This window comes from Mobula birostris, chromosome 29 (genome assembly GCF_030028105.1).
Source record: "Mobula birostris isolate sMobBir1 chromosome 29, sMobBir1.hap1, whole genome shotgun sequence".
Taxonomy (NCBI): Eukaryota; Metazoa; Chordata; class Chondrichthyes; order Myliobatiformes; family Myliobatidae; genus Mobula; species Mobula birostris.
The window spans coordinates 5,429,297-5,573,475 of record NC_092398.1 but is presented as its reverse complement, the minus strand read 5'-3'; positions in this window follow the sequence as shown (position 1 = coordinate 5,573,475).

Here is a 144,179-nt window from a genome sequence, read left to right as displayed (position 1 = left end):
ACCGTTCCTCGCAGATGCCCTGTGTACTTTGTAGGCTTGTACCCAAGATGGACCCGACTAAATTTACAACCCTCTGCAGCTTCTCTCAGTCCTGTGCAGTAGCCCACACACACCACCACCTCCCCACACCAGGCAGTGATGCAGCCTGTCAGAATGCTCTCCACAGCACATCTATAGAAGTTTTTGAGCTTATTTGTTGACATAATAAATCTCTTCAAACTGCTAATGAAGTATAGTCACTGTCTTGCCTTCTTTATAACTGCATCGATATGTTGGGACCAGGTTAGGTCCTCAGAGATCTTGACATCCAGGAACTTACCAGGTACCAGTGTTGAATTCAACAAAGGGTCCCAGTAGTTTTTTAAACCCAAGAGATTCTGCGGATACTGGAAATCCAAAGTGACACACCCATGCACACACACAAAGCTGGAGGAACTCAGTAATTCAGAGAGTGTCTCGGCCCGAAACAGTGGCTCTATTCCTCTCCATTGATGCTGCTTGACTGCGAGTTCCTTCAGCATTTTGTATGTCTTTCCCCCAATGTTTTATTTCAGATTTCCTGCATCTGCATTCTTTTCCATCAATTGAATGATGTGCAATAATGCAGAGCAAGGACGAGCATCCCATCCTGTTCACTCTGGTTAATTTGATTCCCCGTCATCTTACTTCCCTCCACTCACATGCTCACTAACACAAACATAAGAGATTCTGCAGAAGGTGGAACTACAGAGCAACACACACAAAATGCTGGGAGAACTCAGCAGGTCAGGCAGCATCTATGGACGATAACAAACAGTCGATGCTTTGGGTCGAAACCCTTCATCCTATCAGCAGGCTCATTTCGATTTGTTTGCCACTTAACCACCACATTAAGTGATACATTACGGTAGTTAATTAACTCACTAACTTAAAACCTTCTCTCCCTGGTCTCTACCCATGAAGATCGAGAGGGGCCCAAATTCATCTGGAATCATTGAAAGTCGTGGCGCAAGCAAACACGTGGCATGCAAGAGCGTCCCCAGAAGCGCCGATTTCCACGAACGATTCTGTAAGCAGACATGCAGACTTCAATGCTATTTATGAACCAACACAGGTTAAATTCCAGACTACAACACACAACGCTCGCCACACAACGCTCGCCACACAACCAATCATGAATGGGATTTCCTCCCCGCATCAAAAACGAGTTTCTGAAATGGTGACCGATCAGCTGATTGATAAGTATATAAAGGCCAGGCATTTGAAGGACTCACCACAACCAACAGCGCGCGGATAATGTCTCCTCGCATAGTGACAAAACATTTGTAAGAAATTGCCAAAATCAGAGGACAGCTCAACCCGACCACTTTCTCAGTACTTCTTCCTTATATTTATTTTATGATCTTTCCTTGGATTTGCCCTTGAACGGACTGGATATGGCTCAGTCCATCACAGGTAAAGCCTTCCCCAGCATTGAGCACACTTACATGAAGCGTTGTCGCGGGAAAGCAGCATCCATCGTCAGCAACCCCACCACCCAGGTCGTGCTCTCTTCTCGCTGCTGCCATCAAGAAGGCACAGGAGCCTCAGGACTCACACTACTAGGTTCAGGAACAGTTACTCCCCCTCAACCATCAGGCTCTTGAGCCAAAAGGGATAACTTCACTGATCTTCACTGAGAAAATCTGCAGATGCTGGACATCAAAATAATGCACACAAAAAGGTGGAGGAGCTGAGCAGGCCAGGCAACGTCTATGGAAAAGACTAAGCAGTCAATGTTTCGGGCTGAAACCCTTCATCTGGTCTGCATAAAGAGATGAGAAGGTGGGGGGGGGGGAAGAAGGGGTACAAACTGGTAGGTGACAGGTGAAACCGGGAGAGGGGGAGGGGGTGAAGTAAAGAGCTGGGAAGTAGACTGATGAAAGAGACAAAGGGCTGGAGAAGGGGGAATCTGATAGGAGAGGACACAATACTATGGAAGAAAGGGAAGGGCGGAGCACCAGAGAGAGGTGCACCATAGTGGGGGTTGATGGGCAGGTAAGAAGAGCAGGTGAGAGAGGTCTAGGAGGGAGGAGAAGATGGCGGCGCGACGCAGCGCACGTGGCCGTTCCGAATGAATATCGATATGTGTACCTAGGGGTGCCGTGCACAATCCTGATTTGATGGAGACAGCCGTGAGAAGCACGGCGGAACATCTGGAGAAACCTCTGAAATGCCCGCTTCGCTGCCGCTGCTACTGTGCGATTGAGGATCTCCGGAGACGAAGGCCCCATAGCCTCAGCTTTGTCTATTGCCTGTTGCCGGGGGGAGGGTCGAAACGTTCGGCAGAGATGGTGCTCGGTGCTCGGTGTCGAATAGGTGGTCGGAGGCTCAGAGTTCTTCGGATGGGCTAGGAGTCGGACTGTGGTCGGATGCTTCCAGGATGCTGCATCGGCAAGTTGGCGGCGCTGGAGGTTCACCGTCTGCGTAAGATGATGGGACTTCCGAGAGACTCTGAGACTTTTACTGTGCCATGGTCTGTTCTTATCAAATTACGGTATTGCTTTGCACTGTTGTAACTATATCTTATAATTATGTGATTTTTGTTAGTTTTTAAGTCAGTTTTTCACGTGTTTTCGTGATATCATTCTCGAAAAACATTTTTATCATTTAGTAGTGCACGCATTACTAAATGACAATAAAAGGGGACTGCGGGTCCTCATAATCATAAATGGGAATGGGGAATGGTGAAGGAGTGTGGGAACAATTACTGGAAGTTTGAGAAATCGATGTTCATGCTATCAGGTTGGAGGCTATCCAGACAGAATATAAGGTGCTGCTCCTCCAACCTGAGAGTGGCCACATCATGACAGTAGAGGGGCCCATCGACTGACATGTCGAAACGGGAATGGGTTCAGTCCACATCATTGAGCTGTTCCCACATCCTATGGATTAATTTTCAAGGACTCTTTATTTCATTTTGTTGATTTATTGCTTTTTACTATTGTTATTGTTATTGTTATTTTTTCTCAGCTCAAGTTGGTAAAAGCTGAGGTACGGGCATAGCAAGCACACTCATTTCTCAATTGCTGGGAACTTTTGGACTATTCTAGAGTGTTTAGTACTGTGGCTTTCTGGAGATCTACACAGATATTACTGTGTAGCCTTAATTGTTTAATGCTATTGTCTCGTGACTTTGGGATGATACCAGTTGTAGATATAATTATCTGGACAATGTATATCCTGTTCATGTTCCATAATCTTTCAATTTCCTCTTTTAATTCAGCACATTTCTGGTGTTTTTCACTTATTGATTTCTGTATTTAATGTATCTTTAGAATGGCTATATCTATTAAGAAAGCCGTTCTTGCTTGTTTATCTTGTATTATTATATTCGGACGGTTATTATGGATTATCTAATCTGTAATAATGGATCGATGTAATATAATTTGCAGGACTCTGATTCTAAAACTGGATGGTATCTTTTATGGTGTCTTTTTAAAGCAAGATTTTGGTGAATGATGTTTGCCGTTTGATTGTGCCTGTGCAAGTAATCAGATTGAGTTAAACTGCTGCAGGATCCTGTAAGGTGTTGGATTGTTTCTGTTTCCTTTTGGCAGTTTCTGCATTCATCATCTTGAATTTATTGGTCTTATATTATGTATTTTTTGATAATTCATTTTTTTTTCTCAGCTCAAACTGGTAAAACTGAGGTACGGACATAGGCAAGCACACTCATTTGTCAACTGTTAGGAACTTTCACACTATTCCAGTGAAGTTTAGTATTGTGCCTTTCTGAAGATTTACATAGATATTACTGTGTAGCCTTAATAGTTTAATGCTATTGTGTAGTGACTTTGGGATTATACCAGTAGATATTACTATTGGGACAATGTATATCCTGTTCATATTCCATAGTCTTTCAAATTCCTCTTTTAATTCAGCATATTTCTGGTGTTTTTCACTTATTGATTTCTGTAAGTTATGAGTGTTTGGAATGGCTAGATATATAAAGTAAGCTGTTCTTGCTTGTTTATCCTGTATTATTATATCCAGACAATCATTATGGATTGTCCTATCTGTAATAACTGATCGGTCATAATATAATTAGTGGTATTCTGACTTTAAAACCGGATCAGGATTGTATTTATTCTAAGGTATGATTTATTTTATGAGTTTGTATTTTAAAATAAGATTATTATTATTGTTTTTATTATTATTACTTCTTTTTATATTTGCACAGTTTGTTGATTTTTGCACACCGGTTGTCCACCCTGTTGCTGCAGTCTTTCATTGATTATTATTACGGTTATCAGGTTTATTGAGTACTGAGTGCCACAAAGAAAATAAATCTCAGAGCTGTATATAGTGACATGTACGTACTTTGATAATAAATTTACTTTGAAATTTGAAATTATGTTAAAGATTGCAAAACCTCCTGAAGGTATGTTCTACTATATGAACCTGGTGTTTACATATGCTGAAATTATTGAGTCTATAAAATACATTTTCATTAGAACTACTGGTATACGTTCAGGAGTGTTTTCTTGGGCTTGAAATATGGTGAGTTTTACAATAAGGTTCTGATATGGAAACATCAATGCCCAAGAACAGAAAAGCCTCCACACGGTAGCGTAGTGGTCAGCACAAAAGTTTACAGTATCAGCAACCCAGGTCCAATTCATATGTACCCCCCATGAATGGGTTTGTTCCCTCCCAGTGCCCTGCTTTCCTCCCACAGACAGTTGGTAGGTTAATAAACGAACAAGAGAAGATCTCCAGATACTGGAAACCAAAGCAATGCACACCAAGTGCTGGAGGAACTCAGCAGGCCAGGCAGCATCTATGGAGAAGAGTCAACGTTTCGGGCTGAGACCCTTCATCCAGACTGGTAGCTTAGTTTGCTTTTGTAAATTGTCCTATGATTAGGATAGGGTTAGATTTGGGGTTTGCTGGATGGCAGGACTATGAGTGTCAGAAGGGACTATTCTGTGCTGTATCTCAATAAATAAATAAAATCAGTACATTTACAAGGAGCGTTGCCACAAGAAAGCAGCATCCTTCATCAACGATCCCCGCCATCCAGTCCATGCTCTTGTATTACTCTGCGCAGGAGGTACAAGAGTCTTAGTGTCTCACACCACCAGATGCAGGAACAGTTATTACCCTTCAACCATCAGGCTCCTGAACTGGCGTGGATAACTTCACTCACCTCAGCTCTGAACTGATTCCACAACCTATGGACTCTCTTTCTCATGTTTCCGGCATTACTTATCTATTTGTTTACTTTATTTTTCAATCTTTCTATTTCCTGTATTTATTATTTTGTTTGTTTGTTTATTTACTTATTATTTATGTACAGTTTGTTTCTTTTACACATTGGTTTGTCAGTCCGTTTATATACATCTTTGCATTAATGCTACTGTATTTCTTTGTTCTACTGTGTATGCCTACAAGAAAATGAATCTCAGGGTTGTATGCGGTGACAAATACGCACTTTGATAATAAAATTACTTTGAACTTTGAATGATCCCATTTTAAGTTAGAGGATATGCAGATAAAATTGGGTGAAATTTTGCTTCAGGGAACAGTTGGTTATGGTTCCGGTTGGAATCCCTCCAGTATCTCCTAAAGAGTTTTACAACCAGTGTTTTTGCAATTAGAATCAGATTTATTAACACTGACATATACTCGGTGGCCACTTTTTTAGAGACGTCCGGTACCTAATAAAGTTGCCACTGAGTGATTGTTCATGGTCTTCTCCTGCTGAAGCCTATCCACTCCAAGGTTTGATGTGCTGTGTTCTCCTGCACACCACTGTTGTAACATGTGTTTATTTGAGTTACTGTCACCTTCCTGTCATCTTGAACAAGTCAGGCCATTCTTCTCTGACCTTGCTCATTAACAAGGCGTTTTCACCCACAGAACTGCAACTCCATAGAAAGCATAGAAACTACAGCACAGAAACAGGCCTTTTGGCCCTTCTTGGCTGTGCCGAACCATTTTCTGCCTAGTCCCACTGACCTGCACACGGACCATATCCCTCCATACACCTCCCATCCATGTATCTGTCCAATTTATTCTTAAATGTTACAAAAGAACCCGCACTTACCACTTCGTCTGGCAGCTCATTCCATACTCCCACCACTCTCTGTGTGAAGAAGCCCCCCCCTAATGTTCCCTTTAAACTTTTCCCCCCTCACCCTTAACCCATGTCCTCTGGTTTTTTCCTCCCCTTGCCTCAGTGGAAAAAGCCTGCTTGCATTCACTCTATCTATACCCATCATAATTTTATATACCTCTATCAAATCTCCCCTCATTCTTCTACGCTCCAGGGAATAAAGTCCTAACCTATTCAACCTTTCTCTGTAACTGAGTTTCTCAAGTCCCAGCAACATCCTTGTAAACCTTCTCTGCACTCTTTCAACCTTATTTATATCCTTCCTGTAATTTGGTGACCAAAACTGAACACAATACTCCAGATTCGGCCTCACCAATGCCTTATACAACCTCATGATAACATTCCAGCTCTTATACTCAATACTTCGATTAATAAAGGTCAATGTACCAAAAGCTCTCTTTACGACCCTATCTACCTGTGACGACACTTTTAGGGAATTTTGTATCTGTATTCCCAGATCCCTCTGTTCCACTGCACTCCTCAGTGCCTTACCATTAACCCTGTACGTTTTACGTTGGTTTGTCCTTCCAACGTGCAATACTTCACACTTGTCAGTATTAAACTCCATCTGCCATTTTTCAGCCCATTTTTCCAGCTGGTCCAAGTCCCTCTGCAGGCTCTGAAAACCTTCCTCATTGTCTACTACACCTCCAATCTTTGTATCATCAGCAAACTTGCTGATCCAATTTACCACATTATCATCCAGATCATTGATATAGATGACAAATAACAATGGACCCAGCACTGATCCCTGTGGCACACCACTAGTCACAGGCCTCCACTCAGAGAAGCAATTCTCTATCACCACTCTCTGGCTTCTTCCATCGAGCCAATGTCTAATCCAATTTACCACCTCTCCATGTATACCTAGCAACTGAATTTTCCTAACTAACCTCCCATGCGGGACCTTGTCAAAGGCCTTACTGAAGTCCATGTAGACAATATCCACTGCCTTCCCTTCATCCACTTTCCTGGTAACCTCCTCGAAAAACTCCAACAGATTGGTCAAACATGACCTACCACGCACAAAGCCATGTTGACTCTCCCTAATAAGCCCCTGTCTATCCAAATGCTTGTAGATTCTGTCTCTTAGTACTCCCTTCAATAACTTACCTACTACTGACGTTAAACTCACCGGCCTATAATTTCCCGGATTACTTTTCGATCCTTTTTTAAACAACGGAACAACATGAGCCACTCTCCAATCCTCCGGCACTTCACCCGTAGACAGCGACATTTTAAATATTTCTGCCAGGGCCCCCGCAATTTCAACACTAGTCTCCTTCAAGATCCGAGGGAACACTCTGTCAGGACCCGGGGATTTATCCACTTTAATTTTCCTCAAGACAGCAAGCACCTCCTCCTTTTCAATCTGTACAGTTTCCATGGTCTCACTACTTGATTCCCTCAATTCCATAGATTTCATGCCAGCTTCCTTAGTAAATACAGACGCAAAAAACCTATTTAAGATCTCCCCCATTTCCTTTGGTTCCGCACATAGCCGACCATTCTGATCTGCAAGAGGACCAATTTTATCCCTTACAATCCTTTTGCTCTTAATATACTTGTAAAAGCTCTTTGGATTATCCTTCACTTTGACTGCCAAGGCAACCTCATGTCTTCTTTTAGCCCTCCTGATTTCTTTCTTAAGTATTTTCTTGCACTTCTTATACTCCTCAAGCACCTGATTTACCCCCTGTTTCCTATACATTTCATACAACTCCCTCTTCTTCTTTATCAGAGTTGCAATATCTCACTGGATTTTTTTGGGGGGTTTTCTCACCATTCTCTACAAACATTGCAGACTGTTGTATATGAAAATCCCAGGAGATCAGCAGTTTCTGAGATACTCAAACTACCCCATCTGGCACCAGCAATCATTCTATGGCCAAAGTCACTCAGATCATACTTTTTCTCCATTCTGATACTTGGTCTGAACAACAACTGAACCTCTTGACCACAGTAACTCGCATAAAATGCTGGAGGAACTCAACACGTCAGGCAGCATCGATGGAAATGAATAAACAGTCGACCCTTCTTCAGGACCTCTTGACCACGTCTGCGTGCTTTTATGCATTGGGTTGCTGCCACATGATTGGCTGATTAGATATTTGCACTGGTGAGCAGGTGTACGGGTGTACCTAACAAAGTGACCACTGAGTGCATGCCGCAAAATTATTTTTTGTGGCAGCAGTACAGTGCAATACATAACAATTACAATACATTTTAATACAAAATATACAAAAGAAAGGATAATGGAGAGGAAAAAAAGAGGACACTGCCAAAATGCGAGAAACACGATAACAGATGCTCAGTAGTGTAGTGGTTAGCACAACACTTTATAGTGCAGACAACCCAGGTTCAATTCCTGCCACTGCCTGTCAGGATCTCCCTGTGACCATGCGGGTTTTCTCTGGGTACTCTGGTTTCCAAAGATGTACCAGTTGGTAGGTTAATTGCTTGTTGTAAATTGTCCTGTGATTAGGCTAGGATTAAATTCTAGGATTGCTGGCAGTGTGGCTAGAAGGGCCTAGTCCCCATTGTATGTCAATAAATAAATAAACTGCAAGATCCCACAAACAGAAATGTTAGTGACCAGATAATCTGCTTGAATGATGCTGAGCAAAAGATACTCTTTGGGGCACCAAGGTGTACACATCTATTCTTCTTCAAGGCAAACTTTTCACTTACCTGAGAGTGAGTAAACACACCCCACCTAGCAGATGGGCAATATAGTTTTCTGCCTATTTCTCACTGTTTTCTCTCTACCCTCGAAAGTGTGATTGAGTCTGATTAGAAGCCATTTTAATTTTCCATCTTCTGTATCCAACGGTGTCAAGTACCCCGTGACGGGTTAAAGAACCAGCAGAAATGGAAAACACTTTGGAGTCCAGTACTGTTATTAACTAATGGTATTTATTAGTAACTACACAAGACAGTAATATAAATGCAGATATATCAAACAGGTTAGCAATGATTATATATATAAGTAAGTGTGGAAATATATAAAAACTAAGCTTCTTCAAGTCTAGGGGTAAATGAATACAGTCTTACGATGATGAGTAAAGTTCAGTTCAGTCCATGATATTAAGTGAGTAATGACGGAGAGAGAGAGAGGGAGAGATTTGAGTCTTCAAGTGAGCTGACGCCATCAATCTTCCCGTTGTCCTCCGAATTCCTTTAGAAGTCACCGACTGTGACCACAACAAAGGGGACCATTCTTCTGTGGTGGAATTATCAACTCAGGCAAGGGTTGGACACACGAGCAACTCCCCACCGGTCACACCCTTTTCACACTGCAAGAGCCACTGATCGATCTGCCTGATCGGTCCTTCAAAACCCACCTTTTCTGTGGGAACAACAAAGCTCATTCAGTGTCCAAAACCATATGCCTGTAGGTCTATCATCTGACCTTCTATTTATCTCACCGTGCTGAATACTAAATGCCTCTCACACAGCTCCTCCCTTCTCTCTCTGTAAGAACTGGGAAACTGCTAGTGTCCTTGCAAAAGTGTAAACATGCTGCCAAAAAACCATAACACCATCTCAAAGCAATCTTCACTTCTCTCTCTCTCTTTCTTTCTCTCTCTTTTTAACGAGGTGTCTGTGTTCCACAACTCTTTCTCTCTCTTTTCAAAAGCACAGTCCATAGGGGTAATTCAGGACCCCGTTACAACGGTAGCCGGGTGGAGATACGTCTCCACCAAGAGAGGTGTTAGATGCTTCTTCCCGCTGCCAGCCTACAGGTCACCCTTGGACAAGGTGTAGCACCTGCTTAGCCCCCCGATCAGGGTCACGTGAAGCCATGGGAGCAGGTGGCGGATGGTCGTATGAGCAGCCGGTGCACATCACAAATCCTGGTTATGCGGTCAAGAACGCCAGGCAGACAATCTCTGAAGAGTATTGATAATGGCTGGGGTCACCCATCTTGTAAAGACACTGCCCAGAAGGTGGCAATGGCAAACCACTTCTGCAGAAAAATTTGCCAAGAACAATTATAGCCTTGGGTGACCATGGTCGCCCATGACATATAATGACGATGATGATGATGATGTATCCAAACCTGAATAGTATCTCAGTGAAATTTGGAGGTACAAGAGAATGCAGATGATTTGGGGTCAAACCCCTGCATCAGGACTGCAAGTGGAGAGAGTGGATGGTCAGAATAAAGAGGAGAGAAGGATAGAGTGAGACAGGAGTCTGAGATGATCAGTGGACTGAGGAGATGCGAAAGATGACAGGCAGGTTGCACCAGGGAGGGGAGATTTGAGAGACTGGAGAGAAGGAGCTCCCAAACTGGGGTCCATCAACGCCTTGCTTAATGATATTGGTCCGTGGCATAAGAAAGGTTGGGAACCCCTGCTCTAGAGTGATAGACGGAGGCAGAGAAAGAGGAACATAACGTAGAGCACCCAGAGGGTGAAGAACAGAGACAGCCGCAGGAGGGAGATACGCAGGAACTCAAGGCGCTCCCTGTGCTAGACTCTGATTAGTATGTGAGATTTGTCTCACTCCTCTCATTCTCCTGCGAGCGGCTCGGTGGCGTAGCAGTTAGCACAATACTTTGCAGCATCAGCATTTAGAATGCAACCCTTTCTGCTGTCAGTAAGGAGTTTGTACGGTCTTCCTGCGAGTACGCGGGTTTTGTCCGGATGCTCTGGTTTCCGCCCACATCCCAGGTGACACATGGGTCCGGGTTAGTAAGTTGTAGGCATCGTACGTAGGGGTGGAAGCGTGGCGACACATGCGGGATTCCCTCATCATATCCTTGGACTGTGTTGGTCGTCGATGCAAACGACCAATTTCACTGTCTGGTCTGACGTATGTGCAACAAGTAAAGATACTGTAATTTCTTCTTTACGCTGGCCATCTCACCTCTCAACATTGATGGTTCCTTTTCCACCACAGATACTGCTTGACCCACTGAGTTCCCTCAGCAGTTAGCTGGTAACTCATTGTCATCCATGGACACTTCGATTACAATGACACCAGTCGTCACTAACACAACTTGAGGGAACATTATATCTTTGGTTGCTCCTTATTCCTCCAGTTCAAGAGTTCCCAACCAGGGGTACACAGACCCCTTGGTTAATGATGGAGGTCCATGGCATAAAAAAGATTGGGAACCCCTGCTCCAGCTTGAAAGGACATGTAAATTCAACCAACAAGCACTTCAGAGAATCCTGAATTGACACTAAAAGGGTCATCTTCATAGATTTATAGTCAATGTTGAAAGCAGTGATTAAAGCAATAGGAAAGAGGTCAAACCTATGACAATTAACCTTATAAACACTCATGGGCACTATCGATTGGCAAATATTCATGTTTGAAGTAGACCAAGATTGTATAGATCTGTATAGATCTGGGAACATTTCAATGCCAATTTTGGATTCACACACAAAGGTTCTTTGAAGGATGCCAAAGAGAATGTTATCACTGGGGGTAAAGATTCATTAATATCTATCAATAAGGCTCAGAATATTTCTTTATCATATTAAGTAAGCCACATTAATCTTCCATATTCAGCTTCCGGCTCTTGCTTTGGTGGATTGAAATTTGCACATCAATCTGCCAGCTCCAACTGACTCCTCTTGATCCAGTGTACGGCATACTTTAGGTGCATGATTCAAACAATGTACCTTTCCCTGACCTTTTCTGTTGTTAACCAAGCCATGTTGGTCCCTAAACTGAAGGATGTATTGGAAATCTTTCTGTTCTTGCATGCTGTCATGTCGTTATGTGCTTCTGGAGCGTGAGAATCTAGATAGAGTCATGGAGTCATGGAACAGTATAGTACAGAAACAGGCCCTTCGGCCCATCTAGTCAATGCCAAAGCCATTTATACAGTTTACTCTCATCGACCCAGACAGGGAAAGTAGCCCACCACGCCCCTACAATCCATGTACCTATCCAAACTTCTCTTAAACGTTGAAATCAAGCTCGCATGCACCACATGAGCTGGCAGCTTGTTTCACACTTTCACCATCCTCTGAGTGAAAAAGTTTCTCCTCATGTTCCCTTAACTTTTACCCTTATCACCCTTAACCCATGACCTCTGGTTGTAGTCCCACCCAACCTCAGTGGAAAAAGCCTGCTTGCATTTACCATTTCTATACCCCTCATAATTTTGTATACCTCCATCAAATCTCCTCTCAGTCATCTATGTTTCAAGGAATAAAGTCCTAACTTATTCAATCTTTCCTTTTAATTCAAGTCCTCCAGACCTTGCAACGTCCTCATAAATTTTATCTGTATTTTTTCAACCTAATTGATACCTTTCCTGTAGGTAGGTGACCAAAACTGCACACAATACTCCAAGCTAGGCCTCAATACCCTGAATGCAATTGCCCCAGTTTGCAAATCACACAAAGCAAACAGAAATTCAACTTCCCTTTCAGCAGATATTAGACCTCTAACATAGAAACCTGATTCAAGAATGGAATCCTCCTGTTCTCGGTATCACAAAGAGGAAGTGTGATTTTTGAGCTTTCCTGATTTTACACAATCATGCAGCAGCTTTTAAATTCCTCCATGATGTCATTAATTTGCTAATAATGTGTTCCGGATATGGTTCTTGTTGACTTTCACAGTTAAATATTTAACTGCATCCATTTAGTTTGCATTTGTATTTGTTCTTCGATGGGCTGCAGCTCTGCTTTATAGAACATAGAACATAATAGCACAGAGTAGGTCATTCGGCCCACAATGTTGTGCTGACTCTTTGCACCTACTCCAAAATCAATCCATGTCTTCCCTCCCACATAGCCCTCCTTTTTTTTTTCATCCATCTCTCTATCTAAGAGTCTCTTAAATATCCCTCATCTTGATGCACCATCTTTTGAAGGTATCCTCGGTGGTGGGATTTCTGGATTTCCAGCATCCGCTGAACCTTTTGTGCTTTTCATAAATTTACTTATTCATTGACATACAGCATGGAATAGACCCTTCCACTCTTCGTGCCACACTACCCAACAACCCCACGTAGTCACAGGACAACTTACAATGACCAAATGACCTACCAACTGGAACATCTTTGGACTGTGGGAGGAAACCAGAGCACCCGGAGGGAACCCACATGGTCATAGGGAGAATGTACAAGTTCCTTACAGGCAGTGACGGGAATTGAACCCAGATTGCTTGTACTGTAAAGCATTGTGCTAACCACTATGCTACCGTGCCCCCCCCAATAAAATTCCATTGTGTTTCTTTATCATCCTGTAAATGCCTGCAAGAAAATGGTAACGTATGCGCACTATGATAATAAATTTACTTTGACTTTGACTTTGAAATCGGTAGCTGCTAAGATGCAGCAATTGCTAGGAGCTTGCTCAGGTAGTCCAAGGAGAGACAAGTAATTTGTACAGTAAGCATACCTTAAGTGGAAGTCGCATTTATGGACGTGCAGAGAGAAATTTCAGGATAAGGAGTGAAACAGCAGAGGTCACCTCCTTTAAAATCCTAGCTCTGCAAAAACTGCTCATGGCTGAAACTCAAAGTCAACGTGGTTTGAATTTTCAGCTTCCAACATAGAAATATGTTCTGTGAGATGTAATGAACACAGCAAAGAATCACATATCCTAATGACTCTAATACACAAATCAAGATGAAAGGTCAGATATGTCCACTTACAGACTCACACACAAATTGGCTGTCAGATTTCCTACATTATAATATGACTGCATTTCGAAAGTACTTAATTGGGTCTAAAGCCTTTGAGACTTTCCAAGGTCACGAAAGGTGGCGTATAATCCAGGTCTTTTTATGCACCATCTCCAATTTGAAAGGACATCAAAAAAAAAACAATTCAAGCTTACAATATGATACACTGCGACATCTGTTTGGGTGGATAATTGCTTCAGGCAGATACACATAGAGCAGGCGGGAAACATTTCTTCCATTCTCCTTTCTCTTGTAGCGTTTTGGTCAGTTTTAACGTGGGTCTCAGCCCTGAGCACACCAGCTCCGCCAACGGCGTGGGCCAGAATGAAGATAGAGCCTCTGTTCTTCCTTCTGCCCCAGTAAAGTGACTAAGCCCCTCACCACAGGAGATTTTTTGGACCTTGCGGTGTCTCTGGGTAAATCTGTCAGCTTCAGTGCCAATTGGAATTAGAATCAAAATCAGTCTTAATATCACCGGCGTACGTAGTGAAATTTGTTGTCTTTGCAGCAGCAGTACAATGCAGTACATAATAATAGAGAAAAATATGAATTACAGTAAGTATAAATAATTAAATTACTAAGTAGTGCAATAAATAATACAAATATTATTTGTAGGAGGAGGAGAAGATGGCGGCGTGACAGCAGCGCGCGCGGCCACTTTGGTGATAAATATCTGTTATCTGTCAAGTAGGGGACCGTGCACAATCCTGATTTGATGGAGATGGACGTGACAGTATGGAGGAACATCTGGAAAACTTCTGAAATGCCCACTTCGCTGCCGCTGCTACTGCGTGGTAACCGGAATCTCCGGAACAGAAGGCCCCGAAATCCTCGGCTTTGCGTGTTTCAGCGGCCAGGGCGAGGTCGAAGGCGCTCGGCAGAGGATGGCGCTCGGGAGGCTGTATCGGAGAGGCTGCTCGGAAGCTCGGAGTTTTCGGACGGATGGACTCAGTGTCGGCTGTGGTCAGCTGCTTCCAAGGCATCGGCAAGTTGTCGGTGCCTGGAGGTTTATGGCAGGGAGTTTCTCCCTTTTGCCGCTGCTATCGGGGACTCAGGAGTCGATCGACTCGGGGACTTTTGAGACTTTTTTTTACTGTGCCCATGGTTTGTTCTTCATCAAATTATGGTATTGCTTTGCACTGCTGTAACTATAGGTTATAATTATGTGGTTCTGTCAGTGCTAGTCCCTGGTTTGTCCTGTTTTCTGTGATATCACTCCAGAGAAACATTGTATCATTTCTTAATGCATGTATGCATTTCTAAATGACAATAAAAGAGGACTGAGTGTTCTCATGATCTAAAAAAAAACAAAAGTTATGGGATAGTGGTCTTGGGTTCAATATCCATCCAGAAATCAGATGGCAGAGGGGAAGAAACTGTTCCTGAATCATTGAGTGTGTGCCTTCAGGCTTCTGTATCTCCTCCCTGATGGTAGCAATGAGAAGAGAGCATGTCCTGGGTGATGAGGGTCCTTAATGATGGATGCCACCTTTTTGAGGCATCGCTCCTTGAAGGCATCCTGGTAACTATGGAGGCTGGTGCACATGATGGAGCTGATTAAGTTTACAACTCTCTGCAGCTGACTTCGATCCTCTGCAGTAGCGACCGCCCCACCCCCCATACCAGATGATGATGGAATGAAATGCAGAAAGTGGAACAGACAGAGTTTGCAAGCACACTTTACACGTAAAGTGTAAAACCAGCAATCATTCTGGATTGGACTCAAACTTCAGCTCAGCCTATCACATTTCATCTGAAGGTCTTTAGAAGATTAACTCGACGTGTCACATGTCCATCGAAACATCAAGACATACAGTGAGATGTGTCTTTTTCTGTCAATGACCAACACAGTTCAAGGATTGTGCTTAAGGCAGCCGTCAAGAGTCTCCAACGCCAACAGAGAAGGTCAGGGTGTCGGGGCCAGAGGAGATGGACGGGCTGATGCTCAACTTGCTACTACATGAGGTTTACTCGTCTCTGCGCTGAACTTAGGCTGTGGCCTGCCAAGAACGGGCTCCAGGACCAGCTCCAGTGTTGACTGGCCTCGTGGCTGTGAACTCCCTTTCGCAAACTTCAGTTCTGAATGTTATTTGCTGACTTCTATCGTTTGCACAATTTGTTCTTTTTCCTGCACATTTGGGTCATTCTTTAATGGCTTCTGTCAGGGCTCTTTGTGCTGTGGCTGTCTACAAGGAGACGAATCTCGAGGTTGTATATGGTATACATACTTCGGTACCATATGCACTTTGAACTTTGGTCAGTGATTGCCCATCCTGTAAAGCAATTGCTCTAACTGTTCTGTCACCGTGCTGCCTGACACTGCAATTGCGTTCATATAGGTATTAATATTGATTTTGGCATTGGATTAATATTTGTCACACGTACCAAGATAGAGTGAAAAGCTTGTGTTGTATGTTGTTCTTATAGATCAGATCATTACACAGAGTACAACAGGGTAAAACAATAGTAATGTAAGGCCATAAGACATGGGAGCAGAATTAGGCCATTCAGCCCTTCTAGTCTGCTCTGCCATTTCAACCTGACTGATTTATTATTAGATTAGATTAGATTCAACGTTATTGTCATTGTGCCGAGTGCAGATACAAAGCCAATGAAATGCATTTAGCATCTGACCAGAAATGCAAGGAAGAGAGTTATTTACAAAATAACTGCAAATAAAAAAAGTGCTACAGCACACAAATATAAAAGTACTGAGACAGTACAATATGGGTGCAATACTGCTTAGCGCTGTGATGAGAGGTTCAGCAGGGTCACAGCCTCAGGGAAGAAGCTCTTCCTGTGCCTGCTGGTGCGGGAGCGGAGGCTCCTGTAGCGCCTACCGGATGGGAGGAGAGTAAAAAGTCCATGGTTAGGGTGAGATGCATCCCTGATAATGCTTTTCGCCCTGCCCAGGCAGTGTTTATGGTAGATGTTCTCAATGGTGGGCAATTGAGTGCCGATAATCCGCTGGGCAGTTTTCACCACACGCTGGAGTGCTTTGCGGTGATTTATCACCCCTCTTAACCCCATTCTCCTGCTGTCGCTCCGCCCTTTCACACCCTGACTAATTAAGAACCTATCAACCTCTGCCTTAAATACACCCATGACCTGGCCTTCACAGCCACCTGCGGCAACAAATTCCAAAGATTCACCAGCTCCTGGCTAAAGAAATTCCTCGTCATCTCTGTTCTAAATGGAGGTCTCTCTAATTTGAGGCTGTGTCCTCTGGTCCTAGACTCGCCCCGCCATAGGAAATATCCTCTTCACATTCACTCTATATAGGCCTTCCAACATTTGATTGGCTTCAATGAGATCCCCCTCATTCTTTTGATTTCCAGTGAGTACGGGCCCAGAGCCTTGTTGCTACTCATATGATAACCCTTTCATTCCTGGAGTCATTTTTGTGAACCTCCTCTGAATCCTCTCCAATGCCAGCACATCTTAAATAAGTGGTACAGACTACTCATGATAATTCGAGTGAGGCTTCACCAGTGCCTTATACAGCTTCAGCACTACATCCTTGCCTTTATATTCTAGTCCTCTCGAAATGAATGCTAACATTGCATTTGCCTTCCTCACCACCCATTCAACCTGAAAATTAGCCTTTAGGAATCCTACAAGAAGACTCCCAAATTCCTTCACATCTCCAATTTTTGAATTTTCTCCCTGTTTAGAAAATAGTCCATGTTTTTATTCCTTCTACCAAACCGCATGACCGTACACTTCCCAACAATGTATTCCACCTACGCCCTCTCCAATTCCTCAACACTACCTGCCCCTCCATCTATCTTCATAGTGTTCTCAAACTTGGCAACGAAGCCATCAATTCCATCATTCAAATCGTTGACATATAATGTAAAAAGAAGCAGTCCCAACACAGACCCCTGTGGAACACTACTAGTCACCAGCAGCCAACCAGAAAAGGCTCCTTTTATTCCCCCTCTTTGCCTCCTGCCAATCAGCCAACGCTCCATCCATGCTGGTCTCTTTCCTGTAACACCATGGGCTCTTATCTTGTTTAGCAGCCTCATGTAGAATGGAAGTGCAGGTAAACAATAAGGTGCAAGATCATAATGAGATAGATTGCAAGGCCAAGAGTTCATCTTATCATTCAAGATATCCATTGAAGAGTTTATTAACAGTAGGATAGAAGATGTCTTTGAGCCAGTTGGTACTTGCTCTCAGGCACTTATATCTTCTGCCCGATGGGAGAGGGCGAGAAGAGAGATCTCTGGGGCGTGTGGTGCCTTTGACTATGCCGACTGCTTTACTGAGACATTGGGCAGTGTAGACAGAGTCCATGGAGGTGAGAACGCTTTCTGTGGTGTGCTGAGCAGCATCTGCATATCTCTGTAGATTCTAGTAGTTACAGCCTAGCAGTTGCCATCCCTTATGCATCCAAATGAAAATGTTTTCAATGTGTGCATCAATAAAAATTGTAATCGCCAATGGGAGCATGCCAAATTTCTTTAGCCACCTGAGGCGGTAGAAGTGTCGATGAACTTTCTTGGCCGTGACTGGAGCAGGCCAGGCTATTGGAGATGTTTACACCTGGGAACTCGAAGCTCTCAACCCTCTCGAACTCAACACAGTTGAGAGAGACATCTGGTTTTGATGGTGAACCCATAGGCGTTTGAAGTGACTTCAATGAAGTCAAAGTTCGGTTGATGATCAAAGTGTTATTACATCATTATATAGTTTAATCTTTGCTATTGCAGCCTTTAAATCCAGGGTTGGCATTACCCCATCCAAGACCACCACTACCATTGCCCTGTTGTGGTTTGGAGGCTCGCATACCTCAGTAACCTAGGGAGTTATGTTGGCTGGCGTCAGGCTTTTATGCTTTGGCTCTTGGTAGGGTGACCCATGCCAACCAGGTCAAAGGGGTAGCGGACAGACTAAGAGTGGTCCACTGGTCCTCCGGGTTTGGGGGTTCAGCTCAGGGTCAACAACCCTGAGTAAAGACTGGTAAAACAAAATTGTTACGGAAGCAGCAATGAAGAATCTTTCTGCATCTGAGTGTGACGGTATTCCTGAGTTTCCACCCGGGACTTGCGTGACTGACAGTAGTGAAAACTGAGAGGAAGCTACTGACATGATGAAGGAAGCCCTGAACACCACCAGAGATGGAGGACCTTCATTGCTGCCCTAAACACCAGTGACATAACACACACACACACACACACACACACACACACACACACACACACACACACACACACACACACACACACGCGCGCGCACACACATTACCTCATCACTTCATCTGCAGCACAGCTTTGATGGCAGAGGTCTCTTGAGTGGGATTTATTGCCATCAAAACATTACAGCCGGGATGGGTCTCTGAGCCACAGTTTATATTTGGTAAAGAATATGCTGGCCTTCCTCAGTCACAGCACTAAGTACAGAGGTTGGGATGTTATGTTCTGGATATCGGCAAGGCGGCACTTGGAATATTGTGCCAGTTTTGGTCACCCTGTCACAGAGGATCCTTAAGGTTGCTACAGCTGGAGATGGTAGCGGGGATAGGCTCCGTCTACCTATTAAACGCTCTCAATGGTATGCCCCTAAATTAGTCTCCTACAACCGAGTCCAGCTCCTGGCCTCCATCTGTGGCTCAGCTACTAAGCCAAGCAGGACCATTTCTACTGACAGGAGAAGGAGCAACGGCCGGTTACTGGCGCCTTAAAACCAGTCACTTCAGGCAGATAAGCTCCTCAGCTGTGGTTGACAGTTCATCTAGGAGAAGGAAACTCTGATCTCAAATCTCCACTGCCTCGCGGCTATACCCACTCATGGGGAGGGCTTCAGGAGTAAGCCCAAGGGAAAAATCTGGAGCTGGAGTCCCTGAGGCAGTCCTACATTGAGTTCAACGCTGACTGGCAACTGCTTGACGCTATTGGTTCCAAACTGTATCAGTCTCTGCCATTGCTTTGGGTTCATCAGACGCATGGTGTGGGGGAGCTTGCTACATGGGCAACAGCTTGCCCTCCATATTTTACTGCCCTGGCTTGCACGTTTAGACAGCTAGGACGCAGAATCCACGGTTGACCCTGACCAATGGAGGCCTAGGTTATAAACGATTAAAGATTGTCTTTATTTGTAAAAGTCAAATTAAATCAGTGAGGATTGTGCAAGGCAGCCTAAAAGTGCCACCAGGCTTTCAGTGCCAACATAGCCTGCCCACAACTCCTTAACCCTAACCCATTGGTTTTTGGAACGTCTGAGGAAACTGGGGGATACTGAGGACACCCACGCAGTCACGGGGAGAACATACAAACTCCTTATGGCAGGAATCGAACCCCAATCTGGTAGCTAGCACACTATAAACCATTGCACTGGCTGTTACGCTGCCGTACTACACTTACAGGAAAGGTGCCATTAAGCTGGAAGTAATGCAGATGAGATTTATGAGGATGCTGTCGAAACTTGGGGAACTGAATTATGTAGAGTATTGAGCAAGCTGGGACATAGACCCCCTTGGAGGCTGATGGGGTGTGTAGGGGCTGGCTGATCTAACAGAGGTGTATAAAAGCAAGAAGGGTCTCAGCCTGAAACGTCGACTGTACCTCTTCTTAGAGATGCTGCCTGGCCTGCTGCGTTCACCAGCAACTTTGATGTGTGTTGTATAAAAGCAAGGATGTAATGTAACACACATACAAAATACCGGGGGAACTCAGCAGGCCAGGCAACATCGATGGAAAAGAGTACAGCCGACGTTTCGGGCCTCAGCAGGACTGAGGAAGAAAAGGTGAGGAGTCAGAGTGAGAGGGTGGAGGGAGGGGAGAGAGAAACTGAAGGTGATAGGTGATTGTGGGAGGGGGAGGGGTGAAATAAAGAGTTGGGAAGTTGATTGGTGAAAGAGGTACAGGGCTGGAGATGGCAGAACCTAATAGGAAGGCCATGGAAGAAAGAGAAAGGGAGAGGAGCACCAGAGGGAGGCGATGGGCAGGAAAGGAGATAAGATGAGAGGGGGAGAAAAGGGGATGGGGAATAGGGGAGGGGGTACACTGGTAATGCTGAGGCGTTATAAGGTGCTGGTGAGGCCTCACTCAGCTTTGGACCTCTTATCTGGGAAAGAAAGTGCTGGCGTCGGAGAGGATTTGGGGGAGGTTCGTGACAATGATTCCAGAATTGGAAGGGTTATTTTATGAGGAACGTTTGATGGCTCTGGGCCTGTACTTCCAGGAATTCAGAAGAATGGGGGGGGGGGGGAATCTTATTGAAATCCATCGAATGATGCAAGGCCTCGACAGAGTGGATGTGGAGAGGAAGTTTCCTATGGTGAAGAAGTCTAAGATCAGAGGTCACAGCCTCAGAATAGAGGGGTGTCCATTTAGAACGGAGATAAAGAGGAACTTCTTTAGCTAGAGAGTGGTAAATCTGTGGAATTCATTGCCACAGGTGACTGTGGAGACCAAGTCATAGGGTATATTTAAGGCAGAGTTTGGTAGCTTCTTGATTAGTCAGGAAGTGAAGGGATACAGGGAAAAGGCAAGGGACTGGGGCTGAGAGCTTGTGTCCTCTGGTCTTGGACTCCCCCCACCATAGGAAACATCCTCTCCACATCCACTCTATCGATGGTTAAATCGGGCTTGCTGTGTAGTGTGGCTCGAACAGCAGGAAAGGCCTATTCTGCACAGTATCTCAATAATTAAATAAACAAACTCAGAAAAGAAAAAGATTTGCAAAATTCCAAGCATATATTTTGTACTATTTATACACAAGCATAATTTCTACAAAATAACTTCTCCTTATTAACTTTTATCAGATGTAAAAATAATTGGGTCTCAAACTGGAATTAATTTTGGTCTCATTTTCATATTTTCCACAGACTAACTATGTTTAGGTCTCCTTAAAAGGTCTCCACAGCTAAATAGTGCACTCCTATCCTGCCAAATCCTGCACAAATTCCATTGAACCCTGCCACACAAGTAGCAACTGATGCCCTGACATCTAGGCTGCCTCTAGGCTGCTGGCTTTATTGAATATCAATCCTTGCACAGCAGGAGGGGAATCAGCTGGGATTTATCTGCATCAGGTGTGCAAGATGTTGCTCTTACTCAATGGAGAAGTGATTAACCAAGACTCGTTAAGTTGACTTTGCAATGGCAAGCAGACAAGGAACTAAACTCCTATCTCAGATTTATATTGTAGAGGGAGACCCACAGTCAGTGTGCAGACCAGAAATAGCATCTCCGCCTCCATAGTTCAACCATATCCATTGAATATCACAGGCTGATACTGTATCACAGAATGTATACAGTATTATAGGCATCCGTTAGTCTCATGAGACCATGGATTTGCACCTTGGAAGGTTTCCAGGGCGCAGGCCTGGGCAAGGTTGTATGGAAGACCGGCAGTTGCTCATGCTGCAAGTCTCCCCTCTCCATGCCACCGATGTTGTCCAAGTGAAGGGCACTAGGACCCATACAGCTTGGCACCGGTGTCGTCGCAGAGCAATGTGTGGTTAAGTGCCTTGCTCAAGGACACAACACACTGCCTCAGCTGAGGCTCGAACTAGCGACCTTCAAATCACTAGACCGACGCCTTAACCACTTGGCCACGTGCCAACACAGGATGTATACAGTATACAACCTGAAATTCTTACTCTTCACAGACATCCACAAAACAGAAGAAACTCCCCCAAAGAATGATTGACTGAAGAAACATTAGAACCCCAAAGCTCCCCTTCCCACACACAAGCAGCAGCCAACCCTCCCCCCTCACCTTCCCATCACTTATTCCAACAGAAAGCACCAGAACTCACCACCCACAAAGACCCCAAAGAGACCATGATCCAAAGTCCATCAAAAACCATGGTTCACCCAGCACTTGGACGTGCCACAGTCTTTCTTCCTCTCACTAAGGAGGTAGAGAGAGGTATCGCTCCTGCCGTAGCGAGATGGGAGACCAACGGCTCGTTGTTTCAATCTTACAGTCTGCAGAGTTGCTTTATTTTGAGTTCCCCAGATTCAAGAATCGGCAGCAAACTCTCTCTCACCATTGAGAGGAAAAGCATGACCGATTCGACATCCACACCCGCTATTCTAATTTTCCAATCTCCCCATGACGCTTCGGCTGGCGGGTCCGGCGAGGAATCAAGTCGACCGTGGGACCGCGCAAGGCCGCACCCCAAAGGCGCACTTCCTCCCGGCCTCTCCTGGCGTTCGGCTGCCCGGCAAGCTCCGAGTGCGGGAACCCACTGCCGTGAAGAAGCACCATTTTTGAGTGCAGCTGTAGTTCATGGACTCTGACAGGACCCCACCTTGAAAAGGAAAGAAGAGGCATTCAACACAAGCACGTCTCAAGGCTGCGTGTGTAGCTGACAGCTCCACTGTGGCAAAATACAGTAAGGGCGATACAGTAACATAGCAGTTAGTAGAATACTTCACAGCACCAGCACTTGTAAGATCGGGCTTTGATCATTTTGTAGTGTTCTGTGTTAATCTGCTGAGCATGGCGGATGTGTTATTTCGAGGCGGAATGTGTGGTATTACTTGTGAGCTTCCCTTGGGTGCGCTGGTTGCTAACTCAAATGTCACATTTCACTGTATGTTTCGATGTACACGTGAAAGAGTCTGGGATCAGAGGACACAGCCTCAAAATAGAGGGACATCCCTTTAGAACAGAGATGAGGAGGAGCTTCTTTCGCCAGAGGATGGTGAATTTGTGGAATTCGTTGCCACAGGTGGCTGTGGGGAGGGCAAGACATTGGGTATATGTAAGGCAGAGGTTGATAGGTTCTTGATAGCAAGGGTATTAACTGTTACAGGGAGAAGGCAGGAGAATGGGGTTGAGAGGGATAATAAATCAGCCGTGATGGAAGTGGTGGAGCAGACTCGATGGGCTGAAAGGCCTAATTCTGCTCCTATGTCTTATGGTCTTATGGCGTTAGATGGTCACTGGACATCATTTTGGAAGAAGGAGGTGACTGAAATTGTTGCAGTGGGTTTTGCATTGCTAGGGGTATCAGTTCTCAGACAAAAATGTCGAACCAGCCTCCTGACTGCCCTCTCAGTGTTCCAGAACAGAGAACAGCACAGGCCCTTCCGTCCACGATGTGATGCTGTCCCTTTAACCTAAAACCTCTTTCAAGGACTCTACAGCCCACATTCTCAATATTTATTCTTTATTTATTATTATTATTTTGTTTTTTTTTCTCTTTATGGTCTTTTGCACATTGGTTGTTTGTTGGTCTTTGCTGTGTGTAGTTTTTCAATGATTACATTGCGTTTCTTTGTATTTACTGCGAGTGCCCTCAAAAACAATCTTTTTTTACTGTGAATGCCCACAAGAAAACATATTTGTACTTACTGTAAGTGCACGCAAGAAAATTAATTTTTATTTACTGCAAATGCCAGTAAGAAAACAAATTTGTGCTTACTGAGAACATGCTCAAGAAAATGAATCTCAGGGTAGTGTACAGTGATATAATTGTACTTTGATAGTAAATTTACCTTGAACTTTGAAATTTGAAGATCAGTCTAACCTTTCCTCCCAAATTGCTCTCCATTTTTCTTTCATCCATGTACCTAAGAACCTATCGAAGAAACTCTTGTTTATTTTTTATAAATTCTTCATTTTTATAGTTGTTGAATGTTGTTTTCTGCTGCATGTTACACCAACACACAAGAGCAAATTTCTAATATAAGTCAATGTGAATGGCAAATAAAATTGACCCTTATTCTTAAATGTCCCTAATAGACATATCTGCCTCTACCACCATTGCTGACAGTGCATACCACACACCCACAACTTTCTTTGTAAAATTCTTACCTCTGCAATCCCTCCTCTACTTTCCTCCAAAAGCCATGCCCTTTGTATCAGCCATTAATGCTCAAAGAAAAAGCTGTCCATTCACCTCTCATCCTCCTTCGCTCCAGAGAGATAAGCCTCAGCTCTCTCACCTGTCCTCAAGAGACATGCTCTCCAATCCAGGCAGCATCCTGGTAAATTTCCTCTGCTGACTTCCACATCCTTCCTATAGTGAGGCGACCAGAAATCGCACAATACTCCAAATTCAAAGTTCAAAAGTTAAAAGGACATTTGTTATCCAAGTATGTGTGCATCGTACAACCTTGAGATTTGTCTCCTTACAGGCAGCCACAAGACAAAGAAACCCAAAAGAAGCCATAAAAAAGAGACCAACGAACACCCAATACGCAGCGAGGAGAAAAATGAAACAAATTGTGCAAACAATAAAAGTAATCGAACAGCATCTGGTATGAAAGTGAGTTCTCAGACACGAAGACCGGAGCCACTGAAGCAGGCCACAGCCTCTGCCTCAGTTCGGCACGGAGCAGAGTAAACATTGTGGAGCAGCAAGCAGAACGAGCCCAAGCCTCACCTCTCATCAATCATCTGCCCCCGCGGTTTAATTGTCCAAGCATCGGGTCATTCCAAGTACGGACTAACCCGAATTTCATAGAGCTGCAACATTACCTCATGGCTCTTTATCTCAAAGTTCTGGCCAATATTTCTCCCTGAACCAGCGGATTTACTGTTTTGGGAGCTTGATATGAAGAAATTGGCTCCTCGCTTTCCCAATTTCCAACCATTACTATGCTCCAAAGTTATTTCATGAGCTGTTAAGTACTTTAAGGCATCCTGAGGTTATGAAAGGTGCTCTGTGAGGCGAGGGGCACTGAGATCATCCGGTGTTGACTCAGCTGAGATCAGTTGGAACAATGCTGGTCTGTGCAGTGAGCATCATTCATGGGGATGACCTTCAGCCAAAGAACCCACAAGGATCACTGGCTGTTCCTTCATGAGGAAACATCTCAGCGTAAATAACAAGAAAAAGTCTGCTGCTGTCTGTAGTGCCCTTGCAAGAAGGAAACCGACTCTGCTGTCACTTCTTGCTTTCCTGTTGTGGGCTGGTGCATATGAGGAGCATCTGAACTGGTTTGTGAGGTGGCCAAGCGTAGAGAAAGCATGCCATTGAAAAAGAAACCACGATTCAAAACTCATTTATTAATCCTGAGTGCATCAAGACGTGCCTCTCAAAGTCCCCTTGGTGAGGGTGAAAATGGGGAAGGCTGGTCAAGAGGGTCTCTGGTGAAGCTGCGTAACTTTCATCAGGACTGGAAAGGAAAGGGTGGGGTGGAAGGGAGAAGCCAGACAAGAAAGTGGATGGAAGGGGAAAGAATACAAGCAGGAAGGTGATAGGTAAGACCAGGTGAGGGGGAGGGGGTAAAGTAGAAGCTGGGAGGTGGTAGGTGGAAAAAGTTGCCTGGTCAGGAAAGGATTAAAACAAACAGGGGGCTCATATCCCAAGCCGAATGTATTAATCAATAGGACACAATTTTTTCCCTCTTGACTTTAGAGTCATAGAGTCCTAGAAAAGAACAGCGCCGAAACAGGCCCTTCAGCCCATCTAGTCCATGCTGAACCATATAACCTGCCTACTCCCATCAACCTGCACCAGGACCACAGCCGTCCATACTCCTCCCATCCATGTACCTAACCAAGCTTCTCTTAAACGTTGAAATGGAGCTCGCATGCACCACTTGTGCTGGCAGCTCATTCCACACTCTCACTACCCTCTGAGTGAAGAAGTTTCCCCTCGTGTTCCCCTTAAAATTCTCACCTTTGACCCTGAACCCATGACCTCTAGTTCCAGCCCCATCCCAGTTTCTCACTTCGTCGCCCCATCCAAAGTTCAAAGTACATTTATTAACAATGTATACATTGTACAACCTTGAGATTCGCCTCCTTACAGGCAGTCACAAAACAAAGAAACCCCCAAAAAAAAATTTGAGCAGCCAACAAATACCCAATGTGCAGGAAGAGAGAGAAAGCAAAAAAAAACAAATTGTGCAAACGATAAAATCAAGCAAATAACAATCGGAATGAAAGTCAGTCCATAGACACGCCTTCTTAAGCCACCTTAAACCCACCTGCCTTCCCCCTCACCTGCACAGCACCTTCTCTGTAACAGAAACACACAATTCAGCATTCTGCTTGTCCCTCAGTGTATAATCTCTGTGTACATTATGGTAGTGTAGCGGTTAGCGGAACACTATTACAGTACCAGGGACCCGGGTTTAATTCCTGCCCCTGTCTGTAAGGATTTGTATGTTCTCCCCTTGGCTGCGAGGGTTTCCTCTGGGTGCTCTGGTTTCCTCCCACAGTCCAAAGATGTACCAGTTGGTAGATCAATTGGTATCACTGTGTGATGTGGGCTCACTGGGCTGGAAGGGGTTGATACTGGGCTCTTTTTCTAAATGAAATCAATTTATATATTTCAATAGGCCTTAAATGTTACTGAAGGGAGTGTTCACAGACATGCAATGGCCCGATCATACAGTCAGCCTGCGTCTCTGGGGGTGAGGTATTACTGGCCGTCAGAGACGTCATGTGGCTACAGCCAAATGCCTATATTAAAGATCAGCTTTATTCAACACACGTACATGGAAACATACGGTGAAATGCGTCAGACACGAGGAAATCTGCAGATGCTGGAAATTCAAGGAACACATACAAAAAGTGCTGGTGGAACGCAGCAGCATCTATAGGAAGAGGTACAGTCGACCTTTCAGGCCGAGACCCTTCGTCAGGACTAGGGGGTCCTGGCCCGAAATGTCGCCTGCACCTCTTCCTATAGATGCTGCCTGGCCTGCTGCGTTCTACCAGCATTTCTTGTGTATGTTGTTTGGTGAAATGCGTCATTTGCATCGACCAACACAGTCCGAGGATGTGCTGGGGGCAGCCCGCAAGTGCCGCCAACATAGCTTGCCCACAACCCACTAACCCTAAACCGTACGTCTTTGGAGAGTGGGAGGAGACCGCAGCACCTGGAGGAAACACGCGCAGCCACAGGAAGAACGTGCAAACTCCTTACAGGCAGTGGCGGGAATGTTGAGGCAGGCCTGCCCGGCACTGGGTCACACTGAAGTACCAAGTTCTGGGCTCCCTGTGGGAGTCTGTTCCCAGGGTGTCTCAGTAGTTCACACAGGCAACAGGAGTTCCACCCTCTAATGCATCTGGGCCAGGAATACCTGGAAGTATGTCGCAAACATTTCATCACAAACCACCAATAACCAGCGATACAGGCCAGCGGAGATCACTCAGTTATGCGGTTTGGCCCAGACCTGGCGGAGACTAGCGGCAAGCACAACAGCCAAACAATCAGAACAATGAATCGGACCGAGATAAACACGAGCACTCGGCAGAAGCAACACAATTGCACGCTGATGATGTCACCTCGACTCGTGACAAAACGTCAGCGGCCTAATTGCTAGGCTCAGCGAACAACCCTACAAACGAGCAGCCAACCCCAGCTACCAATCTTCTCTTTCCTTTCAAACCTAGAGGTATCTTTTCACGGTGGCAATGAAAGATCATCAACCTGAAAGATGGGTGTTGTTTCTCTCCCCACGGATGCTGTTTGGCAGGCTGTGTTTTTGGGAATAGTTTCTCGTTTTATTTCAGCATTTTTCCTTTTTGCCTCTCTAATAAACATCTGGACTGGTCTGCTTTGGAATAAAGACAAGTTTAGAATAAATTTAGTGCTAAATCTCTTCAACATAGGAAATTCTTAGACAAATATGCAATCACTCCCAGACGTCCTAATCATAGATTGTTGCTCCTCGGGCGAACGGCTTCAGGCATTTTCCATCTGCTGGGGTGGTGGGGGAAGCAGAGAGGCTTTGGCACGATTGGAACTGACAAACTTTACCATAACTTATCTGGAGGAAACACTGTCTAAAGCAGCTGCATTCAGCCTGTTTAGTAGTGGTACAGATTTTCTGACCTCTGGAGTTATTATGAGACAGAAAGAAAAAGAAATCTTGTGGAATTTAAAATACTGTTAAAAAAATCCAGGGATTGTTGGTAGCACTCACTAAAGCTTGCTTCCCTGTTGTGGGAATGGATGAGGGGTTTCCTCTGAAATATGTCCTCTCTCACACACACTCACACGCGCGCGCGCACACACACACACGCACATGCACACGCACACGCACATACACACACACACACACTCACACTCACACACACACATGCGTGCACACACACACACACACATACTCAGAGACACTCATACATATACAGACACATACATTCAAACACTCACGCACACACACACACGCACACACATACACGCACGCACATACTCACAGACACACTCATAGACACTCATACATATACAGACACATACACACACTCACTCACACACAGACACACACACACACTCACACGCACACACACACACACACACACACACACACACACACACATACACTCACACGCACACACACACAGACACTCATACACATACACACACATTCACACACTCACTCACGCACACGCATGCATACACATGCGCACACACACATACAGACACACTCATAGACACTCATACATATACAGACACATACACACATTCACACTCTCACTCACACACAGGAACACACACACTCACACACACGCACACACACACACACACACACACGCACACACACACTCACATGCACACACGCACACAGACACTCATACACAGTCACACACTCACTCACTCACGCACACACAGTCACACTGATACACACATATACACACACACTGTTTGTCGACTATCTGCTTCCATACGCTTCCAGGCTCTCAGTGCTGCTCAGAAGAGACTAGTTCACTTGACTCCTTATCAGATAACGTGGATAGACTTGGAACTGGTTTTTCTTTGTCAAATTCCCTTCTGTGGATTTTCATAAGGTTCTATAGCATGGAAATAAGTAATCTGACCACCTTGTCCTTGATGACCACGGTATCCATCCAAACCAGTCCCATTCTTCTGCATTTGACCCAGATCCCTCTAAATCTTTCCAGTCCAAATGTCCAATATCCTAACTGTGCCTGACTCCTCTGGCAGCTCGTTCTACACACCCACCATCTGCTGTGTGAAAAACCTGCCTCTCAGCTACCCGTCAATCTTTCCATTCTCACATAAACTTCTGCCCTCTAAGTTTTAGACTCCCCTACCTTGGGGAAAGACTGTCTGCTCTACCTACGCCTCATAATTTAACAAATCTCCACCAGGCCATCCCTCAGACTCCAGCACTCCAGAGAAAACAGCCCCAGCCTGCCCAGCATCTCCTTGTAACTCAAACCTTCCAGGCCAAGAAACATTGCTAGGAATCTACTGTCTATAACAAATTGATTTTACAAACTGTGAATTCAGGAGCAAGTAACTCAAAGTCCACCACCAGTCAGTAAATCATAGACATGAGAAAGTCTACAGATGCTGGAAATCCAGAGAAATGCATGCCTGTGACTGTGAAATCATGTTTGCAATACCTTTTCTTTTATTTCATTTTACTAGACTATAGAAAAAGGAATCTGGCTATACCTGTTGTGGTTTGTAGCTTCAAAACGTAGAACTAATTTAAAGCAACATACGGGAGTCTGAAATGCGAGTCTAACTTTGTGTTTACTTTAAGCGAGGTGCGCACGGGTCGTGTGGTAGTCTGATGATATATGTAATTCACGCATCTTTACATATAACCTGCAATGAATTATATAAGCAACAAAGAATGCTTAATTGAACAGTAGGTTACTGAAATATTAAATACACAGCAATATTGACCACATCGAAATGCCTTGTAAAGTGTTGGTGACACTAGTGGATAATTCAAGACTGACCAACCCTTTACTAGCACATATTCATTGTCAACACACACAAAATGCTGGAGGAGCTCAGCAGGTCAGGCAGCATCTATGGAAATGAACAAACAGTTGACATTTCGGGCCAAGACCCATAAGGCCATAAGACATATGGAGCAGAATTAAGCCATTCAGCCCATCGAGTTATTCCATCATGGCTGATCCCAGATCCCACTCAACCCCATACACCTGCCCTCTCACTGTACCCTTTGATGCCCTGACCAATCAGGAAACAATCAACTTCCACCTTAAATATACCCACGGACTTGGCATCCATCGCAGTCTGTGGCAGACCATTCCACAGATTCACTAATCTCTGGCTAAAAAAAAAAATTCTCCTTACCCCTGTTTGAAAGGGTCGTCCCTCAATTTTGAGGCTGTGCCCTCTAGTTAAGGATACCCCCACCACAGGAAACCTCCTCTCCACATCAACCCTATCTAGTCCTTTCAATGAAATTCCCTCGCTTTCTTCTAAATTCCAGTGAGTACAGGCCCAAAGCTGCCAAACGTTCCTCATATGTTAACCCCTTAATTCCCGGAATCATCCTCATGAACCTCCTCTGGACTCTCTCCAATGACAACACATCCTTTCTGAGATATGGTGCCCAAAACTGTTAATAATGCTTTAAGTGCGGTCTGACCAGTGTCTTATAAAATCTCAGCATTATCTCCTTGCTTTTATATTCTATTCCCCTTGAAATAAATGGCAACATTGCACTTGCCTTCTTTACCACAGACTCAACCTGTAAATTAACCTTCTGGGAGTCTTGCACGAGGAGTCCTAAGTCCCTCTGCACCTCTGATGCTTGAACCTTCTCCTCATTTAGTTAATAGTCCACACTATTGTTCCTTTTACCAAATTGCATTATCATGCATTTCCTAACACTGTATTCTATCTGCCACTTTTTTGCCCATTCTTCCAATTTGTCTAAGTCCTTCTGCAATCACATTGCTTCCTCAGCACTACCTACCCCTCCACCTAACTTTGTTTTATCAGCAAACTTTGCCACAAAGCCATCAATTCCACTCTCTAAATCATTGACAAACAATGTGAAAAGTAGTGGTCCCAATACTGACCGCTGAGAAACACCACTAGTCGCCAGCAGCCAACCAGAAAAGGTCCCCTTTATTCCCACTCACTGCCTGCTGCCTGTCAGCATTACGCTCTCCATGCCAGTATCTTTCCTGTAACACCACAGGATTTTATCTTGTTAAGCATCCTTATGTGTGGCACTTTATCAAATGCTTTCTGAAAATCGAAGTAAATGACATCCACTGCCTCTCCTTTGTCCACCCTGCTTGTTACTTCCTCGAAGAACTCTAACAGATTTGTCAGGCAAGATTACCCTTTACAGAAACCATGCTGACTTTGGCAAATTTTATCATTTGTCTCCAAGTCCCTCGAAATCTCATACTTAATAATAGACTTTGACACTTTCCCAGTCACTAAGGTTAGGCTAACCAGCCTATAATTTCCTTTCTTTTACCTTCCTCCCTTCTTAAGGAGTAGAGTGAGATTTGAAATCTTCCAGTTCTTCGCTTCCATGTCAGAATCAAGTGATTCTTGAAAGATCACAACCAATGCATCTGTTTTCTCTTCAGCATCCTCTCTCAGGACTGGGAAGGAAGAGGGAAGACACCAGAATAAAAAGAGGGAGGGGAAGGAGGATAGCTGGAAAGTGAGAGAAAACTTAATCTTTTTCAGTAATGTCACCACGCAGTGCATGTTCCATTCTGCCTCTGAAGTGCGTTTCACTGACTACAGTGGAATGGATTACGGATGTGAACTACGATGCTTTGGAGTGAATTTATGTCTGGTGTTGCTGACAATGGACTGATCTCTAAGCAATGGGCTCCTGTTGGGAGTGTTCAGGAGCATCTGAATGCAGGTGTTGCTCCACGTCAAGGTGAGAGAACCAGAGTGGAGGGTCAGGCCAGTTCTGCCCACTGCTCTGCAATACTTACTCTGCTCTGCACTGAACTGAGGCCCAGGCTGTGGCCTGCTTCGACTGCTCCAGGCTTCATGCCTGAATGCTACTTGCTTACTTTTATTGTTTGTAAGATTAGTTTTTTTTTTTCTGTTTCTGCACATTTGGTGTTTGATTGTCTTCTTCTTTTTCATGGGTTCGTTAGGTTTCTTGTTTTGTGGCTGCCTGTAAGGAGATGAATCTCAAGGCTGTGTAATGTATACATCATCATGGCTTGGCTTCGTGAATGAAGATTTAGGAAGGGGGCTGCCCACATCTGCTGCAAGCTTGCTGGTGGCTGATGAGGCCAACATGGGACAGGCAGGTCCGACCAGGATTCTTCCTCCTTCTCCTTTTGTCCTCAATGCCAGCTCTGCGTGCGTTCTCAAAGGAGGAGACAGTCTGGTGAATGGTGTGTCGCCAGGCCTCGCGATCGAGGCTAGATTAGACCACTGACGATGGTCAATGTGACAAGCACCAAGGAATTTCTTCAGATAGTACTTGTACCTCTTCTTCAGTGCCGCCCGTCACGGTGGCCAGTGGAGAGTTTGCCATACAGCACAATCTTGGGCATACATACTTTGTTAATAAATGTACTTTGAACTTTGAACTTTGACTTTTGAACATCTATGAATGAACCAGACGGCTCTATGACTCCACAGAGGAATCAGAATCAGAATCAGGTGTAATATCATCAACATTTGTCATGAAATTTGTTGTAATGTGGCAACAGTACATTGCAATACATAATCATAACAACTATACATTACAGTAAGTACATATATGTACTTTTTATATAGTTAAATTACTTAAGTAGTGCAAAAATAGAAATTAAAAAGCAGTGAGGTAGTGTTCATGGGTTCAATGTCCATTCAGAAATTGGATGGCAGAGGGGAAGAAGCTGTTCCTGAATCATTGAGTGTGTCTCTTCAGGCTCCTGTACCTCCTCCCTGATGGTAGTAATAAGATAAGGGCATCTCCTGGGTGATGGGGGTCCTTAATAACAGATGCTGCCTTTTTAAAGCACTGCTCCTTGCAGATGTTTTGGATGCTGGGAGAGGCAACTGCCCATGATGAAGCTGACTAAGTTTAAAACTCTCTGCAGATTACTTTGATCCCTCATCGCTGTTGTGCCTTATTGGTAACAGCATCAATAAATTGGGCTTAGAGTATTTCCTCAGAGACGTTGACAGCCAGGAACTTGAAATTGTTCACTCTCTTCAATTCTGATCCCTCCATGAGGACTGGTATGTGTTAAGACCATAAGACCATATGACATAGGAGCAGAATGAGGCCATTCAGTCTATCGAGTCTGTCTGCCATTCCATCGTGGCTGACCCAGTATCCCACTCAACCCCATTCACCTGCCTTCTTACCATAACCTTTGATGCCCTGACCAATCAGGAAACAATCAACTTCTGCCTTAAGAATACCCATGAACTTGACCTCCACCACAGCCTGTAAAGCATTGCACTAACCACTTACAATACCACGCACCCCCTCCACTTTTAAGGCAGCATCTCCCATAGATAATGTCAATGATGGGGAAGTATGTGCCCATGATGGACAGCATGGCCTGCTTTAAAACCTGAAATATTCTTTGATATGGGGGAGGATCAGCACTGTTACAGTGATTCACCTGTTACTAAGAACGATCAGAGAGGCACAGAGAGAATCTGTATTTACCGACAAGTACTTTTATTGGCTCAGTTCACAAGCATGTGAATTTATTCAACTGTGTGCCTGTGTGCACACTTACTAAGTTTCGTTGATCATCCACGTTCGGTCAATGAAGAGAAAAGGCATTACCCAGGAAAGGAGTCTGCGCTGGCTAAGTGTTCCTCTTGCTCCTGATCTATAATCTCCACGTGTCCGATGTGAAGGTCCTCCACATCCACAATAGTTGGACTCTGGAGAGTTGTTGCTCCTTTGCATTTGAAGCCTCTCATTTTTATACTCTTTCCTCACCAGTTCATGTGTTGCATTTTAATCTCGCTGGCTGAAGGTCACCTTCTTATTGGCTCTGGTCCAGGGCTACAACCAGCATTGTTCTATGGCTTTTTCCATCAGCCTCGTGCCTTTTGTTCTTTTTGATTCTGATTGGTTCTAACCAGTCAAATCAGTTGACCCAGACACTGAGCCTAATAAGATTACAGATTGCTCCACTTGCAAGCCTGCCACTTTACATAATCATTAGCTACTTGTCTGAGAATAGCCTCAGCTTTAACAGGAAGCTCCTTTCATCCATATTCCAATACTCCGATTAAATTATCCCAGAGATCAGTTCAAACAGTTCACCGAATGGAGGCTGCAAGGACAGCCTCACAAAATGGCTACCTCCGTTCCTGTTCACTGATTGTCGTTCTTTCTTGCCGACAGTGCGGGTTTCTTGTCAACCCAAAATTCCTGGTACAATAGTGATGTTGAACATCTAGTCCTGGTCCTTGCACACACTTGGCTCCAGTGGCACAATTGGTTACTGTATGGTACTTATACGGCAGTGCAGGCAGAGAGTGATGCTGAGGTTGAGAGGTCAAGCCTCACCTGGAATACAGATTTTGGTGTTGATATAGTAGCAATTCCCGCCGCTGTCTGTACGTCCTCACCGTGACCATGTGGGTTCCAGTTTCCATGTGGGTTCCAGCTCATAGACGTATGGGTTAGTGTTAGTAAGTTGCGGGTATGCTATGTTAGCACCAGAAGCATGGCGACACTTGCAGACTGCCCAGCACAATCGTTGCTGATTTGGTTGGACAGAGAGGATATGTTTCGATGCACGCGTGACAAATAAAGCTATTTTAATCTAGATCTTTCTCTGTTTCCTGGTATAATTGTGTTCACATTATATGGCACACTGAGTATCATTAGTTATTACCAAGCCTCCTTTGCATCGATTTTGAAAAATAAATATTATATTCACATAGCTTATTTTGATAAACTGTGCTGAACAAATGAAATAAAATTAATAAATATATTATAGGTAATCTGTACAATCCTTGTTCCAAATGGTAAATGATCTACACATAACTGACATATCTTGGCAAGGGTTTAATGTGTTTATAAGGAAATGAGTTTCAGATACATAATAACCTATTTCTACAGCGATCATCTTGACTAGCTGAGAATATGATATTTCAGAAACTAGGGTGTCACAGTGACTGAGAAAATCACAGAGTCACGTTTTCCGAGTATTGAGAGGTGATAAAATGCATTTTAGTGCAGTCGCTCAACATTTTGAGTAAGTTCCTTCAAATCTGAAAGCTTTTCAGGTTGGTAGCTCTCTAAGTAGTGAATAAAAATCAATTTCATTTGTAATAGAGAAGTTCTCAAAACCACTGGGGAAATATATTAAAGAAATCAAATCTGCTAGCCGATCTTCACAGCAAAAAGACCACGCATACATTTCAGTCAGAGAACTATGATAATTGGATGTGGGTGCTTAATATAAATGTCAAATTTTAACACACGGCATCTTAGCAGTTAGCATAATGTTATTATGATGTCAACGATCAGAGTTCAATTCCCGCCACGCTCTGTAAGCCGATTCTTCATTCTCCCTGTGACCATGTGGGTTTCCTCTGGGTTCTCTGGTTTCCTCCTACATTCAAAGATATATGAGTTAGGGTTAGTAAGTTGAAGGGTCTCCTGACGAAGGGTCTCGGCCCGAAACGTCGACTGTACCTCTTCCTAGAGATGCTGCCTGGCCTGCTGCGTTCACCAGCAACTTTGATGTGTGTTGCTTGAATTTCCAGCATCTGCAGAATTCCTCATGTTGAGTTAGGGTTAGTAAGTTGTAGGCATGCTATATTGGTGCCTGAAGCTTGGCCACACTTGCACAACCCTTGCTGGTTTAATTTGACACAAACGGAGCATTTCGTTGTTTAGTATGTTTCGACGTATATGAAAGAAATAAAGATCAAAGTTCAAAGTAAATTTTATTTTCAGAGTACATATATGTCACCATATATATCCCTCAGGTTAATTTTCCTGTGGGCGTACTCAGCAAATCTATAGAATAGTAACTATAACAGGATCAATGAAAGATCAACCAGTGTGCAGAAGACAACATGCTGTGAATCAGAATCAGGTTTATAATCAACAGCATGTGATGTGGAATTTGTTAACTCAGCAGCAGCAGTTCAATGCAATACATAATAGAGAAGAGAAAAACATAATAATAAATTACAGTATATTGTGACGAGAATACACATAAATTAAGATGTTTGCTGGCCTGGGCTAGCACCAGTGGCATCAGCAGTTGGTCTGCCACCTGTCCTCAGGGGAGGGAGAGATAAGGAACACAATGAAGCAGCATTTGGAGATGTTAATGAAGGAGCCATCAGTCTGGGTATTGTCAAGATCGGCTCCCCCTTTGAACCCTGAACTGTTTGAAGTGATGGACAGGCGATTTGGAGATGTGTAATGAAGGGACGGGAGAGAGCTGTCTAGAGTGGCTCCCCCTTTGAACCCTGAACTATCTGAAGTGATGGACAGACGATACCCCAGCAGGGGGATGAAAAGGGACAGGTTCGCTAAGGCAGGACACACACGACACCACGAGGTAACGAGACCCTGGAAGCGGTGCCCCCCTGCAAGTCGGCGGGAGTCGTTTTGGAAGGTTGGTGGCGGAACCGAGCTTTAAACGCACAGGGTGGAAAGGTACGATCAGCGGGAACCCGGTGTGTGTCCGCCCTTGCTTGGGTGCCGGGTTCACTGCAGAGCATCGACCGCATCTGGAGGAGGGGTCACAGTCGGTGACCCCAGGTGACATCACAAAGGACTCACCCGAAAGCTGCTTGTGAGCAATATCACCGGTCTGTGAGTGGAAGCCGTTTTGAATGATCATTCGTTCTCGTTCTCTCTCTCCTTCCCCCCACATTGTCCATCGCCATGGCAACGATTACTGCGAACGGAATTAAATTGAACTGGATTTTGTGTCACTTTGAAATTGGTCATTTACCCCTAGACAACGATAGAGCTTGATTGATCCTGTTATCTTAATTCTTTGCACATGAGTGTTTATCATTGCTGAACTGTTGCATTTATTATCCTTTCGATTACTGTGTTGCTTGTTTCTTTAATAAAACTTTCTTAGATCTAGTAATCCAGACTCCAACTGAGTGATCCATTTCTGCTGGTTTGGCAACCTAGTTACAGGCTACGTAACAATATGTATATTGAATAGATTAAAAATAGTGCCAAGAACAGAAATAATATATATTAAAGTGAGGTGGTGTACACAGGTTCAATGTCCATTTAGGAATCAGATGGCAGAGGGGAAGAAGCTGTTCCTGAATCGCTGAGTGTGTGCCTTCGGGCTCCTGTACCTCCTACCTGATGGTAACAGTGAGAAAAGGGCATGCCCTGAGTGCTGGAGGTCCATGATAATGGACGCTGCCTTTCTGAGACACTGCTCCTTGAAGATGTCCTGGGTACTTTGTAGGCAAGTACTCAAGATGTAGCCGACTAAATGCAAATATAAATAAATAACGAGAACGTGAGAAAAAGAGTCCTTAAAGTGAGATTGTTGGTTGGGGGATCATCTCAATGATGGGGCAAGTGAGTGTAGTTATCCCCTTTAATTCAAGAGCCTGATAATTGAGGGGTACTAACTGTTCTTGAACTTGTTGGTGTGAGTCCTGAGGCTCTTGCACCTTTTTTCTGATGGCAATAGCAAGAAGAGGGCATGATCTTTGTGGTGGGGATCTCTGATGATGGATGCTGCTTCCCTACAACAGCTTTTCATGTAGATGTACTCACTTGTGGGGAACGCTTCACCCATGATGGACTGGGTTGCATCCACTACCTTTTGTGAGATGTTCCGTTCAAGGGCATTGGTGTTTCTATACCAGACACTCCTAACTTGACAATGCACAATTCTCAACAAAAGTCACTTGATGGAGATCAGTTGCAGGAACTCTGGAAGATCTGAGGCCTTTACTATCTTCATTCAAGGCAAGTTCAGAAGTATGCGAATTGAACTTAGACCTGAAGACCACAAGACACAGGAGCAGAATTAGGCCATTGAGTCCATCCAGTCTTTTCCAGCATTCAACTATGTCTGATTTATTATCCTTCACAATCTTATTCACCTGACTTCTCTCCATAACCTTTGACGCCCTTGCTAATTAAGAACCTATCAACCCCCGGGCGGGTGGGGTGGAGATACATGTCTACCAAGAGTATAAGACACTCCTTCCCTCTGCTTGCCAGAAGGTCACCCTTGGACAAGGTGTATCTCTTAATTAGCCCCCCTCCCACCCCAATCAGGGTCTTGTGAAGCCATGGGAGCAGGTGGTGGATGGTCGTATGAGGAGCTGGTGTTATGCGACCACTGACGCCAGGCAGACGATCTCTGAAGATTATCGATAATGGCTGGGGTTACCCACCCTGTGAAAACGCTGCCCAGAAGAAGACCACTTCTGTAGAAAAATTGCCAAGAGCAATATGGTCATGGAAAGACCACGATTGCCTACGTCATATGACACAGCACGTAACGAACGAGAAAATCATCCTCCACTTTAAATATACACAATAACTTGGCCTGCACAGCCATCTGATTCAAAGATTCAAAGTACATTTATTATCAAAATATGTATGCAGTATACAACCTGAAGTTTGTCTTGCTCGCAGACAGCCACGAAACAAAGAACCATGCAACCAACCTGTTCAAAGAAAAACATCAAACTTCAAACCCACAGATTCACAAGTTATTGATTTCTCAGTCAATTGCCACTCCAGATACTCAGTAGATCTTCTGGGGGGAACATTCAAGGTGCAATATTTTGCAAACAGCTAAAATCGGAAGCCCAAAGGCACACACTCAGTGATTCAGGAACAGCTTCTTCCCCTCTGCCATCCGATTTCTGGAAGGACGTTGAACCCATGAACACTACCTCACTACTTTTCTTATTTATTTCTGTTTTTGCGCTGCTTGTTTTAACTTAACTATTTAATATACTTACTGTAATTCACAGTTTTTTCCTATATTATCATGTATTACATTGTACTGCTGCTGCAAAGTTAACAAATTTCATGATATTAAACCTGATTCCGATATTAGTCTGGACTTGAGTGCGTTTTTAACTTAGATCTCTACTATCACAGATAGGGATGCCAGACTGTTGCCTGTGTGACATCTGCGCGTTGACTCTCTCCAGTTTTCACTGCAACCACACTTTGGATCTTAATGAATATTAATAAAACAATTATGAGGTGTCTGTACCAAAATGCACGAAGAAACTGCTGATGTGAGGTAGGTAGGCAGGAATTTATCAACCATGGATTCACAATTGATTGATTAAAATTTCATAACGATTTGTAATTAAGTTTGCTATCCATAATCATTACCCTTTAACCACTCCATTTGTCTCTATAACCGCAAGATTACTATCCCCCCTTTATTCATTTTTATTGCGGAATCTTGGTTTCATGTGACGCTAATGTTAATTAGTCTGAAAGCCTCTTGTACAATGAAATATGCATGCGCCAATGTTGTTCTAAAGCAATTTCTTAAAACACCATAAGGTGTTAAGGAATGGTAGAATAACTTCATCAGCACAATGTTTTAACACAGGGATAAACCAGATGGTGTATTTACACTTTCAGTCAGCCTTGGACGCAAATAAAATCATACAATTAATCAGCTTTAAAATCTGCTGTTTATCCCTCAAGAGTGCAAATGCAGAAACTGGGTGTTAATTAAGCACTTTCAAATAAAGTTGACAGTAATTAGGGAAGGCGTTCGTTTCAGGAAGCGCAAGACTAGAGTTGCACAAAGGTTAAAAAAATATAATTTAATCTTTGTGAGTAAACATGTGCGCTATCCTTCAAACACCGAGCAAAGCTGGAAGTGTTAGTTTTAAGAACTTTGGAGGCAATGTCATTTGTTCTGACTAATCGGAGAGAGGCGGAATTAAACAGCAATTCCTGGGGATAGAGGCCCGAAACATCGACTGTTTATACCTCTCCGTAGATGCTGCCTGGGCTGCTGAGTTCCTCCAGCATTTTGCGTGTGTTGTCCTAGAGGTCAAAGTTCAACCTATGTTCATTATCAAAGTATGTATACATTAGGTAACCTTGAGATTTGACTCCTTACAGGCAGCCACAAAACAAAGAAACCCAAAATAATCCATAAATAAAAAGAAGACAGGCAAACACCCAATGTGCAGAGAGAGGAAACAAAATGAATCGTGCAGACAATAAAAGTAAGTAGATAGCTTTAGAACTGAAGGGTTATGAAAGACACGAAGGTAGGGATCACTTCAGCTGAAGCAGGCCGCAGCCTCAGTTCAGCACGGAGCTGAGTAAAGGTCATGGCAGAGGGAGCAGAACCAGCCGTCACCTCAGCTCTGGTCCCAACACCCTGACCGTTTCAATCTGGCCCGGTGCTTAAATCATCCAAACATCAGGTCATTCCTCACTCTCGGACCGCTCTGGGACTTGAATGCCACCACTGCGTCTCGGCCTGCACCCGGCCTTACCAGTTCGGCCAGCGCTAACACCGATCAGATACCAAAACTCTCCTGGCTCTCGGGGTCCCCACGAGTCTGTTTCGACCTCGTTCCTGCCTCGTTCGCCTCGGCCAGGCCTTCCCTGCACCTTCGCCTCCACCTCTGCTTTCCTCGACCATTTCTCACTTTATGCCTCCACCTCCACCGCTCGTCTCTCCATTGTTAGCGTTGATCATTTGAGAAGGTGTTCGGTAGTTTTATTTTTTGCTGCCTTTAAGCAGTCGTTGGCAATCACCAGCGCCATCTTAAACCGGTTAGTATTTGAGTCAGCGGGTGGTGCGAGTGTAGAATAAGCTGCTGGAAGAAGTTGTGGATGCAGGTTTGATTTCAGCGTTCAAGAGAAGATTGGATAAGTGCGTGCATATCGATGGGACTAGGAGGAATAGTAGTTGGGCATAGACTAGATGGGCCAAATGGCCTATTTCTGTGCAGTACAGTTCAATGAATCTATGACTCTAATAGCTATGGGCAATAGCCTGATGCTGGGCATAGACTGGATGGGCAGAATGGCCTATTTTTGTGCTGTAGAGTTCTATGAATCTAAGAGCTACTGGTAGCAGCCTGATGCTGCGATATTATCACATTGCTGTCAACTCCTGTGTGCTTCTTCCACGAATTTCCGAAGCTACGACTGCCAGACGTTACGAATTTTCTTGGAACTTATCACAAGAACATTCGAAGCCTGCTGTCTCTCGTATTTCTTCTCACTTGGCATACTGATCTGCAGACCGTGCCACCAGTAACAGCACATTAATGGTTCAACTTCTCAACCCTCTGAATGTTTCTTCATTAAATATTAAGTTGAAAGGCTTAAAATTGTATCATTAGCTGATGAACTCCAGGCCGATCTTTCACAACTAACTGAACCTCAAATTCCAGGTTGCAGTGAATTTCACACAGGATGTGCAGATCGCCGAAAGCTTATGCAAACAGTGAACGCGTCCAGCCCTTAAGCTGAAACATCACACACAGCGCAGTAGCGCCAGGTTTAGCACAATGCTTTACAGTACCAGTGACCCAGGTTCAATTCCCGGGGCTGTCTGTAAGGAATTTGTACTTCCTCCCCATGACCACGTGGAGTCCTCCCACAACCCAAACACTAGTAGGTTACTTGGTCACTGTAAGCTGTCCCGTGATTTGACTAGGGTAAATCAGGCACCCCGTTGTGCCTATTCCGTGCGGTATCTCAATAAATAAATAAATAAAGAGAATGCCGGAGGAACTCAACAGCCAAGGCAGCGTCTGTGTGGAGGTGCTCGGGCTGAGACCCTTCGTCAGGACTGGAAAGGAAGGGGAAGGAAACCAGAAAGGGAGATGGGGGTAGGGAAGGAGAACAAGCTAGATGGTAATGGGTGAAGTCAGGTAAGGAGCAAGGACTACATCCCCAACACCCTACAAGGATTTCACCTACCACCCCGCCAGCCTCCTCGTCCAGCGCATAATTCTCCATAACCTCCGCCACCTCCAACAGGATCCCACCATCAAGCACAGCTTTCCCTCCACCCCCCCACTTCTGCTTTCCAAAGGGATTGCTCCCTACATGACTCCCTTGTCCTTTCGTCCCTCCCCACTGATCTCCCTCCTGGCCCTTATCTCTGCAACAGAACAAGTGCTACACCTGCACCTCCTCCCTCACTGCCATTCAGGACCCCAAACAGTTCTTCAACAATGACACTTCACCTGTGAGTCTGTTGGGTCATCCACTGTGGCTTCCTGTATATCGGTGAGACCTGACGTAAATTGGGGGACCACTCTGCTGAGCACTCAGACTCCATCCGCCAGTAAAAGCAGGATCTCCCAGTGGCCACTCATTATAATTCTACTTCCCATTCCCATTCCAACATGTCAGTCCATGTCCTCCTCTACTGTCGCAAGAAGGCCACATTCAGGTTGGAGGAGCAACACCCTATATTCTGTCTGGGTAGCCTCTAACATGATGGAATGAACATCGATTTCTCGAGCTTTCTGTAATGTCCTCCTCCTCCTTCACTCCTTCACCATTTTCCATTCCCATTTCCCTCTCTCACCTTATCTCCTTACCTGCCCATCACTTCCCTCCGGTGCTCCTCCCCCTTCCCTGTCTTCCATGGTCTTCTGTCCTCTCCTATCAGATTCCCCCTTCTCCAGCCTTGATCTACTTCACCAATCGCCTTCCCAGCTCTTTACTTCACCCCTCCCTCTCTCCGGGTCTCACCTATCATCTACTACCTTGCATTTCTTCCTCCTCTCCCCCCACCTTCTTACTCTGACTTCTCGTCTTTTTTCCAGTCCTGGTGAAGGGTCTCAGCCCGAAACGTCGACGGCTTACCTCTTTTCCATAGATGCTGTCTGGCCTGCTGAGTTCCTCCAGCATTTTGTGTGTGTTGCTTTGGATTTCCAGCATTCTCTTGTTTGTGATTGGACTACATCCCAAATGCAGTTTTCTGGTGGAGGATGGGGATTATGCCCCCACCTATTTATCACCTTTCCTTCCTCGTCCTGAGGAAGACAATCTTGCACACTGTTTCTCACAAGGCTGAGGGCCTCCCCTGACACATCTCTTTCCTGCTCCCTTCCCCCTTGGCAACGTAGCCAAAGATCCATACCCTGAAGGATACACCCTGGATCTATTATGTTTCGCCACTAGCTTCTACCTGCTACCAACATCATGCAGATTTTTTCTGTGCATTTAAATATGGACACTGGCAACACACCATGGTTCCTTAAGTTTGTTATAGCTGGGAATGGTAATGGGATAAGCTCCCACTACCTATTAAATGCTCCCAATGGTGTACACGTCAAATAGCCTCTGACAACCAAGTCCATTTCCTGGCCTTCATGTGTAGCTTAGCTACTAAGCCCGGCAGAACCTTTTCTACCGACAGAGGAAGAGGCAAAGGTGGGCTACTGGTGCCTGAAAGTCAGTCACTTGGGCAGATGGGGCTTGTCAGATGTGGTTGGCAGCTCCTCTAGGAGAAGGAAAACTCTGATCTCAAACCTCAGTCACCCTACAGCTATACCCACTCATGGAGAAGCTGCGGGAGTAAACCCCAAGGTGAAAATCTAGAGCTGGAGTCCCTAAGACAGTCTTACGTTGCCCTGAGACAGTCTTATGTTAAGTTCAGTGCTGACTGGTAACTCCTGCGATGTTGCTGGTACCAAACTGTACTGGTCCCTGCTGTTCCTTTGGCTTCATCAGATGTGGGAAGACGGGGAGCTTGCTACATGGGCAACAGCTTGCTCTCCATATTGTCTGCCTTGATTTGCATATCTAGTCAGCTAGGTTAAAATCCTATGACATTACAGGAAAGATAGAGGCATGGTTGAGAGAAGGCAGCAAGTGGGAATGAAGTGGGGGCTTTTCTGGTTGGCTGCCGGTGACTAGTGGTGTTCCTCAGGAGTCAGTATTGGGACCACTACTTCCCACATCGTTTGTCAGTGATTTAGATAATGGAATTGATGGCTTTGTGTCAAAGTTTGCAGATGGTACAAAGGTAGGTGGAGAGGTTGGTAGTGCTGAGGAAGCAATGCAATTGCAGAAGGACTTAGACAAATTGGTAGAATGGGCAAAAAAGTGGCAGATGGAATACAGTGCTGGGAGATGTATGATAATGCATTTTGCTAAAAGGAACAACAGTGCGAACTGTTGTCTAAATGGGGAGAAGGTTCAAGCATCAGAGGGGTAGAGGAACCTAGGACTCCTCGTGCAAGACTCCCAGAAAGTTAATTTACAGGTTGAGTCTGTGGTAAAGAAAGCAAATGCAATGTTGGCATTTATTTCAAGGGGAATAGAATATAAAAGCAAGGAGATAATGCTGAGCCTTTATAGAACACCAGTCAGGCTGCACTTGGAGTATTGTCAACAGTTTTGGGCCCCATATCTAGAAAGGATCGGTTGTCATTGGAGAGAGTCCAGAGGAGGTTCACGGGGATGATTTTGCAAATGAAGGGGTTAACATATGAGGAGCATTAGACAGCTTTGGGCCTGTACTCACTGGAATTTAGATGAATGCGGGGGGATCTCATTGAAACCTATCAAGTATTGAAAAGCTTGCGTAGAGTGGATGTGGAGAGGATGTTTCCAATAGTGCAAGAATCTAGGACCAGAGAGCACAGCCTCAGAATAGAAGGACTTCTCTTTGGAACAGAGATGAGGAGGAACTTCTTCAGCTAGAGCACTGTGAATCTGTGGCCACAGATGGTCATTGGGTATATTAAAGCAGAGGTTGGTAGGTTCTTGATAAGTCAGGGCATCAAAAAGTTATGGGGAGAAGGCAGGAGAATGGGATTGAGGGAGAGAATATAAATGAGCTATGATCAAATCGTAGAGCATATTCGATGGACTGACTGGCACAATTCTACTCCTAAGGCAAAGACTCATAGAGACATAGAAAATGGTGCTGGTCAATGGGAGCAAGCAGTTTAGATGGCTCAGCATGGATTAGATGGGTCAAATGGCCTGTTTCTGTGCTGTACTTTTCTAAGACTCCATGACTCCAAATACAGCACATCTCACACCATATAAGTCGATGATAATAAATCAGATTCCGTTTCTGATTTAGCACACTGAAGGTGCTATATAAAGGTAGGTCATTGTCAGTACGCCTGTGTGCTCCCGTCAAAAATCTCAACACACGGTGCTATTTTTGGAATGCAGTATTTGCTCTTACCTGTACTACTCCACACCTGGAATTCCAGATCGACAGGCGAGATGATAATGAATTAATGGAACATTAGGCGCTATTTATTGCTGGTCAGGATGTGCAAGAGCCTCGTGCACACCCTCACAGTTTGCCTTGGGATATTCAACATCCAGCCAAACTGTGCAACGCGCGGGTAGGGTCAGAGTGGAACATCTGATCCAGCAACTCACACAACGAGTGACTTGTTCAGCGCCGCCTTGCTTTGTTGGGCAAGATTAATTGCGCAGTCCCTTGCATGGAGGCCGGGCTAATGAATGTCTGACCCAAAATCAAAAATGCTGCAACCCAGAGCAACCCTGGTTCACACTGCTCTGTGTGGTCTGGACCCTCCGCTGAACTTTACTTCCTGTAAAGTACTGACTGCAGGGTCTCGAGTTGCCACTCGCACTGTAGTGGAGCTTAACACTTTGCAGAACCAGTGATTGCATCCAAGGTTCCATTCCCGTCGCTGTCTGTACGCTGTACGAAGTTTGTGCGTTCTCCTCATGACCGCGTGAGATTCCTCCAGGCACTCCGGTTTCCTCCCACATTCGTGCTAGGGTTGGTAAGTTGTCGGTACGCTACGTTGGCGCCCGAAGCGCGGCAACATCTGTGGGCTGCCCCCTAGCGCATCTTTGGACTGTGTTGGACATCGACGCAAACAACGCATTTCACTGCTTCACGCACAAAGTACAGGAGGAAGGCAGCATCTGCGGAAATGAACAGACAGTCAATGTTTCGGGCCTTCTCCAGGACTGGAAAGGGAGGGCGGAGATGCCAGAGTTAAAAGGTGGCGGTGGGAGGAGAAGGAGGAAGAGCCAGAAGGTGATCGTTGAGGCCAGGTGGGCATTGGAGTAGACCAGAGTGACGACTAACTAGGGGATCCACAGAGAAAGGTGAGCTAGCTGCAGTGATGCTTTGTTCCTGCCTAGCTTGGGTGGTGGGCTGGAGATACGTCTTTACCAAAGGAGGTGCAAGTCGCTCCTTCCCTCTGCTAGCTTGCAGGTCACCCTTGGGCGAGGAATAGCACCCCCCCCACCCGCCGATCAGAGTCACGCGAAGCCACGGGAGCAGGTGGTGGATGGTCGTACGAGCAGCTGGTGCATATCACAAGTCCTGGTTATGTGACCACTGACGCCAGGCAGACAATCTCTGAAGAGTATTGATAATGGCTGGGGTTACCTGTCTTGTAAAGACACTACCCATAAGGGGGCAATGGCAAACCACTTCTGCAGAAAAGTTACCAAGAATAATCATGGTCATTGAAAGACAATTACCGCCCACACATACGACACGGCACATAAAGACAATGGAGATGTGGAAACGTCCCACTTAAGTGCGTGGGTGTGACTGTCAACAACCAAAGGTGTCCAAAAATAACATCTCATATCATTACATTAATATTAACTCATTCAGCTCCCCAAGATTTTAGATACATGCTACGGAGCAACAATAGACCCTGAACCGAGGATGACCCCTCAGTGCTGGAGATGAGGCCCGAGAACAAATCAGGTCCGGACGTCGAGGCATGTTAGCTTGCCCAGTAGTGCAGGGACACCCCAGACTTCACAGCAGGGCTTATCTACTCTGCTACACTTTTGGTCCAAGTACAGAATTCGAACTCACAACTTTCAGTTCTGAAGCAAGATTACATCTGACTGAAGCATGGCTTCCACCTATACCCAGCCAATGTCTCGAAAGGTTCAGGTGAGTTGACCCAGCCTTTATACCCACTAAAGTCAAAGTGTATCCACAAACACGAGAAAGTCTGAGGAAGTTGGAAGTCCAAAGCAACGCACAAAATGCTGGAGGAGGTCAGCAGGCCAGGCAGCATCAAAGGAAATGAATAAACCCTTCTTCAGGGAAGGAAGGGGGAAGATGTCAGAATAAAAAGGTGGGAGGAGGGGAAAGAGGCCAGCTGGAAGGTGATAGGTGAAGACGGGTGGTTAGGAAAGGTCAATGGCTGGAGAAGAAAGAACCTGGTAGGAGTGGAGAGTGGACTATAGCAGAGAGGGGGGATTCAGGTGGAGGTAACAGTCAAAGTCTGTCCTGAACCTTTGCGGCCCATCAGGCTGGTGCTTATGCCAGTTTCTGTGGCGTGAAGCAACTGAGAGTACGAGACTCCCTCCGTATAGGACGCCAGTCTATCGCAAGGTTAACCCCCAGCATTTGCCGGAACCCATTTTCGGCTGGGTGGACTGGAGCAGTATGCGGTTAAGTGCCTTGCTCAAAGACACAACACGTTGCCTTGATGAAGGTCAGAGTGGGGAATGGGGTGGAGGAAATTGGCTCACCAGAAGGAGAAATCGATATTCAAGCCATCAGGTTGGAGGCTACCCCAACAGAATATAATCTGTAGCTCCTTCACCCTGAGGGTAGCCTCATCTTGGCACAAGAGGAGGCCGTGGATCGACATGTTGGAATGGGAATGGGGATTAAAATGATTGGCCACCAGAAAGTCCCGTTTGTGGTGTATGGTCCAGAGGTGCTTGACGAAGCAGTCCCCCAATTTACGACGGGACTCACCATTGACGAGGATGCCACATTGGAAGCACAGGACACAATAGATGACCCCAGCAGATTTGCAGGTGAAGTATTGCCTCACCCAGGACGGTTTGGGATCCCTGAACGAAGGTGAGGGAGGAGGTATCTGGGCAGGTGTAGCAGTTAGGTCACTTGCAGGAACCAGAATGACTGAAGCCGCAGAGAACCTTAGACTGTCAAAGGGATTCAAAGATTCAAAGTACATTTATTATCAAAGTATGTATGCAGTATACGACCCTGAGTTTCGTCTTCCCCACAGACAGCCACGAAACAAAGAAGAACTACGTTCAAAACACATCAAAGATCACTTCTCTACAGGCGCAAAGAATGTGAACACTTTAACAAAAAAATGAGCGAAATCACAGAATATATAACACAAAATCAATAGGAATTAGACCATAAGACCATAAGATATAGGAGGCCAAGCCTTTAGATGTATTTAATGCAGAGGTTGATAGATTCTTGATTAGCCAGGGCTTGAAGAGTTACAGGGAGAAGGCAGGAGTTTGGGGCTGAGAGGGAAAACGGATCAGCCATGATGAAATGGTGGAACAGACTCAATGGGCCAAATGGCCTAATTCTGCTCCTGTATCTTATGCTCTTATTGTCTTAAAGGAATGGCACTTCTTATAGTGTTGGACGCCCTCAGACGTGAAATCAGCAGACCAGTACAACCACCTCAGCTTGGTTCAACCAATGGCAAACATTTTGGAGTGGGTAGAGGCCACAATTAACATTCCGCAGAAAATGTTATCAGCCAAAAGCAAATGTTTTACATGAGATTTGGAACATGGTATGAATGCTGAAATCTTCACACTTCATTAATTGAAAACGCTGAGATAGACGAACCTACAAAGATTGTAAATGAAAGCGAATATTATCTCCTCCAAATTAAACTCACATCCCAAGGAAATTTCTTTCCCGGGGCTGTATTTATCAACGGTATTTTATTCTTGGTTAACAGCAGAGTGGTTTTGGAAAATGCATTATATAAGAAATTATTCAGTTGGTATAACATTGGATATTTTTGAACTAGATAATGCAATGATTTTATTTCTAATAAGACCATAATGAATGATTTGACATCCAGGAATGGAATAGGGAAACAGAGAGCTGATTAAAGAGCAGTGAGACAGATGAATGAATACTTTAATTAGCTCAGGGGCTCACAGTTCTCCTTCAGTGAAGGTTACTGGAAACATCAAGGAATTAGCAGAAAAAGAATGTGACTCGAAAATTTCTACAGATGTACCATGGAGACCATTCTAACTGGCTGCATCACCGTCTGGTCTGGAGTGGGGCGGGGTCTACTGCACAGGATGGAAGGAAGCTGCAGAGAGTTGTAAACTCAGTGTGCTCCATCATGGGTATCAGCCTCCATAGTATCCAGGACATCTTCAAGGAGCGATGCCTCAAAAAGGTGGCATCCAGCCTTATTCTCATTGCTAACATCAGGAAGGAGATACAGAAGCCTGAAGGCACATATTCAATGATTCAGGAACAGCTTCTTCCCCTCTGCCATCTGATTTCTGAATGGACATTGAATCCATGAACACTACCTCACTTTTTTAATACATATTATTTCTGCTTTTGCATGATTTTTAATCTATTCAATACACATACACTGTAATTGATTTACTTATTTATTTATTTTTACCTTTTTTTTCTTCTGTATTATGTATTGCATTGAACTGCTGCTGCCAAGTTAACAAATTTCACAACATATGCCAATGATATTAAACTTGATTCTGATTCTAATATTGGGACAACTGTTACCGAGTGTTTTCACAGGGGATTTATTGTACAAAATGGATATCCAGTGGTAAGTTTTATCTTTAAAATCATGAAAGATCTTGCCAGCAGGAATATGGCGATCATGTAATAGGAATTCAACGCTTGAGATAACATTCCATCTTAGGACAATAACCGATTGTATTTATACTGTGTGTATCTTTCCTAAGGTGGTTTATTGGAGTGTCATGAAACAAGAAGTTTAGCATGTAGTTATCCATAAATATTTTGTACATTTGTTTTACGAAATTGCTTCCATCATCTGCTATGACACTTGATACATTATTACACCCACACAGTGCCACATACACTCAGTGGCCACTTAATTAGGTACACCTGTTCGTTAATGAAAATATCTAAACAGCCAATCACGTGGCAGCAGCTCGATGCATAAAAGCATGCAGACATGGTCAAGAGGTTCAGTTGTTCAGACCAAACATCTGAATGGGGAAGAAATGTGATCTAGGTGACTTTGACCATGAAATGATTGCTGGTGCCAGATGGGGTGGTCTGAGTATTACACAAACTGCTGACCTCCTAGGATTTTCACACACAACAGTCTCTACAGAGAATGACTCCCACTATCCAGGCCATGCCATCTTCTCACAGCTACCATCAGGCGGGAGATACAGAAAACTGAAGTTCCACACCACCAGATCCAGGGACTGCTACTGCCCTTCAAGCATTTTGTTCTTAAACCAGCCAGCTAAACCCCTATCACCAGACATGAGCAACACTATGATTACTTCAATCACTTTACACTAAAATGAAGTTTGCTGTTTTTTGTTTGAATTATGTTCTTTCTTTTGAAAAAGTGCTTCATTTATGTATTTCTTCTGAATGTTGTATGCCTGTGATGCTTTCTATTGTTACTGAACATCCATGTACTTGTGCAAATGGTAACAAGCTCGACTTTAACTTTTGACTTAGGTAAAGGCAATACTGTTACTCATGGTAGGAAGAGAGTTATCTGAGATAATAATCAGTCTACCACAACCAGGAAGTACAAATGAGCTCTGATGTGAGAAATTTGAAAGAGCATTTTAATCTGATACCATCATGAGATGCAAAAGTTTTGCATACACGGCCAGAAGTGGAAAGAAATTGTTTAATGAGCAGAAAGACAACTGAGAGAATTCGAGTTGCAAAGGAATTGACAAGGAAATGGCATTTAAACCTGCCACATTGTTTTGCTTAGGGCTCCCAAGGTGCAGGGAAGGGGCCAATCCCATAGGATAGACGGTGGAGAAATGGTTTTAGAACACAGAATAGTACTGGTCTTTGTGCCAAACTTTTAACGTACTCTAAGATCAATCTAACCCTTACCTTCTACATAGTCCTCCATTTTTCTGCTATCCCTGTGCCTATCTAAGAACCTCTTAAAGTCCTTGATGTGTCCACCTCTACCACCAATTTGGCAGGACTTTCCATGTACCAAACATTCTCCGTGTTTAATAAAAAAAAACTTACCTCTGACATCCCCCCCTATACTTTCCTCCAGTCACCTTAAAATTGTGCCCTATCGTATTATTTATTTCCACCCTGGGAAAAAGTCTCTGGCTGTTCACCTCTCATCCTCCTTCGCTCCAAAGAGAAAAGCCCGAGCTCACTCAACCTGCCCTCATGAGACGTGCGTTATTTTGCAAAGCCAAGCTGCATTTGGTTACGAGTGAGCTCGACAGGAAAAAGATAGGTCAGTGCGTACAAAAGCTGTGAAGACGGGAGGACATGCAGGTGCAGTGGCAGGAGTTTGCATTTTCTCTCACAATCCTGAATTTATTTTACAGCAGATGAAGAAAAATATCCTATGTGTTTTTCCAGCCACAGCAACACAAGAGGTGCTGGAGGAACTCAGTGGGTCAGGCAGCACTTTGATATTTTGGATACAAAGTTCAAAGTACATTTATTATCAAAGTATATACGTAGTAAACAGCCCAGAGAATTGTTCTTCCCCGCAGACAGCCTCGAAACAAAAAAAACCTTGGAACCTGTTCAAAGAAAGACATCAAACCACCCTCCCACACGCACAAAAAAATCATGCAAACAGCAAAAAAAAAGTGAAAATGCAGAATATAAAGCACCGACACACAAAAAAAATCAAGAAGTTTGCGCATACTCAGTTTAGCTCAGTTCAGCTCGATCTAGCGCTGTGTCGTTCGTTATCTGTGGCCGCTCCGATGAAAATGCGCAGAATAGCAACAAAAAAAGGAGTTTGGTGGCGTGGCAGATGGTGTGGCCATTTGAGGACTAGACCTTAAGCTGGGAGCTTGCCTGCTGCTGCAGTCCAGGAGGGGAGACACCAGAGGCGGTGCAGCGTGGCATCTGTGCTCAGTTGGGGGCTGACCTCCCCTGTCATTGCTGCCCTCCAATGTCCCATTGGTGGAACGACAGGCTGGATTGCTTGCATCTGTGCACTGCTGGAAACTGTACCATCAATTTGCAGGACATACCACTCAGGAACTTGGGCCATATATATTTTTTAACTCACTATATTGAATGTGCTGTATATGTTTTGCACCTTGGCCCTAGGGGAACACTGTTTCATTTGACTGCGTTCATGTATGGTTGAATGATAAGTAAACTTGTATTTGATTTGAACTTGTACAGCTGTCCCACTAACTTCAAGGGTTTATTGATGTCAAAGATGCAAAGTACATTTACTATCAAGTTAGTATTCAGTATACAACCCTGGGATTTGTCTTCCCCACAGACCACCAGCAAACAAAGCAGAATTATGGAACCAACACATCCAAAGAAAAACATCACCTATCAGACCCCTCTCTCCCCCTGCACACCCCGTCTCCTGGCTTCCCAGGCTCCATGGTCACATTCTCATGGAACAAACATCAACCAGCTTTTTCAAATTACCTGAGTGATAGGATTAGGATTATGAAGACACCTAGTCCTCTTTTATTGTCATTTAGTAATGCATGCATTAAGAAATGATACATTATTTCCTCCGGTGTGATATCACAAAACACAGGTCAGACCAAGACTGAAAAAACTGACAAAACCACATAATTATAACATATAGTTACAACAGTGCAACAATACCATAACTTGACGAAGAAGTCCATGAGCACAGTAAAGTCCGAAGTTTCACAAATGTCCCACATCTCACACAGATGGGAGAAGGAAGAAAATCTCTCCCTGCCATGCCGACCACAATCCGACTCTGAGTCATCCGAAAACTTCGAGCTCTGATCAGCTCTCCAACAACCGAGTACTGAGTGCCATCTCTGTCCGAACAATTCGACCTCCTTCTCGGTCGCCAAAAACAGGCAAGGCCGGGGATTTTGAGGCCTACCCTCCGAAAGATTCCCGACCACACAGTATCAACAGCAGCGAACGGGCGTTTCAGAAATTTCTCCAGATGTTCCTCTGTGCTTTCACGTCCATTCTCCATCAAATCAGAATTATCCATGGCCCCTATTTAACAGATACGATATCATTTTTCATCGGAGGGCTGCGCACATGTAGGCGCGTCGCCATCTTCTCCTCCCGCCTTATAGGAACATTCCAAAAATAAGCAATACATTTCTGCAATTTTATGGACCTTCTGCATGATTCATCCATAATCCATGGAAGTTAATGCCTCGATTTACATGTAAGTCACCATAATTAGCAGTGAAGGATTTGATCACTTTTATTCCAATGAACTCTACGAATTCTAATGGAGCAAATTTTAGAAATGGATGTGGGATTTGAATATTGAATTTGATCGGTTGATGGTCCCCACCTGAGTCTTGGCAACTGAAGACAGAGAATCAGAATCAGGTTTATTATCATGGACTCAAATGACGTGTAATAAGTTGTTTTGCAGCAACATTACAGGACAAAGACATAAATTTAATATAAATTCCAACATACATAAATAGTGCAAAAAAAGGGTGGTGTTCATGGCTTCATGGACCATTCAGAAATCTGATGGCAGAGGGGAAGAATCTGTTCCTGAATCACTGAGTGAGAGTCTTCAGGCTCCTGTATCCCCTGTACTGACAAGAAAATGCCATGGTCTGAATGGTTAGTGTCCTATGTGATGGATGGTGTTACAGAGGGTTGTTACAGATGGGGCTGGCTGCATCTACAGCTCGCCACAGCCTTTTTGTATTCCTGTACATTGGAGCCTCCACACCAGGCAATGATGCAGTTAGTCAGAATGCTCTCCACTGTACATCTGTAGAGATTTGAAAGAGCTGCCAGTATCTACGTGCCTGTGAAATTGGCGCAAGTAAGTTGTTCATTGAACTTCACCTTACGTGTACCCATGCCAAAAAACTCCACTTGACTGAAAGGATTGCCTAAAAAGGAAAGTGTTTACACTGAACTAAATCCCTTGTTCCCCCTCCCTTCCAAATTCGAGCTGTGACCTACCATTGGATGGCTAGAGAGGTGATGTGAAAATGGAGCAGTTTGGGGTGAAATGTTAGCTATTTATCAAAGGCACGCTAAAGACTTTTATTTTTATATGGGTGTTATATCCCCCCTGATTTGAGTTGTTCCTTATTTCTAGCTACTAGATCCCACTGCTTCAAATCAAAATCAAATCAAATTCAAGTTTAGTTATCATTCAACCATATTTGAATACAACCAAATGAAACAGCGTTCCTTTGGGCCAAGGTGCAAAACATACACAGCACATTCAAAATTGTGGGCAAAAGAACATGGTCATGCAAAAAAAAATCACATATATAGTCCAAGTCCCTGAGCAACATGTCCCAAAACTTAACTGTACAGATTCCCAGCAATGCATACTCACTACAATCCAGCCTGTTATTCCATTGAGTAAACACTGGAGGGCAGCATCAATGGCAAAGGCTAGTCCGCCCCTCCCCCCGACCCCACAACTGAGCATGGATGCCACGCTACATCGCCTCCGGCATATCTCTCCTGGACTGCAGCAGCAGGCAAGCCCACGGCATGAGGCCTAGTCCTTGCTACAGCCAAAGCTACGCAGCTCCCACAACACCTGTCATGTCACCAATCAAGGGAAACAGGCCTGCGGCATTTTATTAACGTTCGACAGGGTCTTGCATGAGAAACATTCGAAACAATCACCCATGATTACACTACATGCCATCTTCAGGCATCAACTCCGAAGCCTTCGAGCAGTAGTTAGGAACTTGGTATGCTCCCAGGCCCGTTCCTCTGAACCCAGTCCAGCTCCTCCACCACTCAGGACACCCCAGCTGGCTCCTCTGATCAATGAGCAGCTCACTGATGGGGTAGATCCACTGCACCCGAAGTTCTTAGAGCACAGCACCTTCTTAGCAAAGAGAAAAACACCTTTGCTTGGCCCCTGAGAGGCCTCTACATCCAGATGCATTGCCATCTTTCCAAATCATGGAACATAGAACACAGAACATAGAAATCTACAGCACATTACAGGCTCTTCGGCCCACAGTGTTGTGCCAATCGTGTAACCTACTCTAGAAACAGCCAAGAATTTCCCTATTGCATAGCCCTCTATTTTTCAAAGCTCCATATACCTATCTAAGAGTCTCTTAAAAGACCCTATCGTATTCATCCCTACCACCATCGTCAGCAGTGCATTCCACACACCCACCACTCTCTGTGTGAAAAACTTACCACTGATATCCCCTTGTACCTCCTTCCAAGCACCTTAAAACTATGCCCGCTTATGTTAGCCATTTCAGCCCTGGGGAAAAGCCTCTAGCCATCCACACGATCAATGTCACTCATCATCTTATACACCTCTATCAGGTTACCTCTCATCCCCTGTCGCTCCAAGGAAAAAAGGCCAAGTGCACTCAACCTATTCTCATAAGGTACGCTCTCCAATCCAGGCAAAACTCACCCCAGGAAAATTACCAAAAAAGATGGGAAAGATGCAATGGAAGATCACGAGCACCTTTCAGAATGTGGACATTCAGGGTCACTATGAAGATCCATTAATCCATATAAATCTAGAAGCAGTTGTTATAGAGAGGGTCATGGTTCTGTTGGCTTTGACAAGGATCATATCACTTACCTGTAAGTTTACGGCTCTTGTTCATTACTTATTACTGTGTTGCTAAGCAATTGACCTTTGACATCAGGTCAGCCATTTTTTATATTGCTTGTACATTTCATTTAGTCGCTATTCATCAGAAGTAAATTGTTAAGAGTGGAAGGAATTTTAATCAATATTTGAATCCATCTCTCGTGAGAACGCTGGGCAGTACCATATTTTTTTCCTCAGCTCCTTGCATACTGTAACACTTTGGTGAACAGTAAAACAATCTTCAAACTACTATTACACGGGGACTGGAGTTTACCTTTATGTCTCTCTTAAGAAAACAGGGAAAACCCTTGAGCAAGGGCAGAATAGCAAGCTTCCACTGTTTTCATTTTGATACGTTGGCTGGAAATTTGAAAGCCAATTAGTCTCATCTAGCACGAGCAAAATGGAAGGGGAAGGAATGTATCAGCTTTTGGTTAAGCCAGTCAAAGGGAGTGGAGGCTGGGAGGAAGAGACAGTAAGGATTCTGCCAAGCATGTATTAACATAAAATCAACTAACCATAATAAGGATGAATTTTCTTTGAAAAAGATCTTAAAGAACAAATTGTCATATTTCCATGGAAAACATCACAGATAGGATCTTGGTTACATTCAGATAAGATACTATGATTTACGTAACTGAACCATCTGTGTTAAATCTCCTGAATTATTCGTAATATCCTGTCTAATGGAGATATTGCAATTTTTGCAACAGTAACTCAATAGCAACAAAGCCTCTACTGCAGTGAGTCTAGTTGCCTGACCAACTCCACTGTGGGCTCCGTGCCAAGAGTTCATTCATTACGTGTCATGTCATATGACGTGGGGGATTATGGCCTTTTCATACGATGATTGTTCTTGGCAATTCTTTCTACAGAAGTGGTTTGCCATTGCCTTCTTCTGAGCAGCGTCTTTACAAGATGGGTGACCTCCAGCCATTCTCAATACTCTTCAGAGATTGTCTGCCTGGCGTCAATGGTTGCATAACCAGGACTTGTGATCTGCACCAACTACTCATATGACCATCCACCACCTGCTCCCATGGCTTCATGTGACCCTGATCAGGGGGGCTAAGCAGGTGCTACACCTTGCCCAAGGGTGACCTGCAGGCTTAGCAGAGGGAAGGAGCGCCTCACCCCTCCTTTGGTAGAGACATATCTCCACCCCACCACCGTAGAACAAACAACACACACAAAATGCTGGAGGAACTCAGCAGGCCAGGCAGCACCTATAGAAAAGAATACAGTTGACTTTTCGGGTCGAGATCCTTCAGCTGGGCTGAAGGTTCTTGGGCCAAAATGTCGAAGGTACTCTTACCCACGCTGGATGAGAATGTGTGGTTCCTGAATCTCAGATGGTGACGAGAGGGCGTACAGGAGTGAGATATACCGGCTAGCTGAGCGGTGCCACAGCAACAACCTTGCACTCAACGTCCATATGACCAAAGAACTGATTGTGGACTCCTGAAAGGGTAAGATGAGGGGACACACAGTAGCCCTCATTGATGGGTCAGAGGCGGAAAGAGTGAGCAATTTCAAATTCCTGGGTGTCAATATCACTGGGAATCTAATTGGAACCTAACATATCGATGCAGCTACAAAGAAGGCATGACAGTGGCTACATTTGCATACTGATTGTGGATGATCAGTCATGATCACAGTGAACGGCGGTGCTGGCTTGAAGGGCCGAATGGCTTACTCCTGCACCTATTGTCTATTGTCTATTGTCTATTTCATTAGGAGTTTGAGGAGATTTGGTTTGTCACCAAAACACTCACCAATTTCTACAGATGTACCATGGAGAGCATGCTAACTGGCCGCATCACTGTCTGGTATGGGCGGGGGGGGGGGGTGGGGGACGGGGTTACTGCACAGGATTGAAATAAGCTGCAGAGAGTTGTAAACTTAGTCATTTCCACTACGGGCACCAGTTTCCATAGTGTCCTGGACATCCTCTAGAGGCGACACCTCAGAAAAGGCGGTGTCCATCATTAAGGACCCTCGTCACCCAGGACACGCCTTGCTCTCATTGCTACCATCAGGGAGGAGGTACAGGAGCCTGAAGACACACACTCAATGATTCAGGAACAGCTTCTTCCCCTCTGCCGTCCGATTTCTGAATGGACATTGAACCCATGAACACTACCTCATTACTTCTTTATTTCTATCTTTGCATTGCTCATTTAATGTAACTGTTTAATATATATGTACACTTACTGTGATTCTCAGGTTTTCTCTCTGTTATTATGTATTGCATTCTACCTCTGCTGCAAAGACAACAGATTTCTTGACATATGCCAGCAATATTAAACCTGATACTGATTCTGATTAGTTTTCTGCAGCCACCTGAGGGCCCATCAATAGACAACCCCTAAGGAGAACATCGCACTCAACTCGAATGATCGAACTAGCACTACCACTGTTAGAAAAGGATGTGAGTATTTGAGGCAAACATTCCACAGAAATGAGTCAATGCCAATGATTTAATGTTTTTTTAAACCATATGTTTGTTCTGCACAACTGCAGGAAGTAGTTCAAATGAACTCATCGATGTCACAGAAAAAGAGTTGGGGGTGGTACTGGAGAAGGCTTGGAGACAGATTGTTCCACTTAGCCAACGAAAAGGCAAGCTTGGGTGAGACCCATGGCTACACCTTTGATTCCTAGAAGGTGAAAGGAGTCAAAAGAGTAGTTGGCTAAGGTAAGAACTTCACCATCTTGTGCCAGAATGAGGTCACCCTCAGGATGGAGGAGCAACACCTTACATTCCGTCTGGGTAGCCTCCAGCTTGATGGCATGAATATCGATTTCTCCTTTGGGCAAAAAAAAAAGTTTCCCTCCCCCTCCCCTCTTCTTCTATTCCCCACTCTGGTCTCTCATTTCTTCTCACCTCCATAGCACCTCCCCTTGGATTACCTCCTTCTTTCCTTTCTGCGATAGTCTACTCTCCTCTCCTATCAGATTGCTTCCTCTCCAGCCCTTGACCTTTCCCACCCACCTGGCTTCACCTATCACCTTCCAGCTACCCTCCTTCCCCTCCACCCCACCTTTTAATTCTGGCGTCTTTCATCTTCCCTTCCAGTCCTAAAGAAGGGTCTCAGCCCAAAACGTCAACTATTCATTTCCATAGATGCTGTCTGACCTGCTGAGTTCCACCAACATTTTGTGTGTGTGTGGCTTTTTTATAAGGCTGTTGTAAATACATGTTGTATTAATGTATTTATGCATATTTATTCCATATCGGTACTTTAACCTCCAACTTTATCGTTGATATCTCAGTCTGAAAAGTCAACTATTTATTCAGCTCCGTAGATGCTGCCTGACCTGTTGAGTTACCCCAGTTTTTTTTTGCGTGTTGCTAAGCTAAGAACGGGTTCAGCCAGGCGAAGGAGAGTGTTGGAGGGGGGAGAGGTTGGATCGTTGCCACAGAAGGAAGTGGAGGGCTTTTCCAAACCTGCCACGTTCAGACATGCTAACACTAATGTTTGTTCTTTCAGCTGCTTCAGTGGTACCGTGCATCTACAGTGCATAGCAACCTGAAATATTATACAACCTACACAGATACCTCAGTGGAATGATCAGATAACATATTTTCTGTGGTAAACTATCACCGCAAACAATGAAGAGGGTTAAGGCGTGCGGGTCCAATGCAAAGTCAGAGCGCGGCATATTCCAGAAGCAATCGGAGCGAGGTCGAGGTACGTTCGAGACAGCGTCAGAGTTGGAGTGAGCGAATCGGAGAGGAGTTTCGGCACCCATCCACCTAAGCCACTGTGTGATGAATTGAGGCTGAGGCCTTGGGCCTACATCAGCTGCTGCGGGCTTCAGGTCTATGGGCTCAAGTTCATTCTGAATGCTTCTCCTTGCTTTTATTACTTGCATGGTTAGTGTTTTTTTTTCCTCTTTCTCTGCGCTTTGGGTGTTGATCTTTTTAAATTAGTTTCTTTCGGGTTTCTTGCTTTGTGGCTGCCTATGGGCGGACGGACCTCAAGGTTGTATAACTTACACATTCTTTGATAATAAATGTACTTTGAACTTTGAAATACCGCAATGGGACAGCAAGTAGTGTTGCAATCACAGCGCCAGTGACCCGGGTTCAACCCCATTGCTGTCTGTAAGGAGTCTGTATGTTCTCCCTGTGACCGCATGGATTTTCTCCAGGTATTCCGGTTTCCTCCAACATCCAAGGATGTACAGGACAGTAGGCTAATTAGTCTCATGGGTGTCATTGGGTGGCTTGGGTGGTGTAACTCTAAATTATTTGTTTTAAACTCTGAGCTGCGACTGCTGGTGACCACAAATATTGTCAAAAAGACTGGTTTTAGGAGTGTCTTGAAAGACACAAGAGAGTCGAATAGATTTAGTGCAGGGTTTCCCAATTTTTTTTTATGCCATGGACCAATACCATTAAGCAAGAAGTCGGTGAACCCCAGGTTGGGAACCCCTGCTTTAGAGGGAATGTATAAAATTGGCCCATCGATGAATTCCTTACCCAGCCTGGTCTCTCTGGAATTTCAGACTTGCCTCATGTACTTGGCTCTTTAATGGCCAGTCAAACAACACAATTGAAGATGCTTTGTTGAGCACCTCCGCACCATCCGCCACAAGCGGGAATTCCCAGTGGCCAAACATTTTAATCCCATCTTATTCCCATTTCAATGTTCCGCTCCATGGCCTCCTCTTGTGCCAAGATGAGGCCACCCTCAGGGTGGAGGAGCAACACCTTATATTCCGTCTGGGTAGCCTCCAACCCGATGGTATGAGTATCTCCTTCTGGTAACACTTAACACCCGCCTCCCTCCTCTATTCCTCACCCTGACCTTTTACTTCTTCTCATCTGCCTATCACTTCCCCCTTGGGCCCCGTCCTCCTTTCCTTTCTCCTATGGTTCACTACCTTCCCCTATCAGATTCCTTCTTCTCCAGCCCTTTACCTTTCCCACCCACCCGGCTTCACCTATCACCTACTAGCTAGCCTTCTTCCCCTCCCCCTACCTTTTTATCCTAGCATCTTCGCCCTGCCTTCCCAGTCCTGAAGAAGGGTCTCAGCCCGAAACGTCGGCTGTTTATTCATTTCCACGGATGCTGCCTGACCTGCTGAGTTTCTCCAGCGTTTTGTGTGTGTTGAAATTGAAAATAGCTCACTGTCACTTTTCAAGGACAGTTCATTAAGGATGATAAATACTAGCCTTGTCAGTGATACTCATATCTTGAAAAATAAATAAGTAAATTTACTTATTGATTTACTTAGAGATACAGCACAGTAACAGCCTACGAGCCTGTGCCACCCAATTACACCCATGTGACCAATTAACCTGTGAACCCGTATATCTTTGACCCTTTCCAGCTCAACGACCCAGTTCCACCCAATTACACCCTTGTGACCAATTAACCTATGAACCCATACATCTTTGACCCTTTCCAGCCCAATGACCCAGTGCCACCCAATTACACCCTTGTGACCAATTAACCAACTAACCGGTATGTCATTGGAACGTGGCAGGAAACGGCAGTAACAGAACGAAGCGCACGTGATCACGGGGAGAACAGGCAGCGGCGGGAATTGAACCCTGGCCCCTGGTGCTGTAAGGGCGTTTCACTGACTGTGCCACCCTTTTCTCTGTGCCTTATAATGTGGCAGCAGTTGTCCCGATTTCATTAGGAGTCAGGAGAGCTCTAATGTCACCAAAATCTCTAGCAATTCCTACAGATGCACGGTGGAGAGCATATTGACTGGAGGTATCTCTATCTGGGATGGAGGGGCCTCCGCACAGGACTGGGGAAAAGCAGCAGAAAGCTGTAAACTCAGTCAGCTCCATGACGGGCACCAGCCTCTCTCACATCCAAGCCATTTCCAAAAGTCAATGCCTTAAAAAGGTGGCATCCATCATTATGGACCCTCAGCACACAGGACATGCCCTCTTCTCATTACTACCATCAGGGAGGAGGTACAGGAGCCTGAAGACATTTCCTTAACAATTTAGAAGTTGTTTCTTACCCTCTACCATTGGATTTCTGAACGAGCAAAAAACACTATTTCACTATATTTGCCCTATTTTGTATACTTATTTAATTTTATATATTTTATAACTGAGAATTAACAGCATATTTTATGTATTGCAATGTATTACTGCCACAAATAATAAATTTCACAACATATGTCAGTGATAATAAACCTGATTCCGATTTATTTATTTATTGAGATTCAGTGTGGAATAATCCCTTCCAGCCCTTTGAGGTACGCTGCCCAGCAACCCCTGACTTAACCCAAGCCTAATCATGGGACAATTTACAGTGACCAATTAACCTACCAACCGGTATGTCTTTGGAGTGTGGGAGGACACCAAAGCACCTGGAGGAAACCCAGACAGTCGCACGGGGAGAACGTACAAACACCTTACAACCAAGAGCCTGTCTGGGATATCGAAGTGTTGGGTTATGGACTGTAGTTTTTGATGGTCTCTAGATCAAGGTCTCTTTGGGGGCTTTGTTGTTGTTTGCATGGTGGAGGGGGGGTGTCAGTGATTTTTTTTTTGGAGCAAGTGAGGGGGAGGAGGAGGGGAGGATTCATGCCTTTTCTGCTGCTCGTGTATGGGAGGTGGGAGGAGGTCTTTGGGGGTTCTGATGTTTCTGTCATTCATTCTTCAGGTTTTTATTCTGGATGTGTGTGAAGAGTAAGATTTTCAGGTTGTATACTGTAAACATTCTCTGATATTAAATTGATCCATTGAGCCATTGAAGAATGCCAAGTTCCTTTGGAAAATGCAGAACAAACAAAGTCTGCTACACAGACCACTGAAAAGAAATTAGACAGTAAGCTTGTTTCAAAATAAGCTTCTGGTAAATGACGTTCTTCAAGAAAATCCCCAGACATAAAGCTTTGCAGAGCAAATATAAGCTGCGGTGTTTAAACAAATTTTTTCTTTACTTCGGTGGGAAGTACTATAAGCAAAAGAACCAGAACTATCAACCCTCGTAAGCTCCAGTTTGTAAAGCTCAGTGGTGTAGCTAACAGATCTGCTGCCCCATAGCTCCACTGACCTACGTTCAGTCTTGGCTTCCATTGTGTATGGTTTGCATGTTCTCCCCGTCACTTCATCAGTTTCAGAATCAGGTTTAATTTCACTGGCATACATCATGAAGAGGTAAATATAAGCACAATTCCATAAGACCAGAAGGCCGTAAGATATAGGAGCAGAATTAAGCCATTTGGCCCATCGGGTCTGCTCTGACATGTCATCATGGCTGATTCATTTTCCCTCTCAGCCCCAATCTTCTGCCTTCTCCCCGTATCCCTTCGTGCCCTGGCTAATCAAGAACCTGTCAACCTCTGCCTTAGCTCGAGGAATTCTGCAGATGCTGGAAATTCAGGCAACACACATCAAAGTTGCTGGTGAACGCAGCAGGCCAGGCAGCATCTCTAGGAAGAGGTACAGTCGACGTTTCGGGCCGAGACCCTTCGTCAGGACTAACTGAAGGAAGAGTTAGTAAGAGATTTGAAAGTGGGAGGGGGAGGGGGAGATCCGAAATGATAGGAGAAGACAGGAGGGGAGGGATGGAGCCAAGAGCTGGACAGTTGATTGGCAAAAGAGATATGAGAGGATCATGGGACAGGAGGCCCAGGGAGAAGGAAAGGGGGAGGGGGAGGAAAGCCCAGAGAATGGGCAAGGGGTATAGTGAGAGGGACAGAGGGAGAAAAAGGAGAGAGAGAGCAAGAATGTGTGTATATAAATAAATAATGGATGGGATACGAGGGGGAGGTGGGGCATTAGCGTAAGTTTGAGAAGTCAATGTTCATGCCATCAGGTTGGAGGCTACCCAGATGGAATATAAGGTGTTGTTCCTCCAACCTGAGTGTGGCTTCATCTTGACAGTAGAGGAGGCCGTGGATAGACATATCAGAATGGGAATGGGATGTGGAATTAAAATGTGTGGCCACTGGGAGATCCTGCCTTCTCTGGCGGACAGAGCGTAGGTGTTCAGCAAAACAATCTCCCAGTCTGCATCAGGTCTCGCCAATATATAGAAGGCCACATCGGGAGCACCGGATGCAGTATATCACCCCAGCCGACTCACAGGTGAAGTGTCGCCCCACCTCAACCTCTGCCTTAAATATATGTGCAGACTTGACCTCGACAACTGCCTGTGGCAACAAATTCCACAGATTCACCACTCTCTGGCTCAAGAAATTCCTCCTCATCTCTGTTCTAAAAGGACTCCTCTCTATTCTGAGGCTGTGTCTCCTTGCCTTAGACTCCCCCACCATAGGGAACATCCTCTCCACATCCACTCTATCAAAGCCTTTCCACATTCGATAGGTTTCAACAAGGTCCCCCCTCATTCTTCTGAATTCCAGTGGGTAGAGCCCCAGAGCCATCAAACGCTCCTCATATGACAAACCTGTTCCGGACAAGCCTACTCCCATAAATAAATAAAAACATCATAAAAAAATAACGCAGGATTCTTGCTCAGCACTGTGAAATAATGCACCAAGTACATAAGATCTTCTGGGAAGAGGAACTGATAGATCTACGAGTAATTGATTCTTCGTGTTTCACAGTAAGGGATAAAGCAGTGTTAGTACTGTGTATCACACATCGAAGTGTTAGCTTCAAAGTGCCATCATTTGTAATTGTTCTGGAGGATCAGCGAGAACCAGAGGGATTAGACTCGACAATCCATTGTTTCCTTTCGTTTCCTTCCGTGAGACTCTCTCACTGTCGACCGCGTAAGGTGCAGTGATCGGTAGCAGGCAAAGTTCCCAAGCATTGTTGCCTCCTCCCTGACGTTAAGCTTCCAGATGGATGGTCTTGTTGTAAAATATTCTTTGGTACGCATCAATCACACTGGAAACAAACTTTCTCCGCCTCCACTTTGTGCACCGGGATAACCACTCTCCATGAACTTGACATTGTTCACATTGTTCAAATGTTTTAGCTAAAAGAAGGATCGATTTTATGACAGGTAGCAGCAGTAAGGCAGAATCAAAAGCAAATCGCTGAGCATAGCCTGGAGTCATGGAAAACTGCAGCACAGAAACAGGCCCTTCAGTCCATCCAGTCTGTGCCAGACCATTTAAACTGCCTAGTGCCATTGGGTGGCAGGGAGGAGATACGACCCTACCAAAGGAGGTGTAAGGCGCTCCTTCCCTCCGCTAGCCTGCAGGTCACCCTCGGGCAAAGTGTAGCACCTGCTTAGCCCCCGGATCAGGGTCATGTGAAGCCATAGGAGTGGATGGTGGATGGTTGTACGAGCAGCTGGTGCACATCACAAGTCCTGGTTATGTGACCACTGCCGCCAGGCAGACAATCTCTGAAGATTATTGATAATGGCTGGGGTCACCCATCTTGTAAAGACACTGCCCAGAAGAAGGCAATGGCAGACCACTTCTGTAGAAAAATTTGCCAAGGACAGTCATGGTCAACACCATGATCGCCCATGTCATATGACATGGCACATAATGATGACATCATACTACACGGCACATAATGATGATCTCATACAACATGGAATATAATGAATGACTGAATGAGTATATTTTAAAAAGTAAATTAAATAAGAAGAGGAAAAAGAAATGAAAAATGTATTGAGGTAGTGTTCATTGGTTCAGTGTCCATTCAGAAATCTGATACCAAAAGGGACGATAAAATTCTACAGACCCAGTCTTGTAAACATACAACAGTCTACGTATTAGGAAAGTACACCTTCTCTATGCCAATGCAGCTCTGTGGGGACAAAGGTTCTGTTTAACCCTTTTTGCTAATGCAATGATGGCTGTGGGATGGGGATTGGGAGGGGTGGGTAAAAAAGAAAAATAAAGTAAATTAAATAAGAAGAGCGAGAAAGAATGAAAAATGTATAGAGGTAGTGTTCATGGGTTCAATGTCCATTCAGAACTCTGATGCCAGAGGGGACGAAGCTGTTCCTGAATAACTGAGTGTGTGTCTTCAGACTTCTGTACCTCCTCCCTGATGGTAGCAATAAGAAGAGGGCATGTCCTGAGTGATGGGGGTCCTTAATGATGGATGCAGCATTTTTGAGACATCACCTTTCAAAGATGTCCTAGTAGTCCATAATGTCCTGACGAAGGGTCTCGGCCTGAAACGTCGACTGTACCTCTTCCTAGAGATGCTGCCTGGCCTGCTGCGTTCACCAGCAACTTTTATGTGTGTTGCTTGAATTTCCAGCATCTGCAGAATTCCTGTTGTTTCCATAATGGACCTAGCTAACTTTACAATGCTCAACAGCTTACTTTGATCCTGTACAGTAGCATTAGCCCCCCACCACCCACCAGACAGTGATGCTGCATTGGTACATCTGTACCAACATCTGAGTGTTTTAGGTGACGTACCAATTTTCTTCAAATTCATAATGAAGTATCATTGCTTTCATGCCTTCTTTGTAATTGCATCAATATGTTGGACTTATGATAGATCTTCAGAAAATAGAACACAGAATAGTACAGCACAGTACAGGCCCTTCAGCCTACATTGTTGTGCCAACCCTCAAACCCTGTCTCCCATATAACCCCCCACCTTAAATTCCTCCATATACCTGTCTAGTAGTCTCTTAAACTTCACTAGTGTATCTGCCTCCACCACTGACTCAGGCAGGGTATTCCACGCTCCAACCACTCTCTGAGCAAAAAACCTTCCTCTAATATCCCCCTTGGACTTCCCACCCCTTACCTTAAAGCTATGTCCCCTTATATTGTGCCCTGGGGAAGAGGCGCTGGCTATCCACTCCATCTATTCCTCTTAATATCTTGTATACCTCTATCATGTCTCCTCTCATCCTCCTTCTCTCCAAAGAGTAAAGCCCTAGCTCCCTTAATCTCTGATCATAATCCATACTCTCTAAACCAGGCAGCATCCTGGTAAATCTTCCCTGTACCCTTTCCAATGCTTCCACATCCTTCCTATAGTGAGGCGACCAGAACCGGACACAATACTCCAAGTGTGACCTAACCAGGGTTTTACTGAGCCGCATCATTACCTCGCGACTCTTAAACTCTATCCCTCAACTTATGAAAGCTAACACCCCATAAGCTTTCTTAACTACCCCATCCACCTGTGAGGCAACATTCAGGGATCTGTGGACATGTACCCCCAGATCCCTCTGCTCCTCCACACTACCAAGTATCCTGCCAGAGATGTTGGCACCTTGCAACTTGCAACTGCTCACCCTTTCCACTGCTGATCCCTCAGTGAGGGCTGACGTGTTTCCCCTCGACTTTCCCTTCCTGGTCCACAATCCATCCCTTGGTCCTATTGACACTGAGTGCAAGGTGTTATTGCAACACCACTCAACCAGCTGATCTACCTCGCTCCTGTACGCCACCGCGTCACCGTTTGATATCCTGCCAACAATAGTGGTGGTGTTGGCAAATTTGTCAGTGGTGTTTGAGCTGCATCTAACCACAGATTTGTGGCTGTAGAGAGAGTAAGGCAGTGGGCTAAGCACACATCCTTGAGGTGTGCCAGTGCTGATTGTCGGCGAGGAGGAGGTGTTGTCTCCGATCTGAATAGACTGTGGTCTCCCAACGAGGAAGCCAAGGATCCAGTTGCAGAGAAAGGTACAGAGGCCCAGGTTTTGGAACTTAGTGATGATAGGTTAGATGTTGGAGGGAGGAGAAGATGGCGGCGCAACACAGCGCGCGGCCACTTCGGTGGCGATGTCTGTTATTTGTCAAGTAGGGGACCGTGCACAATTCTGATTTGATGGAGACAGACGTGAGAGTACGGAGGAACATCTGGAGAAACTTCTGAGATGCCTGCTTCGCTGCCACTGTTACTGAGTGGCCCGGAATCTCCGGAAGAGAAGGCCCCGAATCCTCGGCTTTGCTTGTTTCGGCGGCCGGGGAGAGGTCAAAGGCACTCAGCAAAGGATGGCGCTTGGGAGGCTGTATCGGAGAGGCTGGTCGGAGGCTCGAAGTTTTCGGACGGACGGACTCAGTGTCAGCTGTGGTCGGCTGCTTCCAAGGCATCGGCAAGTTGACAGTGCCTGGAGGTTTATGGCAGGGAGTTTCTCCCTTTGCCGCTGCTATCAGGGACTCGGGAGTCAATCGACTCGGGACTTTGAGACTTTTTTTTTACCGTGCCCATGGTCTGTTCTTTATCAAATTATGGTATTGCTTTGCACTGCTGTAACTATATATTATAATTATGTGGTTCTGTCAGTGTTAGTCTTTGGTTTGTCCTGTTTTTCTGTGATATCACTCTAGAGGAACATTGTATCATTTCTTAATGCATGCATGCATTTCTAAATGACAATAAATGAGGACTGAGTGTCCTCATAATCTAAAAAAAAACAGCAGTCTTATACAGGTACTGCTATTGTCCGGGTGATCCAAGGCTGTGTTTGCATCCACTGCAGACCTATTGTGGTAGGTCTTGTTCCTTGCTTAGACAGGAGTTGGTTCTAACTTGACCAGCCTCTCAAAGCACTTTATCACAGCAGATGTGAGGGCCACTGAACGACAGTCATTGAGGCAGCTCGCCCTGCAACCTTACAGGGTTCTAGCGAGGCCACACCTGGAGTACTGCGTACAGTTCTGGTCTCCTTACTTGAGGAAGGATATACTGGTTTTGGAGGCAGTGCAGAGGAGGTTCACCAGGTTGATTCCAGAGATGAGGGGTTAGACTATGAGGAGAGATTGAGTCGCCTGGGACTGTACTCTCTGGAATTCAGAAGAATGAGAGGAGACCTTATAGAAACATATAAAATTATGATAGGGATAGAGGCAGGAAAGTTGTTTCCACTGGTAGGTGAGACTAGAACCAGGGGACAAAACCTCAAGGTTTGGGGCATTAGATTTAGGATGGAGATGAGGAGGAACTGCTTTTCCCAGAGAGTGGAGAATCTGGGAATTCTCTGCCCAATGAAGCATTGGAGGCTACCTCAGTAAATATATTTAAGACAAGGTTGGATAGATTTTTGCACAGTAGGGGAATGAAGGGTTATGAGGAAAATGCAGGTAGGTGGAGATGAGACCATGGCCAGATCAACCATGATCGTATTGAATGGCAGAGCAGGCTCGATGGGCCAGATGGCCAACTCCTGCTCCTATTTCTTATGTTCTCATGCTCTTCTTGGGCTCTGGTACAGCTGGTGCTCTTTTGAAGCAGGTCGGAGCCTTTGACAGCAGGAATGAGGGACTGAAGATGTCCAGACGTTTGGTACAGATTTTCAGAGCCCTTTCAGGTACATTATTAGGGCCCCTTACCTTGTGAGCGTTCACCCTCTGGAAAGATGTTCTGATGTCACCTTCCAGTGCAGAGATCACAGGGTCACCAGATGGCTCAGAGAGTCGCACAAGTGTAGTTTTATTCTCCCTTTCCAAATGTGTATAAAAGGCGTTGATCTCATTTGGGGGTGAAGCATTACAGCCATTCATGACACACACATAAAATTTGCTGGTGAACACAGCAGGCCAGGCAGCATCTCTAGGAAGAGGTACAGTCGATGTTTCGGGCCGAGACCCTTCGTCAGGATTAACTGAAGGAAGAGCTAGTAAGAGATTTGGAAGTGGGAGGGGGAGGGAGAGATCTGAAATGATAGGAGAAGACAGGAGGGGGAGGGATGGAGCCAAGAGCTGGACAGTTGATTAGCAAAGGGGATATGAGAGGATCATGGGACAGGAGGCCCAGGGAGAAGGAAAAGGGGGGGGGGAACCCAGAGGATGGGCAAGGGGTATAGTGAGAGGGACAGAAGGAGAAAAAGGAGAGAGAGAAAAAGAATGTGTGTATATAAATAAATAACGGATGGGGTACGAGGGAGAGGTGGGGCATTAGCAGAAGTTGGAGAAGTCAATGTTCATGCCATCAGGTTGAAGGCTACCCAGGCATCTGCAGATTTCCTCGTGCAGCCATTCATGGTGATAGGTTTCACGTTGTAGGAACGGCCTGCAAACCCTGCAGGAGCTGATGTGCATCCAATTCCATCTCTAACCTCAACTGGAATTGCATTGGTGCAGTTAAGTAGTCTTTTATAGGTCGTAGGATGAACTCAGCAGGTCGGGCAGCATCAGTGAGAAGCGATGAGTCGACGTTTCAAGCCGGAACCCTTCGTCAGGACTGAAGAATGAAAGATGGGGAAGGATTTGAAGAATGCTTGTAGCGTCAGTTGAAAGACCAGTAATTTGAAAGACAAGGGGGTGGGGGAGGGGAAGCATTGACGTCATAGCCCTGTAAGCAATGGGTGGTAGACGAAGGAGGCGGAACCATGAGGGAGCTGGTAGAGTGAATTAGGGATAGAGGAAGGGAGGGGGAGGGAATTACCGGAAGTTGGAGAATTCTATGTTCATACCAAGGGGCTGGAGACTACCTAGACGGTATATGAGGTGTTGCTCCTCCAACCTGAGTTTAGCCTCATCATGGCAGTAGAGGAGGCCATGTATGGACATTTCTGAATAGGAATGGGAAGCAGAGTTGAAGTGGGTGGCTACCGGGAGATCCTGCCTGTTGTGGCAGACAGAGTGGAGGTGCTCGACGAAGCAGTCCCCCAATCTGCGTCGGGTTTCACTGATGTAGAGGAGGCCGCACCAGGAGCACTGGAAGCAATAGATGACCCCAACAGACTCACAAGTGAAGTGTTGTTTTCAGAGCTATGACGTCAATGCTTCCCCTCCCCCACCCCCTTGTCTTTCAAATTACTGGTCTATCAACTGACACTACAAGCATTCTTCAAATCCTTCCCCATCTTTCATTCTTCAGTCCTGATGAAGGGTTCCGGCCCGAAACGTCGACTCATCATTTCTGACTGATGCTGCCCGACCTGCTGAGTTCATCCAGCGTACTGAAAGTGTTGCTTTGATCTTTTACAGCATCTGCAGATTATTCTGTGTTTACTTTTATAGGTCGTACCTGGATTTCTTGTATAGCGCATTCCAAACACCCACCATTCTCTGTGTAAAAAAACTGACCGCTAACGAGTTCCTGTATGTTCTTCCAAACACCTTAAAACAGGGGTTCCCAACCTGGGGTCCACAGCCATCGACGTGGTACGAAGGGATGAGTGAAAAGAGTATACAGAATAAAGTGTTACGATTAACAGGTAAGGTTCAAAGTTCCAAGTTCATTTATCATCAAAATACGTATGCATTATACAACCTTGAGATTCGTCTCCTTACAGACAGACATGAATCGAAGAAACCCCAAAGAACCTATTTAAAAAAAAAGACTGTCAAACACCCAATGCACAGAGAGAAAAACAAATCATGCAAACAACAAAAGTAACAAATAGCACTTAGGACGAAAGTGAATCCATAGACACGAACACCGGAGCAGGCCGCAGCCTCAGCCTCAGGTCAGCGCAGAGCTGAGTAAACATAGCGGAGAATCGAGCAGGATTGGCCTGACCCTTGTCTCTGGTCCCGACACTCTGCCTTTTCAAACCATCTGGCCTAGTGTTTAATCGCCCAATGATCGGGTCGTTCTTTGTACTAGGACCCGGGCCCCGTCACATCAGTATGCTCTAGGCCTGGACGCCGCCACCGCGTTTCAGCGCGTACCCGACCTTTCCAAATCGGCCCAGATCATAGATTGATTAAACCTTGCTATCAGTTTAGGCGGACGGGCCTCGAATGCGCTTCACCTCTGCTCCAACTTTGCTCTGCTCGCCCCGACTTTGCCTCGAATATGCATAGATCGTGCCTCATACTCACACGCTTAGACCCTTGACTCAGCCTCGACCTCACTTGCTCATCCCTTGTTTGCGGTGATTGCTTACCATAAATCTTTTACAGAAAAATTATTAATAATAAAGTATTTAATTATATTATCCACTTGAAATGTAGAAAAGCAGCATTCACCATCAAAGACCCTCACCACCCAGGCCATGCTCTTTTCTCGCTGCTGCCATCAGGTAGAAGGCACGAGAGCCTCAGGGCTCACACCACCTGATTCAAGAACAGTTACTACCCCTCAACTACCAGGCTTTTGACGCACGAGATGCTTTAACAGATTAGTCAAGTTGTTAAAATAGGAGCTGCTGAAGAAGAACTCCAGAACGAGGGGTCACAGTTTGAGGATATCCAGAACGAGGGGTCACAGTTTGAGGATAGAGGGGAAGCCTTTTAGGACTGAGATTAGGAAAAACTTCTTCACACAAAGAGTGGTGAATCTGTGGAATTCTCTGCCACAGGAAACAGTTGAGGCCAGTTCATTGGCTATATTTAAGAGGGAGTTAGATACGGCCCTTGTGGCTACGGGGATCAGGGGGTATGGAGGGAAGGCTGGGGCGGGGTTCTGAGTTGGATGATCAGCCATGATCATAATAAATGGCGGTGCAGACTCGAAGGGCCGAATGGCCTACTCCTGCACCCATTTTCTATGTTTCTATGTTTCTATGTTTCTATGTTTCTATGTTAAGACAATTTCTTTTAATTTAGAGGTAGAGCTCGGTAACAGGCCCTTCCGGCCCAATGAGCCCCTGCGCTGAATTACACCCACGTGACGAATTGACTCACGTGATATTGTTACTTTGTGCTCGTTATTTATTGCTATTTATTTACAGTTCCTGATGTTTACAGTCACTGTTTTACAGATTTGCTAATTATGCCCACAGAAAATGAATCTCAGGGTTGTACGTGGTGACATCTACATACTCCGATAAAAAAAATTAACTTTGAACTTTGAACTTTGTTTTGTGCTGTGCAGGGAGACAGTCAGGTGTAGGCCCATGATGAGATAACTGATTAGTGCCTGTCGCCTCTTCTGTCTTTGCTCCAATTTCTTTCCTCTTTGCATCTTTACCCAGCGTCCTTTGGGAAATCATTCCTAAACCGATTCCTCAGACCTTTCCAACAGCAGAGACCAGAATGTTGAAAGGTAAATCTCTCATCAGCTAACTGCTTTGCCAATTAATTTAAATTAGCCATAACCAAACAAAGCATTGCAATATAATCTGCTGGCATGTATGTGAAACCTTTGCAAATAAGACAGGAGTTTTCACCCAAAGCTGCTCCCTTTTGACACAAGAGGTGCTGTAACAGATTAGTCTAGTTGTTGAAATGGGAACTGCTGAAGAAGACAATTTCTTTTAATTTAGAGATACAGCTCGGTAACAGGCCCTTCTGGCTCAATGAGCCTCTGCTGCTGAATTACACCCACGTGACGAATTGACCCATGCAGTACTGTGCAAAAGTCCTAGACACTATACACTGCTCGGGTGCCTGGGACTCTTGCACAGTACTGTGTTTGTCAACATGGAGCGGACAGCGAGTTTATAAGTCTGGTGGGAGCAAAGGATGTTGGGAATGGTGAGGGTGGAGCGCCATGGGAGGGGTGTGGGACAGGTGACAGAGAAGGAGTGCCAGGGGCAGAGGGTGACACTAGGGCGCTTCAGACTTTTGCACAGTACTGTAATGATTGTATGTATTGCACTGTACTGCTGTCACCCTAGTCAGAGAGGGCCGATAGAAGTTTATTAAATTATGAGAGGCAGAGATAGTGTTGATAGTGAGTCTTTGTCCTTAGAGTGAAAACATTGAATATAAGAGGGCATAGCCTTAAAGTGAGAGAGGTTAAGTTTAAAAATCACTTGGGTTTCCTCCATTTTCCCTGGTTTCGTCCACATTCCAAAGACCGATGGTTTAATTGGTCTTACTTACTTACCACCCATTACGCCGCTGGCATTTGGGGCAGCAATGAAGGTTCTCCATCTCTGTCTGTCCACTGTACCTCTTTGGAATGTGGGAAGAAACTGGAGCACCCGGAGGAAACAGGAAAAGCTCAACATTTCATGACAGCCAGCCTCCCCTCCACGGACTCTGTCTACAGTATTCTTCTTGCTGGCTCAGTAAAGCAGCTGGCATAATCAAAGACCCCACCCACCCCAGTCATTCTCTCTTCTCCCCTCTCTCATTGGGAAGAAGGTATAAATGTCCAAGAACATGTCCACCAGTCTCAAGAACAGATCCTATCCTGCCACTCTGAGACCTTGTACAATAAGATAGTTCCTTAAGGTTGTTATAGCCAGGAGTGGTAATGGGGACAAGCTCCCACTGCCTATTAAATGCTCCCAATGGTGTGTGTCTCAAGTAGCCTCTGATAACCAAGTCCAGTTCCTGTCCTTCACTGTGGCTTAGCTACTAGGCATGGCAGAACCATTTCTACTGACAGGAGAAAGGGAAAAGTTGGGTTACCGGTCCCTTAAAACCAGTCGCTTTGGGCAAATTGGGCTCGTCGGCCCTGGTTGGCAGCTCATCTAGGAGAAGGAAAACTGACCTCAAACATCTACTGCCTTGTGGCCATACCCATTCACGGGGAAGGCTTCAGGAGTAAAGTCTGAGAAGAAATCCAAAGCTGGAGCCCCTAAGGCAGTCCTACGTTGAGTTCAACACTGACTGACAATGCCTGAGATGCTTCTGGTAGCAAAACGTATCAGTTTCTGCCGTTCCTTTGGATTCATTGGCTGCGTGGAGAGGCGGAGCTTGCTACATGGGCAACAGCTTGCTCTCCATGTCCTCCTATTCTGGCTTGTTTGCCTACTGACAGCTGGCGTGCAACTTCCAAGATCAGTTACCCAACTCAGAGAGAGAGAGAGAGAGAGAGAAGTTGAACTCTTGACCTCAATATGGCCTTGTACCTTATTGTCTCCCTGCACTGCACTTTCTCTGTAGGTATAATACGTAATCCTGTACACACCTTTCTCAGAGATACAGTATGTTAACAGGTCCTTCTGGCCCACGACCCCACGCCACCCAATTACACCCATGTGAACAATTAAGCTCCTCCAAGAGGACCACAGCCTTGCCATAGGGTTTGGAGGCTTGTGTGCCTCAATGACCCAGAGAGTTATGCTGGCTGGAGTCAGAGTTTTATGCTTTGACTCTTGGTAGGGTCACCCATGCCAACCAGGTCAAAGGGCAGAGGCCAAACTAAGAGTGGTCCACCGGTCCTCCGGGTTCGGGGGTTCAGCTCAGGGCTAACAACCCTGACTGGTCAAACAAAATTGCTACAAAAATAGCAATGAAGAATCCTTCTACATCTGTGTGCCACTATATGGACAGACAGAGATGGAGGACCTTCATTGCTACCCCAAATGCCAGCGGCGTAATGGGTGGTAAGTAAGTAAGTCCAATTAAACCATCGGTCTTTGGGATGTGGACAAAACCAGGGAAAATGGAGGAAACCCAAGTGATCTTTTCTCACTTTAAGGCTATGCCCTCTAATATTCGATGTTTCCACTCTAAGGACAAAGACTCACTATCAACACTATTTCTGCCTCTCATAATTTAATAGACTTCTATCAGCTTGCCCCCTCTGACTCCAACGCTGCAGGGAAAACATCCTAACCTTTCCTCATACTTCACAGCACTTGCTCCCTAATCCAGGCAGCATCCTCGTAAACCAAGGGTTCCCACCCTGGCGTCCACAGACCCCTTGATTAATGGTAAGGCTCCACTGCATTAAATAAAGGTTAGGAACCACTGTTGTAAAACCTCGCCAAAGTCTCCTCCACATCTCTCATGCAACGCAGTGACCAGAACTTATCTACTTCATTTGTTCATTCAGAACTTTATTTGCCATATACATTTATATGTCCAAAGACCAACGTAAATTTTATTATCAAACTACATACATATCACGATATACAACCCTGAGATTCATTTTCCTGTGGGCATACTCAGCAAATCTATAGAATAGTAACCATAACAAAATCAATGAAAGACTGCCCAGCTGGCCCAACCAGAGTGCAGAAGACAGCAAAGTGTGCAAAGGTAAAAGGAAAATGTTTCCTAGAAGGCAATGGCAATCGGAGGGGGAGGAGAAGATGTCGGCGTGACGCAGCCCGCGCGGCCACTCTGAAATGATATCGTATTTGTGAAGTAGGTACCGTGCACAATCCTGATTTGATGGAGACAGACGTGAGAAGCACGGAGGAACATCTAGAGAAACTTCTGAAATGCCTGCTTCGCTGCTGCTGCTACTGTGCGATCCAGAATCTCCGGAGGGCAAGGCCCCAAATCCTCGGCTTTGCCTGCTGCCTGTTGCCGGGGCTGGGGTCGAAGCGCTCGGCAGAGATGGTGCTCGGTGCTCGGTGTCGGAGAGCTGGTCAGAGGCTCAAAGTTTTCTGACGGACTCGGAGTCGGACTGTGGTCGGGTGCTTCCAGGATGATGCATCGGCAAGTTTGCGGCGCTGGAGGTTCATGGCAGGGAGAGAGTTTCTCTTCCTTCTACCATCTGCATGAGATGATGGGACTTTCGAGAGACTTTGAGACTTTTTTTTACATGCCCATGGTCTGTTCTCTATCAAATTACGGTATTGCTTTGCACTGTTGTAACTATATGTTATAATTATGTGTTTTTTGTCAGTTTTTCAGTCTTGGTTTGTCTTGTATTTCTGTGATATCATTCTGGAGGAACATTGTATCATTTCTTAATGCATGCATTACTAAATGACAATAAAAGAGGACTGTGTGTCCTCATAATCTAAATCTAAACCACTTCTGCAGAAAAGATTGTCAAGAACAGTTATGGTCATGGGAAGACCATGATTGTCTACGTCATACAACATGGCACATAATGAACAAACTAACATATATGTCACCACATTCAACGCTGAGATTAATTTTCTTGTCAGCATACCCAATAAATCCATAATAGAATAATAACTGTAAAAGCAATCAAGAAAAAACCTGCAGATGCTGGAAATCTGAGCAACACACCCAAAATGCTGGAGGAACTCAGTAGGCCAGGCAGCATCTATGGAAGAAACTAAGTACAGTCGACGTTTCAGGCCGAGACCCTTCGGCAGGACTGGAGAGAAAAAGCTGAAGAGTAGATTTAAAAGGTGAGGGCAGGGGAGAGAGAAACACCAGGTGGTAGGTGAAATCTGGAAGGGGATGGATAAAGTAAAGAGCTGGAAAGTTGATTGCTGAAAGAGACAGCAGCACATGGAAGAAAGAAAAGGACGGGGTGATGGGCGGGCAAGGAGATCAGGTGAGAACGGAAAAAGGGGATAGGAAATGGTGAAGGGAGGGTTGGGGGGGGGGGGCATTACTGGAAGTTTGAGAAATTGATGTTCATGCCATCAGGTTGGAGGCTACCAAAACGGAATATAAGGTGTTGTTCCTCCAACCTAAGTGTGGCCTCACCATGACAGTGGAGGAGGCCATGGATGGACATATTGGAATGGGAATGGGAAGTGGAATTAAAATGGGTGGCCACTGGGAGATCCTGCTTGTTCCGGCAAACTGAGTGTAGATGCTCGATGAAGCAGTCTCCTCATCTACATTGGGTCTCACAACGTACAGGAGGCCAGACCAGGAGCATGGGACACAGTAGGTGACCCCAACAGACTCACAGGTGAAGTGTTGCCTCACCTGGAAGGGCTGTTTGGGGCCCTGAATGGTAGTGAGGGAGGAGGTGCAGGGCAGGTTGCAAAAATAAGTGCCAGGAGGGAGATCAGTGGGGAGGGACGAATGCGCAAGGGAAGCCGCGTAGGGAGCGATCCCTGTGGAAAGCAGAAAGTCGGGGGGAGGAAAAGATGTGCTTGTCAGTGGGATCCCTTTGGAGGTGGCGGAAGTTGCGGGGAATTATGTGCTGGACGCAGAAGCTGGTGGGGTGGTAGGTGAGGGCAAGAGGAACCCTATCCCTGGTAGGGTGGTGGGAGTATGGGGTAAGAGCAGGCGTGCGTGAAATGGAAGAGTGTGTGAAATAACCATAATAGAATCAGTAAAAGACCACGCCAAGCTGGGCATTCAACAGAGTGCAAAAGACAACAAGTTCTGAAAATACAAAAAGAAGACATATATAAATAAGCAATAACTGTCAAGAACATGAGATGAAAAGTGCCAGAAAGTGAGTCCATAGGTTGTAGGAACGTTTCTATGATGGGGCAGGTGAAGTTGAGTGAAGTTATCCCCTCTGGTTCAAGAGCCTGGTGGTTGAGGGGTAATAATTGTTCCTGAAGCATGTTTCAGGGATTTGCTGTTGTTGTTTGGTAAAGACTCGACACATAACAAAAGAGAACACCAATCAACAATGGCAAAGAATTAGGAATTCTGTAAAATATTAAGTTAGAGGTTAAAGTGTGGACATGGAATAAAATGCATATGAATGCATAAAAGCAACATGTAAACAACATTATAAAAAGTGGTTTAAAGCATCTACAGTGCAGTGACTGGGGTACAAATAAAGGGGGTGGGGGAGGTGTAACTAGAATGTTTAGTCAGATTAACTGCCTCGGGGAAGAAACTTTCATGAGGGCATGAACATTTACTGCCCGCAGTGTTGCTGGTGCTTAGAGCAACAACGAAGGTGCTGCATCTCTGGCTGTGTTCAGGGCTTCCTTCATCGTGTCGCTAGCTTCCTCTCAGTTTTCACTACTGTCAGTCATGCAAGTCCCGGGTGGAGACTCAGGAATACCGTCACACTCAGATGTAGAAGGATTCTTCATTGCTGTTTCCGTAACAATTTTGTTTTACCAGTCAGGGTTGTTATCCCTGAGGTGAAATCCCAAATCTGGAGGACAGGTAGTCCACTCTTAGTCTGGCCTCTACCCTTTGACCTGTTTGCATGGGTGACCCTACCAAGAGGCAAAGCATAAAGCCCTGACTCCAGCCAACACAGCTCTCCGAGTCTTTGAGGCACGCAAGCCTCCAAACTATGACAATTTTCTGGTCCTCTTGGTGGAAGAAAGTGTGAAATTTTTTGTTTTAATCATCCCAGAGCACATTCCAGGGGAGATTTTGGAAAAGGCAGCTTGCTTCCTAAATTTCATACAGCTACAACATGACTTGACAATGTTGATACATAAACCCTCTTCAGATACGATTGCTAGTTAATTAGAGCTCAAACTGATAGTTACTGTCAGCTCTGCCAAAGGAAACGGAGTTGTTTATTCAGTCCAGATCTGATAAGTTTGTACACCATAATGTTGTACACCACAGTTCAACCTCAACTGCATCGCACTCAAATTAAATCTCTCTCCTCATCACAGACGATTCTGCAGATGCTGGAGAACTTGAGCCACACACACACAATACTGGAGGAACTCAGTGGGTCAGGCAATGTGGTGTTTACGAATCTATTGAGATACAGCACAGAATAGGCTCTTCGAGCCCTTTGAGACAATCCTCATAGCAACCTCTGAATTAACCCTAGCCGAATCATGGGACAACTTACAATGACCAGCTAACCTACAAACTGGTACGTCTTTGGACTGTGGGAGGAAACCGGAGCACCCGGAGGAAACCCATGCAGTCACAGGGTGAACGTACAAACTCCTCAATGGCAGCAGCGGGACTTGAACCCGGGTCGCTGGTACTGTAAAGCGTTGTGCTAACCACTACGCTACTGTGCCGCACATACCGAGGAGACTAAGCAATCAACGTTTTGGGCCGAGACTCTTCATCAGGACTGGAAAGGAAGGGGGAAGAAGCCAGAATAGGAAGATGAGGGAGGGGAATGGGGATAAGCTGCAAGGTGATAGGTGAGACTAGGTGAGGGGAATTGTGGGTGTGAAGGGTGGGAGGATGAAATGAGACACTGGGAGGTGATAGGTGAGACTAGGAAGAGTGGGAAGTTGGGTGGGTGGGGGAGGGGGTGATGAAGGAGGCACTGAGAGGTGATAGGTAAGACCAGGTGAGGGATGGAAGTTGGGTGGGTGGGGGAGGGGGTGATGAAGTGAGGCACTGGGAGGTGATAGGTAAGACCAGGTGAGGGATGGAAGGAGGGGGTGGGGGAGGCAGAATTAATGAGAAACAGGGAGATGATAGGTGAGACCAGGTGAGGGGAAAGGTGGGTGGGGGGGTAGAGGGGAAGAAGCTGGAAAGTGATTGGTGGAAGAGGTGAAGGGCTGAAGAAGAAGGAATCTGATTGGAGAGGGCAGAGAACTCTGGCTGCTTCCTTATCAGCTGCACACACAAAATGCTGGAGGAACTCTGCAGGTCAGGCAGTGTCTGTGGAGATGGATAAACGGTCAACACTTTGGCTGAGACTCTTCAGGACAGAAAGAAGGGGGAAGGTGCCAGAATAGAAGGGTGGGTGGGGGAGGGGAAGGAGGATAGCTAGAAGATAGCTAAAACACAACACACACAAAATGCTGGAGGAACTCAGCAGTTCAGGCAGCATCTATGGAAATGAATAGATAGTCGATGGTTCAGGGAAGACCCTTCTTCAGGACTGAAAAGGAAGGGGAAAGATGCCAGAGTAAAATAGATGGGGGAAGGGGAAGGAGGATAGCTAGAAGATGATAGCTGAAGCCAGGTGGGTGGGAAAGGTCAAGGACTGAAGTGGAAGGAATCTGATAGGAGAGGAGAGTGGACCATAGGAGAAAGGGAAGGGGGACAGGAGCCAGGGGGAGGTGATAGGCAGGTGAGGAGATGAGGTAAGAGGTCAAAGTGGGGAATAGAAGATGAGGGGAAGGGAGGGAATTTTTTTTACCGGAAGGAGAAAGCAATATTCATGCCATCAGATTGGAGTCTACCCAGATGGAATATAAGGTATTGCTCCTCCACCCTGAGGGTGGCTTCGTCTTGGACAAGTGGAGTCCATGGGCCAGAACAGGAATGGGAGTCGGAATTAAAATGCTTGGCCACCGGGGAGTTCCGCTTTCGGCGGATGGAGATAAAAAGTGTTTTAAAGTGTTTACGGTGCAGTGACAGGGTGTAATAGATAGAGGGAGTTGGGGGGGTGCTAACAAGAATGGTTGATCAGATGAACTGCCTGAGGGAAGTGACCTTGAAGGTGGCATGAATCAATCTTGATGGCACATTGCTGAAAAGATACTTCCAGTATGTGGGATGTGAGAAGCAGGGATACATCCCACAGTCTGACAGACAACCAGAAATAATGGAAACATCATTCTTGTTTCAGCAGCTTATTAAGGGTGGTTGTTTAAAACCTTCAAATAAACTAACACCCTTCACAATCAATTACAGCTCCACATAAAGGATGGTTCTATTATTTCTGCAATATTGTTAGCAGCTCCATGTGTCTCTTTTTCTTTTTGGCACGATATATAACAGCAAACAAAAAGCTTCTGATGCCAGTTATTTACTAAATGATAATAGCTCGTTGTTCTTTGAGATGCTGCTCCACTGAAAGAGAAATGAGATGGGAATTAATTCTTCTCATTGATCTGTATAATGCTTAGTTTATGATTTCTGAAAGTGCTTCCAGAAGAATAATCCTCACAGTCAAATATTCCTTGTTAGAAATGATTGGGTAAATTAGGGAAATGTCATTTCAGATGTCAGAGAAGTTTATGGGCCAATTTAGCCCGAAAGGATTGAAATATTCTTTAGGCATTGTTGCTTTATGTGTGCAGAACAGATGTATTGAGAAATGAAACATGACAGCACTTAACGACATTTAAAGTGCACTGGCTCATCAATTGGGTAACCTTACATCTAATGAATCTCCAGCTATTGTGTTTGGATTTTGCAATGACAGATACTTAACCCGCAGTCATAGAGTTCTGCTTTATTCCTTGACCACAGAATGTGATTTGCAGCCTTTTATTGAGCTGCTGTTTTGATAATCGCACAGTAATGACGACATTTGAGATTTTTTTTTTCAGATTTCCAAAGTCAGTGGCCTGTGATGTTTAGTCTTCTGATTTTCGGTTATATCTTTAATATCTCTGCTTTTCCCTTTCAGGGTTCTTTTGAAGACCCTGGCCTGGAGTTACACGCTGACTTCGGTCCTTTGCGGGGATGGCACCCGCTCGCGGGGTGTCACGACTGGCCCTTATCCGACGTGCCAAGAGTTCAGCTTGCTTTTGTAGGGCTAGGATCTTAGGGTGCTGGAGACGGGCAGATCGAAGGTCAGTGACCCTGGCCGGTATGTCGTGGGAGATGGAAGATCTCTGGCTGTGTGCCCAGAGACCTGAGATCTTTGGGTACAGAGCTTGGAAAAAGCGATGCAAAGGACTTTTAACATCATAAGCCAGTGAGTTGCTTGTTATGTCTCCCCTCTCGCTGAGAAACGAAGACATCTCTTTTTCCCTTATTAGGGAGAGAGAGAGAGAGCCTGTGGTATGTCGAATACCGGGTGATAGTCTTTGGAGTACTGCAAGTCTATGTCTTTGCTGTTGCTTTTGCTGCACGCTTGAGTGCTCAGAGGAGGGTGCTGATGCTTTTCTCGCCGGTGGGATGAGCGGGGATCGTTGTTCGCTGCCGCTTGTGTGTGGGGGGGGAGCTGGGGGGGGGGACTTTGAGGTTCTAACATTTAACTGTCATTCATTCTTTGGGGCACTCCTCTGTTTTCATGGATGGTTGTGAAGAAAAAGAATTTCAGGATTAATATTGTATAAATTTCTCTGACCTTAAATGTACCTTAGAAACCTTTGAAACCTTTAATATCGCCTCCGTTGTTCCACAGGTGGCTGTGGAGGCCAAGTCAGTGGGTATATTTAAGGCAGAGGCTGATAGATTCCTGATTATTCAGGGCATGAAGGGATATGGGGAGAAAGTAGGAGACTGAGGCAGACAGGGAACATAGATCAGGCATGATGAAATGGCGGAGCAGACCCAATGGGCCAAGTGGCCTAATTCTGCTCCTATATCTTATGGTTTTATGGTCTTCTCCAAGGCACCAAGACACATGTGAATTGCCTAAAGGACCTGTAACAGCCATAAGGTACAGAGCTGGGCAAGATGGCTAGCTGTTCAAATGGCTAGCTTCCCGGTAGCCAAACATTTTAATTCTGATTCCCATTCCTGTTCTGATATGTTGGTCCATGGCTTCCTCTTATGCCAAGATGAGGCCACCCTCAGGGTGGAGGAACAACACCTTATATTCCATCCGGGTATCCTCCAACCTGATGGCATGGATATTGATTTCTCCTTCTGGTAAAAAAATTCCCTCCCCTTCCCTCTTCTTCTATTCCCCAGTCTTGTCCTCTTATTTCTTCTCAACTGCCTTTCACCTCCCATCTGGTTCGGGTCCTCCTTCCCTTTCTCCTATGGTCCACTCTCCTCTCCTATCAGATTCCTTCCTCTCCAGTCCTTGACCTTTCCCACCCACCTGGCTTCACCTATCACCTTCTAGCTATCCTCCCACCTTTTTATTCTGGCATCTTCCCCCTTCCTTTCCAGTCCTGAAGAAGGGTCTCAGCCCAAAATGTCAACTGTTTACTCATTTCCAAAGATGCTGCCTTTCCTGCTGAGTTCCTCCAGCATTTTGTGTGTGTTGCTCTGGATTTCCAGAATCAGCAGACTCTTTCATGTTTATGCATTAACTAGCTATCAGGTGCAGAACTAACTCTGCGATATTTGTGTTTTGTAAGTTCCCTCCTGTCTTTCGCCTGCTTCTGATCTCTGATCCATAAACTGTCAGAACATTCAGATATGGCCCAAGCCATAAAGTGTTTACGGCGCAGTGACAGGGTGTAATAGATAGAGGGAGTTGGGGGGGGGGGGGTGTAACAAGAATGGTTGATCAGATGAACTGCCTGAGGGAAGTGACCTTGAAGGTGGCGTGAATCAATCTTGATGGCACATTGCTGAAAAGATACTTCCAGTATGTGGGATGTGAGAAGTAGGGATACATCCCACAGTCTGACAGACAACCAGAAATAATGGAAACATCATTCTTGTTTCAGCAGCTTATTAAGGGTGGTTGTTTAAAACCTTCAAATAAGAGTCATAGAAAAGTACAGTACGTCCAGTCCTTGTGGAACCATTTAAGCTGCCTATTCCCATCAACTTGCACTGGGACCATAGCCCTCCATATCCCTCCCATCCATGTAGCTATCCAAACTTCTCTTAAATGTTGAAATCGAGCTCGCATGCACCATTTGTTCTGGCAGCCCGTTCCACACTCTCACCATCTTTTGACTGAAGAAGTTCCCCCTCAAGTTCCCCTTAACCCATGACCTCTGATTATAGTCCCACTCAACCTCAGTGGAAAAAGCCTGCTTGCGTTTACCCCACCCCTCATAATTTTGTATACCGCTATCAAGTCCCCTCTCAACCTTCTATGTTCCAAGGAGTAAAGTCCTAACCTATTCAAAATGTCCGTATGACTCAGATCTCCCAGACCTGGAAACATCCTTGTAAATTTTCTCTGAACTCTTTCAATCTTATGTACATATTTCGTGTAGGTAGATGACCAAAAGTACACACAATACTCCAAATTTGACCTCATGAATGTCTTATACAACTTCAACATAACATCCCATCTCCTGTACTCAATACTTTGACTTATAAAGGCCAACATGCCAAAAGCTTCCTTCACAAGGTGCAGAGAGAATCACCGACACTGGTGGACAGTTCACTGACTTCAATGAGAACTGTTGCAGAATTTAAGGGAAAAGAGAAACCGTGAGCACTTGGTCAACAGGGTAGTTAACTAAAACTCTCAAACTGAAAGTTAACGTGGTTGGAAGAAATAACTAAATACTGAATGAATTTTGCTCTTTTCCAGTGGCAGTTGAAACCAATGTTCCCTTCAAGGCGTGCGCAAATGCATGTGCACACATCTTTACCTACTGGCGCACAAAGGAATTTAAACTGTGCACAGAAGGTTGTCACCCTCTATCTCGTTGGCATGCTAAGAAAATTTGCATAATCACATTTCTTTTTCTGGTCTCTGACGAGGACGGTGTTGACAACATGGAGTTTCTGATGACTTGTCTACAGATTTTAGAACTAGCTTATTTATACTGTTTTTATAGAAGAAATTATTGATTCACTCTGTCGAATTCCAAAGAAGCAAAGGGTGTGAAGCACAAAAGAACTGCTCGTTCGTTTAAAGCAGAATGGCTTCATGAAACAGTAGAAACTGCTACACCAAAAGCTCATGAGATCAGGAATATGCAGCCTCGAGAAATATTTATGTACCATACAGAAACCGGTGTTACCTACATGTATTGTCATGATGCAAAATTTCCTGGAAACTTTGCAAGTGGGAAGAAGTGGAGTGATATTTGGAAACTTGACTTTTTAAAGCTTTAGTTAGCAAGCAAATCACGTATTTTTTTGTATTTTAAGTTCTTCCTAGCTGTTAAAATGAATACCTCTCTATATAAAATTCAGTGCGCACATGCTGTTGTCACTGGGCGAAAAAATTGCAGAGCACAAGATTTTTGTTGACACTGGTCATTACAAATTAGAGGAAACATTGTTCGAAATGGTAGTCCCCTTTCTCAGACAAGGACGAACAGGGACTGAATATGTTGCTGTTCTTTTGGTCAAGTCTCACAAGTCTACACGGAAAAGAAGGGAGTTAAATACTGCCGTAATGAAGCAGTAATTAGCTGGAACGTGCATACTCAAAAGCACAATTGCTGAACCTGATGAGCATCTCACAGCAGAGTCCGTGATCGTGACATTAACCTCCTTAACATCTCCGTCAGTCTCCCTCTTCTTACTGCCCAACTTCTCTGTCTATCCCATTCCTCCTCCCCATTATCCTCCTAGCCACACTTTCTTATCGTCCCCAGCTTAGTGCATCCTCTACTAAACACAAGAGATTCTACCCTCTCACTCCTATCCTCCACCATCACCTTCCCCCCACCTCAGCAACAAAGCAAAGTGAAAAAGCCGGCTCTCGCCCTGCCTCAGTCCACCGAAAGCAGGAGCCCTCGTCCCTGCCTCGAGTCTTGATTTTTCCGAGGATCCTCAAACCAGCCGTCCAGCTTCATCCAAGGCACCACAAGCAGCAGCCCCTTTCCAGTGACACAGGAGATTCCGTAGACTCTGGAAATCGTAGGCCACACACACACACACAAAATGTTGGAGGCACTCAGCAGGTCAGACAGCATTTATGGAGAGGAAGCAAGCAGTCGATGTTTCATTTCTAGTCATTTTCCTCTATAGGTGCTGCCTAATGAGCTGGTTTCCTCCTGCATGCTCCTCTTGCAGCCTCTAGTGGCTACTTGTCCAATACGCCAAATCCTTGCTTTCAGGTGACTCCAGGATTTCAGCACTGGTTTCCTCTGCCAGACCTTCCAGCACAAAAGTCCTTCGAGATCTCTCGATGCCTTCTTGTTCCTCCAATGCCTCATCAACTTCCTAGACTCTATAATTTCCTCCCCTCACCTTCTATCATCATCATTATGTGCTATGTTTTATGATGTAGGCAATCATGGTCTGTGACCGTGATTGCTCTTGGCAAATTTTTCTACAGAAGTGGTTTGCTATTCCTTCTTCTGGGCAGTGTCTTTACAAGATGGGTGACCCCGGCCATTATCAATACTCTTTGGAGATTGCCTGCCTGTCGTCAGTGATCACATAACCAGCATTTGTGATATGGACCAGCTGCTCATATGACCATCCACCACCTGCTCCCATGGCTCCACATGATCCTGATCAGAGGGTTAAGCAGGTGCTACACCTTACCCAAGGGTGACCTGCAGTCTAAGGAGTGCCTTACACCTCCTTAGGTAGAGATGTATCTCCACCCTGCCACCCAATTACCCTCCAGGATGCCTTTATGACCCAGTTGTGTGAACAGTGACCTCAACTGTCTAAGGGGGATCAATCAGCAAATCCTGGGGTTAATTTCTAAAGGTCAAACCCACGAATGGTAAGTTCTGGGGTTGATAACTAGAGTTGATGAAGTTCAAAGGGAAAAGCAGAAGGTCAAAGTGCAGAGGCTGGTGAGTCCGGAGGTAGAAGCCTGTATTCTCCTATTGGTATGTACTGTATTTGGGAGGTTTTAGCCAAATATAACAGCCAACCTGCTTTTCCAGTTTAGGACAGTGCTGGTGAATCTCAGCGGCTTCTCTCCGGAGGCTAACAAAACAAGGAAAGAAACAAGTTACTTTGTTAATCATAATTTTTCAGGCAAACGATCATCGCAAAGAATAGTCTGTAACTTACCTTTGGACTTGGAGGCGGTTTAATATGGCGAAACTGAGGTGAGGTGAGGTCGTGGGCCCATCGCAAGAGTGAGGAAGACCCGATGATCAGACAGCGATTTAAGCACCTGGACGATTTGGTAAAGTCGGGCACAGGCGGAATCGAGGCGGCAGGGTCTAGGCACTAGAGCGTATCAAGATGACTGAACTCGATGTTTGGATGCCGACTTAGGCACCGGGCCAGATTGAAAAGGTCAGGGTGTCGGGGCCCGAGGAGAGGGACAGGCCAAGTCAGCTCACTGCTCTGCAACGTTTTCTTGGCTCTGTGCTGAACTATGGGTCTTGGACTCTCTTTGTGGACTTCAGTTCAGAACGCTGTTTGCTTGCGGTTATTGTTTGCGAGATTTGTTGTTTTTTTCCTCTCTGCACATTGGGTGTTCGATGGTCTTTTTAAAATATGGGTTCTTTTGGGTTCTTTTGTTTTGTGGCTGCCTGTTGGGAGATGAATCTCAGGTTGTATAATGTAGACATACTTTGATTATAAGTGTATATTGAACTTTGAACACAGAAAAAAATAATTCTCCTGTCTCACCTTCCCATCAGCCATCTGTTCATGATGATCATTCTTGAGGTGTACACTCACTATTCATTTGTAGTTTAATCTGTGGAATTCTCTACCCAATGAAGCAGTGGAGGCTTCAGTAAATATATTTAAGGCAAGGTTGGATAGATTTTTGCACAGTAGGGGAATGAAGGGTTATGGGGAAAAGGCAGGTAGGTGGAGATGAGTCCATGGCCACTTATTGAATGGTGGAGAAGGCTCGACGGGCCAGATGGCCGACTCCTGCTCCTATTTCTCATGTTCTAATGTTTATCGCTATTTTAAGTCAGATTTTTTTGTTAATCAGGTGTAAGAAGTTTGCACATCCAAAGGTGTGATCTGCGAAGTGTAAATATCAAATGTGTGATAGATCCGGCACCAAATACTCAAAATCAGAATTCGGATCAGGGTTTATTTATTTCTATCGTGGGATAGTGGTACTCAATTTGTTTAATTGTCATTCAACCACATATGAATGCAACCAAACAAGACAACGTTACTCTGTGGCCAAACAGAGTACCAACAGTGAGTGGTATACCAACCAGGAATGAACTCAATGGTTCAATTTAATATCAGAGAATGTATACAGAGCGCAACCTGAAATTCTTACTCTTCACAGACATCCACGAAACAGAGAAAAAAAAATACCCCCAAAGAATGAATGACAGAATAACATTACAACCCCATAGCCCCTCTCCCCACTCCCACACACAAGCAGCAGCAAAAACGTCAACCCTCCTCCCCTCCCCACCCCCACTTACTTCGGCAAAAGCATCAGCATCCTTACCTGTGTCATACCACACAGTACATAATGAATGAGTGGATATTTCCTTGCTTGTTGTCGTAACTACTTTGCCAATGACTGCAAGAAACTGCAGGGGGTTGTGGACACAGCTCAGCACATCTTGGAAACCTGTCTCCCCTATATGGACTCTGTCTCTACTTCCCACTGCCTCGGTAAAGCAGCCAACACAATCAAAATCCCTACCCACCCCGAGCATTCTCTTATTAGATGATGAGGACACACAGTCCTCTTTTATTGTCATTGAGTAATGCATGCATTAAGAAATGTTACAATATTCCTCTGGTGTGATATCACAGAAACACAGGACAGACCAAGACTAAAAAACTAACAAAAACCACATAATTATAACATATAGTTACAACAGTGCAACAATACCATAACTTGATGAAGAACAGGCCATGGCACAGTAAAAAAGTTCAAAGTCTCTTGAATGTCCCACATCTCATGCAGACAGGAGAAGGAAGAAAACTCTCCCTGCCATGCCCGACCACAGTCCGACTCTGAGTCGTCTGAAAACTTCGAGCTCCGATCAGCCCTTCGACACTGAGTACCGAGCACCATTTCTGCCGAATGCTTCGACCTCAGCCTTGGTCATCAGCAGCAGGCAAAGCCGGGGAGTTTGGGGCCTTCCCTTCGGAGATTCTAGATCGCATAGTAGCAGCGGCAGCGAACCGGGCATTTCAGAAATTTCTCCAGGTGTTCCTCTGCTTCTCACGTCTGTCTCCATCAAATCAGAATTGTGCACGGCATCCTACTTACAAATACGATATTATTTCACCAGAGAGCTGCGTGCGCTGCGTCGCGCCGCCACCTTCTCCTCCTGCCCAACCCCTCCTATCAAGCAGAAGATGCAAAAGCCAGAAAGCACGTACCATCAGGCAGATTCCGTCCTGCTTTTACAAGACAAGAGAATGGACCTTTTGTTTCAGATTTATTGATCACATGCACTGGACATCAAAAGTTCAGTGAAGTGTGTCATTTGTGTTTACACCCTATGACATGCTGTGAGGCAGACCTGTGAGTGTCACCCACATTTCAACGCCGACATAGCAACCCTCTAAGAGAATCACAACCTTGTTGTAGGGTTTGGAGGCTTGCCTGCCTCAGTGACCTGGAGAGCTGTGTTGGCTGGAGTCAAGACTTTAGGCTTTGGCTCTTGGTAGGGTCACCCATGTCAAACAGGTCAAAGGGTGAAGGCCGGACTAAGAGTTGTCCACCAGCCCTCCGGATTCAGGGATTCAGAACAGGGCCAACAAATCTGGCTAGTAAAAGAAATTTGTTATGGAAAAGCAATTAAGAATTCTTCTGCATCTGAGTACAACTGTACCAAGACCAGACAGAGTTGGAGGACCTTCGTTCCTGTCCTAAGCACCAGCGGTGTAACAGGCAGTAAGTATTGCATACCCACAATGCTCCGATTGACTCTCGACCTCACAATCTACCTCGTTGTGACCTTTGCACTTTATGTGTCTGCCTGCACTGCTCTTTCTCTGTAACTGTAACAATTTACACTGCGTCCTGTTATAGATTTTCCCTTGTACGACCTCAATGTCTTGATGTCCTGAAATGATATTTATTTATTTATTGTTTGTTTGTTTGTTTATTTATTGAGATAAAGCGCGCCTTCCGGCACTTTGAGCCGTGCTGCCCAGCAATCCTGATTTAACCCTGGCCTAATCACAGGACCAACTTACAACAAACAATCAACCTCCCAACCTTGTACTGTAGGAGGAAACCAGAGCACCCAGAGGAAACCTACACAGTCACGAAGAGAACGTACAAACTCTTTAGAGACAGCGGGAACCTGTGTGGATAGAATGGAAAACAAGGCTTTTCACTATGTGTCATTAATAAGCTAAATGCAATTTCAAATGAGGCCATTCAGCCCATCGGATCCATGTGAGCTCGTAGCAGAACAACCCAATCTGTTTTATTTCCTTTCTTACCACCCTGTATTCCGCACAACTGTCTATTTCTCTTTTACCTCTATCTACTTTCACTAAGGGATGACTTAAGATGGTCAAATCAAGTTGAGGCTATTTCACTTGCACAGGTACAGTGAGGTATATGTACAATGAAATACTTGCAGCAACATCACAGGCAGTTACTGTACTGTGCAAATGTCTTAGGGACATATATATAGCTAGGGTGTCTAAGGCTTTTGCACAGTACTGTATTTGTCAGCGTGGAGCGGAGGGTGAATTTGTAAACCCGCCGGGAGCAGAAGATGTTGGGAACGGTGAGGGTGGAGCGATGCGGGAGGGGTGTGGGACAGGTGGCACAGAAGGAGTGCCAGGGCAGGGGTGGAGGATGGCATGGGTGTAGACACACCCATCCCTGAGTCACCCTTCATTTGATTCCAAACAATTGGTTTATTAATTATTACAAAAGATCTCTCTGGTGCTTCCTTCTCCCTTCCCCTTTTCCCAACCATGATTCCCCACTCTCTGCTCCTTTCCCACTCTCAGTCCACAATAGAGACTCAAATCTGAATCAAGTTTATCTTCACTCACAAATGTCATGAAATGTGTTTTTTTTGCTACAGCAGTACAGTGCAATACATAAAATAACGACAGTACCGTGCAAAAGTCTTGGTCCCCCTGGCTCTATGTACTGTTTGTGCCTGAGACTTTTACACAGCTCTGCAGGTACAGATCACACACAGAACATAAATTATACAAAGAGAGGAGGTATGTGATCGGGGGAGCAGGGTAGGGGTGGAGACCAAAGGAAAGTGAGTGGAACAAGTGGTAGTGCGATCGGCCGACAGCAGTCTGAAGGGAAATGCCACGATGAGGCCAGATCAAGGTGTAGCCCATCGATGGTCCTTCCTCTCCCAGGGATGAGGTCTTTGGAACTTCTGTTGGTGTTTCTGTAGCACAGGGCATTTACGGGGAAGGGTTGATAGCTCCCCCTCTTTTTGCTGCAACGCTGAGGACCTTCCGTGGTGGAGCTCATTTTGCCCAACTGGGCCGCAATTATTAACAGGTGGTGTGACGGTGAACAAAGTCACTGGAGAGACACTGAAGCTGGTGATAAAGAAATCTTTATTCAACAAAACAATCATACCGGAGACACTCTTGGAAGAAAAAACCTCATAAACTCAAAGTACATCACACTTTATACCCTTGAGATCAATAGTTCAGTTTCAATAGTTACAATGACATGGTTTACTGCAATCTTTTGGGTCGACAATGCTTCCTTTGAATATAATTTTCAGACGCTGAAATCTTCACGTCAACACTCCAGACATCCTAGAATGAATGTTAGTCACCATTGTCTCTCCAGATGCATTCATGCACATGCAGACATCTCAGGTCAATGGGGTGTTTCCTGGTTTGTAATCAACCCTGGTCTACAGCTCCTGGAAGACCACTGTTTTCGGAGCTGCATTTTAATCTACAATCCACATTCAGATCTGAAGACTGGTTGCTGTTGAAATTCATATTTGCTATATACCGTGACTCCAGAATATGCCCTAACAACAAGATTCTAAATTGCACTTTCCATCAGACCAGGTTTAAATCTGAAGAGTCAGAATCAACTGTGTCATTTTATCAGACTGGTTTTGCTTGTGAAGGGTCACTTACTACGAATGCCCAGAAACTTGATTGATCAGCAAAATCTTATTTATCTACAATATGCAAACCACTTTTTGCTTCCCTGGGGGAATGAAACTAAATGAACAACAGTAATTGCATCAATAGCTGAATAATTAACCGTAAACTTCTATGATAAAACTATAAGGTGATTCATAAGGTGATTAGTACTGTAAAACTAATGTTACTGTTGCAAATCATTTTGTCTCATCTTTTCCTTTTGATTTTTCTAATTACATGCTTTGTTACCTCCAGATGTAAAGACATAGAGTGGCTCTTTACTGAAGTAGAACAACAGATATCTACATATCTGCAGATATTCATCATCAGTATTATGCGCCATGCCGTATTATGTAGGTGATCGTGCTCTCATCGCCATGATTGCTTTTGGCAAATCTTTCTACAGAAGTGTTCTTCTGGGCAATGTCTTTACAGGACCCCAACCATTGTCAATACTCTTCAAAGATTGCCTGGCACAAACATAAGACAGCCTGCAGGTGCTGGAAATCCAAAGCAACACACACACAACGCTGGGGGGACTCAGCAGGTCGGGCAGCAGCTACAGAAAAGAGTAAACAGTCGACACTTCATGCTGAGACCCTTCTTCAGGTCTGAGGAACAGTCTGCCTGGAGTCAGTGGTCGCATCACCAGGACTTGTGATGTGCTCCGGCTGCTCATACGACCGTCCACCACCTGCTCCCGTGTCTTCACGTGACCCTGATCAGTGGCGGGGGGGTTAAGCAGGTGCTACACCTCGCCCTTAAGTGACCTGCAAGGGAAGGATAGCCTTACAATATCTTTGGCAAACATATATCTCCACCCCACCAGCCTCTGCAGATATTAGGTAAGTTGAATTTGAGGATCTGGTTGATAGAAAAGGGTAAGTTCTTCGTTTTGAAATTATCCTGATGAGACAGTGTAGAGTTCGGTCTCACTCCATAAGTATGAATATACTTAAGGAAGACAGAGTGGAACAATGTCACCCCAGGACGATTCTGGGGAATGGGGATTATATATAGACAGAAAGACAGACAGACATAGATATTGATAAGACAGACCGACAGATATTGATATTGATAGATAGACAATAGATAGATAGAAAGACAGACAGATAAGTAGACAGACAGACAGATACACACTTGGGGTATTATGTCCCGTTCTAGTCGCTTCTCTATAGGAAGGATGTGGAAGCACTGGAAAGGGCACAGAGGAGATTTACCAGGATGCTGCCTGGTTTAGAGAGTACGTATTATGATCAGAGATTAAGGGAGCTAGGGCTTTACTCTTTGGAGAGAAGGAGGATGAGAGGAGACATGATAGAGGTGTACAAGATAATAAGAGGAATAGATAGAGTGGATAGCCAGTGCCTCTTCCCCAGGGCATCACTGCTCAATACAAGAGGACATAGCTTTAAGGTAAGGGGTGGGAAGTTCAAGGGGGATATTAGAGAAGGTTTTTCACTCGGAGAGTGGTTGCTGCGTGGAATGCACTGCCTGAGTCAGTGGTGGAGGCAGATAGACTAGTGAAGTTTAAGAGACTACTTAGACAGGTATATGGAGGAATTTAAGGTGAGGGGTTATATGGGAGGCAGGGCTTAAGGGTCGGCACAACATTGTGGGCCGAAGGGCCTGTAATGTGCTGTACTATTCTATGTTCTATACATAGACAGACAGATATAGATATTGTTAGAAAGACAGACAGATACATAGACAGACAGACAGATATAAATAGTGATAGACAGACAAACAGATAGCTAGATTGTTAAATAAAGGGCTAGAACTTTATCCTTTGGAGTGGAGGAGATTGACAGGTGACTTCATAGAGGTATATAGACACACAAGGAGCATAGACAAGGTGAACGTGTGCAGTCTTTTCCCCGGGGAATATGCATCAAAAACTAAAGAGCGCAAGTTTAAGGGGAGAGGGGGAAACATTTAAAAGGGTCTTCTTCACATACAGGGTGGTACATAGATGGAATGAGCAGCCAGAAGAAGTGGTTGAGGCAGATATATAAAAACATTCAAAAGACACAGGTACATGAGTAGAAATGCTTTAGAGTTATGGGCTTAGGGCAAGCAGATGGGGCTAGCTCAAGACTGGCATCTTGCTCAGAATGGACGAGACCGGCCGAAGGGCCTGTTTCTGTTCTGTGTGACTCTGTGGCTCTATGCTGACACCCATTCTTGCAGGTGTAAAGTGAAAACACAATTTTATAATCTCGTATAACAGGTTTATCAACCGTGGACAGTAATAAGAAGGGATCTGTTCTACATGCTCCAATGCATGTGTGTGTGTGTTTCTGTTTAATATTATTGTGCTCCTGATCTCATTGTGTTTCTCTTTGTGCTGCATCGGATCTGAAGTGACAATTGTTTCATTGTCTTTTACACTTGTCTATTGGAAATAACATCAAACAATCTTGAATCTTGAAATGCAGTCTGTGTTTGTAGAAGTTCCCTCCACTCCATCCCAACCCAACCAACCAGCTGGCCCAATCCTCTGCCCACCCAGACATTCACCTGCGTCCTCCCTCTACTGCTGCAGGAAGGTGGAAGGAGGTGTCACATGTAGACCAAGGTGCTGTTGGTTTGAGCAGGTAAAAGCACTTGGGTTGTGGTGGGCAGGTGTCACATTCAATCTGAAACAGTTCCATGGACACCATAAGGGGAAGGGATGAAGTAAGAGTTAGTTCTTTTTTATGCACAACTTATTTAATTTTTAAATATATATTTCTTATTAAAACTTATAGTAGTCATTTTATGTACTGCACTGTACTGCTGCGCCAAAACAACACATTTTATGACATGCAGCACTGTGCAAAAGTCCTAGGCACATATATATAGCTCGGACGCCTAAGACTTTTGCGCAGAACTGTATTTGTCAACGTGGAGCAGAAAGCGAGTTTGTAAATCTGGTGGGAGCAAAGGATGTTGGGAATGGCAAGGGTGGAGGGGCGTGGGACAGGTGGCAGAGAAGGAGTGCCAGGGGCGGGGGTGGCACATTCAGACATACCCAGCCCTGAGAAATCAGGCAACGTCATTTGATTCCAATCAATTGGTTTATTGATCATTACAGAATGTTTCTTTGGTGCTTCTCACTCCCTCCTCCCTATCCCAACCATGATTCCCCTTTCCCTGTCCTCTTCCCACTCTCAGTCCACAATGGAGACCCATATCAGAATCAAGTTTATCATCACTCACATTTGTCGTGAAATTAGTTTTTTTGGGCAGCAGCACATTGCAATACATAAAATTACTACCCTATTGCACAAAAGTCTTAGCCACCCTAGCTATATGTGATATATACACACCTAAGACTTCTCCACTGACTGTATGTTCGTTATCATCTGTTGTTGGAGCCCATCCACTGCAAGGTCGGATGTGTCGTGCGTTCAGAGATGCTCTTCTGCACACCGCTGTTGTAACATGTTTATCTGAGTTACTGTCACCTTCCTGTCAGCTTGAACCAGTCCGGCCATTCTCCTCTGATCTCCCTCATTAACGAGGTATTTTCACCCACAGAACTGCCGCTCACTGTATGTTTTTTTTTAATTTTTTGGACCATTCTCTGTAAACTCTAGGGACTGTTGTGCGTTAAAAATCCCAGGAGATCAGCGGTTTCTGTGAATAAAATAAGCAAGGGTTGTTTTATTGTGCTTAACAAAAGCCGCAAACCTTTACTTCCATTGTGACCAAATCAAAAGCAGTTGCCTTACACTGATGTCATTAGATCAGACACCGTCTTTTAAAGTGAACACAGCAACTCAAAGATGGTGCTTGTGAATTATGCACAACAGTTTCTACAATGAACAATATTTGTCATCTATCACCAATTACATTCCCCTGCAGAACAACTTCATCTGGCACCAACAATCATTCACATTTCTTCCCCATTCTGATGTTTGGCCTGAACAACAACTGAACCTCTTCACCATGTCTGCATGTGTTTATGTATTGAGTTGCTGCCATGTGATGGGCTGATTAGATATTTGCATTAAAAGAGCAGGTGTATAGGCGTACCGAATAAAGCAGTCACTCAGTGTAAAGCTGCAATATTAAAATATCCAGCCAATAGGAACTTGATTTCCACGAAGGTGTGTGCCTACAATCTGCCTTTGGTGCTATCAATCCTGAACTGATTCAACTTGGTATTGCAGAATATATTTTCAATTGATGTGATTTAGCTTTTAACGCCTGTAAATTATTGATGCTCTTTCAATTTGCCTATTGATTCCTCTGAAGATTCACTAGGGCATTCACTGAAAGAATGAATCATTGTCACTTACATTCAGCTGAAGCAATATTCAACAGAGAGGAAAAGATATTGGAACATAGAGGGACATAGAATAGTTCTGCATAGAAACAGGTCTTTCGGCCCAAGCTCCTCCATTCTAACCAGGGTGAACAGTCTCATTTGCCAGCTATAACTCATAAACATTTCCTATTGATGTACCGGTACAAGTGTTTTTTAAATGTTGTTTTTTAATACTTTTTATAAAATATTACATGAATTAACCATAAGACTACAGTAGTTTAATCATTTGTACTTTTTTAACAAGCTCATATCTTTATCATTAGTCCTGACGAAGGGTCCCGGCCTGAAACCTCAACTGTACCTCTTCCTATAGATGCTGCCTGGCCTGCTGCGTTCACCAGCATTTTATGTGTGTGTTCTGATATGTCTATCCACGGCCTCCTCTACTGTCAAGATGAGGCTACACTCAGATTGGAGGAACAACACCTTATATTCCGTCTGGGTAGCCTCCAACCTGATGGCATGAATATTGGCTTCTCTAACTTCCGTTAATGCCCCTCCTCCCCCTCGTACCCCATCCGTTATTTATTTATTTTATATATTTCCCCCCCTTTTTTTTCTCTCTCTCTTTTTTCTCCCTCTGTCTCACTATAACTCCTTGCCTGCTCTGCACCCTCCAGGATCCCCTCCCCACTTCTCTTTCTCCCCAGGCTTCCCATCCCATGATCCTCTCCCTTCTCCAGCTCTTGGCTGCATCCCTCCCCCTCCCATCTTCTCCTATCGTTTCGGATTTCCCTCTCCCCCTCCCCCTCCCACTTTCAAATCTCTTACTAGCTCTTCTTTCAGTTAGTCCTGATGAAGGGTCCCAGCCCAAAACATCGACTGTACCTTTTCTTATAGATGCTGCCTGGCCTACTGTGTTCACTAGCATTTTTTGTGTGTTGCTCATATTTTTCAAAGTGTGTTGTTTATTCATCTCCACGTATTAGCAGAAAGCAGTGTAGCAATCACATAACAGTTCATTACCTTTCTCATTTTTCATTGGCTAAGTGTTAGCATGCTGGCCAGTGGTGTAGGGGCATCAGCGCCGGACTTCGAGGCCAGTGGTCCCGGGTTCAAATCCGGCCGGCTCCTTGCACACTTTCTATCCGTGCTGGGTTGATATATAGCAACAGCAAAAATGCTGCCCAATGCTTGACAAGGAGCAAGTGTTAGCATATTACCCACATGATGGAATTGTGCAACCGGTGATTGGTGGTGTGTACGGTCCGAATTGAGGTGGCGGGGCCTGGGCCCAAGACTGCTGGAGTGGACGAGGAGGCGATTTGAAGTGGCAGAGTCGAGGCAGTGGGGCCTGGGCTTCAGAGTGAGGAATAAGCCAAGGTTTGACCGATTTAAGTGCTGGGCCAGAAAGGAAAGCTCAGGTATGGGCAGAGGCTGCAGAGGGTGGTGCATAGGGAGAGAGCTGCCAGAGAAGATGGTTGAAACAGGTACAAAGCTCAAAGTAAATTTACTATCACAGTACATATATGTCACCAGATACAACTCTGAGATTCATTTTCCTGTGAGCATACTGAATAAATCTATAGAATAGTAACTGTAACTGAATCAATTGCATTTTTCAGGGGCGCCATCTTTATCTTTCTTCATCTCTCTACTTTGTCTTCTTCATTTTTGCTTTTCATTGAATTTCTACTTTGCATCCTAGCTCTTCACTTAGTTTCAAATGCCTATATCTTTGCTTAAACTCCAAATTAAAGAATCTTTAAGAATTGAAACTCCTCACCATTCTCGACCCCAGAAGAACCCTAAGGGTCAGAAAAAACTGAGAACCAATAGCACCCACCACCCAGGTCATGCTCTCTTCTCACTGCTGCCATCAGAAAGAAGGTACAGGAGCCTCAGGACTCTCACCAGCAGGTTCAGGAACAGTTACTGCCCCTCAGCAATCAGGCACTTGAAACAAAAGGTATAACTTCACTTGCCCCATCGTTGAAATGCTCCCACAACCAATGGACTCACTTTGTAGGACTCATCGCATGTTCTCGATATTTATTGCTTATTTATTTATTAATACTATTTCTTCTTTTGTGCTTGCACAGAAGAAGGTACAGGAGCCTCAGGACTTATACCACCAGGTTCAGGAACAGTTATTATCCCTGAACCATCAGGCTCTTGAACCAGAGGGGATAACTTCACTCAACTTCACCTGCCACATCTTTAAAATGTTCCCACAACGAATGGACTCACTTTGTAGGACTCTCCATCTCATGTTCTCGATATTTTTGCTTATTTTGTTTTTAATTATTATTTCTTTCTTTTTTACTTGCACAGTTTGTTGTCTTCTGCACTCTGGTTGAACGCCCCAGTTGAGCAGTTTTTCACTGATTCGGTTACAGTTATCATTCTGTAGATTTATTCAGTATGCCCACAGGAAAATGAATCTCAGAGTTGTATCTGGTGACATATATGTACTGTGATAATAAATTTACTTTGAACTTTGTGCCTGTTTCAACCATCTTCTCTGGCAGCTCTCTCCCTACGCACCACCCTCTGCAGCCTCTGCCCATACCTGAACTTTTCTATCTGGCCCAGCACTTAAATCGGTCAAACCTTGGTTTATTCCTCACTCTCAAGCCCAGGTCCCACAGCCTCGACTCTGCCACTTCGAATCGCCTCCTCGTCCGCTCCAGCAGCCTCGGGCCCAGGCCCAGCCGCCTCAATTCGGACCGTACACGCCAACCCGCAACCATCCTGCACCTTCCAGACTTCAGTTCACACTGCAGAAATGCCAGGTCATGCAAGAGGTTCAGAAGCTCATCTCCGAAAGGAAGTTACGGGCTATTGATTGCTATAAACAGGAGGAATTCTGCAGATGCTGGAAATTCAAGCAACACACAACAAAGTTGCTGGTGAACACAGCAGGCCAGGCAGCATCTCTAGGAAGAGGTACCGTCGATGTTTCGGGCCGAGACCCTTCGTCAGGACTAACTGAAGGAAGAGCTAGTAAGAGATTTGAAAGTGGGAGGGGGAGGGGGAGATCCAGAATGATAGGAGAAGACAGGAGGGGGAGGGATGGAGCCAAGAGCTGGACAGGTGATTGGCAAAAGAGATATGAGAGGATCATGGGACAGGAGGCCCATGGAGAAGGAAAAAGGGGACGGGGGGAAAACCCAGAGGATGGGCAAGGGGTATAGTGAGAGGGACAGAGGGAGAAAAAGGAGAGAGAGTGAAAGAATGTGTGTATATAAATAAATAACGGATGGGGTACGAGGGGGAGGTGGGGCATTAGCGGAAGTTAGAGAAGTCAATGTTCATGCCATCAGGTTGGAGGCTACCCAGACGGAATATAAGGTGCTGTTCCTCCAACCTGAGTGTGGCTTCATCTTTACAGTAGAGGAAGCCGTGGATAGACATATCAGAATGGGAATGGGATGTGGAATTAAAATGTGTGGCCACTGGGAGACCCTGCTTTCTCTGGCGGACAGAGCGTAGGTGTTCAGCAAAACAATCTCCCAGTCTGCGTAGGGTCTCGCCAATATATAGAAAGCCACATCGTGATCGTTTTCGAGAAAAGCTGTGATTAAGACAGTAATTAATAGGTTTTTTTGCTGCCAACAAGTCATCACTGTGCTTCGCATCTCCATTTTAAACCAGACGCCTTACGGACAGTGGCAGGAATTGAACCCTGACATCACAACTGGCGCTGTAAAGCATTACTCTAGTTGCTCTGCTACTGTGTCACCCAGGGAAATGAACTGATTTATCAGTTTTTATATCCTTGTAAATCTCTCCTGCACTCTTTCCAGCTTAGTGGCATCTTTCCTAAAACAAAATGACCAAAACTGAACACAGTAATCCAGATGCATCCTTACTGGTGTCTTGTACAAATGTAACATTCACTCAGTGGCCACTTGATTAGGTACACCCGTACACTTGCTCGTTAATGCCAATATCTAATCAGCCAATCATGTGGCAGCGGCTCAATGCATAAGAGCATGCAGACGTGGTCAAGAGGTTCAGTTGTTGTTCAGACCAAACATCAGAATGGGGGGAAGAAATGTGATCTAAGTGACTTTGACTGTGGAATGATTGCTGGTGCCAGACAGGGCAGTTTGAGTACCTGCTGATCTCCTGGGATTTTCACGCACACAGTCTCTAGAGTTTTACAGAGAATGGTGCGAGAAACAAAAAGAAACATCCAATGCGTGGCAGTTCTGTGGGCGATAGCACCATGTTAATGAGAGAGGTCAGAGGAGAATGACCAATCTGACAGGAAGGTGACAGTAACTCAAATAACCACGCATTACAGCAGTAGAGTGCAGAAGAGCATCTCTGAATGCACAACACATTGAACCTTGAAGTGGATGGGGTCCAGCAGCAGAAGACTAAGAAAAAATGCTGCTCGATGACCCCTTTATTAGATGCAGGAGGTACCTAATAAATTAGCACACTTGAAAATCTCTTTGTACACCTAAGCAAGATTTTCCTCAGAAAATAAAAGGTCATAATCAAACTAAGTGATAAGTATCTGTAAAATAGAATTTGCGTAAGAAATGTTTAAATACATAATTAAGGTCATTGTATGCATGTAGCTATCAATACTCTGTCACCTTTCGGTGAAATGTGGAAGATCCATAGACTTGGATGAAATCTAGTGGCAAGCATAATAGACCCAAGGAACAAATCAATGTCCAGTGTTCTGTGACTGCATTCACCAGACAATAAATCATAGCCTGCGAGATGTTGTTACCAGCTCGCTGCACTGTAATCAAAGCAAAAGCCGATGATTTGGTCAGAATCCCAAAGGTGGCTAAAACAGATCTGCACGGTTTTCCTTTTCCTCTTGCAAGGACCTTGCACTGGGAGTGTGGCAGCCCAGCACGATCTGTGGCGGTCGTTGATGGAAAAGGAGTGCATTTCACTGTATATTCTGCTGCAATGATGCGCATGTGATAAATAGAGCTAATCTCTTATTAGTATGATAACCAACAATTGGATTTTAACTCTTAGACCATAAGATATGGGGGCAGAATTAGGCCATTTGGCCCACCGAGTCCTCTCCACTATTTCATCGTGGCTGATCCATTTTCCATCTCAGCCGCAATCTCCTGCCTTGGCCCTGTATCCCATCATGCTCTGGCCAATCAAGAATCTATCAATCTCTGCCCTAAATATACATAAAGATTTGGCCTCCACTGCCGTCTGTTATTAGAAACTCCTCAATTATTGTACTAGTGTACCACTCCAGAGAGCCACATGAATGGCAACAGGCCTATGGGTTTTAAGGAGTGGAACAGAACGATACTTAAATCATTAGCATTGAATGTACAAATGAAAAGCCATCGCACAGTTTAATATTGAAAATAACCTTTTGATAAATAAGGTTTATTTTGTTATGAAAAACAAATCTAGTCTGTCTCACAGCTCAATCAGGACATCCTGTGCAAAGGGAGATGGTGCTTCAGGGCTTTGATGTTTCTATTATTCATTCTATGGGGTTTCTTGTTTTGTGGATGTCTGTGAAGAGTAAGAATTTCAGGTTGTATACAGCATACATTCTCCGATATTAAGATCAACCTTTGAACCTTTGAAGCAGTTTACAGTCAGTGATGTAATTCTGAACTTTAGCTGCAGTTGTAATTACTGGCAGGATGTTTACAGGAGGTTTGTGGGGTCAGTCAATTAATTGAAAGGAAAACAAGGAAGCCAGGAATATGAAACCAACTTTGTTTTTACTTTAAGTGAGGCACACGCATATAACATGGTGGCATGATAACGTACTGTATGCCATTCACAAAATTTGTACACAAAACCATAATGAATTAGTTAAACAACAATTATTACTCAAATTTTACTGATACATTAAATACACAACACTCCTTCCTCCTTAGCTATAAACTCCAACTCAATACAGAATGTATTATACACAACTTATATACACAAACTATAGATTATATATATATAATATACTATATAATTTGGGTGGCAGCATGGATATACATTCCTACCAAGGAGGTGTAAGGTGCTCTTTCCCTCTGCTACCCTGTGGGTCACCCTTGGGCAAGGTGTAGCCCCCCCCCATCCCCGATCGAGGTCACATGAAGCCACGGGAGCAGGTGGTGGATGGTCGTATGAGCAGCTGGTGCATATCACAAGTCCTGGTTACGCGATCACGGACGCCAGGCAGACAATCTCTGAAGAGTATTGATAATGGCTGGAGTCACCCGTCTTGTAAAGACACTGCCCAGAAGAAGGCAATGGCAAACCAGTTCTGTCGAAAAATTTGCCAAGAACAAATATGGTCAAAGGCCATGATCGCCCACGTCATACGACACAGCGCATAACAATGATGATGATATTATATAATACTATATGATAGTAAATTATTAAATTGTCCCATTCAAGCCCAAATATTTAATTGCTGTGAGGATTCCTTACTCTTGTGGAATAACGTCTTTCCTAACAGGTGGTGGGGTCACTTTGCTCGACAAGAGAGACTTGTGGCTGTGAAACAAATTCAAATTCTAGGGCTTCCTCTGTGGTAGTTGTAGGAGTTGACCCTTGGACAGCAGGAAGTGGTTCTGACAGCTCTGGACACCTTTCTTCTGGTCGTGTTGGCAAGCTTCATTAGATGATGTGGATCACGGTATGTGATGACATCATTTCCTTTACGTTTTGAAAAGCCATCTTCCACCACATTGTCCATTGCCATTTCATCCCAAACTGTATTTCATTTACATTTTTAAATCTTTTTTATTAATTATTATTGAAAATCAACAACAAAGAAAAATACATCAAGATAATCAAGACAACATATCCATATGTAGAATAAGAGTTAAACTATCAACCAAACTGAACAGTATATCAATAATAATAAAAAAAACAAAATGTTAAAGCTATTTTTTTTGGAAAAAAGAACCCCTACTAACTAAAACAAAAAAAACCCCTAATAACAAAAAAAAACAGGAAGAAAAAAAGCCCATTTGGAGCACAAACCCGGAGTTATACACCATACAAGCTTCCATTAAAAAAAAAGACATCAACCTGCCAACCAAATCCATTTACCCAAGCATCAGAAAAAGACCATCTTAATTAACTCAAATCAAATGATAATAGCGGGCAAAAGAACCCCACCTTTTCTCGAAGTCAAATCTAGGATCAAAAGTTCGACTTCTAATTTTTTCCAAACTAAGACATAACAGCACCTGAGAGAACCATTGTATCGAAGTGGGAGCAGTTCCCAAACTGTATTAATGAGTTCAAGGAGTGGAGCACAGTGGCCAGGTTTTGTAGAAACCTATTATAGTAATTGACAAATTCTAAAATGGACCACAAATTCTAAAATGGGGATTAGCCATATATTAACTGGCCTGTTTATTTCCAAAATTATGGTGACTAGGCTTCAACATTGCTTCATTGGTTGTGAATTGTTCCGGAGCTCCCAGAAATAATTTCAAAATCACTGCCGAAATCCAGATTCCTCAGAATCAGACCATAAGATAGAGGAGCTGAATTAGGCCATTCGGCCCATCGAGTCTGCTCTCTGTTTCATCAAGGCTGATCTATTTCCCTCTCAGCCCCAGTCTCCTACCATCTCCCCCCGTATCCCTTTATCTCTGCCTTAGATAAACCCAATGACTTGGCCTCCACAGCCACCTTTGGCAACAAATTCAACAGATTCACCACTTTCTGGCTAAATTAATTCCTCCTCATCTCTGTTCTAAAAGAACACCCCTCCATTCTGAGGCTCTTCCCTCTGGTCTTAGACACCCCAGCCATAGGAGTTATCCTCCTAACATCCACTCTATTGAGGCCATTCAACATTGGATAGGTTTTATTCTTCTGAATTCCAGTGAGTAGAGGCCCAGAGCCATCAAGCTCTCATATGACAAGCCTCTCAATCCCAAAACCATTTTCATGAACCTCCTTTGAATCCTTTCCAATGTCAGCCCATCCTTTCTTAGATAAGGGGCCGAAAACTGCTCAGCTTTAATATCACTGGCATACGTTGTGGCATTTGTTGTTATAATAATAAATTACAAATAGAAGTATACAGAAGACTTCTATATCCATCAGCTTTAGTGTCTCTGCAGTGACTTTGATCATAGTCACAACAACTCTTACACCTATTCACCCAACCTACAGTCTCTACATCCCTTTATAGTTACCTTATGCCCTGCTTGCAAGTTGCTTTCCTAACTGCCTTTGTATCTTCAGCAGACTGAGAACCATTAAAAAAAACCCTGTTGACAAGAAATTGACTTTGTCTGATTTCTTTGAATTTTTAATGGTCCCCATGACAGATGTGAAGCTAAATGAACTGTTCTTTCCTGCTTTTTATCTCTCTCCCTTTTTAAATAAAGAACTGACAGAAACATAAACACTTCTTTCCAGGAACTGGTTCAGCTACAAAAACAGAATAAATCCAGACAAAGTGGCATTAGCTCTTGTGTAATGGATTACACTGAATTATAAAGATTTCTAGTTGAGCTGCAGTACAATTGCAAACAGGTATCTTTCTAAAGACTAGTTATTGCTGATCTAGATATCATTTCACTGCATAACCTGGAGCTAAGTCATCTTTGGTCACCAACATCAAACAAACGTGAGGGTGTCAGCTACCGCAGCTCTTAAGACAAAATCACACATAGTACTGTGCGAAGGTCAAAGGCACATATATATAGCTCAGGTGCCTAAGACTTTTGCACAGTACTGTATTTGCCAACACAGAGCAGAGAGCGAGTTTGCAAATCTGGCTGGAACAAAAGATATTGGGGATGGTGAGGGTGGAGTGGCATGGGAGGGGTGTGGGGACAGGTGGCTGGGGCAGTGAGTTGGGGAGGGTGGTGTAGGTGCAGACACACCCAGCCCTGAGACACCAGGCAAGGTCATTTGATTTCAAACAATTAGTTTATTGATCATTATAGAATGTCTCTCCATTGTTTTCCACTCCCTCCCCTCTCCCTTCCCCTTTTCCCAACCATGTACAGCCAGATTTGGTGAACAGCTTCTTTCCAACTGTGATAAGACTGCTGAACGGATCCTGACCCGGATCTGGGCCGTACCCTCCAAATATCCGGACCTGCCTCTCGGTTTTTTTGCACTACCTTACTTTCCATTTTCTATTTTCTATTTATGATTTATACTTTAAATTTTTAATATTTACTTTCGATTTGTAATCCAGGGGGCAGGAAGCACAGAATGATATATCGCTATGATGATTATACGTTCTAGTATCAATTGTTTGGCGCCAATAAAGTATAAAGTATGCTTCCCCTCTGCCTCTCAGTCCACAATAGAGACCCATATCAGAATCAGGTTTATCATCACTCACATATGTCATGAAATTTGTTTTTTTTTGTGGCAGCAGTTCAGTGCAGTACATAAAATTAGGAACATAGAAACATAGAAAATAGGTGCAGGAGTAGGCCATTCGGCCCTTCGAGCCTTCACCACCATTCAGTATGATCATGGCTGATCATCCAACTCAGAACCCTGTACCAGCCTTCCCCCCATACCCCCGATCCCTTTAGCCACAAGGGCCATATCTAACTCCCTCTTAAATATAGCCAATGAACTGGCCTCAACTGTTTCCTGTGGCAGAGAATTCTACAGATTCACCACTCTTTGTGTGAAGAAGTTTTTCCTCATCTCGGTCCTAAAAGGCTTCCCCTTTATCCTCAAACTGTGACCCCTCGTTCTGGAAATTACTACAGTACTGTGCAGAATCTTAGGCACCCTAGTTATATGCCTAAGATATGTACAGTACTGTACAGAGTTAAAAATACACTTGGACTAAGATGTTAACTGTCCTGTGCTATCACCAGTAGGATCATCACATAAGACATGGAAGCAGAATTGTGTCTTTGGTCCATCAATTTGTTGGTAGTTGATTTATCTTCCCTCTCAACCCCATCCTGTTCTCTTCTCCCTGTAACCTTTGACACCCTACTAATCAAGAACCAAACAACTTCATCCTTAAATAGACCAAATGACTCGGCCTCCACAACCAACTGCGGCAACATATTCCACAGATTCAAAATCTTCTGGCGAAAGAAATTTCTCTTCCACAGAAGAGCAAAAGAGATGCCTTTTTTACTCTGAGGCTGTGCTCTGTAGTCCTAGACTCTCCCATTATTGGAAACATGCTCTCCGGTCCACTATTTCCAGGCCTTTCAATAATCAGAATCAGAATCTGGTTTAATATCACCAGCGTATGTCATTAAATTTGCTAACTTTGTTAACAATGCAATAAATCATAATGTAGAAAAACCTGTGAATGACAGTTAATATATATAAAAAATAAGAAGTTCAAAAAAACGAAATTTAAAAAAGTAGTGAGGTAGTGTTCATGGGTTCAATGTCCATACAGAAATCGGATGGCAGAGGGGAAGAAGCTGTCCCTGAATCGATGAGTGTGTGTCTTCAGGCTTCTGTACCTCCTCCCTGACGGTAGCAATGAGAAGATGGCACCTTGTGGGTGAAGGGGGCCCTTAATGATTGACGTCGCCTTTTTGGGTCACCGCTCCTTGAAGATATCCTGGATACTAGGGGGGCTAGTGCCCACGATGGAGCTGACTAAGTTTACAACTCTCTGCAGCTTCCTTCGATCCTGTGCAGTAGCAACCCCACCGCCCCGTCCCCCCAATACCAGATGGTGATGCAGTCTGTAGATTTCAATGAGATAAGAAGCCCAAAGGACACAAAAGTAATGAACTCCAGGAGATGAGCACAGCCCGTCAGCTCTATTCTTAAACACTTGGTATGCCAGGAAACTAGGGTGAATTCCTCCTTCATTATGTATGAATGGGTCTAAAACATTTGTGACCTCAGACATACCACCAGGTTCAAGGACAGCTTCTATCTCACTGACTATTAAATAGCTACCTAAAATGACGAAATAGACTCCCAACCTTCCAATCTACCTCAATATGATCTTGCATTTTATTGTCTACCTGCACTGCATTTTCTCAGTAAATTTTACATTCTATTCTGCATTCATAGTTTTTCCTTGTACTAGACCATAAGGCACAGCAAAAGAATCAGGCCATTCAGCCCATTGAGTCTGTTCAGGCACTCGATCAGGGCTGATTTGTTTTCCCTCTCAACCCCATTCTCCTACCTTCACCCCATAACCTCTGACACCCTTAAGGCTGATTTATACTTTTGCGTCAAATCGGCGCCGTAGGTACGGCGTCGCCGCGAACCCTACGCGGAGCCTATGCGGATCCCTACGCCGTAGCCTGACGCGCACCTCTCCCAAAATGTAACTACACGTTGCGGCAACGCAGACCGCAACAACTGTGATTGGTCCGCTTGGTAGCATCGCATTTCCTCCTACGCTGCAATAGCTTCCCACTGAGCGACTGATGGGCAGGGAAGGAACTCTGGCTGCAATGCTTTCCATAAAGCTTTACAGACCTCGGAAATTATGGAGGACACATTTCGCTTTTACGATAAAAGACGCTCGCTTTAAACTTGTTTACCCCGAGAAAGACTACCATGACCATGAAGCTTTGCACTGGCAGGTGTGTGCGCATGCACAACGTGCCCGAATTGCAGAGTGATGCAGACACACCAACGCACAAGTATAAATGCTCACAACTCACGTAGGCCACTTGCGTAGGTTACGGCGTCCATTTGATGCAGAAGTATAAATCAGCCTTTACTAATCAAAAACCAACAACCTTCTCTTCAAATATATCCAATGGCCTGGCTTCCATAGTTGACTGTGGCAATGAATTCCACTGATTCACCATCCTCTGGCTAAAGAAATTCCTCCTCATTTCTGCCATCTCTTCTCTTCTGCAGCTGTCCCCTCTGGTCCTACACTCTCCCCAGGGCCTGACAAAGTGTCCCCTCAGGCCTCATGGGAAGCAAGTGCAGGAATTGCAGAGGCCCTGGCAGAGATATTTAAAACATCCTCAGCAAAAATTGAGGTATTGGAGAATTGGAGGATAGCTAATGTATTGTTTAAGAAAGGCTCTAAAAATAAGCCAGGAAATTATAGGCCAGTGAGCCTGACATCAGTAGTGGAAAATATATTGGAAGGAATTCTGAAGGACCAGATATATAAGTATTTGGATAGACGAGGACTGGTTAGGGATTGTCAGCATGGCTTTGTACATAGTAGGTTGCGTCTCACCAATTTTATAGAATTTTTTAAGGAAGATGATGAAGGCAAGGCAGTGGATGTTGTCTACATTGGCTTTAGCAAGGCATTTGACAAGGTCCAGCATCGGATATTGGTCAAGAAGTTTCAATTACTTGGAATTCAAGATGAGGTAGTAAATTGGATTAGCCGATGGATTTGTGGGAGAAGCCAGAGAGTGGTCATCGAGGGTTTGCCTCCCTGACTGGAGGCCTGTGACCAGTGGAGTGCAGCAGGGATCAGTGCTGGGTCTGTTGTTGTTTGTCATCTATATCAATGATCTGGATGATAATGCGGTTAACTAGATCAGCAAATTTGCAGATGACACCAAGATTGGGGGTGTAGTGGACAGTGAGGATGTCTATCAGAGCTTGCAGCAGGATCTGGACCAGCGGGAAAAATGGGCTGAAAAATGGAGAATGGAATTTAATGCAGACAAATGCGAGGCGTTGCACTTTGGTAGGGCCAACCACAGTAGGTTTTACACAGAGAAAGATAGGGTACTGAGGAGCGTGGTAGAACAAAGGGATCTGGGGATACAAGTCTCTAGTTCATTGAAACTGGTGTCACATGTAGAATGCTTCCAGCACATTGACCTTCATAAATCTAAGTACTGAGTTCAGGAGATGGGATATTATGTGAAGTTGTACAAGATGTTGGTGAGGCCTAATTTTGAGTATTGTGTGCAGTTTTGGTCTCTGTCAAGGCACTGAAGCTCCGACTCAATCGCAGACCAAGTACTGTGCGCACTGCGATATTTCTTGAGTAGCAAATCCAGAGGGGCAACAAAGTTCAGGCAGAGACCAAAAGTTCCAGAGAAATCCAAAAACCAGAATCAGGAAACAGGCAGAGTCAATACTCAGACAGAGTTCAGATACAAATGCTGGAAAAGCTCAAGAAAATTCATTGACACAATCTGGCAACAAACAGGTGAAAACACAGGGCTAAAATACACTGAGCAATAAACAGAGAGGCAGATGATAGGTGGAGCACAATGAGACAGAAGCGGCAGCAAAACAGGTAATAATGGGAAACAGGTGAGAGGCGGAGTACTCAGTAATACAGGGGCTGGAGTAGAGCAGGAATGGGAATAGGAACACATGGGGCATGAAAACAAACAAGAGCACATGGCAATACAAAACCACAGACTGACAGCTAGGGGGAAAACACACAAAAAGACAGAGTTCAACTCAAGGTACTAACAGTCTCTTACCTAGAGTAAAGATGTAAATAAGGTTGAAAGAGTACAGAGAAAATTTACCAGAACATTGCTGGGAATGGAAGGCCTGAGTTATAATGAAAAATTTAATAGGTTAGGACTTTATTCCTTGAAATGTAAAAGATTGAGAGGAGATTTGGTGGAGGTATACAAGATTATGAGGGGTATAGATAGGGTAAATGCAAGCAGGCTTTTCCACTGAGGTTGGGTAGGACTACATCTAGAGGTCATGGGTTAAGGGTGAAAGGTGAAAACTTTAAGGAGAACATGAGGGGAAACATCTGCATTCAGAGGATGATGAGGGCCAGGGCACATAGTTCATGTGAGCTCAATTTCACCGTTTAAGAGAAGTTTGGATAGGTACATGGATGGTAGGGGTTTGGAGGGCTATGGTCCCAGTACAGGGAGTAGACAGTTTAAATGACTTGGCATGGACTAGATCAGACATCCCACCCTGCAAAATCTCATTTCAGGGAGGTAGCACTATCAATTTGTGGGAGACTCGCAGAACTTCCAGGAGAGGTGGGATGTCTGCAATAGCGTAGCTCCCTAGCAGCTAGCCAGCTAGTTTAAATAACATTAGCTATGCTAATGAACGAATGACATCTGTTAAACTCACCTCAACATGTCTTTTACAGTCTTAACCCACCATGGGCAATTGAAAAGTCACTGTCGCAAACAGTGCAGCAAGTAACACTGTCATTATTTTTGACCCCTGTTAGGCAGGGGTACACTTTAGTGTAGTCTGGGATGATGTACATTTTATATTTTCTTTTTTTGGAACACTCTACCATGGCGTGCTCTCTCTCTCTCTCTCTCGCTCTCGCGCTCTCTCTTGCTCTCTCTCTTTCTCTCTCTCTCTCTCTCTCTCTCTCGCTCGCTCTCGCATTCTCTTGTTCGCTCGCTCTCAAAAAATCAATTACCGGGATGTTGTATATAATTTACGGGCATCAGGGAGCCGCTATCAATATGCGGGAGACTCCCGGAACTTCCGGGAGAGGTGGGATGTCTGCTAGATGGGCCGAAGGACCTGTTTCTGTACTGTACTTGTCCATGACTCTCTAACTCTATAGCATCATTGGAAATATCCTAGCCATGTACAGGACTAGGTCTTTCAGGATATGGTAGGTTTCACTGAGATCCCCTCACACACCCCCAAATGGAACATTGTATTGAATTAATCTTTACAGATGGCATGCAAAACAAGTTTTTCACTGTAACTTTGGTATACATTGGAGTAATAACCCGACTTAACAAATTTAAATCTTCATGCTGTTTTATGCATTTATGTTGAGTACTCTCACTGTGAATGGCCAACTGACCTTCTATTTCCTAATGTAAGTTCCCTTTTGGATTCCGTTATGATAGTCTGTCCCTTACACGTTTCCTGGAAGCACCTGACAAGGGCCCCTGATTTGTTGGTTAAGGTTAGTGTTACTAGATGAGGCCAGGGAACTGAAAATGAACGTGTTAAACGTCTCTGATGGTGCCTTCGGGCATTTGCTGAGACAACCTCTGGAAGTTCCAAGAATACGTGGCTTTGCAGATGCCCCAGTTACTGGATGCTCCTCCCTGTTTTATTCATCTTTGAACCTTTGGAAACGGATACAGTCCTGAGGGGATGCAGAACTCAGCCCGACAATTGTAATCCAGGAAAAGCATATATTTTCTCAGTATTTGCATAGTGTAGAGTTCAAAATAAATTCAAAGTTCAAGATAAATTTTATTATCAAAGTATACACTGTATATGTCACAGCATTCAACCTTGAGAATGATTTTCTTGTGGGCATACTCAACAACTCTATCGAATACTAATTACTACAGAGTCAATGAAAGACTGCCCAACTGGGGCGTTCAACCAGAGTGAAGAAGACATCAAACTGTGCCAATGCAAAAAGAAGAAACAATAAAAATAAATAAATAAGCAGTAAGTATCTAGAGAAGGTAGTGGCTCCATATGTCACTACGACAGGGTGTGACGACCCTGCCTTACATGAGTCCCAGGCTCAGCTGGCTCCGACTGACAGTACCCGGTATGGGCCCCTATCCAGAGTTACAGATCCCACTGCCTTGTGGGTATCTTCGGGAGAAGAGAAGGCTAAGGAGTAAACCCTACACAAATCCGGAGTGGAGCCCCTAAGGCAGTTGGATGACGTATCACGTCACCTCCCGGCAGCTCCTGCAGCCAAGCTGATGCCAAATGTACTGCTTCGCATTCCTTTGGACCACATCCGTGAGGCCGAGAGGGGGATCTTGATGTCTGGGCAGCCCAGGATCTCCATATTCATCGGAGAGAAATTATTACAGGGCGCGTCCATTGTCTACTTAGACAGGCGGAGCCATTATTATTATTAAATATCGAGAACATGAGATGAAGAGACCTTGAAAGTCAGCCCATTGGGCAAACATTTCAATGATGGGGCAAGTGAAGTTGAGTGAAGTTATCCCCTTAGGTTCAAGTGCCTGATAGTTGAGGGGTAATAACTTTTCCTGAACCTGGTGGTGTGAGTCCTGAAGCTCTTGTACCTTCTTTCTGATGGCAGCCACGAGATGAGAGTATGTTCTGTGTGGTGAGGATCTCTAATGATGCTTAAATAGAATAGTACAGCACAGTACAGGCCCTTCGGCCCATAATGTTGTGCCGACCCTCAAAACCTGCCTCCCATATAACCCCCCACCTTAAATTCCTCCATATACCCGTCTAGTGTTCTCTTAAATTTCACTAGTGTATCTGCCTCCACCACTGACTCAAGCTTGCTGCTTTCCTGCGAGAGTGTTCCATGTCGCTGTGTTCAGCAGGTGGGACGGATTTACCCATGAAGTGCTGGGCCAAATCCATTACTTTTTGTAGGGTTTTCCATTCAAGGGCATTGGTTTTTGCATACCAGGCTGTGATGCAGCCAGTCAACACACTCTCCACTACACATCCAGAGAAGTTTGTCAAAGTTTTAGATGTCACGCTGAATCTTCGCAAACTCCTAAGGAAGTAGAGGTGCTGTCGTGCTTTCTTTGTAATTGCTCTTACGTGCTGGGCCCAGGACATAACCACAATTACCAAGTGCAGGTGTACAGCCGTGGCATTTATATTGTGTGAATAAATTATGTTGCTATGATTATTTACTAGTTTAAATTCTCACCAATCTAAAGATGAAATGTGATTATCAACGTACATATATGTCACCATTTACAACCCTGATATTTATTTTCCTGTGGGCATACTCAGCAAATCAAAGTTCGAAGTAAATTTTATTATCGAAGTACATGTATGTCACCATATACAACCCCGAGATTCATTTTCTTGTGGGCATACTCAATAAGTATATGTAGGTCAGTCCATGGCCTCCTCTTAGGCTGCAATGAGGCCACACTCGGGTTGGAGGAGCAACACGCTGCATTCCATCTGAGTAGCCTCCAAGTCTGATGGCGTGAACATCGATTTCTCGAACTTCTGGTAATTGTCCCCATTTCTCCTTCAGCATTTCCCATTGCTGTTTTGCTCTCTCACCTTCTCTCCTTACCAGTCCATCACCTCCTTCTGGTGCTCCTCCCCCTTCCCTTTCTTCCATGGCCTTCTGTCCCCTCCTATCACATTCTCCCTTCTCCAGCCCTTTATCTCCTTCACCAATCACCTTCCCAGCTCTTTACTTCACCCCATCCCCTCTCCTGATTTCACCGATCACCTGCCGCCTTGTGCTTCTTCCTCCCCTCCCCCCACCTTCTTATTCTGACTTCTCCCCTTCCCTTCCAGTCCTGATGAAGGGTCTCAGCCTGAAACATCGACTCTACTCTCTTCCATAGATGCTGCCTGGCCTGCTGAGTTCCTCCAGCATTTTGTGTGTGTTGCTTGGATTTCCAGCATCTGCAGATTTTCTCCTGTTTGCAATTAACTTTAGTTTCATTTCCCAACACCTGGATTGCATTCACTCCTCAAGAGTGTAGCCACACATGTCTGGACTAGATTCTACGATTCCAAACTCTGTAAAAATATTTCACACCCTTCCTTGCCCAAATATTTATCAAATTTCCTTTTGAATTTTCCAGTATTATCGGCTTCCACATTATGACAAAGAAATGTGACAGACTGTTAATCACTTCGGAACTGAACAAAGAAATGTCTGTATTTCTGAGGTTTATTTCATCATCTTGGGATGTTCCAAAGTTTATCATTGTACGATCTTGCACCCTATTCATGATATTCAGATTTCCTAAGGCCATTACCGTAAGATTTGCACTTTATTGTTTACCTGCACGGTTTATTGTAAACCCTGATTTACTCTGCAGCTGTTCAACCTGATTCTGCATTGCTGTTGTTTTAGCTTGTACTACCTCAATACACGGATGTCAGAATCAGGTTTAATATCACCGGCATATGTCGTGAAATTTGTTAACTTTGCAGCAGCAGTACAATGCAATACACTGTGAATTAAATAAGCAAAAAATCAAAATTAGTGACAGGTTAGTGACACTTCACCTGTGAGCCGGCTGGGGTGATATACTGAGTCTGGTGCTCCTGATGTGGCCTTCTATATATTGGTGAGACCCGACGCAGACTGGGAGATCGTTTTGCTGAACACCTACGCTCTGTCCGCCAGAGAAAGCAGGATCTCTCAGTGGCCACACATTTTAATTCCACATCCCCTTCCCATTCTGATATGTCTATCCACGGCCTCCTCTACTGCAGATTTCAACAGGGAGAATATAAAATTTTCCAAAGCATTATTTTGAAGCACTGAGGAGATTGTCTGAGTATTCTAGGAGTAAGGTTTGCCCCTTCCCCATTTGAGATCATTTCAAGACAATCACCAACAGTCTTGCTGTCTGTGAGAGCTTACCATGCATGCATTCCTCGAAGAGGACCACAGCCTTGTCGTAGGGTTTGGAGGCTTGTGTGCCTCAATGACCCGGAGAGCTATGTTGACTGGAGTCAGGGCTTCATGCTTTAGCTCCTGGTAGAGTCACCCAAGTCAAACAGGTCAAAGGATGGCAGCCAGACTAAGAGTGGTCCACCGATCCTCCAGGTTCGGGGGTTCAGGGCTAATTACCCCGAGTGGTAAAACAAAACTGTTACAGAAACAGCAGTGAAGAATCCTTCTATATCAGAGTGGGACGGTATTCCTGAGTGTCCACCCGGGATTTGCATGACTGACAGTAGTGAAAACTAAGAGGAAGCTATTGACATGATGAAGGAAGCTCTGAACACCACCAGAGATGGAGGACCTTCATTGCTTCCCTAAATGCCAGCGGTGTAACAGGCAAGTAGCACACACCAGGCACAAATTGGCTGCTGAACTTCTTATTACGTTCAGTGGCCACGTAATTAAGTACCTCCTGTACCTAATAAAGTGGCCTCTGGGTGTACGTTCACGCTCTTCTGCTGCTTTAGTCCATTCACTTCGAGGTTCAACATGTTGTGCATTCAGAGGTGCTCTTCTGCATATCACTGCTGTAACACATAGTTATTAGAGTTTCTGTTGCCTTCCTATCAGCTTGAACCACTCTGATCATTCTCCTCTGACCTCTCTCATTAACAAGGCGTTTTCACCAACAGAACTGACCCACTCACTGGATTTTTTTTCTCTTTCTCGAACTACTCTCTGTAAACTTTGTTGTGTGTCCAAATCTCAGGAGATTAGCAGTTTCTGAGATACTCAAACCACCCCATCTGGCACCAACAATGTCAAAGATCACATTTCTTCCCCATTCTGATGTTTGGTCTGAACAATACTGAACCACTTGATCATGCCTGCATGCTTTTATGCATTGAGTTGCTGCCACATGATTGGCTGATTAGATATTTGCATTAACGAGCAGGTGTACAGGTGAACCTAATAAAGTGACCACTGAATGTATATCTGTGGATTTATGACCAGGTTTGTGAAGTAAATGGTTCTGGGACACTGTGAAAGGTGCTATGTAAACACAAATCTTTCACAGTGCTTCTTTTTTCAACCATGGTGTTCCTAGAAGGTTGGTAAGATGGAGATACGTCTCTACCAAAGGAGGCATAAGGCACTCCCTCCCTCCACTAACCGGCAGGTCACCCTTGGGCATAGTGTAGCACCTGCTTAGCACTAGCCCCCACCAAATCAGGGTCACGTGAAGCCATGGAAGCAGGTGGTGGATGGTCGTACAAGCAGCTGATGCACATCACAAGACTTGACTATGCGACCACTGACGCCAGGCAGACAATCTGTGAAGATTATTGATAATGGCTGGGGTCACCCCTCTTGTAAAGACACTGCTCAGAAGATGGCAATGGCAAACCACTTCAGTAGAGAAATTTGCCAACAACAGTCATGGTCAAAGACTTTGGTCGCCCACGTCATATGACACGACGCATAACGATGATAATGATGACATTCCTATGATGAAAAGTCCATCAATATCTGCCATGAGAATCAAAATCAGATTTCTTATCACCGACTTACATGACATGAAATTTGTTGTCTTGCAGCAGTAGTTCAATCGAAAGAGATAAGATTAATACAATTTACAGTAAAAATGCAAAAAAAAGATGGTAGTGTTTATAGGTTCATGATCTGTTCAAAGTTCAGAGAAAATTTTATTATTAAAGTATATATGTGTCACCATATACAACCCTGAGATGCAATTTCTTGTGGGCATACTACATAAATCTACAGAATAATAACTGTTACAGAAGCAATGAAAGTCCACCAACCTTGGGCAGCCAACCAGGCTGTAGAGGACAACAAGCCATTCAAATACTAAAAGATGAAATAAAAATAATAATAAATAAATAAATAAATAAATATAAGTGATAAATATCAAGTACATCAGATGAAGAGGCCTTGAAGGTGAGTCCATTAGTTGTGGGACACTTTAATGATAGGCAAGTAAATTTGAGTGAAGTTATCCTCTTTGCTTCAAGAGCTTGATGGTTGTTCCTGAACATGGTGTTGTGGGTCCTGAGGCTCCTGTACCTTCTTCCTGATGGCAGCAACAGGAAGAGAGCATGTGCAGGGTGGTGGGGGTCCCTAATGATGGATGCTGTTTTCCTGCGACAACGTTCCATGCAGATGTGCTCAGTGGTGGGGCGAGCTTTACTTGTAGTGGACTTGGCCGTATCCACGATTTTTTGTAGGACTTCCATTTGAGGGTATTGGTGTTTCCATACCAGGCTGTGATGCAGCTTTGGGTGCGATATCAGGGGATGCGTAAGCCCACAATAACCAGAGGAGATGATAACGAGGGGAAAAAAATGCACAAACTACTAAACGACAGAGAACTAAATGAAATTGAGTCACACCACTAATCCCAACACAAAGGTGGGTGGACTTTCTGCAGTTAGTCCTTTGGCATTGAAACTACATTCTAGCAGTCAGTTGCTGAACAGAATTCATTGCCTTCTTCATTCCTGCACAGATCCGAGAACACGGCAAAATCCCCAAACGATCAAAGGAAACCCCTAAGATTTAAAGCACAGCTTAGAAAAACACCAGACCACAGCTGCATGGAATATGGGTTATGATTGCTTCTGTTAGTCACTCTTACTTTCCAAGTGACTCACCTCACTGTCTTGAATTTCCCCAGAATGATTCTGGATTACATGTAAAAGCTGATCCAAGACCATGTAATATGCTAAACTTGGCAGCTTATTTACATCACTGAAAGTATTGCTTCACCCAGTCTCCGGCTCGGTGAATAGATCAAACTTTGATAACACAAAATGATCTGCCGATGCTGGGGTCAAAGCAACACTCAGAACATGCTGGAGGAACTCAGCAGTTCAGGCAGCATCCGTGGAAAAGATAGGTCGACATTTCGGGCCGGAACGTCGACCAATCTTTTCCATTGATGCTGCCCGACCTGCTGAGTTCCTCCAGCGTGTTCTGAGTGTTGCTCAAACTTTGATAACTTGAGACTATGATTATCTCCATTAAAGCCCGATGATTTCATGTTAACAGAAAATTGCAATGATTTGTCGTAAGATTACTCTTCCTGTCTGTCACAATAATAAGGTCCAATAGAACTACTAAGTGGTGGTTCTGCCCTTCAATCTAATACACCACTCAGTTACATTTTGCATAGTCTGTCCCCAAAATCCTTGTGCCCATGATCAGTGCTGCTTTATGTTCCTAACTTACAGAAGTCCCTCCACGCCTCTAGCAACAAAGAGGGAGTAGACCATTCAACCGCTCAAGCCCATGTTGCTGGTCAGTGAGATCTTGCTTTCTTACTTATTGCCCGTTATGCCACTGATGCTTAGGGCAATAATGAAGGTCCTCCATCTCTTGGCAGTGTTCAGGGCTTCCTTCATCATGTCAGTAGCTTCTCTCAGCTTTTACTACTGTCAGTTGCACAAGTCCCAGGTGGAGACTCAGGAATACCGCCGCACTCAGATGTAGAAGGATTCTTCATTGCTGTTCCAGTAACAATTTATTTTAACCAATCAGAGTTGTTAGCCCTGAGATGAACCCCCAAACTTGGAGGGCTTGTGGCCCACTCTTAGTCTGACCTCTACCCTTTGACCTGTTTGGCATGGGTGACCCTACCAAGAGCCAAAGCATAAAGCCCTGACTCCAGCCAACATAGCTCTCCGGGTCATTGATGCTTGCAAGCCTCCAAACTACAACAAGGTTGTGATCATCTTGGAGGAGTAAGATCATAGTTAATTTTTTTCCCTCACATTTTCATCTCCTTCAATGCACTCATTCCCATTAGATTTCTGAAAGGTCCTTTAATACTTGTATAATAGTCATTCATTCATCCATTTACTGATCCACTTATTTGCCTATCTATCAAGCCATCTATCTATCTATTTATCTGCCCGTTTTTCTATCTATCTATCTGTCTTTCTATCTATCTTTCTCTCTGTCAGTCTGTCTATTTATCTATCTATCTGTCTATCTATATATCTATTAATCCATCTATTTATCTGTCTATGTGTCTGTCCATCTATCCATCCATCAATCTATCTATCTATCTATCTGTCTATCTATTTATCTATCTATCTGTAATGCCCTGGGAAAGATTTCACTGCTAATGTAATGGTTATCCTGTAGCAGCTGTGCTTGGATTATGACTAAAAATAACAGGGTCTTTGGAATGTGCGCCATCCAATGAAGGGAATATTTTTTTCTTATTGTGTGCCTGAGAGCAAGGTGTTCTAGGTCTTTTGTTTGGCAAGAGATGAAGAGAGAAGACATGAGAAAGGAGGGGTCATAGACAGTAGGACAGTGTGGACGTGGAGTGAGGGTCCAGGAGTCAACGACGCCCGGGGGAAATCGATGGAGGACTAACGGACAGGAAATCATGAGCTCCAACGTGCACATTAGACAGTTTCATTAAAATGGGCCCTTTTCTTTTTGGTTTTTCTTTACTAACCCTCTAGTCAAATTATAAAGCAAATTCGTTTAATTGCATATGGTGGCCTGTCTGTTATTTCGTGGTACTGATTTGTAACAGGGTAACTCATCACACAGCATCTACACAAACAAGAGCTTTTGCACCTCCGATTTCACATGTTTGGCAGGGCTGGAGACTGTCTTCCCTAGACTAATGCCGCCGGCCGTACTTGAGGGTTACATATCTATTTATCTATCCATTTGTCCATCTATCCATACATCTGTCTGTCTAGCTATCCATATCTATTTATCTGTCTGTCTGTCTATGTGTCTATCTATCTATCTGGCAGAAATGGTCCTCACGATTAACAATTTCTCCTTCAGCTCCTCCCACTTTCTCTAGACTCGAAGAGTAGCCATGGACACCTGCTACTGGGTGCAAGATATGTCTGCCTTTTCGTTGGCTACGTAGAACAGTCCATGTTCTAAGCCTTCCCCAGTAATGCTTCCTAACTCTTCCTCCGCTACACTGACAACTGCATTGGCGCTGCTTCACGTACCCATGCTGAGCTTGTCAATTTTATCAACTTTACCTCTAACTTCTACCCTGCTCTTAAATTCACCATTTCTGACACTTCCCTCCCTTTCTCAATCTCTGTCTCCATCTCTGGAGACAAACTGTCTAACAACATCTTTTATAAACCTGCCGATTCCCATGGCTATCTTGACAATACCTCATCCCACTCTGTTTCCTGTAAAAATGTTATTCCCTTCTCTCAGTTTCTTCTTCTCACTGTATTTGTTCTCAGGATGAGGCTTTCCTTTCCAGGACATCAGAGATGTCTTCCTTCATCAAAGAACAAGGTTTTCACTTCCTCCACCATTGATGCCACTCTCACCCCCGTCTCCTCCATTTCCTGGACATCTGCACTCTCCCCATCGTTCTCCTCACCTACCACCCCATGAGCCTTTGCATCCAGCACCTCATTCTCTGTAACTTCTGCCACCTTGAATGGGATCTTACCACCAAACATATCTGTACCTCCTTCCCACTCTCCACTTTCTGCAGGGATCGCTCCCTCATGATTCCCTTGTCCATTCGTCCTGCTCCACTAATCTCCCTCCGGACACACACACCCAAAAGTGATCAAAGTGCTACACCTGGCCATTTACTTCCTCCCTTACTTCCATTCAAGGCCCCCAAACAGTCCTTCCAGGTGAGGCAACACTTTTCCTGCAAATCTTTTGGGATCGTCCATTGTACCTGGTGCTCCCAATGCAGCCTCCTCCGCATCGGTGAAATCTGCGTAAATTAGGACACACATTGTTGAACACCACCACTCCATCCTCCAGAAGTAGAATTTCCCGGTGGCTGACCATTTGAATTCCTATCCCCATTCCCATTCCGACGCCTCAGTCCATGGGCTCCTCTTGTGCCACAAAGAGGCCACTCTCAGAGCGGAAAAGCAACACCTTGTTTTCCGTTGAGGTTCCTTCCAATTTGATGGCGTGAACATCAATTTCTCCTTCTGATTATTTTTCCTCTCCCCATCCCCCCTTCGTCCATCTCCCACTGTGGCCTCTCACCTCTTGTCCTCACCTCCCTATCACCTCCCCCTGGGTCTCCTCCACCTTCCCTTTCTCCCATGGTCCACTCTCCTCTCCTATCAGATTCCTTCCTCTCCAGCCCTTCACCTTTTCCACCCACCTGGCTTCACCTATCACCTTCCAGCCATCCTCCTTCCCCTCTCCCCCACACTTTTTTATTCTGGTATCTTCCCCCTTCCTTTCCAGTCCTGAAAAAGGGTCTCGGCCCAAAACACCACTTGTTTATACATCTCTGTAGACGCTGCCTGACTTGCTGAGTTCCTCCAGCATTCTGCGTGTGTTGCTCTGGATTTCCAGCGTCTGCAGAATTGTTTGCGCTCAGGGTTATTACCACCGTGTTATATGGTGTGGAATTTGTTTTTTTTTTTGCAGCAGTGCCCTGAATCACCACGTCTGATATACTCTGTATAGTTTTAGTCACCCTGTTATAGGAAATCAGCACGAAGCTAGAAAAAAGATTTATGAGAATGTCGCCGGAGTTATAAGAGATTGGATAGGCTGGGGCTTTATTCCTTGGTGCATCGGAAAAGGAGGATCGGTTATCCAGTGACGGCCCTGGATAGAGTGGATGCGCACGGTCTTTTTTTTCCAGGGTAAAGGAATCAGAAACGAGAGGGGTTTCAGATGAGAGGGGAAGATTTAAAAGGGATCTTAGGGGCAGCTTTTTCACCCTGAGGGTGGTGTGTATATGGAGGAGGAAGTGTTGAGGTAGATCCACTGGTGGGGTGGTGGTGGTTGTCCGTCACGTCCAGTGGTGACGGGAGACCTGTGCGGGAGAGTTTTTAGAAGTGGAGAAGCTCTTTCGACCTCAGAAGCCCAGTTTCAGTGGTACAAACAAGCATCACAAACTGGGGTCTTCTTTGGTTGCAGTGGATGTCCGTGACATCTTCTGTGCCTTGTCGTGCCCTTCGCTCTCCACGGAGCATTGCAGAACCGCCTTCCTGGCCATCGGATCTCACTGTAGATTTCATCCGCCCAGTGCGTCGGAGCCGACATGGCATGCTGGGACAGGGATGACCCTATCTCACCGGGGTATGAGGCCTGCCGGTGACCCTCACCTGGTTTAGCCCAGCAAGCGGTGTACTGGGGTGTGGCCGTGGTCGCATGCAAACAGATGACATAGTGCAGGGACGGAGGCCCAGATGTTCCACACCACCAGTTACTTTTGTACAACATCAGGTCCTTGAATTGACCTGCACTATTGCATTTTGTAACTTCAAAACTTTAAACTAATTCAAAGTAAGATGTGAGAGTCTGAAATGCGGGTCCAACTTCGAGCTTACTTCAGGCGAGGCGTGCGTGTGTAGTGTGATGATGCATGTAATTCCTGTATTTATACATATAACCCATTATGAATTATTTAAATGGACAAAATACTAATCAACCAATATATTACTCAAATATTACTGAACTATTAACTACACAGCATGCACCTCCCTAACTCTGCCTCAGCAACGGATCACTGTAGTTATTATCTGTTACACCCCTGGCGGCATGGAAGCAAGAAGGTCCTCCATCTCTCTCTGTCCTTGGCCATCTTCTCTATTGCGCCCCAGATGTGGTTCAGGGTTCTTATTTCTGCCTCTGTAGTAGGCGCCAAGTTGTGTTTGGCCTCCTGTGTTTCCTCCACCTTTCAGGGGTCCAATGAAGTGCTGACTTGATGATGGCATTGACCGCACTTCTCAACACGTGACCAATCCTCTGTTTCCCTCATGATGATCGTGGCCATGTCCTCTTGGTGACACTGAAGGAGCAGGGTGTGATTGGAGATCTTTCTTGGCCAGAAAATACTGAGGTTCTTCCGAGGGTCATGGTGTGGAATGACGACAGCTTGGCAAGGCCGCTCTCTGTCATGCGCCAGCATTCTGACCCGTACCAGAGTGTGGACAGAACACAGCTCTGGTATAGCACCACCTTGGTGTGGACACTGTACTTGGTCAATCCCCAATATTGCTCTTTGATCTGAAGATGTTTCTAGCTTTGCTGAGACTGCACTGGATTTCGTCCTTTGTCCCACCATCCTCCTGTTGTCGGTACCAACGTGCCTGTGATGTTGTTGTCTGAAACAATGAGTCTGTAATTTTGTTGTCTGTACCATCGTACCTGTGAAGTTGTTGTCTGTACCAATGTGCCTGTAATGTTGTTGTCTGTACCATCGTACATGTGATGCTTTTGTCTGTACCAATGTGCCTGTGATACTGTTGTCTGTACCATTGTATCTGTGATGCTGTTATCTGTACCAACGTTCCTGTGATGCTGTTGTCTGTACCATTGTACCTGCGATACTATTGTCTGTACTTATGTGCCTGTGATGGTGTTGTCTGTACTGACGTGCCTGTGATAGTGTTGTCTGTATCATTGTACCTGTGATGCTATTGTCTGTACCAATGTACTTGTGATCCTGTTGTTTGTACCAATGTACCTGCAATGCTGTTGTCTGTACCTATGTACCTGTGATGCTGTTGTCTGTACCATCGTATCTGTGATCCTATTGTCTGTACCAATGTACAGTTGTTGGTCTGAACTACCAGTCAATGTAGTATTTTTTCAGTCTCCCAACACCTGCGGATGGCTATTTCATCAGAGGTTCAAAGTTCAGAGTAAATTATTGTCAAAATACACTTATGTCACATTATACAACCCTGAGATTCACTTTTTGTGGGCATACTCAATAAATCCACAATAGAATAATAACCATCATAGAATCAGTGAAAGACCACACCACTTAGGGTGTTCACCAGTGTGCAAAAGACAACAAACTGTGCAAATACAAAAAGAAAGAAATAATAATAATAAATAAATAAGCAATAAATATCGAGAACATGACTTGAAGCGTCTTTGAAAATGAGTCCATTGGTTGTGGGAACATTTCAATGATGGGACAAATGAAGCTCAGTGAAGATATCCCCTTGGGTTCAAGAGCCTGGTGGTTGAGGGGTAGTAACTGTTCCTGAACCTGGTGGGGTGATTCCTGACTCCGTACTTCTTCCTCATGGCAGAGCGAGACGATGTCCTGGGTGGTGGGATCTCTGATGATGGATGCTACCTAGCTGTGACAGTGTTAAATGTAGGTGTTCTCAATAGTCATAGTCATAGTCATACTTTATTGATCCTGGGGGAAATTGGTTTTCGTTAGAGTTGCACCATAAATAATTAAATAGTAATAAAGCCATAAATAATTAAGTAGTAATATGTAAATTATGCCAGGAAATAAGTCCAGGACCAGCCTATTGGCTCAGGGTGTCTGACCCTCCAAGGGAGGAGTTGTAAACTTTGATGGCCACAGGCATCTGAGGAGAGCTTTACCCGTGATGGATTGGGCCAAATCACTGCCTTCTGTAGGATTTTCCGTTCAAACACTTTGGTGTTTCCATATCCGGCTGTGATACAACCAGTCAATCAATGCGCTCTCCACCGCACATCCATAGAAGTTTGTCAAAGTTTAGATGTCATGCCAAATCTTCGCAAACTCCTAAGGAAGCTGCTGTGCTTTCTTCGTAATTGCACTTACGTTCTGGGCTCAGGACAGGTCCTCTGAAATGATAACACCGAAGAATTTAAAGTTTCTGGCCCTCTCCACCTCTGATTCATCGAGCAGGATTAGCTCAGGGACCTCTGACTTCCTCCTTCTGAAGTCGGTAATCAGTTCCTTGGTCTTGCTGACATTGAGTAAGAGGTTGCTGTTGTGTCATCACTCTCACTCAGCCAGATTTTCAAGAAGAGGGAAACACTGGAGATCAAATTAAGTTTAAGTTTGCGCAAGAAGTGACTGGGGCGAAAAGAACAAAAGGGATGGCAGGAGGCCATAAGTGATAAACAGGATTTCTGTGTAAGGTAAAAGAGGGGTAGTGAGACTGACAAAGGAACTATATCTGTAGGAGGCCTGAAACTGCTGAAATTGTGAAGTTGAATGGTTCCCCAATAAAGATTTGGGGGTGGGGGGCGGAGAGGTGGTTCCTCGTATTAACTTTCTTTGAGATAGTGTGGGAGTCCAAAAGAAACAAAAGAGGTCAGTAGTGGGATGGAAAATTAAAATAGTCGATGACTGTGATGATGTCTAAAACTAAGCAGAGGTATCATTATGGTATTTTGTTTAAGTTATGTTTGGTTTCAATAAATGATCTTATGTCTCAAATTACTTCTGCTTTCTGGTGCATATCATACTTGATATTTTTTTTATTTAGAAAGTGATCGCTTATTCAATATCCACCCACCATCCAGGACGAACAAAGTCTACGACTCTGAAGTTGATATTCTCTGCCTTCAATCAATGAGACAGAGTGCGTGTGGTAACTTAATCAGGCTGTCTTGCCGTGCCTTTTCATGCTTCAAGGGTTATTCATTGCTCATTCAATGAGCACTGGGTTAAGTACGGCACAGTTAACACAACGCTATCACAGCTCGTTCCAGAGACCAGAGTTCAATTCCGCCACTGTCTGTAAGGAGTTTCTATGTCCTCTCTTTGAATCGCATGGGTTTCCTCCGGGTGATCTGGTTTCCTCCCACAGTCCAAAGACGTGCCGGTCAGTGAGTTAATTGCATTATAAGTTGTCCTGAGAGTACGCTAGTGTTAAGTAGGTGGGTTGGGCCGGAATGGCCTGTATCTAATTAAAATTCAATAAAAAATAAAATAAATCTTTTCTTTCCACACCGTAAGCAGGTCAGAACAAGACACGTTTTGCTTCATGGGGACCCAAGTACACCAAGGTTTTGTACACAAAAAGGAAGAGATTTTACACAATGGTTCTAAGACTGAGAGAGAAATAACATTGATATTTAACTTGATGAGAAATTATTCACCCAAAACATAGATCATAGAAGAGTACAGCACAGAAAAAGGCCCTTCGGCTCTCAATGTTGTGCCAAACCAGCTAAAAAGTAAGTCAAAAACACCCAAACACTAATCCCTCCTACCTACACCATGTCCATATCCCTCCATCTTCCTGACATCCACGTGCCTATCTAAACGTCGCTTAGAAGCCTCTGATGCACTTGCCCCTACCGTCAACCCAGGCAGCACATTCAAGCCATCTATGACTCTCTGAGCACAGAACATTAAATTCTCTATGGCTGACCACGATGCTGCCAGACCTGGTCAGTATTTGCTGGGTATTCTGTCTCTATTTGAGAAGCGTACTCTGAAGTGCCTGCTTTACTAGATATACCTGTACCCCTGTGCAGGCACCTAATCAGCCAATCATACAGCAGCAACTCAAGACCCACAATACAGCAGCCCTCCCCCCAGGGCTGTATCCTAAGCCCCCTCCTTTATTCTCTGTGTACCCATGACTGTGTCGCCACCCACAGCTCCAATCTGCTAATTAAATTTGCAGATGAAACTACATTGATTGGCCTTGTCTCAAATAATAATGAGGCAGCCTTCAGAGAAGTCATCACCCTGACACAATGGTGTCAAGAAAACAACTTCTCCCTCAATGTTGCAAAAACAAAGGAGCTGGTTGTAGACTACAGGGGGAGAGGAGACAGGCTCACCCCTATTGACATCAATGGATCCGGGGTTGAAAGAGAGACGGAGACGTAATGTAAAGATTTTTACTCCTCATGTATGTGACAGATGTAAGAAATAAAGTCAATTTAATTCAATTCAATGCATACAAGCATGCAGACATGGCCAAGAGGTTCAGTTGCTGTTCAAACCAAAGATCAGAATGGCGGAGAAATGGGATCAAAGGGACTTTGATTGCTGGTGGCAGACGGGGCGGTTTGAGTATCTCAGAAACTGCCGATCTCCTGGGATTTTCATGTACAACACTCTCCGGAGAACGGTGAGAAAAACAAAGTAAAAACATCCAGTGAGCGGCAGTCCTGTGGACAAAAATGCCTTGTTAATGAGAGAGGTCAGACGGTTAGACTGGTTCAAGCTGACAGGAAGGTGACAACAACTCAGATAACCACACGTTACAACAGCGGTGTGCAGAAGAACATCTCGGGACGCACGACGTGTCAATCTTTTGAAGTGGATGGGCCACAGCAGCAGAAGACCACGAACACACTCTCAGTGGCCACCTACCTTTGGTCCAAGAGGTACCTCATAAAGTGGCCACTGTATGTATTTCACTGCGGTGTATCAGCAATGCTAAATTGGGATTGGGATTTGTGCTCTATTACCGGGTCCAGAGCCTGTTGGAATTTATGGGAAATGCTGGAAACCTGAAATAAAGTCTGATGGTTGTAGGAAAGTGGTGGTGTGGGACATCAGGCTCCTGTACCTCCTGCCTGACCGTGGCAGCAAGAAGTGGGCGTGACCTGGATGGTGGGGGATCCTTAACGACAGATGCCACCTTCTTGAGGAAGCAATTCATGCACACATTAACGTGGTGGGGAGGGGCGGGCTGTGTCCACCTCTCTCCAGCCTTCTGTATTGGAGTTGCCGTACCCAGATTGTGATGCAACCATTCGGGATCCATTCCACAGTTCTTTCGGCAATAATGTATTAAGGAACTGTGGACTTGTGATGGGAATACTGGGATTCATGTCAGGACATGAACGGCAATGATTTCAAGTGGAACGATTTGACAATGGATCCTGACCAAAAATAATCAAATTCAGAGAAAACTCTGTTGGAAGTAGTAATGAACACTTGCTTGCGGAGGCTGGTGGTACAGACAGCGGGGTCTGGTAAGTTTTACAACAGCCTCCAATCGTTGTCATCATCATTATGAGCCGAGTCATATGAAATAGGCGATTGTAGTCTATGACTATGATCATGTTCTTGGCAAATTTTTCTACAGAAGTGGTTTGCCATTGCCTTCCTCTGGACAGTTACAAAACAGATGACCCTAGCTCAGAATAGAGGGTTGTCCACTTAGAATGGAGATCAAGAAGAATGTCTCTAACCATAGACTGGTGAATCTGTGGAATTCATCGCCACAGGCGGCTGTAGAGGCCTAATCATTGGTATATGTAAGGCATAGGTTGATAGATCTTTGATTAGTCAGAGCTTGAAGGGGTACAGGAAGAAGACAGGAGATTGGGACTGAGAGGGAAATGGATCAGCCATGATGAAATGATGGAGCAGACTCGATGGGCCAAGTGGCCTAATATCTCTGTTCTTATACCCTTTAGTCTTAGGGTCTTACTATCAATACACTTCAGAGATTGTCTGCCTGGCATCAGTGGTCACATAACCAGGACTTGTGATGTGCACCAGCTGCTCGTACGAACATCCACCACCTGCTCCCATGGTTTCATGTGATCAGGACTCACGTATTGCACCAAATTATGATTCCAAGATTTAATGAACCACAATTTCAACAGAACAGCACACACAAAATGCTGGAGGAACTCTGCAGGTCAGGCAGCATCTATGGAAATGAATAGGTAGTCGACATTTCGACCTGAGACCTTTCATCAGGACTGAGAAGGAAGGGGGAAGACGCCAAAGTAAAAAGGTGGGGGGAGGGGAAGAGGAATAGCTGGAAGGTGATAGGTGAAGCCAGGTGGGTAGGAAAGGTCAGGGGCTGGAGAAGAAGCAATCTGGTGGGAGAGGAGAATGGACAATAGGAGAAAAGGAAGCGGGGGGACCCAGGGGGAAGCAATAGACAGGTGAGAAGGTCAGAGTGGAGAACAGAGGAAGGTGGGAGGGGGGGATTTTGTTTACCAGAAGGAGAAGTCAATACTTATCTGGACAGGTTGGAATTTCGTAATTTCTTTAACCTGGCAAAGCATCAGAAGGTGTTTAAACTAAATTTAACACCATGTGAGGAATTTCCCTGTACGTATCTGAAAGCTCAATCAAAGGGGTAGATTTTAAAGAATTTCTTATTTTTTTGGCGTGTGCCTGCGTGCGTGCGAGTCTGTGTGTGTGTGTCTGCATGTGTGTGCGTGCGGATCTGCGTGTGTGCATCCGTGATGATGTCTTTTTCATGGCTTTTACAAGGCGCGGAGTGAGAGAGAGACTGTGTGGCGCACCACTCCTCACACAGGCCTTCTCGCAGTATTTTTCCCTTCATTTTACGGGGTCGAATTGCGATCTGGACACAAAACCCGGCACGGATGGAAAGTGTACTTGGGAGCAGACCCGACTGGTTTCGGGCCCAGGAACCTCCGCTTCCAGGTCTGGCGCCAATGTCATTGCGCCAGCAGCCGGTCCAATTTTAAAGAATTTCATGAAAGAGGAGAGAGAAATAGAGAGATGGGAGGTTAAGGAGGGAACTGCAGAGTCACAACCACGGACTCTTCTGCAGGGTCTAAGCACCTGCGGAGACAGGCTGTGGAACAGATTCAGCAAGCCACTCTTGAGTATGCACATTCCAGCCAATTACTATTTCGTTATAGTGATATTTACTGTAACTCCCTTCTTTTCATTCCAGTCTTGTCAACACTTGACCAAAAGCACAGCAACGTTTAAGTTCCCTACTTATCCTCGACCTTGACCGGGAAAGAGGACAACCGTTTCAACAGATGCTGTAAAGGAATAGTATTCATTTGGTATTTAATTATTGCTCCTGTCTACGGTATTGGCTTTCAGTTTGAGAGTTTTAGTTAATGACCCTGTTGGTCTAGCATTTATTGTTTTTCTTTTCCTTTAAGTTCTGCAACAGATCTCATTAAATTCAGTGAACTGTTGACCTGCTTCAGTCTCTCTCTCTCTCTCTTTCTCTCTCGCCATATCTGAACTTTTTGACATCCAGAGTCTGGTAGCTTGGCAGCGACAAGTGATGTAGGGAATGCAGGTGTAAGGGTGCCAAACACTGAGAACTTGGGGTGAACTTGCAGGGCAAAGTCATGGAGAGAGTTGAAAATAATCAGGTGAGATATATGGGTTTCATTGTGGCCTTCAGGAAGAAATTAGTGGTGAAGAAAGTTTTGTAAGACTTTGAAAAAAGTGCCAAGGAATGGAGCTAGTGAGTTGTTTGTAGAGAGCTAGCATGGAGATTTTGGGCTGAATGTCCTCCCTCTGGACTGCGCCTATTCAGTGATTCCATGAGCGACAAACAGTTTCTGGAGGAACCCAAGATACGAGAAACCACACATGATGAACCCTGGAGCAACACACAAAGTCACAAAGTCATCGAGCACTGGAGTACAGAAACAGGTCCTTCGGCCCGTCTAGTCAGTGCTGAACTACCACTCGGCCTAGTCCTATCAATCTACACATCAGCTATAGCCATCCACACCCCTCTGATTCTTGTACTTATCCAAACTTCTCTTAAATTTTGAAATCGAACCCAAATCCAGATGATTCCACACTCTCACTAGCCTCTGAGTGAAGATGTCCATCTCCTCACGTTCCCCTTAAATATTTCATCTATCACTCTTAGAATGCACAAGAGCCTCAAGGCTCACACCAGCAGGTTTAAGAACAGTTACTATACTTCAGCTGTAATGCTCTTGAACTCACTTGCCCTGTAAATTGAGATAGAACCATAGAACCATAGACCACTACAGCACAGAAACAGGCCTTTTTGGCCCTTCCTGGCTGTGCCGAACCATTTTTCTGCCTAGTCCCACTGACCTGCACCCGGACCATATCCCTCCATACACCTCCCATCCATGTACCTGTCAAAGTTTTTCTTAAATGTTAAAAAAGAACCCACATTTACCACCTCGTCTGGCAGCTCATTCCATACTCCCACCACTCTCTGTGTGAAGAAGCCCCCCCCTAATGTTCCCTTTAAACTTTTCCCCCCTCACCCTTAACCCATGTCTTCTGTTTTTTTTCCCCCCTAGTCTCTGTGGAAAAGGCCTGCTTGCATTCACTCTATCTATACCCATCATAATTTTATATACCTCTATCGAATCTCCCCTCATTCTTCTATGCTCCAGGGAATAAAGTCCTAACCTATTCAACCTTTCTCTGTAACTGAGTTTCTCAAGTTCCAGCAACATCCCTGTAAACCTTCTCTGTACTCTTTCAACCTTGAGCGTTCCCAGACCCACAAAATTACCTAACAGATCATAGCAAATAACACATAAAACCAAAAATAAATAGATATGATAAATATACAGCCTAGTAGAAATAATGTATGTACAGTATAGTCGGGAAGATGACGGCAAAACCGATTTGAGGGGGAGAAAAATTGGCACGTACGCTGCATGCCTACAAAGGTGCCCGCGCAAGGCTTCATGGTCATGGTAGTCTTTCCTGGGGTAAAGTATCCTGGGATTTGACTGCTACTTTTGTCCCTTATCTGGGAGTGAGAAAGTTGGCAACCCTAACTGTAAAATACATGTTGAGGTGAGTTTCACCCTACTTGAACAACCCCCCCCCCCCACCGGGTCGGCCGGTCCGCAAGAATATTGTCAGTATTAAACCGGTCCGCGGTGCAAAAAATGTTGGGGACCCCTGTTCTATGGGATTTCTTGGTTTCATGGATGTCTGTGAAGATGACAAATTTCAGGCTGTATACTGTATACATACTTTGAAACTAAATATCTGTTAGCAGATGGATCTCAAGGTTGCATAATGTACACATATTTTTTATAATAGATGTACTTTGAACCTATGTACAGCGATTACTTGAGAACAAACCAAACTGCTGAGAGACCAAGTATGGGAGTTGACACTGTGTGATGTGCTTCCAGAATAACTGAGTTCCAAGTAAAACAAAAGTACATTTGATCCTTTATTATGAAACCAGCAAAGATGAATGATCTTATAAAGTGATAAAAACTACCAAAACTAAATTAGTGATACAGCAAAATAAGAATAACTAAACATAAAATTAAACGTGGTTAATGAAATAAGTGTTCCAATTGGCAAGGTTAGCATATCTCGCTATTGCCTGTAAGGAGTTTGTACATTCTCCCCGTGATCGCACGGGTTTCCTCTGGATGCTCCAGTGACCTCCCACAGTCCAAAGGCCCACTGGTTGGTAGGTTAATTGGTCATTGAAAATTGTCCTGTGATTAGGCTACGATTAAATCGGGGGTTGCTGGGCGGCATGGCTCAAAGGGCCAGAAGGACCTATTCCCCACTGTACGTCAATAAATTAATTAATTAACCTGATAAGCATTCTAATTAGTGAATTAGTACTAAGAGAATTAAGCATAGTTAGCATTCCAATTAGCAGTCAACAAAAAGGTCCCCCCCCCACCCCCCACATCCCACCCCAGTTTACCCTCTCTCAGCTTGACTAAACTGACTAAGACAAGGGGAGAATGGGTAACTTTGCTCATTTGCTTCTACTGCGCCCCAAACACGCCCCAGAATTACCCGTGACAAACGCGCAATGTAAAATACGATATGGACAGACAGAAAATAGATACCTGGCTCCCGCACCATGAGCAACATCCACTTTGCCAGTTATCCAGAGGTTAAAACAGCTCACTTAAGAATAAGACGGCTGTTGAATTAACTGACGCTGAAGTGAAAATAAGTGGGAAATTGATGCGCTTTTATGGAGCAGTAAATGTTAATGTTGGGCAGCTTGTGTCGTATGCCAGTGCTTCGAAAGGAACTCCTTGACTTGATGACCCCACATGGCCATCAGACTGAGAGAAAAAATAAATCTCTTACCGGAGTGCTTCACAACCTTTTCAATTAATGGCCCTTATACCGGGCACAAACTGATGCAGCGATCCTTTGTAAAGAAAAACTCTATTAAATAAGCATTACACGCTCTGAGACACTTCAATTAATTTGGTTTATGCAAAGAAGGAATATAACTGTTTCAACTTATCACAAAACAATGCAGAAATCAGCAGAGTGTGTCCACGTATTGGGACATTATGATCTAAAGAGAAAATAATTTGGATAGTGTACATTGTATTTTTAACATTCTAATATTGCAGTCTCCATGAGAATATAATGAGCTATATGAATACAAATTCATTTCTGCTTATGATGATAATTTTCTAAAGATTTCTGCGGAGAGATTTGTTTTGCTTTGGGGTCTCAAGTTAATTATCCAAAGTGGTTCTCAGCACAGCAGAGAAGAGCAGCGTCACGGATAGAGAGGTTTAAAATGCCGCCGAGAGGCCCCCGCGGAAGAGATCAGGTTTCTCAATTCCCATCGCTGTTCCGAAGTGTCGATCTGTGGCCTCCTCTTAGGCCGAGGTGGGGCCGCCCACAGGTCGGAGGAGCAACACCTTATATTCCGTCTGGGTAGCCTCCAACCTGATGGCATGATTAACGATTTCCCCTTCCAGTGAACCAAATTACCCCCTTCCCACCCTTCCTTGATTCCCCTCTCTGACCTTACACTTCTTCTCACCTGCCTATTACTTCCCTCTAGGTCCACTCCTCTTCCTCTTTCTTCTGTGGTCCGCTCTCCTGTACCATCAGGTTCCTTCTTCTCCAGCTTTTGACCTTTCCCCCCCACCCGGCTTCACCTATTACCTCCCAGCCATCCTCCTTTCCTTCCCCCCACCCCACCTTTTCATTCTGGCATCACCCCCTCCCCCACTTCCTTCTCAGTCCTGAAGAAGGGTCTTGGCCTGAAACGTCAACTGTTCACTCTGTTGCATGGATGCTGGTCGCTGAGTTCCTCCAATATTTTCTCTGTGTGTTGCTTTGGATTTCCAGCATCTGCAGATCTCCTCGTCTTTATCAGATTTCAATTTTTGATCAGATCAAATCAGTCATTATAAAAGATTAAAGCAGAAAGACCTCCAGCTGTTATTAGTATATCCGGAGGGGAAGGCCCCGAATCCTCGGCTTTGCCTATTGCCTGCTGCCGGGGCTGAGGTCGAAGCGCTCGGCAGAGATGGTGCTCGGTGCTCGGTGCTCGGTGTCGGAGGGCTGGTCAGAGGCTTGAAGTTTTCGGACGGACTCAAGAGTCGGCTGTGGTCAGGTGCTTCCAGGGTGCTGCATCGGCAAGTTTGCGGCGCTGGAAGCTCATGGCAGGGGGAATTTCTCCCTTCTACCATCCGCGTGAGATGATGGGACTTTCAAGAGACTTTGAGACTTTTTTTTAACCATGCGCATGGTCTGTTCTTATCAAATTACAGTATTGCTTTGCACTGTTGTAACTATATGTTATAATTAAGTGGTTTTTGTCAGTTTTTTTAGTCTTGGTTTGTCTTGTGTTTCTGTGGTATCATTCTGGAGGAACATTGTATCATTTCTTAACGCATGCATTACTAAATGACAATAAAAGAGGACTGCGTGTCCTCATAATCTAATTCTGTCAGATGGATCACAGGGAAATCATTCGTGGTCTTATGGTACGGTCCACGGTCTCACATGTGTGGTGGCACTAATTGCATGAGTTTATCCACCAGAAACATTATTGCTGCCATAGATGAGTTCTCACAGTGTCCGAAGTTGAGACAGTCAAGGCCTTATTGAACGACATTTATTGAAAGACCATTGAGTCCATTTGCATGGAGGGCGGCCACAAGAAAGCAGCATCATTGGAAGCAACACACACAAAATGCTGGAGGAACTCAGCAGGCCAGGCAGCATCTATGGGAAAGAGTAAACAATCGGCATTTCGGGCCAAGACCCTTCATCAGGACTGGAAAAAAGAAGTGGGAGGTCAGAGTGAGAAGGTGGGGGTAGGGGAGGAAGAAGTACAAGGTGGTAGGCGATAGGTGAAATCGGGAGGGGGAGAGGTGAAACAGAGGACTGGGAAGCTGATAGGTGAAAGAGATAAAGGGCTGGAGAAGGGGGAATCTGACAGGAGAGGGTAAAAGACCATGGAAGAAAGGGAAGGGGGAGGAGCACCAGAGAGAGAGGTGATGGACCGATAAGGAGATAAGATGAGAGAGGGAACAGGAATGGGAATGGTGAAGGAGGATGGGCAATTACCGGAAGTTCGAGAAATTGATGTTCATGCCACCAGGTTGAAGGCTACCCAAACAGAATTTAAGGTGTTGTTCCTCCAACTTGAGTGTTGCCTCGTCGTGGCAGTAGAGGAGGCCAAGGGCAGACATGTCAACATCGTTGGAGTGTTCCCACAACCAATGGACTCACATTCAAGGAAGACAAATGGAATGTTAACATTACTTTTGAAAGGACTAGAAAGTAAGAGCAAGTCCTTTGACGCTGAGGCTTTATAACACATTGGTCAGACCGCGCTTGGAGTATTGTGATCAGTTTTGGTCCCCTTATCCAAGAAGAGATGTATTGAAGAGGGTGCAGAGAAGGTTCACAAAAATTATTCTGGGAATGAAAGAGTTAATGTACGAGGAACGCTTGATGGCTGTGGGCTGAAGTTTAGAAGAATGAGGAGGGATCCCATTGGAACATATTGAATATTGAAAGGCCTTGATAAAGTGGACAAGGACAGGATGTTTCCGATAGTGTGCGAGTCTATTCTAGCACAGCCTCAGAATAGAAGGATGTCCATTTAGAAAATAGATGAGGAGAAGTTTCTTCAGCTAGAGGGTGGTGAACCTTTGCAATTCATTGTTATGGACAGCTGTGCATGACAAGCTACTGAATGCATTTAAAGCGAGGGTGACAGGTTCTTGATTAGTAAGGGTCTCAAATGTTACAGGAAGTAGGCAGAAGAATGGGCCAGAGAGGGATTTAAAAAATCAGCCATAATGGAATAGTGGAAGACTCACTGGGCCGAGTGGCCTAACTCTGCTCCTAGATCTTATGGTTTTATGGTCTTGTATATCTGCATTGAGAGGTTGCCACATGATTGGCCGATTAGATATTTGTGTTAATGAGCAGATGTACAGACGTATCTAACAAAGTGGCCACTCAGTGTCATCTCATCGATTTGTGTCACTACAGAGAAGAAAATAAAAGGAAGCTGCCTTTGATATAACTCACCCTGTATATCCTGTTCCAAACATAAATACCATTTACCACTCACTTAGTCCTAATTTGTTTGCATAACACTCAGCTTGCTTGTTCTGACTTCTAAATTAGTGTTTGTATTGATTAGCAAATGGACCTGCAGATTGGAGCTCCAATCAATAATTAGCCATTGCATTAGTCACAAGAATTAAACAATAAACTCATGACCTATTTAACAATAACAGCTTATATTAACATTGCACATTTAATGTACAAAATCTCCCAGAAATATTTTATTTACAGATACTGCACCGTAACAGGTCCTTCCAGCCTAACGAACCCATGCCACCCAGTTCAAAGTTCAAAGTACGTTTATCATCAATGTACGTATAAGTTATACAACCTTGAGAGTTGTCTCCTTATTGGCAGCCACAAAACAAGAAAGACGAAGGAACTCAGTTTAAAAAAAGGAACCAATACCCAATGCAGAGAGAGAAAAAAAAACAAATCATACAAACAGTAAAAGCAATCAAAGGCATTCAGAACAAAAGTGAGTCCAGAGACCCGGAGCCCAGAGCAGTCGGAGTAGGCCCATAGCCTCAGTGCCGTGGAGAGAGGAGTAAACATTGCGTAGGAGTAGCTACACCAATGTGACCAATTAATCTACTAACCCCTACGTCTTTAGAATCTAGGAGGAAACTGGAGCACCCGGTGGAAACCCACACAGCCACAGGGTGAATGTACAAATTCCTTACATACCATGACGGGATTCGAACCGGTGTCCCTGGCGCTGCCAGGACTCCCAGCAGCAGGTTCAAAAACAGTTACTGCCCCTCAACCATCAGGTTCTTGAACAAAAGGAGATAACTACACTCACTTAAAGGCTCTGTCATATTGTTATTTCATGCTCATTATTCATTGCTATTTATTTATATCTGCATTTTCAGTTTGTTTGCACAGTTCCTGATGTTTACAGTTTACAGATCCTGTTTACAGTTACTGTTGTATAGATTTGCTACGTACGCCCACAGAAAAAGAATCTCAGGGCTGTATGTGGTGACATGTATGCACTCTGATATAAACTTTACTCTCAACTTTAATCCTTTGAATAAGTTTGCATGTCAAAATTTGACATGCTATGAAGCATTAGGGTTGGTTGTCAAATCAATATGTTTTTATAAGACAGCTTATCAGACAATAGACAATAGACAATAGGTGCAGGAGTAGGCCATTCAGCCCTTCGAGCCAGCACTGCCATTCACTGTGATCATGGCTGATCATCCACAATCAGTACCCCTGTTCCTGCCTTCACCCCATATCCCTTGACTCCGCTATCTTTAAGAACTCTATCTAACTCTTTCTTGAAAGAATCCAGAGAATTGGCCTCCACTGCCTTCTGAGACAGAGCATTCCACAGATCCACAACTCTCTGTGTGAAAAAGTTTTTCCTCAACCCTGTTCTAAATGGTCTTCCCCTTATTCTTAAACTGTGGCCTCTGGTTCTGGACTCCCTCAACATCGGGAACATGTTTCCTGCTTCTAGCGTTTCCAATCCCTTAATAACCTTATATGTTTCAATCAGATTCCCTCTCATCCTTCGAAATTCCAGTGTATACAAGCCCAGTTGCTCCAATTTTCAACATATGATAGTCCTGCCATCCCGGGAATTAATCTTGTGAACCTACACTGCACTCCCTCAATAGCTAGAATGTCCTTCCTCAAATTCCTCAAATTATCAGAGTGGTCTTGGGGTTTTAGGGAGGGAATCCCAGAGGTCAAGGGAAGACATGACACCTGAATATGGGGTTTTACTGTTGGAGATCACGGGGAGGTCAAAAATGGATAACCACAGAGTTCCTAGACAGCTGGATTTAGATTTGGAAGAGCAACGTTGAGATAGAGCTTAGAACACAAAACAGCGCAGTACAGGCCATTCAGCCCACGATATTGTACTTACCCTTTAATCTACGCCGAAATCAATCTAACCTTTCCTTCCACAGAGCCCTCCAGTTTTCCATCATCCATGTGCCTATCTAAGAGTTTCTTAAATGTCCCTAATGTATCTTCCTCTACCACCACCCCTGGCAGGGCATTCCACACATGCACTACTCTCTTGTGTTAAGAACTTACTTCTGGCTTCCTCCATAATTTCCTCCAATCCACTTAAAATTATGCCCCTCTCATATTAGCCATTTCCACCCTTTGAAAAAGTCTCTGCAGATCCACTCTGTCTGTGTCAGTTTATCACCTTGTACACATCTATCAAGTCATTTTCATTCTCCTTCGCTCCAAGGAGAAAACCCCTAGCTGGCTCGACCTATCTTCATAAGGTACACTCTCTAATCCAGGCAGCATCCTGCTAATTCTCCTCTGCATGCTCTCTAAAGATACTATATCTTTCCTGTAATGAGGTGACCAGAATCGAACACAATATTCTAAGTGCGGTCGAAAGCGGCAACATTATCTCATGGCTCAGGAGCTCAATCCACCAACTAATGAAGGCCAACATACCATACACCTTCTTAACCACCCAATCAACTTCTGTAGCAACCCTGGGGGATCTACAGGCATGGACTATGAGTTCTCTCGGTCTCTCCACACCTGGGAATCATGACATGAACCAATTATTCTGCCTTCAAATTCAATCTTCCGAAGTGGATTGCTTCACACACTTCTTCGGATTGAACTCCATCTGCCACTTCTCAGCCCAGGTCTGCATCCTGCCAATGTCCCGTGGTGACCTACGATAACCTGTTCACTATCCACAACCCCATCAACCTCGGTGTCATCTGGAATTCAAATATTATAAAGGAATTTGGATCAAGGTTCTGTCTGCTGATCGAGCTCAGTCCTGCCTTCCCTGAGCCCCAGATTTAATTAAGATGTTCAGCTTCTTTAAACTGTTATTTCCATAAACGTCATTTCAAAGGTTTCAAATTTAAGTATTTAGTTTAATTTGTTCCTTGCTATCTCTGCCCTAGGTCAGTAACTTTCATATGTTGTATTTAAGTTTGGTTGCTTCATAATGTTAAATTTCTCCACAAGCAATTCCACATCATTAATGTATGAAATTTTATCACTGATTGTGGAATTCAGAAAGGGTAAGACGAGGGAACACACAAGTAGTTAGAGTCGAAAGAATGAGCACTTTTAAGTTCCTAGGTGTCAATATCTCTAAGGATCTATCCTGGACTCAACACATCAATGCAGTTACAAAGAAGGAATGACAGGCTAGACCTCATTAGGAGTTTGAGAAGATTTGGTATGTCACCAAAGACTCTCACAAGTTTCTATAGAAGTACCGTGGAGAGCATTCTAACTGGCTGCATTGCCATCTATTATGGGAGAGGGGGCTATGCATAAGATCGAAATAAGCAACTGACTCACTTCCAGATAATTACACCATCTCATAGAAACACTATTGGTCCCTTGACATCTGTAGAGCTAAATTAGAGTCAGTGTAACGAATCAAGTAGAAATGTATTCGCAATAAATCTATTCATGTTGACAACATTAAAATTGAGGACTGGAAAAGCCTTTGATGTTTAAGGGCAGTGTGGTTATGTTTAATGAAAAATGCTGCCCTCTTTGTGGTGTGATTGTAGAAGAGGGATTTGTTTTTAGCTTATTACTCATAGACTCTGTTTTTCATTGTCATTTGTGTCAGAGAGCACCATTGACAGCTACCAGAACTAAATCAATGGTTCAGTGATTCCACTTAATATCAGAGAATGTATACAGTATACAACCTGAAATTCTTACTCTTCACAGACATCCTCAACGTAGAAGAAAATCCCAAAGAATGAATGACAGGAAAGCATTAGAACTTCAAAGACCCCCTCCCCCTCCCCTCCCCTCCCCCTCCCATGCACAAGCAGCAGCAAAGCATCAACCCTCCCCACTCCCCACTTATTCTCGCATAAAGCATCAGTATTCCCATCACCCACCATGCAAGCAACAGCAAAGTCCCCCAGAGAGAGACTACAGTCTACAGTACATCAAAATCCAACTTTCATTCTAACATTTCAAAATCCCACAGGCTCGGTCTCTCTCACTAACAAGGGAGAGACAGATAACAGTCCTTCCACAGTGAAAAGGGAGACAACACGGTTGCTGTGTCGATGTTACAGTCAGTCTGAAGTGTTTTAATTCATATTCCCCGAATCTAGAATGGGCAGCAAACTCTCACATCATTGAGAGAGAGAGAGAGAGAGAGAGAGAGAGAGACCAGAGAGAATTTGTGTCTACAGGGCTATGCAAGTCCACAACCCAAAGGTGCCTGACATATCGAAAACGCAGCCAATCAGTGAGCTCCGAGAACAGGAACATTCCGCTGTGCAGAACCACAGCTTGAGTGCCACTGTAGGTCAAAGACCCCAACAAGACCCCAGCCACCCTGAGAAGGAAAATTGAGACATTAGAAGAGGAGGAATTTAACTGTTTTGCTGATGGGCAGGGGGATGTCGCCCTCTGGTGCCATCAAATTCCAGTTTAATTATGGTTCAACCATACACGAACACAGTTGAACAAAACAGTGTTCCTCTGTGGCCAAAGTGCAAACATACACAGCACATTCAAAATAGCGAGCGAATACAGATAGTCACACATAAATATCATAAGTATAGCCGTCATCCATGAGTGACATGTCCCGTAAATTGATGGTTCAGTTCCCAGAGGTGCCACAGCAATTCTGCATGCCATTCCACTGATCGAACACTGGAGGGCAGCACCGATAGGAGAGGCCAGCCCCCAACCCAGCACGGATGCCACGCTACACCGCCTCCAGTATCTCCTCTCCTGGACTGCAGCTGTAGGCAAGCATATGTTTTGAGGCCTAGTCCTCGCTAGAGCCCAGGCCACGCAGCTTCCCTGCCGCCTTGTTAAACCATCAAACAAGGGAAACAGGCTGCGGCATCTTACATTATCAAATTTATCTTACTCATGCACTTTCATGCTTTAATGATTTAGATGTTAAGCTCAGTTTCTCCAAGGAAGACACAACATTCAAAGAGTTTTTAAACAATTGGACACAGGAGATTCTGCAGATGCAGGAAACCTTCAGCAACACACACAAAATGCTGGAGGAACTCAACAGGTCAGGTGGCATCTAAGGAGCTCATGAAATCATGATGAAGGGTCTTGACCCAAAACATTGACTATTCATTTCCTTCTGGCCCAACAAGTCACACTGCCCAGCAACCCACTGATTTAATTCTAGCCTAATCATGGGACAACTTACAATGACCAATTAACCTACCAACTGGTATGTCTTTGGACTGTGGGGGGGAAGCAGAGCTCCCAGAGGAAAACTACACGTTCTTGGAAAGGACATGCAAACTTCTTACAGACAGTGCCAGAATTGAACTCCATTCTCCATCGAGTACACGGCTAGTTGTGCCTGTGTTGCTACTCTAAGTAAACTTCCCCATGCCCGTGTAGTTTTCTCCGGGTGCTCCAGTTTCTTCCCACAGTCCAAAGACATACCGGTTGGTAGGTTAATTTGTCATTGTGAATAAGACCATAAGATTTAGGAGCAGAATTCGGCCATTTGGCCTATCAAGTCTGCTCAGTCATTTCATCATGGTTGTTTGGTTGCCCTTTCAGCCCCAATTTCCTGCCTTTTCCCTGAATCCTTTCATGCCCTGGCTAATCGAGAATCTATCAACCTCTACCTTAAATATACCCAAAGGCTTGTCCCCCACGGCCGCCTGTGGCAAAGAATTCCACAGACTCACCACTCTCCGGCTAAAGACTGTCCTGTGACTAGGCTGGGACTATATTGGTGGGTTACTGGGCAGGGCAGCTCTTTGAGCCTGAAGAACCTGTATCTCTAAATGAATAAATTAAATTAAATCAATTCTCAGAAATTGTCTGAGATACAAACTCCACAGCCAAGCCACATCAAACATAGAGTCATCTGAGAAGAAGAAATAAATTGGTATACAACTTGGGCTATGGTTGTATGACTCAAGACGGTGTGTTGGTTAGTACCATTGAGTCACAGCTCCAGGGTCTCAGGTTCAGTCCTGACCTTCAGTGCTGTCTGAGTGGAGTTTGCACACTTTATCTGTGATTTAATTTATTATTTAATTATTGAGATACAGCGTAGAATAGGACCTTCTGGCCTTTTGAGCCGTGCCACCCAGCAACCCCCGATTTAACCCTATCTTAATCACGGGAAAATGTACAATGACCAATTAACCTACCAACCGGTACATTTTTGAACTGTGGGAGGAAACCAGAGCACTGAGAGGAAACCCATGCAGTCACAGGGTGAGCGTACAAACTCCTTACAGGCCACGGAGAGAATTGAACCCAGGTTGCCTGTAGTGAAAAACATTGTGCTAGAGTGATATTTTTATTATTGAGTATTGAGCGATTTGGCACTTTGTTGTCTCCAAGGAGGTTCCAGAAGGCGAGCAGGCTTGAGGCCAAGAAGCTTAGAGCCCATGATCGACTCTATTTCGCACCAAACTCATCAACTAAAGCATCAAAGAAGATTGAAACATTAAGGCCAGTGAATGTTCAGCACCATCTACCAGCTCCTCGCTCGTTGCTGCCGGAGAAAGGTGTCTGCATGCGACGGCGTCTCTCCCTCTAGCTCACTTCTCCCGCAGGAAGGCCCCTGTAGTGGAACAATCTCTCTGTCCATCTGTGCTGCCAGAGGATAGTACCGAAGTTCTGGGTCTGTGGTTTATGGATTGGACTCTTTCGATTCTGTGTTTTCACTCATTCTTTCTTGTTGCTGTTTGCGTGATTTGTTTTTTTTTTGAGGTGAGGAGGTTAATGTTCTGGTTGCCGCTTCTGCAAATTCTTTTCATTGCGCAGGTGGGGGTTAAAGTTCTTGTTGCCATTTGTGCGGTTTGGGTTTTCTTTGCGTGTGGAGGGGTCAGGCTGATATTTTTCTTTGAACAGGTTCTATAGTTTTCTTTGTTTCGTGACTGTCTACGGGGAAGGCGAATTTCAGAACATGCACACAGCACTTTGATTTTTCAATGCACTCAACACTTTGAGCTTTAAAGTAGTGGCTGTTTTATAACAACTGTCAGAGAGCGTTGTGTGAATCATCCTCAAGAGTGAGGTATCTGTCTCACTTACTCAAAGGTCGATCAATGTCAGTCTTCAGAAAAAAAGTTCGTCCCTTGCTTGAGGTATAAAGCCACTCTTGCTGCAACTGAGACAAGCAAACTCAGCACAGACAAGTATAGTCACCCTATTGGTCTATGTTTTGTGCACTGACTCAAGGCAGCCAGCAGTGAACTTCTTCTGACCCAGAACAATGCTTCCCACCAGTCTGATGTATATGGTAAATAGGTAGATTCCTTTATTACGGTCACGTACCAAGGTTTAGTGAAAAATATATCTTGCACACATGAATAACGGATAGCGGTTAACCCAAATAAATGTGAAGAGTTTCACCTTCGTAAGGCAAGTGCAAGGAGACAATACACTATTGAGGGCAACATCCTTAACTGTGTTGCTGGGTAGAGAGATCAGCCCTGGCTATAACAACCTATAGGAACCGTTGAGAAAGGTAAATTCTATATGACAGAGCACTGAGGTAGTGAGTGCAATATGAAGTTTTTCCAGTACAGAGAGTTGCAGGACAGGTATACAGTAAAGAGCAAGTTCAAATCAAGGCAGATTGTGAGGTCAAGAATCCACCTCATTGTACTAAGCAACCATTCAATAGTCTTATAATAGCGGGAGTGAAGCCCCAACCACAAGGCTCACTTTTAAGCTTTTGCCTCTTCTGCGGTCAGCTCCCTACAGCATGAGTTGTTATCTCATTGTGAATCAAAGAATTATTGACTGATCACAACTTTCCCTCCCCGCCTCTCTCTGCTTTCCGCAGGGATCACTCCCTATGCAACTCCCTTGTCCATTCGTCCCCCCCCATCCCTCCCCACTGATCTCCCTCCTGGCACTTATCCTTGTAAGTGGAACAAGTGCTACACATGCCCTTACACATTCTCCCTTACCACCATTCAGGGCCCCAGACAGTCCTTCCAGGTGTTGTTGGAGGAACAACACCTTATATTCCGTCTGGGTAGCCTCCAACCTGATGGCATGAACATTGACTTCTCTAACTTCCGCTAATGCCCCACCTCCCCCTATCTATGAATGCAACCTATCTAGAAGCTGCCAAGGATGTTGCCTGGATTGGGGAGCATGCCTTATGAGAATAGGTTGAGTGAACTTGGCCTTTTCTCCATGGAGCAACAGAGGATGAGAGGTGACCTGATAGAGGTGTATAAGATAATGAGAGGCACTGATCGTGTGGATAGGCAGAAGCTTTTTCCCCAGGGCTGAAATGGCTAACGAGATGGGGCATAGTTTTAAAGTTCTTGGAAGTAGGTACAAGGGGAATGTGAGAGGTAAGTTTTTCACAGAGTGAGTGGTGGGTGTGTGGGAATGCACTGCCTGTGATGGTGGTAGAGGCAGATACAATAGGGTCTTTTAAGAGGCTCTTAGATAGGTACATGGAGCTTAGAAAAATAGGGGGCTATGTGGTAGGGAAATTCTAGGCAGCTTCTAGATAGGTAGCATGGTCGGCACAACATTGTGGGCCGAAGGGCCTGTAATGTGCTGTAAATTTCTATGTTTCTTTGAGAGCAAACATTCGAATGCAGAGACCCTCCTCTAACAGCAGCGAGCGAGAGGCTGCTGACGGCACTGAATACCTGCTCGCCTTGATGATTTCAATCTACCTCGACACAGATTGGCAAGAAGTGGAGTCGATCATGAGCTGGCGCCCCTTCTCCGGGCCTCTTGGCCTTGAGGCCGCACAGTTCGTTCGAAACCTCAATGGAGACAGCAAAGCACCTGATCGCTCAATTGGCCCAAAAACACACCACCAAAATGTCGATAACAGGCTCCAACAGTAGCAGAACCAGATTTGAAAGAAAAAGAAGATATAAAAGAAGTGAAAGAATTTGTTTCATGAACCGTCTGGAAGTTGCAGAAAGTTGTAAAATTAGTCAACACCATCATGGGTTCTAGCTCCACAGTATCCAAGACCTCTTCAAGGAGCGATGCCTCAGAAGGGTGCCGTCCATCATTAAGGACCCCCACCACACAGGTCATGCCCTCTTCTCATTGCAACCATCAGGAAGGAGGTACAGGCACCTGAGGCGCACACTCGATGATTCAGGAACAGCTCCTTCCCCTCTGTCATCTGATTTCCACCTCACTACTTTTTATTTATTTTTTTCTGTTTTGCACTACTTATTTTGAAATTTTTAATTTACATATATAAACTTACTGTAATCATTTTTTTCTGTA